Genomic DNA, 144,179 nt, shown 5'->3' with positions numbered 1-144,179 from the left:
AGAGGCTCAGAAGTCATACAAAACGACTCATACTGGACCAGGAATCGTCTCTCTGACGTCCTTGACGATGGTTATCCAATCACCACTCTAATATTTGCACTGATACAGAACTCATGAACTCTGAGGCAGCCCATTTTGGATAACTAATTGTTCAGAAGGTTTCCCTTATATTAAACCTAACTCTGTCTGTTCCACCTACTGTTTCTCATTATATCTTTGAAGCCAAGCCCAAGTCTAAGCCCGGTTCTAATCCGCCCTCCATAAGAAAACCTTTCAAATACTTGAAGACAAATACCACACCCCCTTAAGGTTGAATGCGTCCAGTTCTTGTGTGCCATGATTTCAAGTCCTCACACTTTTGCAGTCATTATCCTCTGGAGATGCTCAGATTTGCCAAGAGTCTATCCAAAATGCAGTGTCCCAAAACTCAAGGCAATACTCCAGACATGTCCCAGTAAGCGCAGGCTACAATAAGATTATTACCTCATTCATTCAGGATGTTACTCCTCTATTAATATAGCTTAAGAACAAATTGCCTTTTTTCATTGCCACCTCACACTTTTAATTCTTATTGACCTTATGGTCCACTAAAATCCCCAGCTCTTCTTCAGATAAACTCTTGTTTCTGTATGCTTTTCCAATTCTGTATTTGTATATTAGCAGTTTCTTCTTCAATTTTCATTGTATCACTTCATATGTACTTATATATGCATATTTGGGACTACCCCAGTATATACCCTATGAGGGCCGGGGCTAATTTGTTGTTCTTGTTGCTTTTCACATCCCAGTGCCCAAAATAAGATCTTGCACATTAAAAAAAAAAAAGATGTTGGACAACAAAGGACCAAGTCATCCTTCATGTACTCTTGTTAAGACTTCCCTTCAGGTCACCATGGATATATAGCATCGTTCATTCAGTTCCAAATCCTCCTAACTGTACTATCATCTATTCTACATCTCTGTTTTAACTACATGAATAGCATGGAGAGATTTCATTTTGTCAAATGTTTTGCTGAAATCCCAGCATGTTATGTCTTCATCACCCTCCACAGTTAGAAGCCTAAAAATTACCCTGTTGAAGAAGGAAAGAAGGGTATTCTCATATAACCTATTCTTGGTGAAGCCATGCTAGATCCTAGTGACTACTATATCTATTTCTAAACACTCACAAATGATCTCTTTAATAATTTCCCCTAAATTTTGTCAGACATGGAAACCAAGGACGGAAGCCTAAGATATGGGGCTCGATCCTCTTCTTTTTTGAAAATCAGGACATTTAACATTCTTCAGACTTTTGATCATAGAGAGCTTAGAGATGCTTTACTCCATCCTCTTCTTCCTACAAAGGAGAAAGCTGAGCTGAGAAGGATTAAGTGGCTTTGTGCACCAGGTAGGCAGAGTATTAGGTGGTGGGTTATATAAAAACAAAAGTAAAAGTCAGCTGCTGCCCTCAAAGAGCTTACAATCTAATGGAAGAGACAATGTGCACCGACAGGTTGTCCCAAAAATCTAGTGCAGTTTTAATAATTTCTGAGGCATAAATGCTACAAGATTTTTTTTAAAAAATTGTTTGAAAGTTTATTTAATTTTATTTTATCCTTATTTAGTTTTGTGATTTTGAATAATAGTTAATGACTAGAGGTGATGATGAGACCTGAATTATGATGGTTGCCATGGGAGTGCAGAGGGATTCATCGAAAGATGTTGTGGAGGAAGAAATGACAAGATTTGCACCTGTTTAGATATGTGGGATCACGTGAGAATGAGGAGTCTAGGATGACACTGAGGTTGTGAACATGGGTGGGATTTCTCTATGTTACAGAAATAGTGGGAAGCAAACTGGGATTTGATTTCAAGTTCTCTGTTTCCAAATGAAGTGCTTTTCCTGCTATACCACCATGTCTGGTATTTCTGCTACCTTCCACGAGTTTTTCAAGTGACCCAAATTCTTTGAGGATGGCTAGGTGCTCTTTTTTTCTTTCCTCATTTATCTTGAGTAACAACTCTGAATTAACTCTTTTTCTTCTATCTTTCCCAATACAAAGATCATTCTAATTGCTGGAGGAAATAGAAATAAAATAATGACTCTGCCTTTCCCCTGTCATTCATTATTAACATTCCATCCCCTCTGAGTAGTAATTCTATCCTTTGATAATCTCTTCTCTTAATGTAGCTGTTAAAAAAAAAAAGCCCTTTCCATCATCAACCTCAGACTATTCTGAGTTTCATGATTCTTGACTATCGTTGTAGTCACATGACATTCTTGTGTTAAATTTTAATTACCTGCCCTTCCATATTTTAAACATCTTTTTTAAAAAATCTGAATTGGTTAATAAATTCTCTGCACATTCACATGAGTCTCTGTAGATCGAATTCTCTTTTAATTCTCATCAAAATTGTTTATATCATCAGAATTTTAGTCCTGAGAGTTTTGAAGATCTCATGGACTAACTTCCACAGTAGAATTTTAGGCAATGAAGTGCTCTGTATCTTTCCTCTGAACTCTTTGGAATCAGCACTTTAGACTATGCCCAGCTTTTCTCTTTACTATCACAAGCTCTAAGATAAAATAATCACTGCCTCTCAAGGTTCCCATCATTTCTACTTTAGCAAGAAGTTCCTACTTTTATTGGTTAGAATTAAAGTTCCCTTCTTTCCTTTCTCTACTTTTAAACAAATGAAATTATCACTAAGGTAAGAATTTATCTGCTCCATTGCTTCTGGCAGAGAATGTAGCATATGTCTGGCTAGTGGAAATTTCCCATCACTACTACATCATCCTTCCGAGTTGAGTTTGTAGTCAGTTTCCCAAACTCACAGTGCCTACGCTGGCCTCAACTTCCTAAAGGCTGAGAGTATTACATTTCACATCTCCCCTAAGGTTCTCTACTACCCTTAAGGGGGACGGGGCTTGGAGGTGCCGATGCTCCAACAGATTGTGTTCCCTCAATATCATGGGTCCCCTGCACCCCAGTTCCATTTAACTACTAACAGATTAGCTTTTACAAAGAAATATTTACTCCAAAGGTATAGCAAAAACAAACAAATAACCCCCCCTCCAATACTTGGGGTGGGGCATGGTAATCCTTCTTATACCACCTTAGTATCTGGAAGGAGTGGGGAATTAGGTTTATAGCTTAACTCTGTTCTATATAGCATAGTCTCTTGCAGTTCCAAGCTCAAAGCCCCTGTGGGCTTGCAACCTGGCAGCCTGTCTTCTCAAAAGTTCCCCATGGGGCTGGAATCTTGACTCTCAGGTAGCCATAGCTCAAGTGTCTAGGTCCAGAGACTCTATCACTTGTTCCCAGAACTGAAAATAACAAACACAACAGACCAAAATTCCAAGCCTGATTCTCGGGGCAACAAAGCCTAAGTTGCTTAGTTCAGGGGCCCATGCTATGGACTGAACAGGACTTTCACCCCCTGGATGCTGCCAGAAAGAGAGAGACAGTCCCAGTCTGGTTGTTTTAAGACACAGCATCTTCTGTCAATGCAGCTAACAGAAAGAAGCTGCTCCTATCTACATGGTAGGGGAATGTAGGATGTCTTCTCCAAGAAGGAAGATTTTGCTGTGTCCTGCAAGCGTACCCTCCATCTTAGGTGATTTGGACAAGCACAGCAAAGCTCCACTACACTCGGTTGCCTTCTTGTGGTACTTGGTAGCATCTTGGTCTGTATTCCCATTACAATATCCCTTAAGTTTTTTGTCTTCATTGGTTCCCACCTAAGGACGCTCCATTCAGCTTCCTTCTTCCAGTCCCTATATTTCCTCATGCAAGTGTACTAAGCTTACAGTAATATTCTAACATCCCTTATTTTTTTAGCTTGAATAAGGGTATATTGTTCCTCAATCATATTTCAGTCAGAATACCATCCCTCCAAATCTCAGTTATACTTAATATATTGAACTTCTCTCTACACATTAAGGTTTACCTCTATATCCTAGAAACTAACTTGACAGGCTATGCAAAGTGTAGGCCAGTATATTAGGAAGGCAGAATTTATGATTTCAAAGAGAATCTCATATGTGCCTAAAAGGTCCGGAACCGCAGGATATAAGGAATTCTCTAGGCAGAAGGCAGGAGAACTAAAGCATGTATTTACACTCCACAATAACAAGCCCACAAACCAGCGTCCCCATTTTGATATTTTCATCAAAAGCTTCCAGGCCCAATAAGTCCGCCTTATAAGAATAACCAGGAGGCCACAGAGAAGCGAGATGGTATAAGGCAAAATCGTATACGTGCTTCCCCTCTACGGTAAGAAGATTACCCACTAGCCTCTAGTCAGCTCTGCTACCGGCAGCTCAGCTTCGGCTGTAGGTGTCTCTGGCTCCAACCAGAAAAGGAAAGGAGGATCTTCAAGCCGTCCTCTCCCCTCTTATAGAGTTTTTGACATCATCAAGCGCCGCCTGAACGACCAGGGCCCATTGGTTCTTGCCTTGGCCCTTCCCCCTAGCGTAGACCACGTTAACACACTTCCCCTCAGCCAGCCCCACGACTCATCACACAGGAAGCTCTGGTCCTGCCCCGGAAGAGCAAGCCCCAGCGTCCAGGGAAGCTCAACGAGGCAAGTTGAGTCATTCAAAGAAAACAAAGTCCATTCTGGCTACAGCCAGTGAACTCTGCTTAAGAGAAAACAATCTTGTTGATAGACTTCGCTTCTTAGCAATCCAGTGATCTAAGACCATTCCAAAAGACTCATGATGGAAAATGCTGTCCACATCCAGAGAAAGAACTATGGAGTCTGAGTGTAGAATGTGTGGAATTTTCACATTTTTTTCTTTCTTGTGGTTTTTCCCTTTTGTTCTGATTCTTCTTTCATAACACGACTAATGTGGAAATACGTTTAATATGATTGTACATGTATAGCCTATATCAGATCGCTTGCTGTCTTGGGGAGGGTGTAAGGGAGGGAGAGAGAGAGAAAAAAGAAATTTGTAACTCAAAATCTTATAGAAGTGAATGTTGAAAACTAACTAAATAAATTGTTTTAAAAAGAAAAGAAAAATAATCCTGGATATAACATGACATCAATTCCTGCCTAAGAAGAAGGCCCTGGGCCAGGTCAGACCATTGGACTTGTGCCATGTCCCAAGAGGGAAATGGTTGTGTTATCACATAAGAGACAGCTTTGTTGTTCCCCATCCTGGGAAAAAGAAACTATCACAAAATTTGAGTTGGCTCTTGGGGGCATCTCCCCTTCTGCCTTTGGTATTTAACACATTTTTAACTAGTCCAGACAGAAAGAATAGGAGGATGACCTGAAGTGGCTAGGCTTGAGTTCCAGGTTCAGCTTGCAGAGGTGGCTGGGGTTGTGTCCATCATGTTAAGGAGACTGAGCTCTACAGGCTGCCACAGAAATGGTGTCTAAAAGAACAATCCAGTGATGATAACTATGATTGGCTTAGCTCTTCTCAGCACTATAATTATCCAAGACAATTCCAAAAGACTTATGATGGAAAATGCTATCCATGGTATCCAGAAAGAACTGGTGATGTCTGAATGCAGATCGAAGCATACTATTTTCATTTTCTGTGTTTTTTCATAGATTTTAAACTATAACCAAAACCAAGTTTCCCTATGTAAAGATAAAATTAATCTTAATTGCTCTTGAGTTTTTAATTTAGTACAGAGATTATAAATAGGAGGACTAGCAGTACCTGGTTTAAGTACATGATAATTCAAATAGGTAAGGGGCAAATACCATTCTAGAAATATAAAATTAATTTGATCTGAGGACTTATATTTGGTGATTTTATTAATAAACTGTATTTTCTTCAATTCACCAAATAATCAGAGAAAGAGAATCCATTTGCACCTGAGGGCCATTACTTTATTTTGCTTGTAGGCTAACCAACTCATTGTTGTAGCCAGGTATGACTAATTCATGGAGGGTGTCTTGGGCAAGAATTTTCAACCTTAGTGGGAGAGAAATGAAGAGGTGGGAATGGTGACCAATCTGGCTAGACTAAAGGGTGCAGGTGCAGTTTGAAAGGAATCAACCCTTCCCCTAACTAGAAGGGAGGAAGAAAAATTCTCCTTGGCCAAACAGCCATCCAAAGTGACACCTGCTGGTAATAAGTGGGAATCCCCTCCTGTATTTTTTTTCCTTTTTCTCTGTTGGAAATGACATTTTCACATTTAATTTTTACAACTTATTTCTAAAGCAGCATTCCCTGAATTATTAATTCTAATTTCCCTCAAAATTTTCACTTAAAACTTTTTTTGTCTTTTTTAGCTTGAATTTAAAGTTAAATTTAGTCCTATATCTTAAGGAAGATTATTGGATATTGAATTTCATTTTAAATTTTAATTCTTCATTTTACTGGATTTCTCCTTCAATTGGGTGTGGGAGCTCCCCATGAAATTCACTTATTTCTTTTTGTAATATATTATTTTCTTATGTCTCACAGAAGTTAGCATTTGAATTTTCTTGTTTTGAATGCTATTTTGTTTTGGGAGTATTTCTTTTACCTTTATGAATTGTCTGCTTTTTAAGTTTTCTTGTTGATGTATCATATTCACTGTGCTAAACCTATGTAATACTATATTGCATATGAATATTAATTCTTATTACTTAATGACGTTAAAATGCAATGCTTATAAAATTCTCAGTTGACATGGAATGAGAAGGGCATTGTTGTTATAATTTTTTGTTTGCAAGTTTTCTTTGCTGATAATTTGCTGACACTTGTTTTTGTTGATATTGCTGCAAATTTGCATTTTTGGAGTTTGCCAAATTGTTTGATCTGTTAGGAAATTACTTTTTTTTAGTTGGTTCAATATATTGGTGTTATGGACCCAATACTATGAATACTGTCAAGTTAGGAAGGTTGATATTCACAAGAGATTACTGATATTGGAATGGAAACTAGTTTGTGACTGTAGATTTTATTAAAAAAATTTTAAAGGACAAAATATAAGAGTTGGGGGATTGTAGATGAGCCTATGCTGACAAAAGGACAGGAGAATACACTAAGGATTTGCTTTCTGAATTACCAGACTCAGTTAACCCCTCAAAAATACCTGACAAAATCCAGATTGAGGAAAGTACCTGGAAAAATATTAACGGATTAAAGTATAAATGTGAGGATATTGCACAGCTGTTGAAATCTAGGCTTGGAATTATATTTCACCTATTGTTTTCACCTATTGTTGCCATCAGAATCAGACTCTTCTATTGCAAGTGATATTGAGTCTAAATTCTCTCTAAAATATTAAGTGCCATTGATTCTATATTCTCTCTAAAACGTCCATATGCTTATATGGACAAGTGGCTTTTAAGTCAGATGGCAGTGATATCTATGAGATGGTCCAAAGCCTGATCCTTTATGGTGGAAAGAAGCACCTCACTTTTATGGAGAGAGGGCTAGTTCCTCTTAGAAGCATAGGGAAGCCTCCCCTAGAGGCTAGTTGAAAACTAGATACGTTGTCATGGATGGTAAAGATAAGTCCAAGTTAGGGAAAACTTCAGGAAAGATTCCCTAGCCCTCCTAAGGAAGACTCTGTAGAGATCTAGGCCATGTGTGCAGCAAAGCTCCTGCATCACAATGACAAAGTTCATTTTTGGAGGGAACGCCTTAAAGGTCTTGCTTCAGAACACCCATGGAGGTTAAAAAAAGAAACCCTGATTTACTTAAGACTCACTTAGAATGTGTATAGAAACTCAAGTTGTTCTACATCCCTGACTAATTGGCTCCAATGGTCTTAATTCAATTTGGCAAGAAATTCAGTGAAAAGGGAAGCTGTCAGCCCAATTGTTGCTGTGGGTGAATAACCACTTATCTAAACCAGTAACAAGAAGTCTACAGTCTCCTGAGGCTGTGAATTTGATCAGAATGATATAAGTGGACAAAGGACTATGAGGTTGTCTTAAATTAAGGGGATCTATAAAGACTGTAATAGCATTGAAATCAATATTGACCTATGAGAAATTAATAGAACACATGAAATCATTTAAGAGAGTGAGTACTCTGGTTTCACTCTCCCAGAGTGTGACTACTAGGGTGTCTTTCTCTAGTACCATCCACTCAAGCCCTTCTGTCTAGTATATTCCCTCAACTATTAGCCTCCAGTGATTAGTACCCCAGTTCCATTTAACCAATTAACATGGATTAGTCTTTACACAGGCCTATTTACTTTGATGATGTAGCAAGAACTGCAGTGCAGACATTTTTTTTCACCACTCAAAGGTGCACTCTCTCCTCTACCACCTCAGTCTCTGGAGAGAGCATGCTCAGACTTAACATCATTTCTACATAACATCAGTCCCATATGGTTCATGTCCAAATGAGGCCTCACTGCTAGATGCCCATGTCTCAGCTACTGCTGGGCAGAGTCCCAAAGGCTGCTCCTTCAGACCTCAAAACTGGAGCAGATGGCTGCAAAACCCAGCACAGAGACCACTCCTAGAGTTCCTAATTGGCTTGTTTCCCAAGCTTCTGAAGCTCACAAAGGTCATAGCCATCTCCCTCTTCATCACATAAAATGAAAGAACAAATGGTAAGGTAAAAAGAACCTAAGTCCACATTCAAAGGCTACATGTTGGCCTCATATGAAGAGGGCCTGAGGCCATTTCCCTCATAGAAATTGTCTTTCTTCCCTCAACAGATGCCACCATCCAGGAAGAAGTCACACAAAGAGCAGGATTAAAACTCTGGTCAGCTTGTGCCTTCTGAATGTACCACCAGCTGTCAAAGAGGCTCCTCTTTGCCACATTGTTAGCAGATCAGAATCAGTTTCAACGTGTCTAAGCATGTTCCAAATCAACAAAGTACTTCCATTACATGTCATACAGCCCTAGGCCCATATCCCCTCCTCTGTCCACTCTGGTTCTGTGTTGTGGAACAACACAGTGGATGTCAGCTCTGCTAGCTGATACCTGTTCCTGCAATGTCTGTAATTATATGCCCCTCTATACCAAATCTAGGAATTCTTTTTTTATTAATTAATTTTTTTAGTTTATAACACTCAGTTCCACAAGTTTTTGAGTTCCAATTTTCTTCCCCCCCCCAACCCATTCATCCCCCCAATACTGCATGTAATCTGATATGGATTCTACATATACCTTCACATTAAACTTCTTTTCCAGTAATCAAATTGTAAAGAAGAATTATAACTAATGAAATGAGAAAGATGTAACAAAACCAAAAATAAAATAAAATAAAATAAAAATAAAATAAAAAAAGAAGTCCTATGCCAAATCTAGGACTTCTGTTTGGCCCTGGGGCACTGCCTCTCCCAGTACTGGAATGCTCTGCTCAGCAAACTCCAGGGCAGACCCCCATCCCCAGGGTCAACAGACATCTTTTTCTGTTTCCCTATGCTGACCTGGGACAGAAAACCAACTCACTGATTTTTTTCTTTAATTTCACATTAGGATTCCATCTGGTACATTTTGTAAAAATATTTATAGGAGATTGGGGTCGGGGAGAAAGCTCACAGTACTTCTGTTTATTCCATCATCTTGGCTCTGCCCCATTAGCAATTCTTAATGTGTCTTTTCCATCTGGACTCACAGGACTTTTTCATTTGGAGGTTTCTCAAAATTGAGGATGTAGATGAATATGGCTGCTCTGAATGGTGGAGCACAAATGACTTTCTAGTGATTTGTGAGAGATATTTGAAAAAGAAAAACCTTCACGACCTCTTAAAAGTTTAGGCCTTGGAAGATGGAGAACAAAAACCATTCCTACTTGGGACATATTAAAGTGACCTTGGAACCTCCTGAAGAAATGTCTGGTGTCAACAGTGCAATGGACCTCCTGACTCTGGTGTGTCTAGAAAGACCCACTGTGTGTGTCAACAGAGTATCAGTTCTATTACTTGCAAACTTGACCATCCATGCAGCCTGTTAAAAACCATATAGGAGGATAGAATGAAATGGTAACCAGGAGCATCATAACAGCATTAGCTTTTAACATGGGAAATGGATCCAGAGGAATGTAAGGGGCAACTTGGGCAGAAGCTCATCGAGATGACAGGAATGTTGCATCCTCATTAAATAAACAGGATATATGATGTGCCTAAGGAGCAGCCCGCAAGATCCCGTTCTTCGACTCCCAACCATTCCAGGAATGATCTGCTAAAATTCCACTGTCTGTAATGGATGTCCTCAGAGACCATCGGAAACACCTGTTGGCTAATGGCAGCATCATAGGATCCAATAGACTGACAGCATGTGTCCTCGATAGTTGTGATACTAAAGAAAGGAAGGACATGTATATATGCAGACTAGCAGACCTTGAACCAGAGAACTAAAGTGGTCCAATGCACTTTGCCAAGACCTCAAGATTCCCTGGGTTGTCTATTTAGCATGATTTCTACTTTAGGTTTGTGCGTGGCTATTGCTAGATTCCTACAGCAGAAGAAAACAAGAAAGAGACTGGTTTCATGTCCATTAGCGGATTTTGCCAGTTTGAGTGCAGGTCCCCAAGACACTACAGGGGCACCCACCATTTTCCAAAGACTGATAGAGAAAGTCGTTGGAGATATAAACTATGCTCAAGTGTTTTACCATCATTGTCTTTGGGAACATACTGGGAAAATGTGAAGAAAGACTGATGAAAGTATTGGGAAATTTGGAGCAAGGATTCTTACCCTGGGGTGTGTAAATTCGTTTTTGTCTTTTTAATTTGATAAATGTATTTCAAACTGATTGGTTTCCTTTGTAATCCTATGTACTTTATTTTTTGCATTTAAAAACATTATTCTGGGAAAGGGTCTATAGGCCTCACCAGACTGTCAAAGAGCTATGTCACAAAAAGAATTAGGAAATCCTTGAGTTAGAGTACAATGGTGGACACTTTCAATTGCCTAGTGCCTGTTTTTAGAGCCTCTGTCAAGTGGACACTGGAGAAGATAGGGGCACTCCTGATTTTGCCATGTTCAAAGAATCTTTAAGATCTAAAGACTTTCTAGGATTTGCTGATTATTTTCACAAATTTCTTGGAAACTATGCTGCTATGACTAGGCCACCAAATGACTTCACTCAGGCATATATGATTGAAGAGACTCAGGAGCACACAGACAAGGAACACAAAATTGTCTTAAAACTAGCAAAGCTATTTGAAGATTAATGGACAAACAAGCTTTCAACCACTTGGTCCATTCTATCACATGTGCACCCATGTTGGCTTACAGCCCATACAAGCCTTTTATTCTACATACAGATGCCAGCTTGGAGGCTTTGGGAGGAGACTTGCACAAAGAGAGAGATGATCACTAGGAATCAGTTGTGTTTTTTGGCATTGGCTTGAGTGACAGCGGGACTCATTTTCCTAATTTTAAGCTGGAATTCCTGGCTTTGAAGTAGTCATAATTAAGAAATTCAAAGACTATGTGTATGGGGTGAAGTTGCAAGTATGAACTGACAACAATCTATAGGCATATTCTGACCAGTGACAAGTTTGATGCTTTTTGCTAGAAATAGATGACAAGTCTAGCCAACTACATATTCAGCATGTGTTGCTGGCCAAGAAAAGAGTAACGCAGATGCAAATACTCTGTCCAGAATGCAGTGTGGCACCACGACTATGGTGACACCTAGAGAAAGGGTGAAAGTTATATATGATATGCAGAGGACTAGATTACAGGTAGATGGCAGTATAGGTGAAAGTTTGGGACTTTCACTATTGAGCAGCAAATGTGAATCAACCTCTTTTGCCTCTGTTGTCCATAGATGGCTGTCAAAGAGAGCAGATGGCTAATGAAAGACTGAGTGAAGTGATATAAACCAAGACGGGATGAACTGATGCTGAAAGCCTCAGGTTCCAAGTTCTTGAAGGGACTTTACTGTTGAGACAATGACAGAAATTGGAGATTTGCCAAACTCTTCTACACCAGACTCACTGGTCCTACAGATGGGAGCAGAAAGCAGTTAATGCTATCCAAGGCATACCACTCTATGACTGTGAAAGCTTTACATAATGACTTTAGACATATGGACCAAGAAAGCTGTTAAGGAACAGATTCTCCTCGTCTAAGAGAGTTGCAGAAGTCACCAAGAAGAGTGAGATATTTTTACCGTATACAAAGAAAAGTATTGTAATTCATAATGCATATTTAGAAGATATAAGCACTGGTATATCTTTGGAGCTTGTCAGTACTGGCTTCCTACCTTTGGAAGATGATAGCAAGAACATAAATCACATATATTAATGCAAAAAAAGCTTCATGAGGTATGCACAGACACACTCAACCAGGAATCGCAAAGCCTCCTCTGTTGCTAAAATATTTTGGTAGAACTTTTTCTTAGCATATAGACTTTGTGCCAGGATCCATTTGGACCCAAGCAGAAACTCTAAAAGTACACTTCCCAAGGAAATGTTTGCCTTGGTTAGCACCAAAAAATTTAGAGCAGCACCTTGAGAATCTATAACCTGAATATTTCAACATTAGCAAAACGGAGACCAGAACAAAAATCTCAGCAGAGCCAACATATGACTTTCCTAGCCACATGCATATAATTCCAGAGGAATAATGCTTTATCCTACCTGCTGAGGTTTGGGTGTTAGCCACACTTTTCTACTGATTTGTGCTTCGTACTCTCAGAGAATGGAGACACTGCAGATATAACCAGTTTATTTCTCAGCTGAAAGAGAAATTGAGGGAAGTTTACCACCTAGCTAAAGTTTCAGCCCAGAAGAATGATGAAAGAAATAAATGGCAATATGATGCCTGAGTTTATTGTCAAGCTCTTCAACAAGGTGACAGAGTTTTGCTAAGAGATCCTGGTGTTCACAGGACACAGAGGTTAGAAGATGAATGGAAAGTGACTCCATACTTAGTTGTGGAGAGACAGAGCAATTTGTCTATTAACAAAATGGCCCTTGAGCCTGGAGGAGGACCTATAAAGACAACCCACAGTAATCACTTACTGCTAATAGGTGACTTAATTAGATTTCTTAATGAAAAAATTGAGACCAATGGACACATATGTGAATGGACTCTAAGACAAACAGATTGATTGCCAGTCACACCAGGCAGAGACTGCCTGACACACTCAATTAGAAACAGTCGTTTCTTTTTTGGTAAATATTTTTTAAATCAAATTTTACTGATATCTTTATTCACAAAACAAAATTTTCCCCAGTGTTCCTCCCCCTTCCCTTCCCAGAAGCCTATCCCATATAATATTGTTGGTTTGTGGGTTTTTTTTTACATTTCTTAGAGGTTTATTTGGACATGTTTCTCACTTGGACTATTGCAATAGCCTCCTACTTGTTTAATAATATCTTTAAAAGATTTAAATTTTTTTTAAAAAAAGGATAAAGAAAAAAATCAGCAAAACTGACCACTGCATTACAAAAGCCTGAAGATACATGCAATATACCACTCTTATGTGCCTCTCATCTCCCCAAAGGGGTGGAGGTGGCGGTGTTTTCTTGCATTTCCTCGTCGGAGTCACACTCGTTCTTTGTAATTTTGCAACATTCACTTTTGATCATTTTTATGTGCTTGGTCTTTCCATTTCTATTGTTGTTGTTACTGCTAGTGTCTATATTGTCTTCTTGGTTCTGTTCACTTTTCTCTGCCTCAGTTCACCCATACTTCTCTGTTTTCATCATATTCATCATTTCTTACAGCACAGAAATATCTCATTACATCCAGGTATCACAATTTGTGTAGCAATTCCCTAATCGATGTGCATCTACTTTGAGAAACAGACAGTTCAAGCAAAGAAGATTGTATATTTTACCCCCAACAATCAATTCAAATGATGGAAGAGGACTGAACCCAGAGACTACATCTTTACTGCCATGTATAACCTCTAGGGTGAACATATATATCACTGAACGTTGTGTTGTGTTTGTCCTTCATTTTTGAAGGGGATCATGACATTGGGGAGATGATGACATGATTTGCAGTTGACTTTGAGTAAGGGAGAGTTGTGCAAGATCACCAGTCTCACTTTCTCCTCTAGAGCCATCTGGGTCCAGTGGCCAGATATTCATCAGGACGACTGGACAATCTACAAATTTAGGTTTACACAGGCAAGACTATAGTTCTAATGAGGATTATGATCAGCTCCTCCCATTGCCTAGCACAGGAAGAGCAGCAGATGGGTCAGTAGGTTGCAGGGGAACTGAGACCAGCTGACCAGTGACCAGACTAATTTATGATGTCCTGGGTAAAACTGATGAGCTTGGTTGCACACATAGCTAGATGATAATGCTAATGTTTACTCATTACGATGTACCTTGGATATTTTTACATACGTTCATTGATACAGTTAATATTGCCTATTTGAATTTGCTTCTGTTTTATCATTATTTTCTTGTTTAGTTGCTTTTGTGCAATTATTATGCTTGTACCGTAACTACCTTAATCTGTTACCTATACTTAGTTTTGTTGTTAGCTATATGCGTAATTTTTTCGTTTGGCGTATTTTGTTATTTAGTGGACCAACTGACGTTATCACTTCTTTAATTTTTTTGATGTTATACATATTTGTGTTCTATGGATATTCATGTACTCCTGTGATATGTACATGCATTATGCCGTGTGTGTAATTTAGACCAGTAGTCACTGAAAACAGCCCATCAAGTGATGTTTTGCATTGTACTATAACTATTGAATATATTGCTGATGTATATTTGCTGTGAATGGCACCCCAAGATAATTACCTGGTATAATAGTTTAATCATATTTATTCTTTTCAGTGCTGATATGTATTTTGATGCTATGCTGTAGGATTCCAGGTGCTTTTGCAAGCCACTGTAAGATATACGAATAACTATAATGAGGCCTGATATTTGTATGGCATTTAAAAGCTTTCAAAGCATTTTCAGATATGGTCCCCTGCTGATCCTTTGCTACAACCTTGTAAGATAGACAGGAATTTTTGTCCTAATTTTTTTTTTTTTTACAGATGAAGAAACCAAGTCTCTAAGAGAGCTCTCAAATAAATCAGCTAGGCCTAGAACTAAGGTTTTCTTTCTTTCTTTCTTTTTACATTTTAATTAATTTTTTCTCAATTACATGTAAATAAAAACTTTTTACATTCTTTGAGAAGGCAAACAATGATATAGATTTTACATGTGCAGTCATGCAAAAACATTTCTATATTAGTCATATTGCAAAAGAAACCAAGGATAAAAAAAAAACACAAAACCCAACCCCAAGAATAATAAAGTTAAAAAAAAAAGTATTCTTCAATATGTATTCAAACTCCATCAGTTCTTTCTCTGGAGACAGACAGCATTTTTCACCATAAGTCCTCTGGAATTGTCTTGGATCATTGTATTGATGAGCATAGCCAAGTCATTACAGTTGGTCATCATACAATGTTGCTGTTACTGTGTACAAGAACTAAGCTGATCCAATGACTGGATGATCCAACAGTCCTTTCACTCTATCATTTTAAGACCCCACCTACAAGATAATATGCAACAAGTGTTATATGGTATTGCACAGTTTAAATGCAAAAAAAAATTACTTTCAGCTTGAGTGATGAGTGAAGGTTTCACTAGGAGGAAAGGTTATTACCATCAAGTTCACTTCAAAGGAAGCCAGGAAACGTGGGTTCAAGTTTTGGGATTGCCACTATCAAGCTGTGTGACTTTGACCACAACTGGCCAAAACTGAGTTTCAGTTTTCTCATCTAGAAAATAAAAGGGCTAGAGACTATAACCTGGGGTTCTTCACCTTTTTTATAAATCATGACTGCCATGGCAGTCTGGTGAAGCCCATGGACCCCTCCTCAGAATGTTTTTAAATGCATAAAAGAAAATACACAGGATTACAAGGGAAACAATATAGTTTTAAGATATTGTTATTAATATATTGTTATAAATAATACATTAAAATAATTAAAATTAATTTTAATTAAAATGAACATATTAAAACATTAATTTAATATATTGAAATATTTTTTAAAACAAGTTCATTAAGAATTCCTAGACTAGACAATCTTTAATGGCCTCTCCAGCTGAACGAGTCTTAATGAGTCTATGAACATTATAAGAACTTCTTTTTATAAGCCAAGCTTAGTTATCCACTAAACAATGAGGATCTTCAGCACCTACTTCTGAGAAGTACCTGCACATTTCAGGAACTGCAAATTGTCTAAACCCAGTACATTAACAACACATTCTTGGGTACCGGGTTAAAAAAATATAGACCCTAGGGATTTAATTATTCATATAATAATGTAAAAAGTGTTTCACAATAGAGCATAGAAACTTCATCAAGACTGTGTCAGTGAAGGAATAAAGCAATTTCTAGGAAGTGAGTACAAAACTAAATAGCAAGTTCTTATGTACTCACATGCAAAGATGGTTGACCACCCATTTTGCTAGGTAAGGTGGTTTGTAACATTAGAGATGAATTATATCATGTCTGACATTAGATTTATACTGTACGCACCTTTGAGTAGACTGATGATCCCCAGTCTGTGGAATATGTGTTGTCTATGATAGAATTCATTATAGCTCCCAACTGCCTGCTGAGTAAAGTAACAACTTTCTTTGGTGGAGTGGCAGAGAGAATACTGGACTGGGAATCTGGAGATTTGGGTTCTAGTCCTGGCTCTGCATTAACTATCTGTGCAATCTTAGGTAAGTCACTCCATTTTTCTGGGCCTCAGTTTCCTCATCTACAAAATAACTTTGGAGCTAGACTAGATAATTTCTAAAGTGCCTTCCAACTCTCATATTTTACAATTCTAACTCCTTACTGTCCCATTCAAAGCCCTTCATAATCTGGTACTAGTCAATCTTTCTTATCTTGTCTTCTCTCACAATTTGAGTGTGAGACAGTTCAAATTTAGGTGGCCCGTTGTCCAATAAACCATCAAAGAATTGATGTGGGTGGCAAAATGTCGCTCTACTTAGGAGTCACTTAGGGTTTTTCTGAATGCCCTCCTCACTTTTCATTTTCATGGAAGGGAAAATATTTTGGGGAGGGAGCTATGTTAGTGGGGAAAAACATAGGATTTGAAATCCTCACAACTCCTGTGGAGTTTCTTTGACAGAGCCCTTCACCCATAAAATGTATGTGAGGACAGGACCCTTCACAAGAGATTAAGAAAAATAACCATTAATACCTACCCCTAAATTAGTTGGAGGCTTTAGATTAAGATATTGCCTCTGTGCGCATGAGAGAGAAGCTCAGTGCCTCAGGTGACTGTGTATTCTGTTCCAAAAGAGCTTGATTCCTTAAAGTAAAGGTTCTCCTTCTAGGAAAAAAAGAGGTTGCCCATAGTTAAGACACAGAACTGAAATATCTATCTGTCTGCAGAAAGAAACAGTGAAGAACTTGTCTCCCTCACTGAAAGAGATAAAGGATAAACCCTTGGATTCCAAGCTTCTTTTATGGGAGAAGAGGTAGTAGCTGAACTGAGGACTCCAGCTGAAGCCATGAGCTAGAAGCAGAGAAGAGCTCTGAAAATAAGTGATCGTATCACCAACAGAGCATCATCTAGCATTAACCCTTGAGACTAGTGAGGAGTAATTCCTGACAGAGACTACAAACACAAGAGAGATTGCACACCATGCCCAGCATGGAGAAGGCCCAATGGGAGCAGCATAATGATATCATCAAAAGATATCTCTGGTCCTTCAAAGTCAGAGGTGAGAGATGAACCTCCGTATACTCCCTATGTATGTTCCTCTCCACGAATATTCCTCAGATGTTTCCATTCTTCCTAGTGATGGTGCATGTATTTGCAGGAGAATGTACCTCAGATTTATGGGGAAAATATTTTATTGCTACTTCTTTTATGATACTATTTCATTAAATGCCTTAGGGTTTTTTATAACTGTTTGCATCTTCTGGCTGACTAATAAAAGTAAACACATCAATGGGGGCTCATAAGCTACAGTTTTGCAAAGCTGAAGTTCCATGGAATACTTTGAATCTCAGCTAGTTTGTCTGGGGTGTGGGGGGGCGGGTTGGTACATGTGCAATTGAGGATGCCACAAATGCTACTCTACTTTCCAGTCAAATTAGACAGCCCACAGTTCCTGGTTATCTATCTAACCCTCCTGACTGTTTAACTCCCTACCTTCTTTCACTGTCACTTGCCACTTCTTGCACAAAGCTTTCTCTGAACCCCCACCCCACCTCTGCTCCCTGCTCCAGCTAGAATTAGTTTTTCTTAGATCAAATTTCTCATTGCATTTTGCCTTATCACATTCTGCCTTATATTAAAGTTATTGGTAAAGATCTTATCTTCCCTGTTACACTATAAACTACCTGAGGGTAGTAAGCATAGTGTTTTGCACATATTACATACTTAATAAATATTTGTTGAATTGAATGAAAGTCACTACAATGTTCCTTGAGGCAACACTGAATAGTAAAAAGAGTATTGAATTTGGAGTCAGAAAACCTAGTACCTCTGCTACTACCTTTGTGATCTTGGGCAAGTCACTTTACTTCTCTAGACCTAATTCCTCATCTGTAAAATGAGGCATTTGGATTAAATTATCTCTAAGCTCCCTTCTTGTTCTCAATACTATGAAAAAAGTGTCACAGAAATCTTCATTTCCAAGACTTTGGGAACTAGAAACACAGATATTTTCATCAACACTTACAGCCAAACTTCACAAAACATCAATTTATAACCCAACAACTATTTTTAAACTATAAAACAAAGTGAAGCCTTGTAAGCCATGAAAGAAATGACATTTTAAGAACAAGTTAATTTTGTTTTCTTAGGTATCTGAAGTTTAAAAAATAGATGGATCTTCACCCCTGTCATTCTATGATGAATTAGCCTTCAGTCGGCTATGTGGTTTGAAATTGTCCTTATCATAACAAAATTTTTCTTTTAAATTTTAAATTGTGCAATTTTTTTCTTAACAATTTCTTGAGTCATTTGCTTCATAATAATGTAGAGGCATTGATCAACAGCAGAAAATCACCTATTCAAATTCAGACAATATAAAATGAAAAAGCCATTTGTCATGAATACTCCAATGTATCTGTGTTCTACTGATGTGGGAATTCTATCCAATGATATAGATGACAGGTCATCCTTACCTGCCCACCCTGAGTGATATTTATCCATACCATTCCATAAATTCACTACAGGTGTATTTATCCATCCCATAAATTCACCACAGGTGGGGGTTCAACCAACGTTCTTGGGCTTTCTTGATATCACAAGAGTTCCAAACGAAGGAGGAAGGCTGTCCATTGGTTATCCATTGCTTTTAATATGTGCCTGTCCATCTTCTATTTTGATTGCACATTTCTTTGATAAAATCCTTTACATCACTTCTCCTGTGTAATTCCTTCTTTACAATGTAGTGTTGCCAGCTCATGCCTTCCATAAACTTCTCTATTGCTTGTTGGGTCAGGCTTAACGTCAGTTCTTTGGACACTGTCATGTTCCATGTCTCTTTGCCATACAACATCACCAGAAGAACAATGGTGTTAAAAAGATGCACCTTTGTTTCAGGGAGCTCAGGGCCATAAAAAGAACTTTCCAATTTCTCAGAGGAAATTCAGCCTACTTTCCTCTTTCTACTCAATTCTGGACAATTACAGTATCTTTTAAAGATATATATGTGTAGGGGGAGGAGCCAAGATGGCAGTTGGAAAGCAGGGACTTGCCTAAAGCTCTCCACCAGGACCCTCCAAACACCTATAAAAAATGGCTGTGAACAAATTCTAGAACTGCAGAACCCACAAAATAGCAGAGGGAAGCAGGGCTCCAGCCCAGGACAGCCTGGATGGTCACTGGGTAAGGTCTATCACACAGAGCTGGGAGTGGAGTGGAGCAGAGCCCCACATGGAACATGCCCGGACCAACCAGACCGGGAGCCGGGCAGAACGGGCCCTAGTACCCTGAATCAGTGAGCTGTAGCAGTTACCAGACTTCTCAACCCCCAACACCAAAGACAACAGAAAAGGTTAGTGGGAAAAACTGCAGGTACAGAGTGAAAGGAGTTTGTGGTTTGGCCACCACCCTGGGAGTAGCACAGGTGGTGCACCTCTAAGGCAAGCTTACAGAACTACAGCTGCAGTGGCTTCCAGCCCCAGGCCCACCTGGTGGGAGGAATTAAATGGTGGATCAGAGCAGAAGTGTAGAGCCTACTTAGATCTGAGTCACAGTCCAAGTTGGTGGTTCTTGGGGAAGGAGGAATGCTGGTGTGGCAGAGCTGGCTATGTAGAAATAGCTCTGAAAACAACAGCGCATCCCCTCAAGCTTGGGACAAAGTACTCTCTACTCTACAAGCAGTCATATCCCAACGAAAAACTCAAAGGTGAAGTAGTTGGCTGGGAACATGGCCAGGCAGTGAAAACACACCCAGATTCAGGATCAGACTTTGGAATCTTTCTTTGATGCAAAGAAGACCAAAACATACAGCCAGAAGAAGTCAACAAAGTCAAAGAGCCCACATCAAAAGCCTCCAAGAAAAACATGAACTAGTCTCAGGCCATGGAAGAGCTCAAAAAAGATTTGGAAAAGCAAATTAGAGAAGTAGAGGAAAAATTGGGAAGAGAAATGAGAGTGATGCAAGAAAACCATGAAAAACAAGTCAATGACTTGCTAAAGGAGACCCAAAAAAAATACTGAAGAAAATAACACCTTAAAAATAGACTAACTCAAATGGCAAAGGAGCTCCAAAAAGCCAATGAGAAGAAAAATGCCTTGAAAGGCAGAATTAGCCAAATGGAAAAGGAGGCCCAAAAGACCACTGAAGAAAATACTACCTTAAAAATTAGATTGGAGCAAGTGGAAGCTAGTGACTTTATGAGAAATCAAGATATTATAAAACAGAACCAAAGGAATGAAAAACTGAAAGACAATGTGAAATATCTCATTAGAAAAACCACTGACCTGGAGAATAGATTCAGGAGAGATAATTTAGAAATTATTGGACTACCTGAAAGCCATGATCAAAAAGAGCTTAGATATCATCTTTCAAGAAATTATCAAGGAGAACTGCCCTGATATTCTAGAGCCAGAGGGTAAAATAGAAATTGAAAGAATCCACAGATCACCTCCTGGAAAAGATCCCAAAAAGAAAACTCCTAGGAATATTGTCACCAAATTCCAGAGCTCCCAGATCAAGGAGAAAATACTGCAAGCAGCCAGAAAGAAACAATTTGAGTATTGTGGAAACACAATCAGGATAACACACAATCTAGCAGCTTCTACATTAAGGGATGAAAGGGCTTGGAATATGATATTCAGGAGGTGAAAGGAGCTAGGATTAAAACCAAGAATCACCTACCCAGCAAAACTGAATATAGTGCTCCAAGGCAAAATATGGACTTTCAATAAAATAGAGGGCTTTCAAGCTTTCTCAGTGAAAAGACCAGAGCTGAATAGAAAATTTGACTTTCAAACACAAGAATCAAGAGAAGCATGAAAAGGTAAACAAGAAAGAGAAATCATAAGGGACTTATTAAAGTTGAACTGTTTTGTTTACATTCCTACATGGAAAGATGGTGTGTATAATTCATGAGACCTCAGTATTAGGGTAGCTGAAGGGAATATACATATACATATATATATATGTGTGTGTGTGTGTGTGTGTGTGTGTATATATATATATATAGACAGAGGGCACCGTGTGAGTTGAATATGAAGGGATGATAACTAAAAAAAATAAAATTAAGTTAAGGGATGAGAGAGGACTATATTGAGACAGGGAGAAAGGGAGAGATAGAATGGGGTAAATTATCTTGCATAAAAGTGGCAAGAAAAAGCAGTTCTATAGGAAGGGAAGGGTGGCAGGTGAGGGGGAATGAGTGAATCTTGCTCTCATCAGATTTGACCTGAGGAGGGAATAATGTACACACTCAATTGGGTATCTTACCCCACAGGAAAGAAGGAAGGAAGGAGATAAAAAGGGGGGATGCTAGAAGGGAGGGCAGGTAGGGGGAAGAAGTAATCAAAAGCAAACACTTTTGAAAAGGGAGAGGGTCAAGGGAGAAAACTGAAGAAAGGGGGATAGGATAGGAAGGAGCAAAATATAGTTAGTATTTCACAACATGAGTATTGTGGAAGTATTTTGCATAATGATACACATGTAGCCTATGTTGAATTGTTTGCCTTCTTAGGGAGAGTGGATGGGGAGGGAAGAGGGGAGAGAATTTGGAACTCAAAGTTTTAAAAACAGATGTTCAAAAAAAAGGTTTTTGCATGCAACTGGGAAATAAGATATACAGGCAATGGGGCATAGAAATCTATCTTGCCCTACAAGAAAGTAAGGGAAAAGGGGATGGGGGGGGAGTGGGGTGACAGAAGGGAGGGCTGAGTGCAGAACAGGGCAACCAGAATATATGCCATCTTGGAGTGGGGGGGAGGGTAGAAATGGGTAGAAAATTTGTAATTCAAACTCTTGTGAAAATCAATGCTGAAAACTAAAAATATTAAATAAATAAATAATGAAATTAGTAAAAAAAAAGAGATATATGTGTATATATAAAAACATACATGTGTATACTGACATATGAACCCTATCATAATATGGGAACCAGGTATTCTTCAACCACTTAGTCATATTAATAATCATCATAATAGCTTGCTTTATATATTAATAGCTTAATAATAATAGCTTACTTTATATATTTATAGTAATAGCTTACTTTAAAGAATATGAACCTGGAATTTCTTCAATGTGGGGAGAGCTCCCAAGCATATGAAAATTTCCGCAGGTACTAAGAGACTGACTTTGTCAGGGTCATATAGCTACTATGTGTCAGAGGCAGAACTTGAACTCATGACTTCCTGACTCAGGGGCCAACCTTTTACTCACAATGTTCCATTGCTTCTCCACATTTTAATTTATTTATTTTTGAGAGGCAATCATGGTTAAGTGATTTGCCCAGGGTCACAAGCTAGTAAATGCTGGATTTGAACTTAGGTCCTCCTGACTCTAGGGCTGGTGCACTGTCCATTGTGACACCTAGATGCCCTTGCCCTACATTTTTATAGTGCTTTGACATTTTCAATTTTTTTTCATATCCCTGATCATATTTGGATATTTATATATGGAAGGCATATCCTCCCAACAAATCTGTGAGGTACAGAGGAAAATCTGCCAAGATGGTAAGTGACTAAACAGGGTTAATCGTAGTTGGGAGGAGATATCGTAGTTAAATGAGGTCTAGACTGGGAGTCATGAGAGCTGGGTCCCTGTCCTAGCTCTGTCACTTATTCATATTTGTATGACCTTCAATAGTCACTTTACCCCTCTGGGCCTCAGTTTCTTTAAACTGTAAAGAGACGGGAACTGATGATCTCTAAGGTCCCTACCAACTCGAATATTTTTTTGTTGTTGTAGCAGCAGCAATAGTAGTCATAATAATAATAATAATATAAAAATTAATGACCTGGTCCAATGAAGACCCAGAAAAGTATCTTACGGAACATCAGTGTTAATGACAGAATATTATATCTGTCAAAGCCACCAGTAAAAAGACTTTTATGCTACGTAGAGAAAGTAGCAAGGGGCATAATTAGCATCAGAAATTGGTCTGGATCCTAGACTACAAAGATGAGAGGTTATTTTTCACAGCAAGTCTGACTCCAACCTATGTGAACTGGTCAGTATAAACTGGACCACATTTGAAATACAAGATGGAAAATACTCCAGGGGAAAATTTATACATAAAATTAATGACCAGTTCAGGTACAGAAATAAAGCCAGTTTCTCCCATCACCTTAGCCACATTACATAAACAAAGCTATGTCTAATGTATTGCTTTAATGTAGAAAATTGTTTGTTAAGGTTGAAGGGCTTATGTAGTTACAGAGGACCCATGATAAAACATTCTACCTATTTTCTTACAGAAGGGTGATGGATTCAGGATGCAGAATGAAATATATTTTTTGGACATGGCCAGTGCGGGAATTAGTTTTGCTTGACTACGAATATTTGTTACAAAGCACTTAACGTATCCAATCTCATTTGATCCTCATAATAATTCTATAAAATAGTTAGGGTTATTATTCCAATGTTACAGTTGAAACTGCAACTAAGAAGCTGAGTGACTTGCCTAGGCTCACACATTGAGTAAGTGGCTGAGGCAGGATTTGAACTCAGGTATTTAAGACTCTAAGTCTAACACTATCTACTATGCTGCAATTTCTATGAAGAATAAAAAGAAAGTAAATTGCTTAACATAAAAATTAGCATATATCGATCAAAAATGGTAGGGGGGTTGAGTGCCTCCTATATGTAAAGCACAGTGCTTGCGGATAATGTATATGCATGTAGGTATGTCTCACATAACGTATATGTATGTATGTATGGGCAGCTAGGTGGCACAGTGGATAGAACACTGAACCTGGGGTTAGGGAAGACTTCTCTTGCTGAGTTAAAATCTGGTCTCAGACACTTACTAGCTATGTGACCTTGGGCAAGTCATTTAACCCTGTTTGCCTCAGTTTCCTCATTCATTAAAATGAACTGGAGAAGGAAATGGCAAACCACTCCAGTATCTTTGCCAAGAAAACTCTACAAGGGGTCACTAAGAGTGAGACAGGACTGAAACAACCAAACAACAACAACATGTATTTCTCCAGATGGGGAAAGACAAATGCATGATCCAATCCAAACTAATCTAATCCAGTAAACATTTATTAAGTTTCTACTGTGTTCCAGGTAATGTGCTAAAGCTGGGGATGCAATTTTTAAAAAGGAAGACAGACTACTCCTCAAGGAGCTTGTTGTTGTTGTTGGTCCTTTGTTTTCGAAGACCAAAGACATCACAGTATTGAAGTCAGGGTACAGTGTGTTGGGTTATGGCCAATCGGTCCAATACAAGGTCAAAAGCCACTACCACAAATTGAGTATAAGTGGTCTGTTAGAACATTTAGAGCACAAGTGGCTCTGGATTTGCACAGGTCACGTTGGACAGTCCTGTGCTAGCGTTTCTCACAGTCAATATTACAGTTCTTTAGAGTTGAGAGCGTACTCATACGGCTTCTTCTGACCAAGCCAAGACCAAAGTGAGGGTGTTAATGGGCAACTTTTTGTTTGCAGATGATCGTGAACTCAATGAAGCCTCCAAGGCTGAGATGCCTCTGCCACCTGTGCTAATTTTGGCCTAACAGTCAACACCAAGAAAACAAAGGTCCAGACCAGCCAGCACCACCCCATCCATATGTGGAACTATTGGTCATGGTAAATAGAGAAATTTTGAAGGCTGTAGATAAGTTCACTTACCTTGGCAGTACACTCTCCAAGGCTGTCTACATAGATGATGAAGTTGATGCATGTATTGCCAGAGCTAGCTCAGTGTTTGGGAGGCTTCAAAAGAATGTGTGGGAGAGAAGAGGTATTAGACTGCTACCATACTGAAGGTCTATAGAGCCGTCGTGCTGACTACACTGTTGCACGCCTATGAAACCCAGACAATCTCTCAGCTACGTGCCAGAAAACTGAGCTGCTTCCACTTGAATTGTCTCAGGAAGATCCTGAAGATTACCTGGTAAGATAAGGTATTGGACACTGAGATCCCCTCTAGAGCTGAACTGCCAAGCATTTAAACTCTGTTACAGAGAGTACAACTCCGATGGGCTGGCCATGTAGCCCAAATGACTATGTATGTTTACCCCAAATATTATTTTACAGAGAACTCACACAAGGTAAGTGCTCACATAGTGATTAGAAGAAGTAGCATAAGGACACTCTCAGGATATCAAGGAGTTTACAGTTTGTTGGGAAAAGATAATACACCAAAGGAAGCAAGAAGGTCTGGGGGAGGGGACAGACTAGAGGAGACTGGTTTGGGAGTTGAAATCAGGTTGAGCAGCAGATGCAGAGTAGGATTGAGCCAAAGTCCAATTTCTGCCCTCCATAAAGTAAGGCATTGGGAGGAGTTGGTACTCCACCCTCTAATCCTCCAATCAGATTGGAAAGGAGGCTGAAGGAGGCTAACTCTAAGCTTGAGTTAGCAGCATGGAGATGAGATTAGAAGTGATGAGGCTAACCTGGGAGGGGCATCTTGTTTATGAAACCAGGCAGAGCAGCCCCAAATATGGTCACAGAGAAAGAGAGGCAAGATGAGATTGGATGGTCAAATATGCAGAGTGCCCTAATCCATTGAGCAGCATCAAGCAGCTTTTCACAAATTGAATTATTCTTATTTCACCTTTGATTGGGTGTGACAGGTGCCTGTTTCTAAGTGTGTTCCATTATTTTGTTATGAATTGTATTTGGCAGAACCAGTTTCACTCCTAAACTCCTGTGTTCAACTCAAGCATATGTATTTTCTTGTGTCCATTGATTCCTGATATGACGGCATGGGGAGGCCATTCTTTTATAATTACATGTAAAGACAATTTTCAACATTGGTTTGTTTTTTTTTTTAATTTTGCATTCCAAATGTTCTGCTTTGTCTTCTCCCTCCTTGAAAAGGCAAGAGATTTCATATAGATTTTCGGTCATGCAAAACATTTCCATATTAGCCAAATTCATTAAATATTTACTGAGTTTGGGCCAGCACTATTGTGGGAGAATGAAAAGAAGTATGAAATAGTTCTTGTCTACAGGGAGCTTATAGTCTGTTTGGGGAGGAGCCCCCTGGCTTTGAAAAACTCAGATGTCGGTGCTTCTCTCTCTGGTAACTAGGTATGTATAGCTTTGGTCAGACAGCTAGACACCTGTCTGTTGATTTGTGTTATTTGCTCTGTTTATATTTTCTTGCTCTAAAGTTCAGGGTGCTGACTTTTCCCCCTAAACTAAGTGAATGATATATGTATGCTTAATTAAAGTGAGATTGTAAACCCCTTAAAGTTGCTTTCCTTAGAAAAGGAGATCAAAGGATGTGTGCTAGTAGCTCTTCTGTATGCTGCTGTTGTTGGTCTTTCACCCTCACAAGAGCTGCAAGCAGCATTGTTGTTACAGAGTGTTTCTGTTATGTCTTGGTGATGTTAAAAGAAAAATGGAAAGGGAGAGGAAAAGGACCACATGGGTGGATGGGGGAGGGGAGAGAAAGAATGGGGAAAATTATCTCAGGGTATGCAAGTATAAGTCTATAAAAACATGGCAGCAGGGGTGAGGGTAGTGGGTGATGCTTCACACACAGAGGTACAAAAATACACAGGGAAACAGGAGTGACAGAGGATCAGAGAAAGAGGGAAATAAGAGGGAGGGTAGAATAAGGGAGTGACTAGTCCTAAGTAAAATAAATTGTATATATGAATAAAAATATTTATTTGGCAAAATATTTATGTGGCAAAGAATTGAAAACTGGGGGGGTGGGGTGTCCCATCAATTGGGGAATGGCAGAACAAGTTGTGATTTATAAATGTGATGTTTTATACTACTGTGCTATAAGAAATGAAGGAGAAGGCTTATATGAACTGATGTAGAATGCAGTGAGCAGAACTAGGAGAATAATTTATACAATGATGGTGGTATTGCAGAGATGAATAACTTTCAAAGACTAAAGAATTCTGATCAAAGAAATGACCAACCACAATTCCAGAGGGCTACTGATGCTACCCACCTCCTGATAAAGAGGTGAAGCACTTAGAGTACACATAGAAACATAGATATATATATATGTGTGTGTATTTGTGTGCGTGTATGTATACAGATACACATACATAGACATTTAACATGGCTAATACAGGGATTTATTTTACTCGATTATGCATACCTGTAATGGAGGGGGTTTTTTGTTGTTGTTTTTTGTTTTCTTTTTCATTTAAGGATAGGAGGGGAGATGAGAGGGAGAAAAGGCAGATTCTTGCTGATTAAAAAAAAAATTTAATTGGAAACAAAAAGATAGAAATGTCTTGAAAAATGAGCCAGTTATGAAATAAACAAAGACAACTGAGGTCAGTTCCATCTGTGTGAACAAGTAAGCAAAAGCACAGAGACAGGAATGATCATCTTATATGTGATAGGAAGGAGTCTAATCCTTTCCCTAGTGTACATTCTCTACAACACCAGCAGGGAAGGCTGAGTGCAATCAATTCAAGCATGTGTTTGCTAGCAGTCGCCTGCAGCTGGCTGATTAGTCCAGCTCTTCCCTTGAAGCAACATGCCTGAATTCTGGCCAGGTCCAATTGCCTCCATTTCTCCTAGAAAAGACTACCAACTGACAGCCTCCACCAGAGGCTTCATCCTTAGAGACGTATTGGTCAGAGAAATGGTAAAGGGATCTCCTCCAAGGACTAGAATCATAGAAGCACTTTAGGTGGTTCATGTGGGAACACACGCTGCTGCCAGAAGGAATTTGGAAAGAATCTTTAGGGATTAGGAAGACCTGGACAGAAAGCAGAAGGACTCAGGAAGCAGGTGGTGTTTTCATCACCGTTGCCAAATGGTGGTAGGGAAGTTAGAAGGGAAGTGAAAAAGGATAAGAATATTGGTGCTGCAGAATGGGATTTGGCTTTCTGGACAATATCTTAAAATAAAAGAATTAAGAGATGGGCTCCAAGCCAGGGATGGAGTACATGTAATATGATCTAGGGAGGATATATTTGCCTGGAGACTGGCTGATCTAGCTATAAAGACTTAAAACTGAATGAGAAAGGAGAAGAAAAATCCCAGATAGAACTGTTTGACAAGATGACCTAGAGAGCCCCAGGTTAATAAAAATAATAAATCATAATAACAAAAGAGGGTCTCAATTCAAAGGAGACAATGACCAGGAAAAGAAACAGAACCTAGACACATAGCCCTGGATATTTAGACAACAGTATACAGAGCATGGGTAAACAAATCTGGTTCTAGATCTCAAGGAACAGAGATATGACCACAGACACTTCCAAGCTAACTCTACAGGGAATATTGATTAGCGTACAAACCATCAATGGCGCACACAAAAAGGATATGAGTAATACCTGTTCCAGTCAGGTCTGCTGGGCACCCAAATCTCAGACATCTATCTTGATCCCTGAGAGGCAAAACAACCCATCTGGTAAACACAGGCAATCCTAGATCTGTCCGGAATATAGGCTAGGTCCAAGCAGCATCAAAGATTACATGTTACTATTTAATACTCTGGAGAACAGGGGCAGCTGGAAACTTTTCCAAATGCACCAATATACCCTGGGCAACTTCCAAATAGGCTTCTTACAAATAAGGAAACTGAGGAAGCATACAGGAGTTAGGTAGAGTTCCTTCGAAGTCAAGGTGGTCGAGGCTGATCCCTGCACTCGTAGATCTATTAGATATTATGGCTATTTCTGTCTACTTGCCCCTTCCTTCCGATTCAGGAAGGGGCAAGGTCTCGCAGGCCTGTATCAATGGGTAATAAGCCAAAGGAGCTAGAAATCTTCATAAAAAGTAAATGTGACCCTCCAGGTACCTTGGAGGATGGAGAGAATACAAATCATGACCGGATTAGAACAGATTGGGTAAAAGATGGATAATAGCTAATATTTACATATTGCTTTCAGGCTTGCAAAGCACTTGACATGTTATCTCACTTGATCCCCACAATAACCCTGGGAGGTAACGGCTGTTAATACTCTCCTTTTACAGATGAGGTAACTGAGACGGACAGAGGTTAAGTGACTTGTGAAGTCACACAGCTGGTACCTGAACTCAGGTCTTCCTCACTCCAGAGTCAATGCCCTATCCACTATGTCTCCTAATTGCCTTATGGGATAGCCCTGTAGTATTGTAGATTTTAAAAATATCAACTTCTTTGGAAATTCATGAATCTGAGGGTGAGAAAAATGGTGGGGAGCTTTTGAGTAAGGATTAAAGGAAGGCAAAGCAGAGGTGATATCGTGGGGGCAATGTATGTTACTCCCGACCCACCCCATGTAGGCAAGCTAGAAGAAATTAGAATACAAATTTCCTGATGAATAAGGGAATGAATGAAAGAAAATGAATTTATTATAGAATATACATAATATATATTAAATCTATATGTATATAACTAATACATGAAGTAGGGAAGGATATGATAGAGAAAAAGAAGTATAGGCCGATAATATCATAATCAGCTCCCATGGATTTATTTATTATCTCTATTCTGATTTTCAGATCTACTTGCGGAGCCCTAACTTCTCTGCTGACCTCCTGTCTTGCATCTCCAACTGCCTTTCTTGACACGATTGGGCATCCTCTTTAACATGTCTTAAGCTCAACATGTCCAAAGCTAATTTCATCTTTCCCCATAACCCTCCCTCCCTCCTAACTTCCCTATTAATGTCCTCTCAATTCCCCAAGCAATGTCATCCTTGACTCTTTACCATCTCTCTCAAACCGCCCCCCCTCCCCCACCACATGTCCAATCTGCTGCTAAGACCTTTTGATTTAACCTTTGCCCTATTTCCCAAATATACCCCTTCTCTTCTCTGACACTACCACCACTCTGGTGCAGGCCCTTATCATCTCATGCTTGGAATATTACAATAGCCTGCTGGTAAGTCTGCCTACCACTAACCTCTTCCCTTGCTATTCTGCGCTCTGTTCAGTCTGACCATCTCATTCCCATACTCAATAAACTCTGATGGCTCCCAATCACTTCCAGGATCAATTTGGTGTTAAAAGCTGTCTATAACCTAGGCCTTCTCCCCAATCTTTCCAGTATTCTTACATATTCCACTCCCCCATATACTCTTTGATCCAATGACAGTGGCCTCCTTGCTATTCTGTGAACAAGACTCTCCTCTCAACTCTGGGCATTTTTTCTGACTGTCTCCCATGCCTGGAATGCTCCCCCTCCTCATTTCTATACCTCCTGACTTTCTTGGCTTCCCTTCAAGTCCCAACTGAAATCCTATCTTCCACAGAAAGGCTTTGCCGATCTTAATTTTAGTATATTTTTAATTTTAGTATTTTAATATAAACCAGTTATATAGTTTGTACACATTTGTTGCTTGTGTCTTCTTATCAGCTCCTTGAGGGTAAGAACTGTCTTTTGCCTTTCTTTGTATTCCTAGAAGTTAACACAGTTGCTGGCATATAGCAGACACTTAATAAATGCTTACTATCTGAGGTGAAGGAGAGATACTCTTTTGGGGGGGGGGGAGACAGGGCAATTGGGGTTAAGTGACTTGCCCTAGGTCACACAGCTATTAAGTGTCAAGTGTCTGAGGCTGGATTTGGACTCAGGTCCTCCTGACTCCAGCGCCAGTGCTCTACTCACTGTGCCAGCTAGCTGCCCCAGGAGAGATACTCTTAAAAATTATTAGGGCTACTGGAAAATCACGACCAGAAAAGACTTGGATATTATATTTCCAAAACTCACAAGTCAAAATGGCCCACATATCTTTGAACCAGAGGGCAAGTGAAAAATAGAGAGAATCCACCCATCATTTCCTGAAAGAAACCCCAAAATAAAAATGCCTAGAAGTCATAGCCCAAATGCAGAACTTCCTGGCAAAAGAAAGTAATAAATGCGAGCAGTCAAAAAGCTAGAATTCAAGTACCAAGGAAACCACAATCAGGATCACATATGACTTGATAGCTACTACCATAAAAGAGAGGGGAACTTGAAATATTATATTCCAAAAGGCAAAAGATAAAGAAACACAGACTTCAATGTCAGAAGGAGGATTGTGAAGGTGGTATTAAAAGGAAAGGAAGAAAAAGGAAAACCTGTGATTGGAAGAGGTTCAAAGGGAAGAGTAGTGGAGCAGAAATAGCTGACTTAATTTAATAGACGAAAAGTATTAGGGAGACTACTCTTTTACTAAATTCTTTTTCATTGTAAATGGGGGTGGCACCAAAAAGAGGAAAAAGTATAAGAGGATAAAATAGAGGGAAATAAACAAGTAATAATCATAACATAAACATGAATGAGATGAACTCATCCACAAAATTGAAGAAGCTAGCAGAAAAGATTAGAAGGCAGAATCTAACAACATGTTTTTAAGGAACACACTTGAAACATAAAGATTCACATAGACTTAAAATGAGAGGCTGATATAGAATCTATTATGCTTCAGATGAATTAAAAAAAAACCCAGAAGTAACAATCATAACTTTAGATAACAATAAAAAGAGATCAGCAGACCAACCCCTATGAATCAATACCAATACTTATTCGTATGTATATATATATGTATATATATATATGTATACACACACACACACACACACAAATACATATGCACTGAATAGCATACTATCTAAAGGGAAAGTTAATTTTCAGGGAGAAAGACAGTAAAATCATAATATTGGCAGGCCTCAGTGTGTTTCTTTCAGAACTAGACAAATCAAACAAAAAGAGAAATGAGAAAGAAGTTAAAGACCTGAATAGAACATCAGAATACTAGAAATTTTAGCTCTCTGGTAATTCCTGAATAAGAACAGAAAGGAATTTACATACTTCTTAACTTAGGCACATTTACAAAAATTGATCATGTACTGGGACAAAAAAGCTTCAACCAAAATGCAAACAAGAAGAAATACTATGTCCTTTACCATTGATCATAATGCAATAATCACAAAATTATTTTTGATAAAGGGCTACTGAAGATAGAATTAAGAATTAATTGGAAATAACCTAATTCCAAAGAATTGATAAGGCAAAAAACAAATAATAGAAAATATTTTAAAATCTCACTAAAGAAAATTACAATGGTGAGAACTTATGGCACTCATCTAAAGCAGTCCTTAGAGGAAAATTCAAATCTCCCAAATGAAGTAACAAATAAATAAATTGAAGATGAGACTAAAAAAAAAATAGAAAAGCAACAAGTCAAAATCCCTCAACTAAGTGTCAAAGTAAAAATTCTGAAAATCAAAGAGATGAAAAAATTGAACACAAAAAAACACTTATTGAATTGATAAAGAAAACTAGGAAATTTTTCCAAAAAATTAACAGCCAGTCCAACTTTTTTTTTGGAGGGGGGAAGGCAGGGCAATTGGTGTTAAGTGACTTGCCCAAGGTCGCACAGCTAGTAAGTGTGTCAAGTGTTTCTGAGGCCAGATTTGAACTCAGGTCCTCCTGACTCTTGGATAGGTGCTCTACTCACTTTGCCACCTAGCTGCCCCACCAATCTGACTTTTAACAAGAGAAGAAAGCCAAATTCCTATCCAAAATTTAAAAGGCATTACAATTGAAGAGGAAATAAGGGAAACTGACAAAAATTATTTTATCCAAATATACAGCAACAAAACTTATAACCTAGAGGAAACAGATGAATACTTACAAAAATATAATGTACCCAGTTTAAATGAAGAAATAGATTATTTCAATAACTCAACATGAAGAAATTAAACTGAACAACCTACATATGAACTTCAAAAAACAAACAAAACTCAGAACCAGATGGATTTACAAATATTTACTATTGAACATTCAAAGAATTATTCATTCTAATATTTTATAAACTTTGAAAAAGTAGGAAAAGAAAAGACCCTTACAAATTCTTTCTATGATACAAAAATTTTTTTGATACCTAAATCAGGGAAAAACAAATCAGAGAGAGAAAACTATAGACAAATATCCCTAATGAGAATGGATGCAGAAATTTTAAATAAAATAGCCTGCCACACATACAACATGGTTGGATTTAACCATGAATGCTGAATTGGTTTAATATAAGTTAAACTATAGAGATAATAGACCACATTAATAGTAATAAGTAAAAAGCCAAAATTATGTAAACAGATGCTGAAAACGTTTTGGATAAAATCTAACACTTCCCTTCTGTTAAAAACACTAAAAACCACAGGAGTAAATGGACTTTTCTTTAATATGGTACATATTATCTAACTAATATCAAGAGCAAATATTATATGTAATGGAGAAAATTCCAATAAGGAAAGGGTTGAAGCAAGGTCATCCATTATCACTACTACTATTTAATATAATTATGGACATGCTAGCTACAGTAATAAACACTGTAATAAACATGTGGAAAAAGGAACCAAAACTATCATTTTTTTCCAGATGATATGGTCTATCCAGAAAACCCTAACATTATCTAAAAATTAATTGAATAAGAAATTTAGCAAAGTCACAGGATATGAAATAAATCCACAGAAGTAATTTACATTCCTATATGTTGTCAACAAAACACAGCAGGTCTTTCAGAACAGAGACCATATTTTTGCCTTTCCTCGTAACCCTAACACCAAAAACAGTGCCTACCTGTTACGTAGTAAATGCTTAATAAATGCCTGTTGAGTGACTGGCTGATTAACATTTCAAAATATCTTGCTGGGTTAGGATCTGGGTAAAATGGCAAAGTGCTGAAACCATTGTTAATGAGTTCCAAATCTAAACTGCCATTTCATGAGGGGACCCAGTCATGCTCCCTTCGCTACTGGCTCCACACTCTCTAGACTTCTTTATTTCTCCACCTCCCCAGCACCCTTTATGTGATGTCTTCCTCCACTAGAGTGTAAGTTCTCTGAAGGTGGGACTATCTTTTATGCTTGTCTTTGTATCCCCAGAACTCAGCACAGTGCATAGTAGGTATTAAGCATGTAATAAATACTCTGGACTGATCAATAGCATCATAATCTATATTCCTTAAAAATGGTAAATAATAACAAACAGTAGAAATTTGTTTCAAAGGTTGGGGAAGGGGGATATTAAAGGGTGTCTCCTCCATCCTCTCACTTTTTTAGGCAGGACTTAGAACTTAGGCCATAAGAATAAAAAATTGACCTTATCATAACACCAGGGAAAAAGATGAGCAAGGATTAGATCAAAGTTGGGGAGAAGGGTAGTTTATAAGATTCTGATCAGGACTGGGGGACAAAAGGAAGAAAGACAGCTGCATGAAATACCCAAGTATTTTTTATGCTAAGCTCCAAGCCAGTTTTTTCGCTCTCCTCTTTCACCCTCATCAAGAGGCTTCTTAAATCCCCTTCACTTTCTGCCATCAGAGTTGGATCATCTGCATGTCTGAGATTGTTGATATTTCTCCTTGCAATCTTAATTCTGACTTTTGATTTATCCAGCGTGGCACTTTGTATGATGTACTCTAAATATAGTTTAAATAAATGAGGTGACAATATGCAGTTTTGTTGCACTCCTTTTCCAATCTTAAACCAATCAGTTGTTCCATGTTCATTTCTAACTGTTTCTTCTTGGCCTGTATAAGATTCCTCAGGAGATAAGTAAGATGATCTGGTCCTCCCATCTCTTTGAGGACTTGCCATTACTCCTTAGGGTTCTTCATGTCTCTGCTTGTAGAGATAACTGAGAATTTTATCTCTTGTGCATTATTCTTATTTCAGAAAGTTTTGAGAGGGTGTGAGGATCAGACACAATGCTTAGTCATCTTCTTGTTGGTCATGTTGAAGGCAGGACTTCTGATGCAACCTTTGGATCACAAGTTCACTTCCTTGACATTTCCATCCTGGAAGATTCATTCACCTGAGACCAGGAAAAAACACAAAGTGACAGAGGTAATATGCTCACAACCATTAAGGTCAGATAGACTACTGTCCCTCCCCTACCTGATTCTTGGGACCAGCTCTAAGTAGTCCTGCCTCCTTGAAGCTGCAAAACAGAGTGACAAAGAGATGGGTTTTGCATGCCCATTCAGTTCCAATTCAGCAATATCTGGATTATCAGTTCCAACTCCACAGGCAATTAGGAGACTTCTCATCACCACACGGTACAAGCTCTTCAGTCAAACCTGGCCAGAAAGGGACTCCCTGCAAGTTTCTACATGGTCACTTGGGATGCAACCAGGCTGGGAATATCCATGTCCACTTCAAGGACCCCAACCATCCACCCAAAGACCAATCCACCCCCCTTATAGAGGTAAAGAGAAAAGGACAAATTCCTTATTCCCCTCTAATGCTTACACATGCTATATTCCAGCAAAACTGTATTACTATAATTCCCTAAACTAGTCTTACCTTCTTTGGCCTACAAAAAATTGCATATACTATTGTATATGCCTGGAGTGCACCTATCCTCGCAGCTAGAGTAGATACCAAGCTTCCAGAATCTCTTATGCCACTTTTTGATCTCTCCTTAACTTAATGTGATTCTAATGTTATCTTCATAAGAGTATTCTTCTACATGGTAAAGCCATTGAAAGCAAGGCTGTGTCATTTTAAAAAAAAAACCCCAAAACTATATATTCCAAGTACCTAGCATATATTAGAGACTTAATAAATGTAGGTTGAATTAAATTAAATTGTAGAAGAACTTGGTGACTTCTGCTCAGCTTTTTTCACCCATTGGCTAAAATAAAACAATGCAGGGATGACCACAGGGATTATTAGATATACGAAACAAAAAGCCATTACCCAATAGATAAGTGGTCAAAGGATATAAGGGGTCAGTTTTCAAAGAAAGAAATCCAAGCTATCAATATGCAGGGATTATCCTGTTTCCTGGTTTTATGTCAGTCCTGAGTCACAAATTTACCCAAATTCATCTAAAATTCTAGATGTTTTGGATCCAGAGCTGGTCTTGCAGAGGTCTTGTTTCACTTCTTGCCTAGAACATACTAGGCATTTAATAAATGTTTATTGACTGATTGACTGATTTCTTGGTCTCTCCTTGAACAGTTTTACTTGTTAAAAGAATAGCCTGATTACAGTTGGCCTTTTCTTCAGGATCCCTGAACTTGGTCTTTCCTCCTAATCACAAAGTCCTGTGTTCCTTTGAGATGCTGCCTTAGTCCAAAACACTCCAACATGATTAAGAATGGAACAGAATATGTGAATTATATGCTAACTCTATACATTTTTATTTTAAGTATTTTAAATTTGGATTTGAAAAGAGCTTAATACCATGAAAACAATACAAACATTTTAGTTCCAAGCTCTCCTTCAATTTAATTCAATGAGCATTTATTAAGTATCTACTATGTTTACCAAGATGAGCTCCAAATAGATATATGTCTTAGGCATAAAGGGTCACATCAGAAACAAATTAGAGAAGCAAGGAGGAAATTACTTTTTGGATCTGTGGATAGAGAAAAAGTTCATGACTACACAAGGGATAAAAAAATTCACAGAAGATAAAATGGACAAATTTGACTACATAAAATTAAAATGATTTTGTATCTGCAAAACTAATATAGCTAAAATTAGAAGAGAAACAATTAACTAGGGAAAAAAACTTTGTAGTAAGTTTCTTTTAAAAAAGGTCTCATATACAGGACATAAAAACTGATTCAAATATATAAAACTAAGAGCCATTTCCCAATAGATAAGTAATCAAAGGATATGAATGGGCAGTTTTCAAAGGAAGAAATCCAAGCTATCAACAAGAACATAAAAAAAATTCTTGAAATCACTAGTAATTAGAGAAATTCAAACGGAAGGAACTCTAAAGTTTTACCACATGCCCATTAGATTGGCAAATTAAAAAGCAAATGACAAATATTGGAGGGGCTTTGTGAAAATAAGCATATTAATGCACTGCTGGTGGAGCTGTGTAACTGGCCCAATTTCAAACTATTCCCCAAAAGTCTCTAAATGTAACCCTTGGCCCACTAATGTCACTGCTAGGCCTCTCCCCCAAGAGAGCAAAGAAATAAGAAAAGGACCCATAAGTATAAAAAATATTTATAGTAGTTTTTTTTTGTAGTGGCAAAAAGCTGGAAACTAAGGGGGCATGCATCAATTGGGGAATGACTGAACAAATTACAATATATGTATGCAATGGAATACATATATTATGCCATAAGAAATGATGAAAAAGTTTCAGAGAAACCTAGGAAGATTTATATGAATTGATACAGATTGAAATGAGCAGAACCAGGGGAACAATTTATATAAAGACAAAGAACTTTGAAAGACTGAGGAATTTTGAGCAATGTCATGACTAACTTTGTTTCTAGGTAACCAATAATGAAGATAATGGCTTCCAGAGACAGAATGAGACATTTTTTGGACATGGCCAACATGAGAATACGTTTTGCTTAACAATGCATATGTGTTATAAGGGTTCCCTATGCTCCCCTCCACCTTCAAGAATTCTTCATTCTACTCTGAGGAAACAATATGGATGAAGAAAATTAAATACAGAAGATAAATAATTTCCAGGGAGATGGTGCTAGCACCTGGGGGATCAGAATAGATATTCTATAGGAGACAGCTATCCACCTGAGCTCTGGCAAAAGGTATGATTTCAATGAGGCAAAAGTAAGGAAGGAGTACATTCAGGTGGGAATTGGAGTGTGGCATGTGGAGAACAGTGAGGAGACCAGTTTGGCTGGAATATAGAATTACTAAAAGGGAATAATAGGCAATAAATCTAGGAAGGATTGTGATGGACTTTTACAAACCAAAGAGAGAAGTTTGCATTGGACTTTTAGAATAGGGAGCTCCTGGAGTTTCATAAGCTAGGAAGTGATGTGGTCATATCTGTGTTTTAAAAACATCACTCTGGAAGTGATTATTGAAGATGGATTGATAAGGGGAAAGACAGGTTAGAGACCAATTAGGAGGCTATTGCAACAGCCTAAGTGGGAAATGCTAAAGACCTTGTAGGTAGAAAAAATTTATGATAAAGGTAGAATTAACAAGTCTTGGCAACTGATTGGATGTGAGAGGTGAGAGACAGGGAAAAGTAGAGCATAACTGTAAGGTCGAGAACCTGGATGACAAAAAGAAGGTTGTGACTTTGAGAGGATTTGGAGGAAAGACAATAAATGTTATTTTTTTATATGTTGAGTTTGAGATGTCCTTAGGATGTGCCCCCTAGATAGTTGATGATGTGGGACTGGAGATCAGGAGAACGGGGGTTAAATGACCAGATCTGGGGGTCTTCATAGAAGTGACAGTTGAATCCATGGGATCTAATGGGGGGGGAGGGAGGGAGGGAGGAAGAAATGAAGGAAGGAAGGAAGGAAGGAAGGAAGGAAGGGAGGGAGGGAGGGAGAGAGAAAGGGAGGGAGGAAGAAAGAAAATAGGGTCCAGTCTTTATGCAAGACAAGGGAGCTGATCGAATTTCCTTTGCATCATGCCTACCTAAAAGGGCTGTAAGTGCTATAAACCAACTCTAAATTGGAATTCTGAGTCACAACTCTGACCTCCTCCATATCAGACTTGCTTTCAAGCCCCACCTTAGGCTCTTAGTCAGGGGTGGGGAATCCCCTAGGATTTGTTCTGTGAAGTTTGGGTTCAGTCAAAGGGCCACACTTGAGGACTTAAGAGGGCCACATGTGGCCTTGAGGCTGCAGGTTCCCCACTCCTGAACTTATTGGTTGTATGACCCTAAGCAAGTTATCTTCCCTCTCAGATAAAGTAGTATTTGAAAAAGTACTTAACATGTTGCAGGCACTTAATTAATACTTATTCCTTTCCCTTATTCTCCCCCAAATCTGTTTCCTCATCTATAAAATGGAGACACCAATAAGCACCACCTCACAGGGTCACTGTAGGGATCAAATGAAGGAAGATACTTAATAGTAATATACAGCATTAAAATGCTAAGCAGATGTCAGTTACTATTAGTTGTAGAAGTTGATTTTGAGAATTTGGGCAGTGAGGCAAGAGAATAAAGACCAACTTTTGAAACTGCACTAGGTTAAAAAATGATTTCTCTTACAATTTGAGTATATTTTCTTTTTTTGAGGGTAGAGGATTACCAAAGAATGGAGCATTATCAGCTAGCACTAACCTTGGCGTTGCATAAAGGTGTTGTCCTCGTAGTATGGACAATGTCACAATCCAAATGACTAGCCAGGCTTAAATAGAGCACATGGCTTGGCAGCAAGTAACTTTTTCCCTCCTTCCTAGCCTCTATTTGGATTGGAAACTTTACTAATTCTTTTTTTTTATAAATAAAATTCTTTATTGTCACTTTTTCTTACTGTTACATCATTAAATGCATTGTCTTGGAACCTATTTGTCCTCTAGCTGACTAGAAAAAGTAAATATATCATTGGGGTCTGGGAGCTATGGTTTTGAGGTAGGAGCGGATGCACAGAGTATCTTCACAGTTAAGATTACCAACTGGGCATTTCCCTCCATGCTGTTTTCTTCTGTTTATTCTCTCATTCTCTCTCTCTCCTGTCTCTCGTCTAAAGTTTATTTTTGCTTATGAGCACTGCCTTCCTTTGTCTGCCCTCCCTTTCATCACCCTCCTTTTCCCTTCTACTTTCCTGTTGGGTAAGATTTCTATACCAACGGAGTGTGTATATATATATTTCCCCTCCTTGAATCGGTTTATACGTGAGTGACTTTCAAGAGCTGCCTGGTCCCATTACCATTTCCCCCTCCACTAAGTTTTTCCTCGTACACTTCTTTTTTTTAATTCCATACTTAATTATTATTTAATTTTTTTTTTTTTAGTTTTCAGGATTGATTTCCACAAGATTTTGAATTACAAATTCTCTCCCCATTTTTACCCTGCCCCCCACTCCAAGATGGCATATATTCTGATTGCCCCATTCCCCAGTCAGCCCTCCCTTCTGTCACTCCACTCCCCACCCATCCCTTTTCCCCTTTCTTGTAGGGCAAGATAGATTTCTGTGCCCTATTGCCTGTATATCTTATTCCCCAGTTGCTTGCAAAAACAACTTTTTTTTTTGAGCATCTGCTTTTAAAACTTGGAATTCCAAATTATCTCCCCTCTTCCCTCCCCACTCACCCTCCCTAAGAAGGCAAGCAATTCAACATAGGCCACACATGTATCGTTAGGCAAAACACTGCGTAAATAGTCATGTTGTGAAAGACTAAATATATTTCCCTCCATTATATCCTGTTCCCCTTTATTTTTCTCCCTTGACCCTGTCCCTTTTCAAGTGTTTGCTTTTGATTACTTCTTCCCCCTATCTGCCGTCCCTTCTATTGTCCCCCCTTTCTTATCCCCTTCCCCTTACTTTCCTGCGGTGTAAGATACCCAATTGAGTGTGTATGTTATTCACTTCTCAAGTGTAATATGAGAGCAAGATTCACTCATTCCCCCTCAACTGTCCCCTCTTCCCTTCCTACAGAACTGCTTTTTCTTGCCACTTTTATGTGAGATAATTTACCCCATTCTATCTCTCCCTTTTTCCCTCTTTCAATATAGTCCTCTCTCATCCCTTAATTTTATTTTATTTTTTTAGATATCACCCCTTCATATTCAACTCACCCTGTGCCCTCTGTCTATATATATGTATATTCCCTTCAACTACAATACTGAGAAAGGTATCACGAATTACACACATCATCTTTCCATGTAGGAACGTAAACAAAACAGTTCCACTTTAGTAAATCCCTTGTGATTTCTCTTTCTTCTTTACCTTCTCATGCTTTTCTTGATTCTTGTGTTTGAAAGTCAAATTTTCTATTCAGCTCTGGTCTTTTCACTGAGAAAGCTTGAAAGTCCTCTATTTTACTGAAAATCCATATTTTGCCTTGGAGTATTATACTCAGCTTTGCTGGGTAGGTGATTCTTGGTTTTAATTCTAGCTCCTTTGACCTCCCGAATATCATATTCCAAGCCCTTTCATCCCTTAATGTAGAAGCTGCTAGATCTTGTGCTATCCTGATTGTGTTTCCACAACATTCAAATTGTTTCATTCTGACTGCTTGCAGTATTTTCTCTTTGATCTGGGATTTGAGGGGAGTGGGGTGACAGAAGGGAAGGCTGACTGGGGAATGGGACAACCAGAATGTACGCCATCTTGGAGTGGGCAGGAGGGTAGAAATAGGGAGAAAATTTGTAATTCAAACTCTTGTGAAAATCAATGCTGAAAACTAAATATATTAAATAAATTTTTAAAAATTAAAAAAAGTTGTACAAAAATCTGGCTACCTAAAATTTTAAAAAATTTTGTACACATCTAAGGTAATGAAATTTCATAGAAGACTTTGTACAAGTCTGATGTAATAAAATTAATAGGGAAATAGGTAAATGGAGAAAACATTCATAGCATGTTTCTCTGATAAAGGTCTCATATCCAAGATATACAAGGAACTGACATAATGGGCAGTTTTCAAAGAAACAAATCCAAGCTATCAATGACAAACATGAAAAAAATTCTCTAAATCACTAATAATTATAGAAATTCAAATTGAAGGGACTCTAAGGTTCCATTTCACATCCACCAATTGGCAAAGTTGCCAAAGCAGGAAAACAGCAAATCTTAGAGTGACTCTGGAAAAACAGGCACAATAAATGCACTTTTGGTAGAGCTTTGATTGGCCCAGATCCTTGAGAAAACAATTTGGAACTATGCTTCTAAAGTTACTCTGTATCATAACCTTTGACCTAGCTATACTACTATTATTTGACCTGCACTGTTGGAGCGAGTACCCTCATCAGGGATATCACAAATCATCAAAGTATCGAAGTATGAGATCACTTATGGTAAATACAGTAGGTTGTTGTTCAGTTGTTTTTCTGTCGTGTCCAACTCTTTGTGATACCGTTTAGGGTTTTCTCGGCAAAGATACTGGAGTAGTTTGTCATTTCCTTTTCCAGCTCATTTTACAGATGAGGAAACTGAGGCAAACTGGGTTAAGTGACTTGTCCAGGCTTACACAGCTAGTAAGTGTCTGAGGCCAGATTTGAACTCGGAAAGATGAATCTTCCAGACTCCAGGCCCAGTACTCTGTACCACCTAGCTGTCCAAAATAAAAATACAGAATGTTAAATGTAACTGAATCTTTCTTTGATGAATGAAGATCAGGGTTACCATTTCTAACATATATGATCATTGTTCATTAATTTAGCTATAACTAACAGTGTTTGTGCCTAAATTTTGCACATTTCCTACTGCAGTGATGAGGACAATAAATGTTTGTGAATGAATTAGTACTAGCACCAGTATATATTTTGGAAACAAGGGAATCTTGAATAAATTCTTGATACCAGTTTATTTTGTTGTAATTTATTATGATCCTATAAGAGGAGCAAAAAAACCCAGTAATTGCTAATTGCTGATATCATTAATTGGCTTCAAATTAATTAAGGTTTTTATCAAATTAGAATGTGCAGAATTTGGGACACATTTTCAGGCCTCAATTGTTTGTGAATGTCTTTGACTGTATGAAGAATTATCCTAATACAAAGCTTGGTTGTTCTCAGATTCATCCACCAGACCAGTGGATAAACTTATCCCATGGTTTCCTTCAGGTCCTTTTATATGTTTACTTTCAGAGTATATGTGTAAGTGGACAAAAGCTTCTGGACAATCTCTTCAGGATTTCTGACACCTCTTAAAATTAGTTGAGTAGGAAAAATTTCCTCATGGAAGAGAAGCGTAATCTGAAATCAACTTCTATACTCTTTCTTATGTTCTTGTACAAAATTATTTAGAATACATTAAATAAAACTAGAGAGGCAACTTGTCATAATGGATAGAGAGCTAGCCTCATTAAATCCTTCCTTTGACACATGGCTCTGTATCCCTCCTCAAGTAATTGATTTCTCAGTGCCCCAGGCAATTCCCCATGAAGCCATACCAATTAAACTACCAAAAAATTATGTTATAGAGCTAGAAAAAAATAACAAAATAAATAACAAAAGGTCAAAAATATCAAGAGAATCAGTGAAAAATAAACTATGAAAGAAGGTGGCCTAGCCATATCATATCTCAAACTATATTATAAAGTGGTAATTATCAAAACAATCTAATACTGGCTAAGCAATAGAGTGGTGGATCAGTGGAATATATTAGGTACATGATATACTGTAGTAATGACCATAACAATTTAGTGCCTGATAAACCCAAAGATCCAAGCTTTTGGGACAAAAACTCATTATTTGACAAAAACTGTTGGGAAAATTGGAAAACAGTATGGCAGAAATTAGGTATAGACCAATATCTCACACTGTATACCAAGATAAGGTCAAAATGGATACATGATTTAGACATAAAGGATGATATCAAAAAAGCAAATTAGGAGAGCATTGAATAGTTTACCTGTCAGGTCTATGGTTAAGGGAAGAATTTATGACCAAACAAGAGATAGTATTATGGGATATAAAATGGATAATTATAAATTATATGTAATATATAAATTATAAGTATAATATTTAAAAGTTTTTGCACAAACAAAACTAATGCAACCAAAATTAGAAGGAAAGTAGAAAACTGGGAAAAAATTTATAGAAAATATCTTTGATAAAGGCCTCATTTCTCAAATATATAGAGAACTGAGTCAACTTTACAAAAATTCAAGTCATTCTCCAATTGATAAATGTCAAAGGCTATAAACAGTAGTTTTTAGACAAAGAAATCAAAGCTATCTATAGTCATATAAAAATGCTCTAAATCACTATTGATTAGAGAAATGTAAATTCAAACAACTCTGAGGTACCACCTCACACATATCAGATTGGCTAACATGACAGAAAAGGAAAATGACAAATGTTGGAGGAGAATGTGGGAAAACCGGGACACTAATGCACTGTTGGTAGAGTTGTAAACTGATTCAACCATTCTGGAGCGCAATTGGAACTATACCCAAAGGTTTACAAACTTTTGACCTAGCAGTACCACTAATAGATCTGTATCCCAAAAAGATTTTTTAAAAAGCAGGTAGGGAGAGAAGACCTATTTGTACACAAATAGTTATAGCAGCTCTTTTTGTGGTGGCCAAGAACTGGAAATTGAGGGGATGCCCATCAACTGGGGAATGGCTGAACAAATTATGGTTTATAATTGCAATGAAATATTATTATGCTATAGGAAATGACAAGCAGGATGATTTCAGAAAAAAAATGGAAAGACTTATATGAATTGATACAAAGTGAAGTGACCAGAACCAGGAGAACACTGTACACAGTAACAGCAATATTGTTTGATGAAGAACTGTGAATGACTTAGCTATTCTCAGCAATACAATGATCCAAGACAATCCCAAAGGACTCATGATGAAAAATGCTATCTGCCTCCAGAGAAAGAACTGATGTCATCTGAATACAGACCAAAGCATACTATTTTTTCTCGCTTTTCCTTCCTTCCTTCCTTCCTTCCTCCCCTGAAACAACAATGTGTCTAGGCACTACTGTGGCTGTGCAAGACCAATAACACCAGTACACAGGAAGGCTGCTAGCACAGGTTCTTTGATCTGCTTTTCTAAGGAACGCAACCTTAAGGGATTAACAATCTCACTTTAATCAAACATATGTATATCATTTACTTAGTTCAGGGGGAAAAGCCAGCACCCTGAACTTCAGAGCAAATACAGAAATCACAGAACAAATAACACAAACCAGTCTATCCATAGCAACACATAATTATCAGAGAAGCACCAACATCTGCATTTTTTCAAAGCTGGAGTCTACCCAGAGTCTCCACACCAACACTCTTCCAATGAGTGAGCCCCAAACAAAATGCTAACCTCTGAATTTATATACCCTTCTTAGGGCCTGAAGGCTTCACACCTGATCAGCAAAAGGATGTGGGCCTGGGGCTCTGCACCTAGTAAGACTTAATCAAAGGTACTTGATTACTTTAGCATTCTCAAAGAGAAAACAGTAAAAAAAAGTCCCACCCTGCTTAACATTACATCCCCTCCCCGCCCCACCGTGTTTGTCTGTGTCTCTCTTTCTTTCCTTTGTTTTCCTGTACAAAATGATTAATATGAAAATGTTTTGCATTACTGCATATGTATAACATATACAATTACTTACCATCTCAGGTAAGGGGGCAGAGGAGGAAGGGATAGAATTTGGAACTCAAAAAAAAAAAAAAAAACCAAAACAGAAGGTTGTTTTTACACGTAATGGGAGAAAAATAAAATATTATTTAAAATGAAAAAACCCTATACATTGCACTAATGTTGACTAAATCTTTGATTTCACTTCATTTCATTGTAATAAATAAAATAATCATTGTTGATTTCATTAATTGTACTTACATACATAAAAGGAGTTTATTCATGAAGAGTTCCCTTTAGCGACTGACAAGAAAACTTTACAATGACAATATTAGAGTGAATGCAAATACAACTACCCAGAATTGCCATAAGGTATAGTTATATTCAGATTTATCAATGCAAGTACAAAAGGTATCAACCCTGATTTCTTTGAAAAGTATAGTGATGATGACACTTCTCTGCTGTGGTCAAAACCTTACTACCGGGTCAATCTAGTGTTTTTAATTAGTTCTAACTTATTCATTGGAATAATCATCCAAAATAAATATCCCATAAGCTCAGCTCAAATGCCATCACCTCCTACTTGAAACCTTTCTCAATCTTTCCATCTGCTGGTGACTCTCCCTCAAATTCCTTTTTCTTAAACATAATTTTGTACAGGCAGCTAGGTGGTAGAGTGGATAGAATGCTAGGCCTGGAGTCAGGAAGACTCATTTTCCTGAGTTCAAATCTAGCCTCAGACACTTACTAGCTATGTGACCCTGGGCAAGTCACTTACCCCTATTTGCCTCTCTTTCCTCATCCGTAAAATGAGTTGGAAAAGGAAATGGCAAACCACTCCAATATTTCTGCCAAGAATACTCCAAATGCAATCATGAAGAGTTGGACACAACAGAAAAATGGGTGAACAACCTCCTATATTTACCATAAGTGATCTCATACTGCAATACTTTGATAATTTGTGATATTCCTGATGAGGGTACTTCCTCCAACAGTGCAGGTCAAAAACTACCCACACCTTCTCATCCTGTTGTGACTCTTGTCACACTATATCCTCTGTTAACTCTTCGATTGAGGGGTCACTAAACATGCTGGAGGCCTTCCTCTAGTTCTCATGAAATGACATGGGTACAGTGAAAGATAGGGGCTGTCTATCAGTTATCTCTCACTCTTGCTTTACAATCAGCTCTCTTCCTTTTCTGATGATCTCGCACAATTTAGAAATATTTTCAACAAGGGTCAAAGAAAAGGAATTGTCTAGTTCAGAGCCAGTTCCCCAGTATACCTCATTTCCCATGCAATTTAGTTAATTGAAATTTTACTGCATATAGACAAAAAGAAAACCGAATCAAGAAAGTAAGCATGTCTATAAGACACTATCACAAATGGTATAAGTCTTCCAACCTAAGACATATGGATCACTTTAAAAGTAAGAGATCCTGACCTACCATACTTTTTCAGCTACTCATCTGGCTTCTTTAGTGTTACCAATCAGCCATACTTAAATATTAAATGATTATTTCAAAATACATTCCATAGAAAGCCAGAATCACCAATAATGATATGTATAGTACAGTTAATTGTAAAGCCTATTGTGGCAGCACACCTGAGGACTGCTGCTGTGAATAACTTTAAGGGTCTAATTGCATTGTATAATGAATTCTCTATTCAGAACTAAACACTAGTCAATAAACTAAATCATAACATTCATAGCAACATCCTTAAGCAAAACATCATTCAGTAGCATTCCCCAAAATACTTGTTTATACAATCAGGGGGTCCCAGACCAGGGTCTTCCCTAGCACAACATATCATCCTTAAGGGGTACCAGAAAATACAAACACCATCCACCCCTAGGTCAGAGTAAATTACAATCTCCTCCATCAATACAGAATATCCAAGTAAAGTCCTCTTTTATCTTGACTTGAGGCTGACTTCCAAACCCCATGGTTCCTCCTCCACGGGCCGACTGCTCCCAGCTTGTGCCTGCGTTCATAGGCAGGCAGCTCTTTCTCCTTGTCTCAGGTCACAGGAACTGCTCCACTCCAAGTTCTTTCTGCTCCTGCTCAAAGTTTCTGTTTGTGGGAAAACAAAGCTTAACAGGGCCACAACAATATTTACACACATTACCAGCACCATCATCTCAATTCACTCAAAAAGACCAATAGATAGGACTTCTGTCTGAGAAATTAACAGACCAACAGGCAGGACTTCTGTCTGAGAAGTTAACACAGACCAACAGACAGGATTTCTGCCTGAGAAATTAACACAGACCAGCAGAGTGCCAGCATCACAAACATTCTTTCTGTTAGAAAGCAAGCAAGTTCCCCTAGCCCTCTCATGCTTGCTTCTCTCAGTTCTGCTTCTCTCTTCCCCTTCACTCTCCCTCCAAGCAATGCAATATATACTGTTGCCAATCAAAAACTCTTGATTCAATCAAAGGCAAGACTCAAAAGCACTTAATTGCCTCAGTGCTAAGAAGCTTAAAGGTTAGCACTTAATTGGATTAATGGTTAATTAAATTAACCTTACATTAAGCACGTAATGTGTTACAGAAACTTAACTCCAAAAGAAATAACAGCAAAAAAAATCCCACTTTGATTGCCCTTACATCAACAAACCAGCAATTTAATTCAACCAAGAATTCAAGTCCTAGGTACTAGAACTGCAAAAAGATAAAATATAAGCCCTGCCCTCAAGAAACTTTAAATCTAATAGGAGGAAGGCCAAGTACACAAGTAACTATGATACAACACAGAGGAAGATATGTACAAAGGAGAGTTCAAGAAAGAATACGAGGAGAAATTGGAAGAAGTCACACTTAAGGTGTGGGGATAAATAAGGTCTTCTTGGAGGATACATCTAAGCTGAAGCTTGAAAAACAACATTTAAGAGACTTAAACAGAGATGGTGGGTGGATGGGGTAAGAAGTCCAGTCTAGGTACAGGAAACAGAGTAAGAAGCAGCACAAAGGGGCAGGCTCAAGATGGAGAATGGTTCAGTTTGACTGGAATGTAGTAGATGTAAGGGAGAATAGAATGAGATAAATAAAGGTGGACAAAGCTGATGCTCTAACCCAGTTCTATTAGGCAGTATGGTTACTGATTAAAGCAGGACTTGCAAGGAAGTGCTTTATGTATAGCTTTAACCGGACATGCAAAAGGCCCAAATCCATACACAGCAAGATAAACCAGCTCCTTGAATAACATCCTGCAGCCTATGAAGCATAAAGAGGTGAACCCAACACAATGGTGGCCTTTAAGACAAACCTCATATTTGTACAGTATATCCCTTGCGCAGCACCAGAAGAATTTAGGACTAGGATAGCAGTGACTATATAAAGAACCCCAAAGCTAGTTTTCTCCTGTAGCCAGGAGGCAGGTTAGTACCATGGAAAGAACACTGGATTTGAATTAGGAAGACGTAGTTCTGAAACCTGGCTCCACCAAGGTACTAGGCCTCTCTCTGAGCTTCAGTTCTTCATTTGTTTGTTTGTTTGTTTGTTTTAAAAAAAAAAGGAAAATAAGAAGACTCCTATTACCTTCCCCTCAGGATTGTTCAAGAAAGACTATAAATCTTGAAGCACTACATAAATGACAGGCACTGTGGTATGAATGGCTGAATGAAAAAGCATTTATTAGGCTTTTACCATATCCTCAGTATACTACATGCTGAGAATACAAGTAGAAAAAAAGGGCAGTCCCTGATGTCTAGGAATTTACACTGTAATTGGGGAAGACAGCACAATAAGAGAACTCAGCTGAAGGGTGGATAGAAAGGTCCAGGAGTCTTTTAGAGGTATCAGAGTGTTTGCCCTACCATCAACGGACTGGGGAGTGGGACCAAAGGTCAGAGTGAAGAGTGAACCTGAGTTCCTTCTAGCAGTGAGTGGTAGGAGAGAAGGAAGAAGGGTCAATGTTTAGCCAGGAAGGACCTGGGGAAAAGGGAAAGGAAGCATTGGCAGGAAAAGTTGGGTATGGGCAGTCCCACCTGGTACTACCTCTAGCTAAGGGGTCCTCCTGTAGAGTGAAAAGTACATTGGAGTTAGAGAACCTGGTTTTAACTTCCACATTCGACACCTCTAGCTGTGTAGCACTGGACAACTCACATAACCTCCTTGTGTCTCTGTTTCCTCATCTGTAAAACAAGGGGTTGGACTAAGTAGTTTACGAGGTCCCTTCCAGCTCTGGATCTATGACCCTAATCTATTAGTATTATCTAGTCATAAAAGACTGGTGATTAGGAACTTCTTTCTTCAGCCACACCCATGGAAACACTGTTAGTAGCTATCATTGAATAGTAAAGACAATAACACCTACACTCATATCAAAATGATACGCTTGCTATGGAAAATAACTATAAATGTTAGTGACTTTTTACTAACAATTTACACAATATAGGCAAGTGAACAAGCTTATTTGTAATTTCACTTTTCAGGGAAAGTAAATCAGAAGACAGAAAATAATTAAGAGACCTCTACTCCAAACAAGATCTACTTAAAAAGAGTACTGAACTGGGATTAATGCCAGTTGTTACAATACATGCTACTTATTATGCCTAGTGGCCCTAGCCTATTAAGAAGCCTGAGAGGCACCAAGGTGCCATGGAAGGAACAATGGATTTGGAGTTAGAGGTTCTGGGTTCAAATATGAGCTCTGACAGTTATAACCTATGTGACAAGGGTCCTCTTTTGCCTCAGTTTCCTCCTCTGTGAAATGAAGGGGTTGGAACAGATAGCCTTTGCAGTTCCTTGCAGCTCTAAATCTCCGAGCTTAGGAAGATCGCTATACCAAAACTAAGTAAATGCTAGTTTCCATCAACAAAGAAATTCTACAGTTAACACAGAAGAAATGACCTGGTTCAAAAGCATAGTTGCTCATCTTTCTCATGAAGAAAATGATAAACCTTTTTGCCATCACTTGTAGCAGTCATTAACACTCTGTCACTGTCTTAGTAATAGCTCAGGCTCTGGCTGCTTTTTGAAATGAATTAGTTGGTAGTGAGCCAATTTCCCATCTTATTCTACATCTATAAAAGATAGTTTTCAATACTATAGGCAAGACATCATATAAAAAAGGGTTCATGCAACGTATTTGTCACTTACCCTTCTTTTCTTCTTGTAGGATGATTTTTCTTTTCACATTTCAGAAGAGATGGAAGCACAGGAAAATTATCTCGTTCAAGATTAAAGTCTGGGCCTTAGGACTTCTCATTTCCCTACTGAATGGCTGGCTCATACATGGAGTTCCCTAAGTAAGTATATTCTAGCTGTATAGAAACAGTTGTAGACAAAAAATGTGCTCTCTCTTCAACTGCTATCCATCCTGAAAAAGGGAAATGGTATAGGCGGGTGACGGAGAAATAATCATCAGGTAGAATCATGTATAAAAGTTAATGTAAGTGGAAGAATTGGAGAGCAGGAACAGCTGGGTGGTGCAGAGAGTAGAGCACCAGTCCTGGAATCAGGACCCGAGTTCAAATTCAGCCTCAGACACTTGACACACTTACTAGCTGTGTGACCTTGGGCAAGTCACTTAATCCCAATTACCCTGCCCTCCCCACCCTCCCTCTAAAATAAATAAATTCACCTAGCAGATTTGGAGAGCAAATCCAACATCTACATTCATTCTACTTCTGAAAAAGAAATGAAGGTATCCTTAAAATATGATAGGGAAAGGGAGAGTAAGGTATTATCTAGTCTTTCTCCTCGTGTATTACAAATGGATGTACTTGTACTACATTTCAGACTATGAGCTCTTGGCTAACGCTTTTAAAACAGAATAATCTTCAATCCATAAACTTCTTGGTCTTAAGGCTTGCAGATCTAAAATGCCCTATCATACTAGGGCATTTTACTAATGTGCATTTTACACTGTTCATTTTACTAAAAAAGTGACCATTATACTTTTACTAAACTAAAACAGTTACACTTTAATGAACATTTAAAATCTTCAAATGGTTAGCTATGGAAAGATTATGTGAACAAACACTCCAGAGTAAATATAATTCTCATTTACCAGAGAATAGACTAAATCACCACTAAATCATCAAGCCTCTTCTACCTTGACAATATTCCCCATGACAGACTACTGGGTTCAATCACAATGTAGTATCTTCAGTATTATAATAGATTCACTTTTGGAGAAAGAATACAAGTCCTAATTAAGTTTTACAGTGAGCCTGGGAAGTAAAACTCTTACCAATTATTACACAATCATTCATTTTATGACAAATAACATACCTTTACAAATCTCACCAACAATATACAGGCCCACTCTGATGTCTCAGTATGGTGTAAGTACCCCTGCACATTTCAAAGGTATGCTAGCAGAACAGAAGCTTTTTCCAAGTTCTACCAAACTATCAGTATGGCCCCTTTAATGAACTTAAATGTCTACCTCCACAGGAACATTACAGTTAAGTTTGAAGAGGTTCATTACCAGTCCGGCTGCAGGGTAAGAAACGTCAGGAATGGCAACTCCTAAAGGCTCTCTTATAAACTGGGGAGCAGAGGGAGATGGGGTGTTAGGGTTAGGTGGGAAGGCCTGTTTAGTCAGTCAGAGATCTGTATTGGTGGAATATCCACACTGATAAAACCACAGATCCTTGGAAGTATATGCAATATATTTATTTATTAAAGGCACATTTACACCATGAAAGGTCAGGTTGTGCATAAAGACTGATACAATTAGAGCTACTTGATTTCTTCAGGTATCATTTCAACATACCAGACATGGTTGAGGAGACAAACCATCCAGATATTGAGTAGGGTTGTTGTACAAGATGGTCATAGAATTAAAAAAAACCAAAAGACACCTAGCTCCAAGTATTTTATTAGACCTTGTACTCTTTGATTTATTTCTACGTTTTCCCTATCTTCCCCCAACAATCTCTGTGAGAAATTTTCTCCTAAAACACCATTAACTGGACTTCAAAGTGTCCATCTTCATTTTACTGGTAAAATAACCTGAACCATCACATTAAGTTGTTAGCTCTTGCCTTCAAAGAAAGCCTGCCAAAAACGAAAAACATCAGGATAATTACAAAAAGCTTTCATTTTAAGAACAACTCAAATTTAGGAATCCATAATATTCTTTTTTTGAGGGGGAAGGTTTGAAAATATTCCGGTTTTATCTGAGTTCTAGCACCATTTTTTAGGAAGGCCACTTTATCTGTCTAGCTTTTGCTATGCAGCAATTCATGACATTATCTGTACGTTTCGATGAAACTACTCCAGTAAATACCAGCTCTGTACACTAGAATTCTGGCTAGAGTCCCACTGCTATGCCTGTACGAGCTACTGTCTTTTCTCTGAAGGAGGTCAGCTTCACAGTTTATTCTCTGAAAAGGTCGGTAGTGCTTGTGGTGCCTGTGGGCAGGTCGTTTTCCAAAGACATGCTGATGCTTCATTCAGGAAGACACACATTTCAAGATTCAATCCTCTTGTGCTATCGGCAGAAATCCCTTCAAAATGATCAGGAAAACCTAATACAAGAAAATCTGTTTTCGGGACACATAAAATACTTTTTTAACAAAAAGGTGATACCCTTAACCTTGAGCTCTAAAATTGAATCAAAGAACAAATGCCTCACATAAAATTTAAAACTTCTATAAAACTAAAGTACAATTTATTGGAGGGAACTAGATTTTAAGCAAAACCCTCCCAACTCCCTCCAAAACAAAACTAAAAAGGGTATCTGCTTATACAAGAGCAATAAAAAAAAATTAAATATTTATTTGAATAACAAGTTTTAAGTTCAAGCTGCAATGTTGGCATTGTAGATTTTAACACAGATCACAAAAAGCGTGCACAAAAAGTATTGGAGAAAAGGACAAAATAATGCTAAGAATTATGCTAAACAGCTGCTGATTTTTAAGAAAACGAAGATCTGTAACCACTATACAAAATATAAAATGTATTAAACACTACCATCCACAGAACAGTCTTTTTATTATTGATTATATTTAAAAATTATTTGTGTAGTTAATTATATACTGAATTGTAAATGAATATTATACATTAATCCCCTTTTGGTCGGCAATTGCTTGCTGCACTATAGCACATCCAATTATATTGCAAAAAGTTAGCAATTTTCCCCCCTTTTAATAAAGAAAACAATTATTGATATTACAGTAAATATTATAAGGTCTACAAATATGAAATGAAAATTTCTCCTTCAACTTCAAAGTGCTTTCCATGCAGAGTTAAGCACTTGCCTTATTTAACTGAGTGCACTACTAAATCCAGGGTTGGAGAGATGCTCTTGGATCATAAGACTAGACTTTACAAATAAAAGACTGAAAGTAATCATGCAACCCTCTTACTACTACGGGTATACCCACTGTGTCACCTACCCATTCTGCCTTTCCAGAATACCATTCAAGACATCAAAAAATTATTAGACTTATAATGATAAATATACATGTAATGACACAAACTGCTAAATGACACTACTACTGGTAATGTCTGTGCTACGTGAAAGCACCTTTAAAAAGAGCCTATGCGGCGAGAGATAAGTGTCTAAAGATTCAAAATGAATCAACAGTATTGGATAACAATATAATTCTCAACTCAGAAGCTGCCTCAAGATTAGGTGCATCTTCAGTTAATGTAACAGGAAAAAAAGGCAATGGATTTTATTTTATTAATTGCATCCACTCACAAACTGACCTAAGGTCACCAGATGCGTAGACACAATGAGATTTTTTTTACAGTCTTTAATTGTAATGATGATAAAGGAATAGATCTATTTAAAAACAAAACCAAATAGCTATTTTTGTCTAGATTAAGAGGTGGCACCAGGCGTGGGATTCACATTTTGGGTGGCCACTTGTGGTGCTACTTCGATGATCCGGGGTTTGTCTATAATTCTGGCTGTACGGTTGCCTTTCTCTACAATCCCAATAATCCATGCTTGGTGACCTTCCCCATATTTTGGGGACTTAATCTCTGCGCAGAATCGAGCGGCCTGCTCACGTGGTAAACAGATCAGAAGGCCTCCTGGCAAAGAAAAAAGGATCATTCGTTAGTTTTTGACTATTTCTGAGTAACCAAGTATTTCTGTGCTCTTTACCCTCTTCAGCTATTTGCAGAGAAATAAACTGAATACAAATCAACTTTTCTGTTCTATGAAGCATGTTTCTTTTATTTTCCTTAAGCTGAGGCACGTAGGCTGTTCTGCCTTTCCTTCTACAACAAATTTTCATTTTATTTAGCCATTTTCTGATGAAATTATAGAATTTGGAGGCTCTTTAATTTTGGAAACCTTTCATGAAACTGTACAGGTAAATGTGGTGTATTTGGGCGCTGAGTTACAGAATTTGGACTATTATCTATTTTTTCTGGTTTATGATTAAAATAAAAATGAAACAAAAAACCAAAGTTAATTCTTTTAATTCTAAATAATTCTCTTCTCTTGAATCTCTAGTTCCTCTGTCCTTACTAAACATCAATGGGGGATCATTCCCACCATCCAAACTCTTGGCTCATACTCATATATTGCTAAATGAAACTGGAGGAAATAATGAAATCAGAGGTGGTCAATTGAAAATTTATGCTAAGCAATCTCAACTGTGTACTCACTGGAGAAAAACAATCCTACTATACCCACAAATGACTTCCTATCCCATCTCACTCATGACATCCATACCTTTTCTTCTCCCTTCAAACTTTGTATGGCACCACTCTCCCACCTCCCCCCTCTCCTGACAAGTGAAAACCATACCTCATATTCAATTGAAAAATTTGAGGCCATTTGCTAAGAGCTCCCTTTTCCCACATGACACAATCTCCACTATTTCCTCCTTCACTTTAGTCTGTTCTCCAAGGCCAACCCTTATGCATGTACCTTTGATCCTATCTCATCATTTCTCATCTTCTCTAAAAGATGCCACCACTCCAATGTTCCCTTTACTATCTCCCTGTCTTTGAATATAACCCCATGCCTAGAATGCTTTCTCTCCTAACCTCTGCCTTGATGACTCCACAACTATCTTTAACACATATATCACATTTATCACATATATATATGCTGGTGTTTTCCTGTCTAAGGTTACTTTTTAACTATTCTGCATGTGTCTTGTATGTACATGTTGTCTCCCCCATCAGAATGTATGCTTCTTGAGGGCAGGAGCTGCCTTTGCTTTTTCTTTGTATCCCCAAAACTTAGCACAATGCCTGACATGGTAAGCGCTCAATAAATGCCTGTTGATTGATTTCACCTCATTTTGATTTTCTGTAAAAGTATCTTACCTTAAAATATACCTGAAAATCTATTTTCTAAAAATCGGAGTAAATTAAAGACTAATGTGAGGGTCAAGGGACTCAGGTCCAGCCCTTGTTCTAATGCTCTGTACCTGTGTGCCTTATCTTGGGTATTCACCTCGCCTCTGTGGGCTTCCGTTTTCTCACCTGTAAAATGAGGGAGTTGAACTAGATGATCTCTAAATTCTCTTTCAATTCTAACAGCCAATGTGCCTATGTCTCAAACTAATAACAACCCTAAGATACATCCGGGGGTTCTTCTCCCTGTCTGCTAGGAACTGGCCGAAGAAACTGTTATAGAATCAGCGGCATTACAAGAAACTTACCTGCCTAGCTTCGCTAGTCATATAAACACCATCCCAAATCTGCTAACCCACCTGTTTTTATTGGATATTTATTTCACTGCCATCCCAAGATCCAAAAACAGTAAAACAAATACAAACCAATCTTTTTTAAAAATTACATTTCCACAGAAAAAGTGCTGAAAATAATTTTATTAATTCTGACTAGGGAAAACAAAGTTTAATTTGCTGGTAGTTTTCTAAGATAAGAACTGTTTAAGTGCTCCAAGTTTTAGTAACACTAGGAAGACTACTAGAAAAGTTGATGTCTAACGTAGCCTGTCAGAATTTCTTAAAAAAACAAGTCATCTCAATGTGCCTTGTATCTGTCTTTACATGGGCTTGGAAAAAGAACAGTCATGGTCACTGAAAACAGCATGAAGAAACAAAGAGGGAGGAACAAGAAGACTTAAAAGATGAAAAAGTATAATCAGGAAATGGGGAAAAGAAGCAGATGGAGAGGGAATAACACTAGATGAGTTTTCCAGAAAAAACACATTTTACAATCTGAGGCTTAGAGTCTCCTTCTAGCCTAGTACTATAGCAGAGGATCATTTCTATAAGGAGTATCTGTGGGATTCTGACTAACCAATTCAAGACCAGGTTTCTAAGGATAACTCAGTCATCACAAACCACCTTCTGCTTCATGAGAGAAGTTGAAGCACCTTAACTGCCTTACAAAGCCACAGGAGAGGTACATTTGACCCTCAAACTATAAAGAAGCTCAAGGACATCTACTTATCTTTCATCAAAAAAAGTGACATCAATAATCATGTCTTTTGCTTCTATATTGGTCCCTGAAGTTTCCATAGAATTTCCTGGTACACAAAGCAATATGCCTTTAAAAAAAAAAAAGACAAATATAATCCCACTGACCCACCATCAGAATGAAATGTGAGTTTTGAGGTTTGCCAGCATTAGTGATAAATTTGGATTGAGCCACCCACACTCTTGACTCATTTTTTCACCTCTCCAACGAACATCACCAAAACCTAGAAATCCATATGAAAAGCATGCAATTGTAAGACCAGAGCTATAAGGGTCCAGTTTAGTCATAGCACAGAGTAAAGCTAAAGACGCTGTTCCACCCAGAAACTGAATCAATGTCTTTGATCTCATTAGCGACAGGCAAAATGTGCCAAGTAGCCTCACCTGATGTCTCTGGGCAGGTTCCATGCATAAGGCCAAACATGTTTCCACAGGCCTTACTAACAGCAGCCATCTTGGCCAACACTGGAAGATTGTGGATGACAAAGGACACTTCATTCCTCTGTTGCTTAGCAAGGTTCTGTGCGTGGCCCAAGATCCCAAACCCTGTGATGTCCGTGGCTGCATGCGCATTAAAAGTGTGCATAAGTCCGGCAGCTAAAAGAGAAAAAAACAAAAGATGCCACTAATTACATGTATTTGGTTATCTGATAAAAAGACCAAATTTGCTATGTTTCCTCTCAACTCAAAATCATATATGGGCTGCTAGACTTAAGAGTTCTCATTTGACAGGTAGTTGGCACAAAATTCACATGCTTTCCCCTGTTGTCCCTCTTCAAAAACAAACTAAATAAAAAAATCTTGGACCTAGTTTTCTACCTTGTATGTTAAACTTAGGAAAAACAATTTTAATCACTAGTAATTCACAGATTTAAAATTTGTAAAGAATTTATGAAAGATTAAACTTCAGGAGATGATGGAACAAAAGACTACGTAGAACATCTTTAAATATAAGATAACACAAAATTAAGCTGTTTTTGTAGTAACGTTTCCTAAAATGCAGACTGGAAAAAGAATTTGGCATCAGAGCACATGGGTTTCAATCTGTTTACTGCCTCTTACTAGCTGTGTGATCTTGGGCAAATCATTTCCCCTTTCTGCAGCTAAGCTTCTTCATCTGTAAATGAAGAATTTGGACCAAATTATTTCTAAAATCCTTCCAACTCTAAATCCCAGATGACCTTTTAATCTGAATGAGGTCATAAATATAATAGTCCTAATTATTATTATGTTTAAACAGTTTAGGCATAGTCCATTCAGGTTACTTTCCCAGTAGTAGAACAGGTAGAATTACAAATAAGGTATGATTATGACTTTGTAAAACCCTGACTTGGATTTTATAAGTTTTTTACAATTATCTCTTATACTTACAGAATAAGAGATCACAAAGGGAGCTATGCTTTTGAAAACAAATTGTATTGTTTCTTCTTTTAATTTCACTATCATTCCCCCATCCCCAAATACCCTTGTGATAAGAGTTACAGCACAACAAACGAGTACATTGACCACACTTGACAATATAAGCCCCATTCTGTGTCTAAAATACTCCCCATCTCTCTACGAAGAGGATGAAAATGTTTCATTATCTCTCTAAAAGCAGTTCTATCTCAAAAATCTATAGTTCTACATGTGTGAACACTTATTCCACAAAAGTATATTCTGTTCCACAAAAGTAGGTTGAGGATATTACTACTCAATAGTGGAATAGTTGGTCATGAGATGCACTGTCAAAAAAGGTCACCTTTTGACCAACTCTCTGATGATGGGACTCTTTCAACTTAACTGTACTGGTCCTTAGGCAACAGACATACAGTCCAATTTTGAGTCTGCACCTGAAATCTTTCCAGTTGGATAGGCTTTGTCAGAAGTAACAGAGTAGTCGTGTAGATCAGCCAGAGGCTCTGCTTCACTGATACAGCACTTGAGAGTCATCTCTCCACAATGAGGAATTAAAAGTAGGATACTAGTAGAGAGAAGTATCCATTATCAAGAGACCAAGTCAGTAATAGGAATGTCTATAGTGAGGTACTGACTGTATTCTTTTCCCCAATACAGGGCTTCTTAAGTGTCTAAATCTCAGCAAATAATCCAGTGAAAAACAATAAAGATATCATTTGACACTCAAAAAACATTTTAAAAAAACTGTTAACTAATAATTAAGATTTATCTGCCTTGAGAGAAAACTATTAGAAGTTCAGAAAAACTAAACTGTGAGTTACTAGGGGGGAAGGTGTTGGGAAGGAGCATCAATCAGGAATTTGGAGTCCTGAAGAAGAAAATGAAACCTTATGAAAAGAATCAGATAATTTAAAAAAATTAATAGCTAAGATTTACATGGCACTTTAAAGTTTGCAAAGAGGGTTTACATATATTATTTCACCTGAGCCTCATAATAATTCGGTGAAGTGGATGGCCTTATCCCTGTTTTGCAAATGGGGAAAGTAAGTCTGAGAGAAGTTAAATTACTTGCCCAGGGTCACACTTCTAGTAAGTGACTAAGATAAGATTCAAACTCAGGTTCTTCCTGACTTCAAGTGAGTATTCTATCCACTAAGCTAAAAAGCTGTTTCTTAATTAAAAATAAAAGATAAACTGTTATTTAAAAAAGCAATTTATTAAAGTAAAAACAGGGAAAAGGAAACACAAGAGACAAAGTTGATAGTGATTTCTATTTTCATAGTTCTTATAATGTTTTTGAAACTTAGAAGTAAAAGAGGAGAGCTGGGAAGAACTCTGGAAACAATCCCTAGAGAGGCATCACAACAGTGGATATTCCTGGACATCGAGCCAGGAGACTGTTATAGGCTCAAATCCTTCCTCCATTACTTAATAGCTGTATGACCATGGACAAGACACTGGCAATCTCTGAGCCTCCATGTCCTCATCTAAAGACACAGGGATAGGTGGCAGCTAGGTGGCGCAGTGAGTAGAGCACCGGTCCTGGAGTCAGGAGGACCTGAGTTCAAATTCCACCCCAGACACTTGACACACTTACTAGCTGTGCGACCTGGGGCAAGTCACTCAACCCCAATTGCCCTGCCTTCCCCCCTCCAAAACAAACAAACGAAAAATAGGGATAATACCACCAGAGGCCAACTATCTCACAGAATTACTATGAGATATTATTGCCAATGAGGTAATATATGTAAAGCACTTCACAAACTTTAAAACATTATGTAAAATAATTATCACTCTCATTTTAAGGGCAAGGACTTCTATGTATACATATATATATATATATATATATATATATATATATATATATATATATATGTATATGTATACACACAAACACACACACACACACATAGTTAATATCAATTAGAAAGTAATTTGTGGGGAGGCAGAGCCAACATGGCAGAATAGTAGAAAGAAATATAGTGGGCTTCCTTCCTCAACCCAACTCCTTCAAATAGATTTAGAAAATGCACTGGTTTGAACATTGATGGTAAAATCCAAGAAAAAGGTACAGCGAGTTATTTTCCAGCCCGGGTCAGGACAGGAAGCAGATGGAGAGGTCTGTGGACACTAGAGACTAGGTTTGGCCAAGAACAGGCAAGAAAAGCACTCCAGCATCCACAGAGCAACTGTATGCCAGGACAAGAGGAGGTCCCAGACCCATACTGGGCACCTTGACAACAACAGGTGCCAACCGGCAATTATGTCACCCACTTTTCAGTTTCAGGTCAGAGATCCAAAGTGGACCAAAAGGGATACCTGCACATAGGGGTGGTGTTCTGTGGTAAGACTGGTTGCTGGTGGTAGGCTATGTACCAAGCAAGGAGCAAGTTCCGAAGCAAGCAGTAGCAGAGATGCCAGGAGCTGAGCAGGGTCTAAGTCCCAGGTTCTAGACTAAGCTGAAGTCTGCAGAAGAATAACCAGGGCAGAAATCCCAGACCAAAGGGGAGGCAGCAGTTCTGTCACTCTGAACCATCAGAGCTTTCCAGCTGGCTCCAGTTGGCTAAGAGTCCAGCAGGAGATTAGCTGTTTGAGTCGGTTGCTCAGACCCACATCCAGATCAGAAATTTGCAAGTTTAGACCACAGGCCCGAAACCAGACTTTTTTGCCGTGTGTTAGATCACTTTGGAAACACTGAAAGGTCATTTTTATTTGTGTTTACCTTTTCAAAAGCAAATCAGTTTACCTTCACATCATTTGGGGACCAGCTTGCAGACCCTTATGCTGAGCTGTCCCTGAGATCCTGGAATAACACAACATTCACAAAAAGCAGCAACAGGATAAGCCTAAACCTTTTCCAAGAAGTGGGCAGAGTCCAGACCTAACATAAAGTCTGAAGTCCGAATAAAAAAGAATCCCACCATAGGAAGGGTGGCAGGAAGGGGCAGAGCCAAGATGGCAGCTGAAAAGCAGGGACCTGAGTGAGCTCCCCGCTCAGGTCCCTCCAAACACCTATAAAAATGGCTCTGAACAAATTCTAGAACTGTAGAACCCACAAAATAGCAGAGGGAAGCAGGACTCCAGCCCAGGACAACCTGGATGGTTGCTTGGTAAGGTCTATCGCACGAACCTGGGAGCAGAGCAGAGCCCAGCGTGAGGGCTTTCAAGCTTTCTCAGTGAAAAGACCAGAGCCGAATATAAAATTTGACTTTCAAACACAAGAATCAAGAAAAGCATAAAAAGGTAAACAAGAAAGAGAAATCACAAGGAACTTACTAAAGTTGAACTGTTTTGTTTACATTCCTACATGGAAAGATGATGTGTATAATTCATGAGACCTTAGTATTAGGGTAGCTGAAGGGAATAGATATAGATATATATATATAGAGAGAGAGGGAGTGAGTAAGAGAGAGAGAGGGCACAGGGTGAGTTGAATATGAAGGGATGATATCTTAAAAAAATAAAATTAAGGGATGAGAGAGGAATATACTGGTAGAGGGAGAAAGGGAGAGATGGAATGGGGTAAATTATCTCGCATGAAAGTGGCAAGAAAAAGCAGTTCCATAGAAAGGCAAGAGGGGGAAGGTGAGGGAGAATGAGTGAATCTTGCTCTCATTGGATTTGACCTGAGGAAGGAATAACATACACACTCAATTGGGTATCTTACCCCACAGGAAAGAAGGAGGAAGGAGATAAAAAAGGGGGGACAATAGAAGGGAGGGCAGATAGGGGGAGGAGGTAATCAAAAGTAAACACTTTTGAAAAGGGACAGGGTCAAGGGAGAAAACTGAATAAAGGGGCATAGGATAGAAAGGAACAAAATATAATCAGTCTTTCACAACATGAGTATTGTGGAAGGGTTTTACATAATGATACACATGTGGCCTATGTTGAATTGCTTGACTTCTTAGGGAGGGTGGGTGAGGAGGGAAGAGGGGAGAGAATTTGGAACTCAAAGTTTTAAAAACACATGTTCAAAAAAAGAGTTTTTACATGCAACTAGGAAATAAGATATACAGGCAATGGGGCACAGAAATTTATCTTGCCCTACAAGAAAGTAAGGGAAAACGGGTTGGGGGGGGGGAGTGGGGTGACAGAAGGGAGGGCTGACTGGGGAATGGGGCAACCAGAATATATGCCATCTTGGAGTAGGGGGGAGGGTAGAAATGGGGAGAAAATTTGTAATTCAAACCCTTGTGAAAATCAATGCTGAAAAAAAAAAAGGCAGCAGGGTCACACAAGACATAAACCAAGAAGAAAAGAATGACTCCAAAACATCTACAAGCAAAGTCTCAAAGAAAAACAAAGTTTTGGCACAGATTCAATTAGAATTCCTTGAAGAAATAAAGTGCTTTTTAAAGAGTTAGGATATTCTTTTTTAAATAAATGAAATGAAGGTACTAGAAGAAAAAATTGGAAAATAAATAAAAGCTATGGGAAAAAGAACTGGAACAGAAATTAATAGTTTGGCACAAGAGGTACAAAATCTTAGCCAAGCATCAAATGCCCTGAAAATCAGAATGGACCAAAGAGAAAAGAATAATTCATAAGAACAAGAAATAATAAAAACAATAATTAAAAACAATATAAAAAAACACGGAAAAAATAGAAGAAAACATAAAGCATCTTGTAGCAAAAATTACCCTAAAAAATAGATTGAGAAGAAATAAATTTAAGAGTCAATGGGCTACCTAAACACCACAATCAAAAGAGCTTATACATCACATTTCAAGAAATCTTAAGAGAAAACTGTCCAGATCTCATAGAATCAGAGGGCAAAGCAGAAATAGAAAGAATCCACTGATCACCTCCTGAAAGAAACCCCCAAAAGGAAAACTCCTAGGAATATTTTAACTAAAATCCAGTGCTTCCAAAGCAAAGAAAAAATACAGCCAAACACCCTGAAATAAAGAATTCAAGTACCGAAGGATCCACAGTCAGGATCACACACAATTTTAGCAACCACCAATCTTGGAGCTTGGAATATAATATTCCATAAGATAAAGATGATAGAGGTTTATGATCAAGAATAACTTAACTAGAAAAACTAAGTATAATCCTACAGGGGGAAAAAATGAAATAGAGAATGTCTATGCATTCCTGTTGAAAAGAACAGAGCTATGTAGAAACTGTGAAGTTCAGAGAAGTTAAAAGAAGCATAAAAAGATAAACACAAATGAACAGTTAAAAGAGACTAAACAAAGAAACTGCTTACATTCAAATATGGGGAAATGATACATGTGTCTCCTCTGAACGCTATTCTCATCAGGAGTCATAGGAGTCTAATTAGACAAGGTCCAGGAGTGGCTCTATTATGTCTATGTGATTATAAAATGCAAGGAGAAGAGAAGACAGTAGGGTGGGGGAAGGAAAGGAAGATTAGGGAAAATTATTTCACATAATTGGGGTGCAAAAGCAGACATCAATACAAGCAAGGAAGAGGAAATTTAGGAGGAGCAGCTGACACTTGAATCTCACTCTTATCTGAACTAGTCAAAGGAAAAAAGAATATACATATACATACATACATACACACATTTGGGTAAGGAAATACATTTCACTCAATAGAGAAATTGAAGGAAAAGGAGAGAAAGGAGGAGGGGAATTACAGGGAGAAGAGATTAAGGGAGGGATTAGTTCAAGCAAAACAAACGAACTAACGCTGTATAAAACTATTTACAACTCTTTTTCACACATCAAAGAATGGAAATCTGAAGGAGTGCCCATAAATTGGAGAATAACGGTGAACAAATTATGGTTTACAAACATGATAGAATACCATTGTGCTATAAGAAATGATGAAGGGGACACCTTCAGAGGAACCTGCTAAATATTAAAAACAAAAACAGGACAAAAATTTTATTGGGAAGTATTGCTTTGCTATTTTAGAAAATTGTAAGACTTCAAAAAATAATGAGTAGTGCTTCATTCTTGATTCTAGAATTGAAATATGGTACTCCTTAAGCATAAATGAAGGGTAACCAATCAATCAACAAACATTACCAAGCATTTATTACGTGCCAGACTTTAAGTACTGGGAATATAGATGAAAGGCAAAACCAAACACAGCTCCTGTGCCTAAGAAACTTAAATTTTAATAAAGGAAACAACATGTAAATAAAAGGCATATCCAAGATACAGAGTAGGTAGAAAGTTACATTAGAGGGGAAGTGGCCATTTGAGGATAACGAATTCCTGACTGAGAAATCAAGTTATTATCTTTGTCATGCATTGCTACCCCTCTCTAGGAGGCAGTCTTATTACTCTGTGATTTTTCTGTTTCATTCATAGTGGGGTCTTTTAATAGCTTTTACCTTGGTGGAGGTCATAATAACTATATACACAAAACAGTAAAATGGCTTTAATTATAACAAGGTCACTAAAATAGCAAAAAGAAACCCACCTCATATTCCAGTAAAGGTAATAGGAGAAAAATGGAATGATGTAAGGAATGACAAGCATGGAATTACCCATTTACATACCCCAAATAAAAGAATCAAAACAAATAAGAGTAGGGTTAACATTTTAATTAACTGAAAATTATTGTGCAAATATTAGGGGCTGCGTAAATTTTTTTCTTTTATTTCATTTGCCTATTTCCTAAAACTTCAAGGACATCTGAATTATAGAAATTTAGATTTGAATGTAAACTTAGGTGTCAACTCATCAGTTCCCACCTGATTGCTCTCCTGGATTTCATGATCCTCAGAAACTTCTTATTCTGCAAGATGAAATCAACTCTAGAGCTCAGATCCCTGTATTCTCTGTCCCTGGTGAGGATGGAGAGTGAATACTGGAGAGCTCCAACCAGATCCTCCACCATTGAAGGAAAGACACTCAGGGAATTAATCTATTTCCCACCTGGCTGCTCTCCTGGATTTCCTCCCGTCCAGAATCTCATCATTTTGCAAGATGTCTGTAACTCATACCTCCTCCAATCATATTCTGCCTCAGCTGTTGGACAATATCATTCCCCGTGGCTGATCCCCTCCCTATGTGTCTTCCTCCATCACACTGTAACCTCTTTAAGGTCAGAGACTGTCTTATGACTTTATTTGTATCTCTAATGCTTAGCACAGTGCCTGGCACACGGTAGGTGATTAAGAAATGTTTATTGACTGATTTATTGATTCAACTGAATTGGTCCCCACACTTTGCAGGTAAGGAAACTGTCACTATCTTGCTCTACCATCACACTTTCCAACAAAGTTAAAGGCAAATCAAGGTCTCTTTATTAGTCTCACAAACAACCTGCCACTTTTTGTCTTGCTTAGCACCATTTTTAACATTTTGAAAGTACACATAACAAAAGCAATGATCTGCATAGCATCTCAAGGTTGTAAAACACTTAAATCACAAAGTATTAGAGATAGAAGAAATGTTAGAATACTCTAGTTAAAACCTGTCATTTCATAGAAGAGGAACTGAGGTCCAGGGAGATAAGAGATTGGTTCAAAGTGCCAAGTTAGCTAGAGGCAGAACATAAACCCAAGTTGTCTGACTCCAAGGTTTGGGTTCTTTTTCCATGGGGCCTCAACCCTGGAAGATTAGGCAGGGCAAACATCATATGGATGAGAAAACTAAGAGACAATCACAGAATTAATAAATCCCTGAGTCCAGACTTGAAGCACAGCATCATGGGATGTGGTGATAGCAAGGCCTCCTCTAGTCCAGCTCCCCCACTTTATGGACACCAAAGGCAAGGGCTCTTTCTACAACACAAGTCCTTTATATCTAGCTGTCATTGACACCAAGATTTTACTAAACTGCTCTATAAGGAAGTATATGTTCACTTGCTAGTGACACCTTATTTTCAGAGCAGAAATAAATCCTATTGATCCCACAAGAAGTGAACATGTCCAAAACAGAACTCATTACCTACTCCTCCTCTTTCAAACTTCCCTATTTCATTTGAGGGCACCATCAATCTCCAAATCTACTAGCTTTGCAAACTTGGCATCATCTCATATATCCAGTCAGTTACCAAATCTTCCTTTTTTTTAGCTTCACAACCCCATTTTCTTTCATACTCTTCTCACATTACTCATAGTTCAGGTCCTCCTTACCTCTCGCTGGGATTGCTGTAATGGCTTCCTAATATAGATGCCTTTCACCTCTCTATCAGGGGCTGGGTAGCATGTTTCATTATTTGTCCTAATGGGCTTCCCTACCTCAAGCATCACCCTGCACCAATTCAGCCCTCAACAAAACTGGAAAAGCGATTTTTCTTAAATGTAGGTCTATGTTACTAACCTGCACTGGCTCCTTATTGCCTCTGGAATCAAATATAAACTCCTTTGATTGACTCTTAATGCTCTTCACAACCAAGCTCCAACCTACATCTCCAGAGACATAGAACGTACCCACTGTAAGGAGAGTTTCCTTCTTGGCATTTGTTTCCTTAGCACCTCACATAGTGCTTGGGCTCTCCTTATTCAACTTTGCTTCATGGAATCCTTTACCTACATCAAGACCCAGCTAAAGTATGTAGCCTCTCATGATCTCAGCAGCTAAATATAACCCAATGTTTACTATGCATTTACTCTATATACACTTATGCATATAGGTGTTTTCTCCTCGTAGAGAACATAAGCTAATTGGGACTAGGGGATGTTTCATCTTTGTTTTTTATCCAGCACCTACCCCAATACCTTGCACACAGGAAGACATCAGCTTTAGACAGAGGGATCATGTCTCATTCAACTGAATAAACATTTCTAAAGCAAGCACCTGTATGCAATGTTACTGTGATAGGTTTGGAGGGAAAACAAAAATCTAGGCAAGAGATGATTCTGCCCTATCAAAAGAATAGTTTAATAGAACAAACACAAACTACTAGAATACATAACACTACATAATAAATATATTGGGGAAGAGTCAGAACAAAGTGCTACATGGAGTTGGGGGGAAAGGTTATTGCTGATGGGAAAGAATTTTAGAAGGGCTTTAGAGGACAGGTAGAGATTCACCAGGAGGCAGCTAGGTGAATCAGTGGATATATCAATGGGCATGGAGTCAGGAAGACCTGAATTCAAATCTGGCCCCAGATATTTACTAGCTGTGTGACCATGGGCAAATCAGTTAAGCTCCATTTGCTGAAATCCACTGGAGAAGGAAATGGCAAACCACTCCAATATCTTTGTCTAGAAAACCCCATGGAGCACTGGAGTGCTAAGGTCCATGAAGAGTCAGACACAAACGAATCAACAACAACAACAAAGGGATTCACCAGAAAAGAGAGGAAGGGAAGATATTTTAGACTGAGAGAATGTGGTAAGCAAGGGAAGTTCACGACAGGCAAAAACATTGGATAGCTAATAGAGAAGCCACTGAAGACTTTTTGAATAAAGTGACATGACTAGATCTATGCATATTTCAATTGAAAACAGTAAATGCCTACTATGTATGAAGCACTAGGGATAGAAAGACCAAAATCAAATACCCCCTGCTTTCAAGGAGCTTACATTTCATCATTTAAAGGAGTTAACATATACTTTTTGAGATTCTCTGAGTGCCTCTGAGGTCAAGGGAGTAGGGACCAACTATGCCAAATTCTACAAAGTGCTTAAGAACAATAAGGACTCGGGGGCGGAGGGGGAAGCTACTAGAACCACTGATGAGGTCACTGAGGAGCACTGAAAAAGCAAACTGGGTAGTGACAAAAGCTAGATTGCAAGAGGTCAAGAGGAGAGTAGAAGTATACACAAGTGGTTAATAGTGAAAGGGGAGAGAGAGGTGGGGTGGAAACTTAATGGAGTAAAAGGACCAAGGGACAGGATTAGGGAGACCTGAGAATATCTATGGGCAGGTGGGAAGGAGCCAGGGCAAAACAAAGACTGAACATGGACAAAATAAGAAAGAAAGCTGCTGGAGTGAGGTGCTGGAGGTGACAGGAGGAAATGGGAGCAAGTGCACAGTTATGGCAAGAGGGGTGCTTCTTCTGGGATGAGAGCAAAGGAAGAAAGAGTGGGGATAACAGAGGGAGGAACGAAGGTGAAGGAGCTTCTTTTGGATGGCCGCAATCTCAGTGTAGCAGGAAGTGAATTAGCTGCTGTAACTATAAGGGGTGATGATCGAGTTGGATATTTGAGAAGTTTAGAAAAGCTCTGGAATAGCTACTGTAGAGAAGAAAATAGGGAGTCTTAGTATCTTCCTCAGGTCCTAGCACACCATTCTATACACAAGAGATGTAAATGTTAGTTAAACAGAATTTAATGATTTATTTAGCAAAACTTTGAACCAAAAGATGACTAGCTGGCCTATGATAGATATAAAATCAGCCAGCTTAGAGCCCAGGCAAATAACAACGAAGTGCCAGCATCTCAAAATTTAAAAACAAACACTCCCATTCCAATTTATATGTAACTTATCTATGTTAAAACTCTTGTAGATGACTAAGGTTTTCAATATCATCAATTCTCTATGCACTGAGCTTTCCTAAACCCTTGCATGTTGATTTCCTGTCCTTCACTATTTAGAGATCTTCAGGTACAAAGATGGAGAAAGCTAACAACTACATTGTGGTGACATACACATTTTGTGGGTTTTAAGATTCTAGTCATGACTTTATTGAATTCAAGACACAAGAGACTCCCTTTCCTCCTACCTGTTCGGTTGAGCCTTGCCATGTTCATCATTGCTTCTTGATATGCCAACTCCACATCTTCCTGGGTGACCACAAGTTTAATTTTATTCCATTTTTCTGGCTAATTGGAAGTTTAAAAAAAAAGATACAAATGCCATTTATTTTATTTTCTTTCAACTAGTGACAAAGAGAGTTGTTTTTCTTTTGGGGGTATTTTTTGCATAGAAACTTTCAGACAGTCTTTATTCCAGAGGTTTTTACTTCTGTAGCTCGATATATAAAGTATATGTTTTTTGGCTTTCTAATGATTTTTTTCTATGACCAGTATTTTGAGGTGTCCATCAGACACTGCATCATGAAAGCCTGCCCTCCCTCAACTCACCCTTTTGTAATCAGATATTGCAGCTCACAGGATATGTAAGACCAGCAACTGACTGTTCGCGTGTCCTGGCAGAGGAACATACTGGCTGCAGTGTGTAGGCAAGAAAAGCTGGGTGTTAAATACAGGATTGTAGCTCCCCTCTCGTGGGGGTGCAAATCACATTCTTAATCACGCCGAAACTTCAGCTGACTTTTGTCTTCATTATTCTCATTAAGTGGTTGGTTCTCATCTTGTATGTTATGATTATATAATGGTCGTTTAAAATTCCTTTACTGTACGTTTTGGGGTAGCTTACTGGTCTACCCTTGTTTATACAAGTTTCAATGAAATCACCAATGAAAATCATTTTGATAGGCTGAGACCACTGGTTAAAAGAAAGCAAAGTTTCTATCAGAGCAAACACACACACACACCCTCCTCACGGACAAGCTCTGTGTCCAAAGGAGTAGTGACAAGAGAAAAATCTTTCTTCTTTCTTCTTCACTCTACTCTCACAGTAACTTAGTAAAGAAAAACTCATACTGACTTTCTCCTGAAAATACATTCCCCTGACCCTTTAAGTGGGACACATATATCAATGTAACTGAATTTTGTGGGATCTGAGTAAGGACTAGAAGTTCTCTTTTTTCTACTACAGCTAAACTGGAAAAGACTAGGGGACAGGAAAGGTAAGACCTAGAGGGAGAAGATCCCACATATTCTGAGGTTTTTACATCATTTCTACAACTTGCTTGCTAAAATACTCCAGACCTGGAAGATGTTTTGTGTAAAAGTAACTCAACAAAAAATACTACTGTTCTGGTCTCCCAGTCTAATATAGAGATAATGATACACAACAGCTAAGCTCTTATTTATCATCTTGAATGAGGACAGGAAAAATGACAAATGAAAGTTGCAGCCACAAGAGAATTCCTTGCTCTGTCTCTCAGGCCATGATATACCTTGTTGATGAATAATACAAAGTTATTTATTTCTCTCTTTCAACTGTTTTTTAGGACTGATATGGCTTCAGGTGACAGGTAAGGAAAATTAAAACTTCCAAGATGTGTGACAATCTGCAATGATCTTACTAATTTGTGAGTTGTTACACCAATGAAAGAACCAATCTGAAATAAAGTATGGCTGTGGCTCAGTGGAGAAGTGACTCCAGAGAAATATCTTAGTGTTCTAGATTTATTCCCTACTAGTGGCTTACACATCAAATGCTCTTAGTTTACTAGAGGGGGAGGGGGAGAAAAGAACTTAAATGATCTTGATTGCCATTGGTCCTACCTCAACCTGATACACAAAGCCCACTTTTAAAATCTCACTGCTTTTTGAGTGATATACAAGGTAGGTAGATACAAGATACCCCTAAGATGACCAAAACACACACACACAAACACACACTCTCTCACTCTCTCTACCTTGAAAAAAAATTTCTTTTGCGAACCTTTGTCTATGGTATATTTATTTAAAACAATAGCTGACACACAACAAGACTCTAATGGAATGAAAGAATGTGGACAATTTCTAAGAGTTTGTTTTAACAGGGCTTAACCTACATTATCATTTCTGTGAGTTAAACAAACAGATGAGATTTAGAAGACTTGCTGAAAGCTGAAATGAATACTATGGGAAGTACTTGCCCTACAGAGTGTTTTTTTCCCTAGTCTCCAAACTCAGTCATTTTATAGAAAGGAATCAGTATCCATTTAAATAACTACAGATGCATCTGTGTATAAGCACAATGTAACATAAGGGAAATAAAGTAATATTTATATACACAATTACAGTAAGAGTGCCTCACTGATATATTCATTCAAATTACTTTATAAGCATCTTCCCCAAACTTACCCTGATACTGTATATCATGCTTACATTTTAATTTTTTTACAAAATCACAAGAATATTTGTATACACAAATCTAGTTCACTTACAATATCCAGCCACTGATGCACAGCCACGGCTACTTGTGTTCCCAGGGGCTTTGTCAACACAAGCACATCTCCTGGCACTGCATTATCAGGCCTAAAGAAAAAAAATGTTAAATCACTAAAAAAGTTTAATTCCAATAAAGTGTACATAGGGACACACACTCATGATAGGAAATATTACTACAAACACATTTTTTTTACAAATATATATGTATTTTTCCCCTAATTTTTTTAAAAATCATGTATATTTGCAACTTAAGGTAGAAGGCAATGCAAGGCATTTTTTTTTTTAAATTAGGAGTCAATGTTCAGAAAATGACAAGCATCTAAACAAAGGCCAATCATCCACTGAGAAAACTGGTACTTCCCACCTGGCTAGGTTTATGAAAAGAAAATAAATCACTTAGTTCTGAGCCCCTAGTGGCACAACACAAAAGGCTATTTTTTTCATTAACAAATGTGACAAACGACTGCCTATTCACTAGATCTTATTCAAATTAATTCAGATTTAGGGTTAGGGACAGGGGACTAGGCAGTTTTCTTTAAAATTTTTTCTCAAATCAATTTGATGTATTCCCTCAATCCTGATAGATCTGTGTAGCCATAAAAAATCCAGTGGAGACTTTTACAATACCATATGCCTGTGAATTATAGAACATATAAACTAAGAACTAACATTATAGCTAATTCAAAGGTCAATGAAAGTATGCATGGTGTGTGTAAGCATCATGTTAATAGTGACAAACTGCATTTGAGAAGTAGCATCAAAGACTGGATCAAGAACATGGTGACTGGGAGAGAAGGTAGGTCAGTCGCGCATTAAGAATTATGGAATAGAGAATCAGTCTGAATAGTCTATTAAATTCCCCCAAGATACTCAAAAAACAAAAGGAAGACTTCTAATGAATGGATAAATCCTCTATGAAAGATTTATGGGAAATTATGGATAGGAATAACATAGGATGAAAAAGAACACATTATCCCTAGCATTCATAGGCAAACCTCAGTTCATTATGAATTTTAATGCTTCAAAAAATACTGTATACCAGAGGTGTCAGATTCATGTCCTACACTGGTTGAGTCAGATTAAAATATTATTGGGAAATGTAACAAAATAAATAGAAGTACAATACCCTGGTACAGTCCTCTTGCAGTAATCAGGTTTCTCCCCACTCCAGTACATCCTCCACTCAAAGTGATATTCCTAAAGCACAGATCTGACTATGCCACCATGTCACCCTCCTACCTCTATTCAATAAACTCCAGTGGCTCCCTATTACCTTCAGGATCAAATATAAAATCTTCTGTTTGGCTTTTAAAGCTCTTCAAAACCTAGCCACATTCTACCTTTTCTAATCTTATACTTTCCTCCTGCCATATTCTCTGTGACTCAGTGACATTGGCCTCCTTGTTGCTCCTTACACAAGACATTCCACCTCCTCACTCCATGAATTTTTACTGTATCCCGTGCCTGGGATTCTCTGGTTCTTCATCTCTTTTGGATTCTCCCAGGGCCCAGCTAAAATTCCATCTTTTATGAGAAGTCTTTCTTGACACCACCTGCCCCCACACTTACTGCTAGTGCCTTCATTCCAGTTTATTCACTTATTGTTTGTATATAGTTGTTTCCATGTTGTCTTCCCTAACTATAAGTTACTTGACAGCAAGGACTGATTTTTGGCCTGTTTTTATGACCCCATTACTTAGTAGAGTGTCTGCCACTGCATTAGTAGCCGATTAATAAATGCTTATTGATTTGACTTGATTTGCTCTCTATTTTTGTTGATAGCCACCAGGAGAGTTGGCCGTGAGAATTAACTGCTATAGCAAAATACCTTCTGGCCATTCTTACTTGACAACATATCCTAAAATCTAATTAACATTGTGTTCTATAAAACTTGCCTATTCAGGTATATATTTTTTAAAGTTAAAAAGGAAAGTCTTCTGAGACACTCATTTCAAACAGAAATACGGAACATGAAAAGCATAAATACAATTATTGACATAAAAATAAAGATAAATCCTATATGAGGAAAGGTATCTCGCAATGGTCCTAAGAAAAGGGGCAAAGCAGCTTGGACCAACAAAGAATAATAAATATGCCAAGTGAGATTTGACATTAGAAGACAATTCTTGATTAAAGCTCAGGACTTAGAGAAATGTAAATTAAAACAACTCTGAAGTACCACATCACACCTATCAAATTGGCTAATATGACGAAACAGAAAAATTATAAATGTCGGAGAAGATGTGGGAAAATTGGAACATTAATGTATTGTTGGTGGAGTTGTGAATTGATCCAACCATTCTGGAGAACAATTTGGAACTGTGCCCAAAGGGCTTTGAAACTGTGCATACCCTTGGATCCAGCAATACCACTTTTGGTCTGTATCCCAAAGAGATCATAAAAATGGGAAAAGGACCCACATGTACAAAAACATTTATAGCAGCTCTTTTTGGGATGGCCAAGAACCGGAAATTGAGGAGATGCTCACCAATTGGGGAATGGCTGAACAAGTTGTGGTATATAAACGTAATGGAATATTATTGTTCCATTAGAAAAGATGAGCAGACGGACTTCAGAAAAACCTGGAAAGAGTTGCATGAATTGATGCTGAGTGAAGTGAGCAGAACCAGGAAAACACTGTACACAGTAACAGCAACATTGCAATGCCCAACTTTGATAGACTTAGCTCTTCTCAGCAATGCAATAATCTAAGACAATCCCAAAAGACTCGTGATGGAAAATGCTATGCACATTCAGAGAAAGAACTATGAGGTCTGAATGCAGATCAAAGTATACTATTTTTCCTTTTTTTTTTTCCTTTCTCGTGATTTTATCCTTTGGTTCTAATTCTTCTTTACAACATGACTAATGTGGAACTATATTTAATATAATTGTACATGTATGGCCTATATCAGATTGCACACTGTCTTAGGGAGGAGGGAAGAGGAGAGGGAGAAAATTTAAAACTCAAAATCCTGCAAAGGTAAATGCTGAAAACTCAAAATAAATAAATATTTTAAAATGTTTTTAAGAAGCTCAGGACTGTCAAAAAAGTTAACTCACATGATAAACTCGTTAGGTTGACAAACTGTTGTAGCCACTCCACCCAATACGATCCAGGGATTCAACACTGTTTGGCCACCAGTTACAGATGTTCCCGCTTCTTCTGCAGCATCTTTAAAACCCTGTATAATTAGGGGCATCACTTTGTCCCTTTCCTACAAATTAAAAGGGAACAAATCAAAAGTGAGTAAACACAGAGGAACAAAGAGAAATCTAGCGACAACTTCATTTCCTGGAGAAGACAACCTACTGGTTCAGACTTTCAGGCATAAAAAGCACTTCCTTCAAGTTCATATAATAGGCAGAACAGTTAACACAAGCCAAGAATTATTATTTTGTAACCATTCTGTTAAACGTAGGAAGATGTTCTGAGTAACAATTTGTAGCATAGTTAAATAGATAAAGCTGTAACAGGGTTTTTAAAAAAATTTTTTTATTCATCTTCACAACATCCCTCACAACAGCTGAAAAATATTTTTAAAAGGGAATAACTGAGCTGACTGGATAGCAGTTTTTGTTGTTTCTATTGTTTTCTTATTTGGGGGAGGGGACCCATGATTTCATTGGTGCTGGGAAATCCTGCTGTAGAAATGCCTTCTACTAATGCAGAACAGCAGCTCATTTGTAACAGCCTCAGAGAGCTGGCAGAACAGTCAAAGCTGAAGAACATTCGAAGGGGATGCTGAAGACAGGACTGCTATTCAGGTATAGGATAAACCCCAAAGGACCTTCTAACTCAAAGATTCTAATTATTTCATCCTGCAACCAGGGCCCACCCACAAATAAAAGTTAATCTGTCACTAACTTTGGCTGCTGTTATGAAGTAGGTGTCAAAAAAAAATTAAAAGCCAAAAAAAAAAACCACCCACCCACATAAGACTAAGTGGCTCTATGCAGACCATCTTTATTCTGGTTTTGGTTCCTTATATCTCATTTATTTTCTTTCTTATGAGAGGGAAAAAAAAAGTGCCAATTCCCAAGTATACCTGAATTCTGCTAAAGCAGAGTAACCCAATAGATGTAGACTTTAAGACTGTTCCTTAGAAACTCTGGCACCTGATAACATGGAAACCACTGCCTTTAATACAAAGAGCAATCCAAGACCTTTCTTATATGCTGACTTACAAAACCCAGGATGACATAAGAGCCCAGGACTAGAAGGTAAGAGGCCTTTGTTCTAATTTCAGTTCTAAAGTTAGCTAGGTTAGTGATCCCTGGGCATGAACCAGCACCTTCAGGCTTTAATGTCTTCACCTGTAAGAGGAGAGGGTTGGACTAGCCCTAAGAATCTACGCTAGATCTAGTGGAGACTAGCACTGAACTAAAGGGAATCTAAAAGCCATTAATTAACCGTGTCATCTTGGGCAAGTCACTTTGTCCCTCTGTACTGAATTTCCTCATCTGCAAAACAGAGGTAAAACAGAGTTGCCCTACTTACCTCACAGGGCTGATGTAAGGGTAAAATTAGGTAAGAGATGTGACTGTTAGCTTTGTAGCCTTAGGCTAGTCACTGCACTTCCCCTGGGCCTCAGTTTCCTCATCTGTAAAATGATCAGGTTGGACTAGATGAGCTCTAAGGTCCCTTCCAGCTCCAACATTCTATGATTTTATAAAAGTGCTTTGGCAAAGTAACTAACACATAATAATCCATGCAAAAAATACTAATGCAGCAACTACTCAAGGTATTAAGTGGGGTATACAGGGATGAATAAGATGTGTCCCCTGCCTTGTCTATTAAGAGAAAAAAAAGACATGTATAAAAAACTATAGTAAAAAATGTGATAGGTGCTGTAATAAAAGCACAAAGTGCTATGGGATTTCATAGGAAGAGAGGTCACTTCTAGTTGAGCAGTAAGGAAAAGCTTCATGGAGGAGACAGCATCTGAATTCAGCATGATTTGTACAGGCAGAGATCATTTATCATGAGGAAAGAATAGATAAATAAGAAAGTTTAAAGTAAGTAGCAAGTTGAATCCATACTATGAAAATCCTTGAAAGCTGGGTTAAGGAATTTGGAGTTTAGACAAGATATAATATACTATTTCTCTCCACAATTTATCAACTTTTTTAGGCAATATATAGATTTAAAGCCTGAGCCTTTACAATATCAGGACCAAGTTATTCCTAGGATCTGTGGCAATTCATCTTTCTCATGTTTCTAAAAGGTTTGGGTTTTCCTAGACTATTTCAACTCAAATCCCTGGCTCACAATACACATAACGGAATGCTGAGCTAGGAGGAACCTTTGAGATCATCTAGTTCAGCCTGACTGTTCACAAATGAAAAAAACCAAGGCATCTGAAGATTAAGAGATGTGCCCAAGGTGACATGGTTAATAAGTGGCAGGGCTGCGGGCTCAAGCCAAAGGTCCACTAACTCAGAAGTATTTCTCAATCTTACCTGGCACACAGGAGGAAAAAATGTGTTAGCCAATCAATAGAAAAGGAATAATATTCCTTTTCCATGGGCCCCTAGTTCATAAAGCCCCTCCCACCCGACAGGGGCAGGAAGAAATCACCACCAGCATAGCTCCAACCCTTTGTGGTAGCCTGATCCCCATCTTTGTTGGACAGAAAAAGACTGGGACAGATGAGCAGGCCTCTCTTATTTTAATTTACTAATAAGCTCAAGAAATTAAATGGAAAAGCATTTATTAACCACTAACTATGTGCCAGGCACTGGGCTAAGTGATACAAGCAAGCCAGATAGACCTGTCCTCAAAGACCTTACATTCTTAAAGGTGACAGATGCAATGTACAAAAAGAAAGCAGAGAAGCGGAATGGTAACAAAATTTGAGAAAGTTAGAGGGGGAAGGGATCACAGCCCTCATTTAGTTCAATCCCTTCACTCTTAAGATGAACAAACTCAGATTCACAGAGGTTCAGTAACTGGCCCAGAGTGACATGAGCTAGTTGAGCAGTTAACAGAAAACTTACCCTGTCTGTCATTTTATTACTAATTCCAAGGAGCATCAACATGTTGTCACATTCTGTGACACCCATGGCATAAAGGTCACTTAGAACATTGGCACAGGCTATCCGGCCCTAGGGGGAAAAAAGAGGAAAAAGTAAGCAGATTATCTAAAACAACGTTTTCAGCACAGCACAAATCTACAAACCAAAGAACACTTTACAGCAGTATCATTCAAAGGTGGGGCTTCCTTGGGCGTTGGGGTGGGAACAGGGGACTTCTGGGCTTCTCATTACTCTAAAATATCACTTTTTTTTCTCTCCATCATCATAGAGCTGCTCTGCCATTCATACTTTTCTCAATTCTCCATTACTATTTCTATCCCACTCTAGCCTTTCCACTTCTTCCTCCTCTTCTTCTGGGTTAAGCACAGGAATGACGCTACCATCAAGATGGAAAACAGGATGAAAATATAATTTTTGGGGGGTGGGGAAGAGACTAGAGGGGAAGGAGACAAGGGTAATAGAAAAAGGATAACATGAGGAGGATGATGGGATATAAAGTTTTGACTATAAGTGCCCCAAACAAACTTAAAAACAACCCCTTACCTTACCAAAACCACTGTTTAAACTGGTAGGGTAATGAATAATGCTGACATTTATTTTCATTATATGTCATACCACCTAGGTAGAGAAATGAGCTGTCAAAACAGCTCATGTTTTGGGCTGGTAAATTTGGGAACTTTAAAAAAAATTACTTTTTAAAAACTTAAATAACCAAAAAATTAGCATTTTCATATATAGGAGAACAGAGTAAACAGTGTAAAACACCAAATTTCCATTTCATATCACTTACTTTAAAAAAGTGTAATAAATTCTATATGTTCCTTTCAAAACCCTTCTGCTTATCTGTGCTTCCTTCTTTTCTTTTTTCATTTAAAAAAATGTTTCAAAATTCCTTTTTTGCTTAATTATTGCTATCTCCCCTTTTCAATTAAAAACCAGGAGAAAAAACAAAACACCCTTCTAACCTTCTAAATAAGACCAGTCAAATGAATACACATAGGTCCAAAAACATATTTCTTTCTGCCCTGTGAATCCATAACCTTCTTGTCAGGAGGTGGTAAACGTAGTCTATCATAAAGTCTCTGGAGACATGGCTGGTAAGCACTTTGATTTGAGCTCCTATGTCTTTCAGAGTTATTTTTTTCTTTTCAGTGTTGCTGCCCTTGGTATAATTTCTCCTCCTGGTTCTTCTCCCTTCATTCTGAATCACTTTACACTATTCAGGATTCTCTGAAATAATTTATTTTAATATTTCTTACAGCGCACTAATAGCCCATTATGTTCACATACCATAATTCGTTCAGCTATTCCCCAAATGATGATGGGCAGCCCCTCAGATTCTAGTTCTTTTCTTTTCTCCTTTTAATTCATTTAGGGACTTTTTTTTCAAGGTTGCTTTTGAGATCAATGGATAAGGAGCTATCTAGAAAACTTAAGAAGCAGGGGAACTTTTTAAAATGGCATTGAAACAAAAGATTCTTTTCTGATAATAAAGTAAGAAGAGTGATCAATTAATTTACAAGTTATCAGGAAACAATTCTTTGAAAGTCATAGAACAATTTATACAACTACAATAATGGAAAGACTTCAAAATTCTGATCACTGGGATGCCAATCATGATGTCAGAGAAGTGACAGTAAATGTTTATATCCTGCCTCTCAGTGGAGGCCAGGGGTACAGAATGAGGCAGACCTATTGAGACAAAATACAGGAAAATATAACACTTATAGAAGTACCTTTAGAAAAAAATTATGGATTTTTTTTTTACTTTGAATTTTTAACATGCTATTCACTAGGCTTCAATGTAGCAAGCTAATAAAGAAGTTTTTCTTTTGACAGTAGAATAGTAAAACATTAAAATGTTTGCTTGTTGTTGTTGTTCAGTTGTGTCTGACTCTATGTGACCCCATGGACTTTTGTCCATGGGGTTTTCTTGGCAGATACTGGAGTGGTTTGCCGTTTCTTTCTCCAGTGTGTCCCCATTTTACAGAGGAGGAACTAAGGCAAACAGTGTTAAGTGACTTTCCCAACGTCACACAGCTAGTAAGTGTCTGAGACTAGATTTGAATTCAGATCTTCCTGACTCCAGGCCTGGTACTCTATCCTCTATCTACCGTACCATCTAGCTGCCCTGTGTTTGCTTAGTACATCACTAGTTTAAATTTTTCTTATATATTTCTGTTAAGGCATCAACTATAACAAAATATTCCAAACTAATAGTGCAAAATCAGTGCACAAGGCTACAAATTTGCCTGCAGTCTAGGGGCTAACAGCTACTCCTTTATTTTGACACCAGCTGAGGACATGACTATGTGCTTCCTATAGTTCTCTTGACAATGGCTGGAACTGTGGAGAAAGGAGGGGTTCAAATCCCAGATCTGTGCACATTTTTCTAGTACTCAAGCCCCACATTTGAAGGGCTGCATCTCTGCATACTAGGTATTTACCTTCCTAATAAATTTAAAGGTCCCTGAAGAACTTTTTATCCCTATCAGAGTGCCTGGCACAGCAGGTACCTAATAAAAGCTTTCTGAAATGAGTTTGTGGAAATGGAGGAGCTGTAGTCATAGAAGCAGAAGACAGACAATTCTTTTCCTCAAACTCCATTCAAAAACTATTTTGCCAAAGAAAGTAGTAGACTGGACATTTTTTCCTGACATTTGCTTCTCCTCCAGTAGAAGCAGATCGCTGAGAACACTGCTGCAGAGGGTCAGAGATCCCTCCTGGCCCTACTTCCTGATGTCCCTACATGGTCCTGATGCCCTTAAGAAATGAGCCTGTGGAGGAGGTGAAACAGAGGGAGGGAGGGAGGGCTTCACAACATATAGCACCTTGCCTTCCTCTCTGTCTGTCTCTCCCTCCCCCCTGCCCCCACCTTTGACTCTGCTCCAAACAATTCTTTATTAGCTGAGTCACTGAAAGTTGGCCTGTGGTCAGCAGTAATCCTCTCAACCAGCAAGAGTAATGCTTCTCCCTAAAGGTTCAAAAATACACAACTATATGTGCTTTTTAAATTTTGAGTGACTAGCTGGAGGATAGAGAAATGACCAAAAAACAAATCTGAATTGATGTCTAAGGAGTCTATTTTTGATGATATATGCAGGATCTCTACTTGTGTTAGAAAACATTCAAGATTGGTTTTACTAAAGGTGACAGTAATATCTTAGAAGAAAACTTCTAGCCTGATTTCTTGTGCTACCAAACAAATGGAATCCACTAAAAAAAGGCTAAACAAACTGTGGCTCAAGAATGAAATGGATTACTACTGAGCAGTAAGAAATGATGAATATGGAAATTTCAGAGAAGTATGAGGAGACCTATGGGAACTGATGTAAAATGAAGCAAGCAGAACCAGGAAACAATGTATATAATAACTACAATGTAAATGGAAAGATCATCCTCAAAAGAAAAAAAGCAAATGTCTAAGTTCCTTCTCTTCTTTGCAGAGCTGGTGGGGAGTAGAGGTAGGGTCTATGGGAGTAAAACACTACATATAACTTCCTTTCCTCTCACTTGCTTTTAAACACTCTCCAATCTGGCTTCTGATCTCCTCATCCACATGAAATGTAGATAGAGATCTGCAGATAGATACTTTTATCTATCTATAGATCTCTGTCTCTCTCACTCTCTTTCTTATCCTTTGTCTCTCTCCCCTCCTCCCCAATCCCCGCTTCTTTCCATTCACACAGCTGACACTCTCACCTCCCAAATATGCCTAGACCACTGAAATAACCTTCTTCTTGGTTTCCCTGCCTCAAGTGTCTTGCCTCTCCAACCCATCTTCTAGTAATCAGCCAAAGTGATTTTCTTAAAGTTCAGATCTGACCATGTTACTTCCCCACCCTCCCCCCACCCTCTCAATCAATAAACTCCAGTGACTTCCTAACACTCCCAGAATCAAATGTAAAATGCTGTTTGTCATTTAAAGTTTTTCATAACTTGGCACCTTTCTACTCCTCCTGTCTTTTTACACTTACATTCTGTAATACAGTTTCCCTGCCCTTCTTGCTGTTCCTCAAACATGATAATGAGCCTCCTGATTCCACATATTTTTCTCTGGCTGTCCCCCATGTCTGGAATGCTCTCCATCTTCACCTTTGTTTCCTGGCTTCCTTCAAGACTTAGTTCAAATTCTACCTTCTAAAGTAGGCCATTTTTAATCTCCTAACTGCTAGAACCATCCCCTCTGAAGTTTCTATCTATTATGTGTGTGTATGTATATATGTATGTGTACACACACACACACACACACACACACACACACACACACACCTACCTCCTGGGGGAAGGGCCCATGTTTTTACTTTGTATCCTCAGTGCTTAGCACTTTGTGATAACTTAATAAATGCTCAATATCTTAGTAAACATTTGTTGACAGACTGACTCAGTTGATGCATTGGTTACTTTGCTCAACTGGTATTTTTCCTCCTCTCTCTTCCTCTGATTACAATTTCGGATATATTAGGAAATGAGAATGATGTCTAAACAAAAGATTGCAATAAAAATTGGGGGTTTAAACCTAAAGTACAAGTGTGCTAAGGTTCCTTAGGGTATTGTCAGGGTAACAGAGAGATGGAAAGAAAACCACACAAATATTTATCATTCACTGAAATAGTTAAAAATGAATATGTGTGTTTGTGTGTGTGCGTGCGCTTGCACACAAAGATATACACTAAAGACTATGAGAGTTCCAATTTTTACCTAACAAGTTTGCTTATCTTTGTATAAATTACTGTTTATGTTATCAGATGTGAACAGTTCACACAATAAATTACCATAGTATAAAGTGTATGTGGGTGTATTGGGTACAGCATAATTTAGATGTTTTTCTTTTAAAATAAATCTGGTTGAAATACAGAATATTATGGACCAGACTCACCATCATGTAAGGATCATCCACAATAGGATAAATGTAATCTGTGGTCTGAACCAAGGAAAGACCACCATGTCTCAAAGGAATAACACAAGTGTCCATTCCAATGCCTGTAAAGAACAGAATTATCATCAACAGACCCCTCATTAAAAAAGGCAGTTACTATCTCTTACGATTAGGTTCTGAATCAGAAGGAACTTGTTTAATACTATATGGTGCCAAGAAAGCAATGTGGTTCTTATCAAAAAGCATAACTAAAGTAAATGTGAAACACAACCAGCTTAAGCAATATAAGAACCAAAAAAGCATAAAAGAACCAAATGTCCGTATACCATTACATTTTTTTTTACCATCATTAATGTAACAGTCTAAGTGAAAACTTAAGTTTAATGAAAATTCTTTCCATAAAACACTTGTGAATAACACAATTATTTTTGTACAGTACTAATCTATATGATTCTTACAATCTTTCAATAAGAATTTTTATAAAAATCACCTGATACCAGACGATGAGACTAAGGCTGCTTAGTTTGCAACTACAAATTTTTATACAGCATCCTATTTTCTGATCAACAAGTTTGCAAAGTACTTTACATAAAAAAGCTTTTTCTTTTGGTCAGAAATATTACAAAACCAGAATAGGTCTATAATTCCTAAAGAACCACATATACATTTAGACACAACAACTGTTACAATCACTCTGAAAAACCACCTGGAAGCATTAAGTAGCATTTTATTCATCTTGAGATGAAAGAAATGATTTTTAAAAAATTAATAAAACTCCCTTTCTAATAAATCAAACCTTCATTAATTCAGAGTCCAAAAACAGTGACATGACTTTACATTGGCACTCTCAATGATAAAGGCTTTGATATGCAAATTAAATGTAAACGAGCTCAAAGGAAAATACTTAAGCCTCTTAATAATAACAACACATACATACATGGTGCTTTAGAATTCATAAATTATGTGAAGTGGTTGCAGAAGCATCATTTCCCCCATCTTATAGAAAGGCAAGACTGTTCTATTATCATAGAGCAGTCACAGAGGTATTAAGTGTTTGGAAATAGAATTGAAACCCAGATCTCCCAACCCCCAAGTTCAGTGCCTTCTTTATACCACATGCCTCTCTAAGTAATAGATGATACTTATACAGCACTTTAAATCAATCAATAAATATGTATTTATGAAGCACTTACGGTGTGCCAGACACTATCCTAGGCACTAAAGATACAAATACAAAGAGTGAAACTTTGATCCCTATGCTCAATGAACTAATATTCTAACAGAGTATATAACAAGTATACAAACATACATACAACACATACAGACATACATTTGTTATTGTTGTTCAGTCATTTCAGTCATGTCCAACTCTTTGTGACTCCATTTGGGATTTTCTTGGCAAAGATATTGCAGTGGTTTGCCATTTCATTTTCTAGCTCTTTTTACAGATAAGGAAACTGGGGTAAACAGGGTTAAGTGATTTGCCCAGGGTCATACAGCTAATAAGTGTCTGAACTCAGGCCTGGCACTTTACCCACTAAGCCACCTAGCTGTCCTACACCCCCCCCACCCCACCCCCACACACACATTACAAAGTAATTATAGTTATCCCTTCAATGTCTAGACTCTCCCTTTCATGGGTTTGATGTATTATGGGTCGGCATAAAATGGGAATTTTGGAGTTTTACAGAAGCTGTAGATGACACATAAAGGCCAGCAGACAACACAGAGCCAATGACCAAACACCTAACCCAAATTTTACTGTAAACACCCCATAAAATAAAAAATCAGACCTCTTCTCTGGTATGAAAGGAGGGCCAAAAAATTTTTCACAGATTTTTCAGATTGTGGGGGCACCTTACTCCTAACCCCCAAGATGTGAAAGGGATAACCGTAATTACAAAGTAATTAAATATAAGGTACTATGAGAGAGGGCACTAGCAGTTTGAAGGAGGAGGTGAATCAGGAAAGACTGCAGGCAAAAAGATGGTGCCTGAACTGAATCTTAAAGTAAGAAGGGGTCTCTACGTGGTGGAGGTAGGTAAGGACAGCATCCCAGGAATGAGACACCCCCGGTGCAAAGACATGGAAAATGGAAGATGGAGAGCGCCCAGTACAAATGAGGAACACAGAGAGAGCCAGTCTGGCAGATTCTCAGAGTTTGAAAGATAACTTGGAGCCAGACAGTGTAGGGCTTTAAAAGCTAAATGAGGAGTTTATGTCTTAAGGTCTACAGCTTTAAAGTATAAAAATTGATTTACAAAACATCTCATTTGATCCTCATAAAAACTATGAGACAGATACTGTAAGTATTTTTATTCTTACTTTACAGATGAGGAAACTGAAGCTGGTCACAAAGCTGTTGACTATCAGGGGGCTTGAAAGCCAACTGTTTCTAAACATTTAGAGGTTGTATTACTTACAGTTGATATTAACTCTAAATTATTCTTACCTATATTCATGAGGTAATATGATTTAGTGAAAACTGCATTGGATTTGGAATCCAAATGTGTGACAGCTGACTCTAGCCCACTTACCAGCAAGATAATTTTGGGCAATTTTTCTGAACTTTATTTTTCTCATCTGTAAAATAGGGGTATCTACCTGCCAGTCATAGGAACATTTTTGTCCCACGCATCAAATGCAGTATATGTGTGGTCTTTTATTGTCAAATAAAATCCAGATGGCTACTATAGGTATTTTAAAGTTAATATAACTACATTTCTTTTTTTAAAAAATTTAGCTCTTTTACAAACACTAACTGGCTTTTTCTCTACTTAATTCTGGGTAAGAAGGGTCATAATACATATTTTTAACAGGATAGTCCTTAGCATAAACATACGCACCTTCAAGTTCCTACATCCTGCTATGTAATATTTAAATAATGTAGTCAAACAAGTAAAGGCACACAAAGTTACAATGAGATTTAAAAAAAAAAACATCAATTTTAAAAAACCTAGAATTAGGATTTCAAACTAAACAAAGATAAATGAATCCTGAATCAAACATGTAAAATATTCCCACACTATAATTTATATTTAAAATACGGGACTTGAGGAGGCCAAAGAGATAAAAAGGCCATCTATAAACTTAAGTTTGCACAAAAATGCTAATTTTATTCATCTATCTGAATCAGTATTTGAATAATGCCATAAATAACTAAACCTCATACATACATACATACGTATACACATGCACATATATGTATACATACTTATAAGATTTATATACATATGTAATTTAAATATATATATGTAAAAATATAAATTAATCCAAGCACTAGTTCCTTATGCAGATAATTTTTCACTTCTTTTTCCATCACTGCAAATTCAAAATAGAAACAAGTCTAGCAAGAACCATACATTCCAAGGAAACAGTATTTCTTATTCAGCAATGCAGAAAATTAAGGCATGACTCAGTGGTGCAACTAAGATTTTTGTTTCAGAAATAGTAGGGTTACTAGCTGCATGGACTAGATCGTTTCACTACTAATCAGTTTTTGATTGTATTTAGACAAAGATGTTTGCAGTAATTCAAGGAATCAATCAGACAGCATGCTCCCAAAATTTCAGAAGAAATTTTATCTTAAGAAAAAAAGTGGCATATTGGCCAGAGCAATGGCCAGGAAGTCAGAAAGACCTGGGTTTGAATCTTGCTTCTAACATTTGCCTCTTTAGGCCTTAGTTTCTTATCTATAAAATGAAGATAACATCCATTGAGATCTATGATCTTACAGAGTTATATGACATATAGATATACGTATGATCTAGAGTTTTGCAAACTTTTAAAAGCTATATAAATATGAGCTATGATCTTTAACAAGTGCTCCTTGTGTCTATGTCAGTGTAACTGTCGGGAGGACAGAAGTCACCTCTTCTGAATAGTATCTACAGTCCCTAACTCATTTGAATGCTCCCTAATTGAACAAATAAGACATTTCAGAGATAAATTCCTATCTGCTTTAGGAAAATAAAATGTACTTCTCTTTCTTCTCTTGAATTTTCACTTCATAAACTCATAATCTTAGAGTAAAAGGAAAATCTCAAAGGTCCAACTCCTATTCAAAACATGAAATCTCCCTTATTATATTCCTAACAAGGGGTCATCCGAGTCTCTACTTGAAAACTTCCAAAGGCCAGGAACTCACTATCTGAGGCAACTCAAGCAATTCTGAAACTGTTCCAATAATTTAGTCTCAATTTTCTCCCTCATCACATGAGGATAATAATACCCACAGTGTGAGGCAGCATGTCCAAGTGTCTAGAAAGCTGACCTTAGAGTCAGAAAGACCCAGTTCAAGTCCATCTCAGCCAAACAGTGGATGTGTGAAGCTGGGCAAATGCCCCAGGCAACTGTCTAAAACCATAAATGTCAGGAGAAGTTCCTCACTCAAATCTCCCTATACATATTATTCAGGTAAAAACAAAAGGTTCAAAAACAAAGCAAAACAAAAATCACTAGTACCTAGAGCTCACTGGGGTCACTGTGAGCATAAGATTGTTTAATTTTCCTTAAGATTAAGCCCAGCTGCCTTTCAGCAACTTCCACCCATCACTTCCAGTTCTCCTCGAAGGGGCCAAGCAGAAGTTTAAGAACTCTCCTAGATGACAATTCTTCAAATACTTGGGACAGATAATATATCCATCTCTCAGTCTACTCTTTGGTAGATTAAACATCCTCATTTCCTCCAACTCAGCTTTGGACAGAACTGTTGAAAGCCTATAGAATGAACTACTAAAGAGTGTTGAATTTATTAGTTTTCATGTATAAAAGAACTTTATACATGATTTATATGTAAACATATTATCTGATTTTTACTTTTATTTATAGCTTTGATTTATTCATAATGTACTTAGACTGCCCTAGCTCCAGAAAGCTTCCTTACTCTCTTATTTTTAAAAGTTTTTTTATAATACAGGAATATCTTTCGGCATTTGATTATATGTAATTTATAACTGGAGTATCTCAAAGTGTATTAGGAATCCCAGGTATTCTGACAAGGATGAAAAAGGAGCAAGGAGCTTATGTTGTTTGCATTAACTCTTTTGGAGCTGGATCCCTTTAAATCGGGAGGCATCTATCCATTAAGTTCAATACCTGCGAAGTATTTGTAATCTGCCTACCTCTGCTCTAATACACCTAAGACAGGAATCTCAAAGGGAGAGCTGTACCCCAGGTTTCATCCATTTGTTTTTAAACCCAATCACTTTGTAAATTATTTTCAAAAATAGATTTCCAAAACCATGAAGCACAGCGTGTCATGGGCCCACTCACCCAGTTAAAAGGGAGTTACGTTACCTTTTCACTGGTAACTCCAAGTCTTAATCTCAAAACTCTTTACAGAGGCATATAATAAATTATCACCTTCACTGATATATCATTATATTTTAAATGTGGAGAGCTTATGACAAGTCGCTGGCCAGGTTGACTTGATGAATTAGCATGACAGAACAAATAAAATTTGGATGTCATGATACCCGGCTCTTCTCTCTGAATCCTAACTGCAATGTACTGGGTAGTATAGGAAAACTTTAATTCTCCAGAGCCTTCTAGATAACTGAGGATTTACCTACTTACCTACATATTATTTTAAGTGCTAATCTTTATAAAATGTATGGCACTTCTCAGTCCTCTTAAATTAGCAGAGTAAAGGATACATAATTACACCTTTTATTGATGACTGTCACTGTCAAGAACACGGGTTACAGAGTCATTTTGAGTACTGGATTTGTAATCAAGACCTGGCTCTCCCATTTAAAGCCCTGTGACCATTGGCAAGTTACTTTACTCTATGAAGCATTAGTTTCCTCTGCAAAGGTCAGGAGAATAACACTTGAACTATCTACCTCACTCAGTTGTGAATAAAGCAGTTTATAAAAGCTAAAGTGATACATAAATGTAAACTATTATTTCTGAGTTACAATTACCACTACCCTAGAGTGATACTATCAGGACTTACTAAGGCATATAAGGCTATTTGCTGGTGTGCTAAATCGTGCCAGACAGCTAGCTTTCTTTCAAATAGGTCATGGATTTAGAGGTCAAAGAACTCTTACAGGCCTAATTTTTCTGAACCTCCCTTAGAATCAGGCTGTTAAATTCTCAACGCTTTTAATTGGCAGTGAATTACATGTGAAGAGTCAAGAGGTTCTAAGTAAAAGGCCAAGGGAAAGGGGAAAGGGAACAAGCATTTATTGGCACCTACAACCTCCTATGAAGAAAATGAAGAGATTTAGGGCATTGGTTTTGATGCAATCACTTTGCCTACTCAGAGGCCACTTTCTGTGACAGTTATTTTTTGGTTTCAGATCAGATAACTGAGGTTGTAGATTAGATGAAGTGATGCCAAAGTGATATTCAAAACAAAGGACTTAAAATTTTTCCCCTTGGAACTAAAGAATATAATTAAACATTAACAATAACACTATCTAGTAATTATCCTTTTTATTTAACTAAGTGGTTTACTTCCTTCACCAGTTTATTTAACACCTAGATAGACTGACTCTTCCTGTTTCCATACAAACATCTTTTCTCTGACTCATGATACAACTTAAATGATACCATTTTAGTTTGAAGCACCTTGTCTGTACTGAGTCTAATGACCATACTAAAGATATTATAGCAAAAAAAAAAAAATCAACCAAAACCAAAAAACCCGTAATACTAGACAAAGTATGTAACAAACCAAATAAGTTCAACTGGAACCACAAGCTATAGAAATTCTCCAAAAACAAATCATACTCCGAGTTCAAACTGCCCATTTGCTTGTACTGTGTGTTTATCAACCTACTAAAGCAAAACCTCTATTAACCAGAACTCAGGCCTGGAAAGAAATTCTTTCCATAGTTTTTTAGAAAAGAGAGACAAGTTACAAGACAGCTAGTCAATGCCAAGAATTTAGCAATGGAAACAAAATATTCTGAGGTGCTATCCTACCTCCTCCCATTCTTCCCCTCAGGTTCCCCCAACTGTAGGGTCCTTAAAGAAACAGTGTCTGTTAAACAATAAATTACTGAGGCAGGAAGGTGAATTCATACATTTGGTAGGGTCTGAATTAGAAGGACTCTGAGGTCCTTTTTAACACTGTCATTCTATAGCTGTGAGCAGCAAGATTAAGGTGAAGAAAAAGGCGGGGGGGTGCACTTGATTTTTAGTTAAACAGGAAATTTAAATACCTAGATCCATCCTAAGAATTCTATTTAATGGAAAGTTTCACTGTCAGAGAATGATGCTCTTACCTTAAAATAGCGGGAGTGCTTCAGTCACACACCATTATCTCCAAAACTATTAGTTATACCCTTGGTGTCATTCAAGACTTTTTTCTAGCATTGAACAAGTTATAATTGTTTGACACAGCTAATTGCGAGTTCCTATTTCGAAAATTTCTGTTTGGATAAAACAACTGACAAGGGAATACAGTAAAGGTGCTAGAATTAGGACAGAAAAAAAATGCTAGCTATAGCTGGATTTGTTCATAGATGGGCTACTGAAGTGTCAACGTAAAGACTTGGTTTGCATACCTAGCCTTGGCATAACTGCTCCCAAAAACTGTTCATCTTCCTGGAAGTGATTCTCTTGTAAGGATTCCAGCAATTTCTGCAGGACATCTTGTGGTACCTTGCAGCCTGTGCCCTTCAGTTCAGTGAATCGGGTTAGCCGGAAACTCTTGTCCAATTCGTAACTTTCTGGGTTAAAGGATTCCCGAACAGACATGGCTCTCAGGCACACTCACTCACAGTTAAGTCTTTTCCCCTCTCCTCTAGTTTCTTGGTGTCTTGCCTGGTCCACCTATATGCAAGTCACAAAAAGGCAACATTAGAATATCGTCTAACACCTTTCAAGTAAAGACACTGCAAAACAGAAAAAGAAAAGTAACTGCCTCCCCCACCAAAGGGCAATCCATAAAAGACTTCCATTTAGAGGGATTTAAAGTCGGTGGATAATTGTCTTATATAATGCTATTCTTTATACTGCCTGTTTTATGAACCAGAACAATAAAAACACATCTCTACAAGTTACTTGGACTGGAGAGGAGGGGAAAGTTGCACACATGCACTCCTGCTCGCTCGCGCGCGCGCTCTCTCTCTCTCTCTCTCTCTCTCTCTCTCTCTCTCTCTCTCTCTCTCGCGATCTATATAAAACCCACAGAGCTCATCTAAGGGAGAGTACATGATACCCTAAAACACTATTATGTTATAGGGTCAAGACAGAGAAAAGACAATATAAAAGGAACCAGTGATTACATCAGGCTTATTTCATATAAGTCCTTTCCTGAAAAATAGGTCCCGAAGACCTTCAAAGCATGTAATATTAGAAATTTAAAAAAAAAATAACACTCTCAGACACTTCAGCTGACAACTGACATGCACTATATTTTAAAAGTTTAAAGTTCTTGGCAAAAAATAAGTTTTTGTGGTAAACCTTTTGACAAGGCTACAAATGCTCATTGAGAGGTACTAGGCCTGTTAGAAAAAATCCATGGAAAAGATATTAATGCAAATGCATTTGATGAAATTCTCTATAATGCCAAAATCTAATTTTAGAAGAAAATGTTATTACTCTGAGTCAGAGATATACAACATGATCCAAAACTAATAGAAGGTCTCAGTGAAGTGTACAACTTTCAAATGGAAGTGCCTGTTTTACGTAGCACAATACAGTTGTACGACATGGTTGTACTACTGTAGATTTTCTGATTTTGAAAAAAAATGAAAAGCCTGTTTCCTAGAAAGCAGAAATGCTATCCAACAACAGGTTTTTGATGCATCACTAACAAAGCATAGGTACTCTCTAATAGTGTTGCACTGCAAGGCTTACAATTAAATCAAACTAATCACCAGCACTTAATGTGCTTTCCAATGCCATAGGCTACTCCAACCAGCCTTTCTAGATCTGAAATCTTTTGAGTTGGAGCAAAAGACAAAATTCAACTCTTGGGCTTAACAAACCTTCAGGACTGATTTTTTTTTAATTTAATAGGGTGTGGAATTACACAGGCAAGTCAAGTTTTAGAGTCACTTTCTCCTACAAAACATCGGATTAAGAACACAATTTCCATTTAAAGCAAGTGTTTTTCCTCCCCTGGTAGGCACACCACTTATTGAAAATACACCTTATAAAGCCTAAGCACCGGCAGTAATCCAAACCTTAGTTACAAAAAACAAACAAAAAAAAAAACCCACCAAAAAACCCAAACGTGTCAGGGATGAGCAACGATTCCAGTTTCAAACTGGTGGCTGTAGCACGAGGCCTATATGCCACTGGGCAAAAAAACAACTTGTCAGAAAAAATATTGGGTAGCATTCTACCATTATAGCAAAAGTCAGAGACTGTTCATTGTGTTTTTTTTTTTTAAACTGTTCGGTGACTTACGGGAAAAATTTTTAAAGAGGGCTTTGACTCAAGAGTTAACAACAAGAACCTCTCCACAGAAAAAGCACAGCAAAAGCCTATGGACTAATCGATATATTCCCCACATCTTCTAACCGCACTGGAGTGGGGACCAGGGAGAGAGACCGGTGTGGACGGCCGGTGTATACTGACCAGCATTTACATGTCACTTCCCTTGATTTAGGAGGCAAAAGTTAAGAATGCAAGGGCACGAGTACCCCGAAGCCCCGGAGTTCTCCCATTGAAAGCGGAATGAGAACACGAGCCACAAGAGAAGAGATTCTGGAGGGGGGAAAACAGGAAATTCCTATTTTGGGGCCCGCGATTGGAAGAGAGCCAGGAATGGTCGGGGAAAAGGGCGATCCCGGCGAAGGTGGAGGTGAAAGTCAATTTGTTAAACGAGAGGCTGCACCTCCTCCGGCTTCTCCCGCCCCCAGATGTTTACAATACTTTAAAACAATGACACGAATAAGTAGAGACGATTTAACCCCTTCCTCCTCGGGCCAGTTTAGCTGTTTTTAAAAGTGCCAGGTGGGAGGGGGGAGGGAGGCCGGCGCCCCGAGCCCGCGGCCGCTGCCTCGACCTACCTTCCCTCGAGCTCCGGGAAATAAACAATGGAGCAGGCAGCACCACGCGGGGGCGAGGCGGCGGCGGACCGGCTGTCCATGCGGCCGCAGGGACGCTACTCCGGGACACCTTAAATGCCAAGCCGCTGCCTTTAAAGGCAAATGAGGCCTCGGCCACGGCCGGCGCTCTTTGTGCGACCCGCGGGGGGAGCCGGCGCTACCCACCGGGACATCCCCCCGCCCCCCCACGCCCCGCGGCGGGAACACCCCTGCGCGCGCCCCCGGTCCGGACCACCGCCGCCAATGGGGGAGGGGCGCGCGCCAGGGGCGACCCGAGGGCCACCCCCCCCCGCCCCAATCGCTCGGCTTTGGTGCGGGGGGAGAGGGGTTGCGAAGGGCCGTTTTTTTTGGAGGGGGGACACCAGGTAACAAGAGCAAGTGCCACGCGGGGCACGGAGTTAACCCTTTGTGGGCGTCCATGAGGGGCGGAGAGGAGGTGGTTGTGAGAGTGAGCGTGTGTGTTGTGGAGGAGTGTTGGGGGGGGGGGGGGTTAGGTGGTGGAACGGGAGGCGCCCGGGAGCGGCGCGCGCCGCGCTCCCCGGGACGCCCGAACAGGATTCCCCTAGCGGCGCGCGCACGCGGGCGCGCGGGGCCCACGAGCTGCAGCGGCCAAACAAAAATGTCGGCGGGTGAAAAAATTAACCCGTGCGCTGCCACCGCTGCCGCCGCCACCCTCCCCCCCCCCCATTCACCCCTCCCCTCCCTTGTTCCCTCCCTCGCTCGCTCCCTCCCTCCTTCCTTCCCCAGCTCAGAGCGGCTGCTGGTGGCGGCAGCGGCGGAGGCGGCAGCTACGGAGCGGGCGGTGCTTCTTTTTTAAAGCGGCCCCAACCACCCCACACTCCGGCTCCCCGCGCCAAGCTGGGCTCTAGCGGGCCGGCGGTGCACGTCTCCCTGCCGGTCCGGGGCCCGACGGAGCGGGGGATTTGCAAAGGGCGCTACGGGGCTTATTGATGAATATTCCCCTTTAAGCCAGGCGTGTCTCTCCCCCCTCCCCCCCAGTCAGGCTCTTACCGGTTCGCTTTTCGCCCTCCTCCTCCTCCTGAAAACGGGACTCCCGGCCGTTCCCACAATGCACCGGGCGCAGCCGGGGCTCCCTTAAGCGTCGCCTGAATAAAAATGCCGCTCCAGGCTGCTGGGAGGCCGTGGAGGAGGGGGTGGGGGGTGGGGGTGAGCCCCAGACCCGCACCTGGGCGCCTTGCCGGATCCTCGGCTTTTCACTCCCGGGGTCCCCGGCTCAGAAAAGGGGCAACCAAAGGCATGCTGAGCACAAGGTGTGAGGGTCCTTTAAGGGCTGGCTACCTCCCTTTAAGGGGCGGTAGGGGCAGGAGACCTCAGAGCTGTTCGGTGGCGTGCGTGCGGCTCGGGGAAAGGGGAGGGGGGGGGAATGCCTAACCCTGAGCCATGCAATGATTGGTCTCGGGGGAGCGGGAGGAGGATTGGGGGGTGGGGGGGGGCGTTTGCAAACTCCTGGTGCCACAGGCATCCGTTGCATGATGCAAAGGGATTGGTTTCAAAAGTTGCAAGTTATATTGGCATGGACAGATGGCCTCGCCGGCGCACGGGGCTTCTGGTCGACCTAGACTCGGACGCGTTCCAGAGCCGGGGATTATTCTCTCCACGTATCCGGGCTGAAGCGCGCTACGTGGGGCACGTTCCTCTTACCTGCTTCATAGCGCTTCCTTTACTCCGAACTAGGAAACAACGTATAAGGCTATAATTTTTATAAAATGCTTTTTAAAAAGTATTTAAAATAAGGATTCCAGAAAAACGGTTTCTGACACAAGAATTTGAAACGTAAGGAATCCGGTTGATTTGAAAATTAATTTATCTCCCTCCTATTTTGTAATTTTGCACCGAGAAGATAAACTCTCTTGAAATACAAAAGTCTCTAGAAAATTTTTTTGCATATTTTAATAAGCTGTGTTGGATATGCAGAGATCAGGGTTCTCATGGCATTAACTCACAGTGGATGTTCTTTATAGGTGTGTAAATATACTTCATTTTAATATTCTTTGAGATGATGAGGACTTTTTTTGGGAAAACATAGAAGCATAAGTTCCATGTTTTGTAGAAGGAATGCTATGTAAGAAATTCTACAGCCACAGAAAGTTCTATGCTGAACAGTGTTCAAAATTCCTGTGAAAAGTAATGATAATCCCTGATATTGTCAGGGTAGTGCTTTATGGTTTTAAAATGTATGCTTAGTACATTCTCATTTGATGACTATATTTTTCTTACTCCTATCACTTAAACCGAAAAACCTTCACATTGCTTTTCACCTAATATCTATTCTCCAAACACATACTCATTGCTGTGGACAAACTTATCATTTTATTAGTTCTTAGTTATGTATTTATTGTATAATGTTGCATATTTGTATATACATTCTTTCTGCGCCTCTTTCCCTTCTGTGAAAAAAGGAACTATGTCACCATGAACTTTGTATCATTTGGCCACCTAGCATCGCATTTTGGACATAGTATTTAATAACGGGTTAAATACTAAATAAATGCTGTTGATGTTTAGTTGTTTCAGTCATGTCACACTCTTTGTGACCCCATTTTTGGTTTTCTTGAGAAAGACACTGGAATGGTTTTTGCCATTTCCTTCTCCAGCTCATTTTACAGATGAGAAAACAGAGGCAAGCAGGGTTAAGTGACTTGCCCAGGGTCACAGCTAGTGTCTGAGGTCAGATTTGAACTCTGGTCTTCCTGACTTCATGACAGTTCTCTATCCACTTTGACACCTAGCTGCCCTTCTGAATAAAAGGATTGCCTTCAATGGGAAGTCTCAAGAGTGGACTTAAACATTTTTTTAAATTGAATTAGGTGTTTTTGTTTATATCTGTTTATAAACTTGACACTAAATAAAATGAACATTTTCTACAAAGTAGAACAGAAGATTGTAGAACATTAAACTTGAAGTCAAAGTAACCTGGGTTCAAACTCTTCCATGAACACTACTTTGTGTGGCCCAGGACAAGCCACTTCTTAGCCTCAACTTTCTCATCTGTAAAATGAGGATAATAATACCCCCTAGTAGATGGGGTCGTGTCAAAAGAAATAACATGGTAAATGCTTTGCAAATCTTAAAGTGCTATATGAATGCTTGATCTTATTATAAAACTGAATATATTGTGTACAGCTTGCTTTTTCTTTAAGTATATAATAAATTCAACATGTGCTGTACTGCTTGTCTGCATTTCCTTCTGGATTCTTGTTCTCTGAATTTGAAAAATACTTTAAAGATCTTTTTCAACCCTATGCCACCCCCTTCTTCCTCCCACTGCCCCTCCCTCGTTAAAAAAACAAAAGAAAAACAAATCCTTTGTTAAGCAAAACGAATTCCACATTAGCCCTGTTCATACATTTATGTTTCATTCTGTACCTTGAGTCTATCATCTTTATCAGGATGTGAGTAGAATGCTTCATCAACCCTCTGGAATCACATTGGTAATTGCATTGATTAGAGTTCTAAAGTCAGAACTGTTTATCTTGACAATATTGTTATTGTGTAAATTGTTCTGGTTCTGCTTGCTCCACTCTGCATCACTTCTCACAAAGTCTTTTCTGGGTTTCTTTGAAAACATTCCTTTTATCATTTCTTACTATTCAATAATATACCATAATTTAAGCCATTCCCCAGTTGACAGGCATCCCTTTAGTTTTCAGTTTTTTATTATGATAAAAGCTGCTATAAATATTTTAGCATAAATTGTGTGTAACTCTTTGGTCTCCCTAGTAGAGGCCTAGTAGTGTATTGCTCTGCCAAGGGGTATGCCTTGTTTTCCTAACTTCAGGGCATAATTCCTAATTGCTATTTAGACTGGCTGGACTCATTTACAACTCCATCAACAATGCATCACTATTTTCTCAAAATGCTTCCAACAATTATCAGTTTCCTTTTTTTGTCATCTTTGCCAAATCTGATGGGTGTGAGATGGAGCATCAGAGTTGTCTTAGTTTGCATATCTGTATATTAATTTGGAACATTTTTTTAAAAAATGTTTTTGTGAAACATTTTCAAAATGTTTGTATTTGCCCTGATTGGGCTTGGTTTCCCAAAATACTGTAAGCAAGCTCCTGGAGAGCAGGGAAAGGTATTTGTTAGGATGTCAGGAACACAGTGAATATTTTTCACTTGACTGCCAGACTGAAAAGAATGTTGTTGTAAAGCAGACTGTGAATTTGGGGAAACAGCCTTAGAGTGGAGGGTCATACATAGTCTTACCCAGAGTAAGACTACCCAAGTTTCACATTGTTAAAAGAGAAAATCCTCTCTGACCATTTTATTTTAGAAACACAGGTCCTGAGTCATTCATATTTCCTAATTATCTGAAATGAATTAGGAACATTACCCGGGGCCATATAGAGTGCTGACAACATGTACATGTTCAAAGGCATTTAGGTTCTAATGAAATGAGATTTTCAGAGCATAGATTGTTGTCCTATTCGACTAATTTGTGTCCTGTTGGGAAGCTGGGATGATTTACTGGGAGTGTTTGAGCCAAGTGTTTGTTCATATCTAATTCTGAGGAGCTTTGTCCCAGAATCATTTAGAATACTGAAAACTAAGGACAAATTAAAATAGGAGATGGGAGTGGTAAGGACTTCAATGGTATTGTTTTAATAAGACAGTTAACACAATCTGGAGTCAAAAGCTTGATGCTTACAATGAGAGAGATGATCCTCCCACTGTACTTTGCCCTAGTCAGACCATATCTAAAGAACCATGTCTAGTTTTGAGGGCTACTTCTTAGGCAGTATATTGATAGCCTATAAAGCATGCAGCTAGGTGGCACAGTGGATAGAGCACCAGGCCTGGAGTCAGGAAGACTCATCTTCCTGAGTTCAAATCCAGCTTCAAACACAAGCTGTGTGACTCTAGGCAAGTCACTTAACCCTGTTTGCCACATTTCCTCATCTGTAAAATGACCTAAAGAAGGAAATGACAAACTACTCCTGTATCTTTGCCAAGAAAATCCCAAATGGGGTCATGAAGAGTCTGATGTAACTGAACAACAAAGAATGCAAAGGAGGGGGACCAAGATGGTGAGGAGACTGGATTCCATACCCTCTGGGGATCAGTTAGGTGTACTAGGGAGTGTTTAGCCTGGGATAAAGAAGATTTAGGTGGGGGAGGGAAAAGAGGAGGGAGTGGGGAGAAAGAGCCATGTGGTAGCTACAGAGGAGCAGTATATGTTTGAATGAGTGAATACATTTTTAAAAAGCATTTACATTAAGCACTATGTGCCAAATATTCTGCTAATTGCTGAGGATACGAAGCAAAAAAGATGGTTGCTGCCACCACAGAGCTCACACCCTAATGGGGACAACAGAACATGTAGGATGGTTCAGCTGTAGTTAATGGAAAGGTCTAAAGTTATTAGGCTGCACTGGGGAGTCAGCCCCACAGGGTGGCCACCATTATTGGGAAAGGGGGAGTGGGCCTAAGGGTCAAAGTGGACAAGAGACGCTTGGTTGCCTCTAGCAGCCATGGAATGGGGGTCGGGAGGCGGTGAATCAGTGTTGGACCAGTACGGGGAGAGAGGAAGGGAGAACTGACAAGAAGGTTGGGGGTGGGCTCTGTGGCAATGCAAAATGGAGAAGGAAGAGGTTGGGTCTGAAGAGGGTTTGGGGTGAGGGGTGCTCGACACCCCAAAGTACCGACACACCGGGTCCTCCCGAAAGAATTCGACTCAAGCTTTCTCAGCCAAGGGAAAAGACAAAGTTTATTAAGAGTTAGCCAAATAGGCCTGCCCCAAGAGATCCCACTCCTTGTAACGCCTGTAACCAAAGAGGACCAGATCAATCTGAGCTAGATTGGATCTGACCACCTTCATGGAGGCAAGATGGAGATTAAATACACAAAGATTGTGGGAGTGATTGAGGGGTGGTCTGGGGTGACCAAAGGAGGGGTCTAGGGAGGGACTTGAGGAGGAGTCTAAGGAGGAGCTTGAAGGGACTGGGATGAGGTCAGACTCCAGGGTGGGAAATAGCTGAAGGCTACATGGAAATGACAGACAATAAAGGGCTAGGGTAACAGAGCTAGGGTATAGATATTTTGATCAGGATTAAGGATGGGAAACAGGATTAAGGGCTGCAAACAGCTGGACAATGGAAGGCTGGGCAAGGTAGGCATTTGGGCCTAATGGTTATAGCCTCAGGCCAAGGCCAGATCAAGTGGGAAGATTCAAGGAGAGTTCAAGGGTTCAAGGGGTTCCCAGAGACTGTGCCCTCCTCAGGTCCAGCTTGACACTAGCTCGGGTCTAGGCCCTCCAAGTGTCTTCCATCTAGGAGGGGAGAATTGTTGAAAAGTAGAGTAGAAAGAGCACTGGATTTAGTGTAGAGTACCTGAGTTTGAGTGTCATCTCAACCACTTACTTTTGTGTCCATGAACAAATGCCTTGGGGCAGCTTAGGTGGTGCAGTGAGTAGAGCACTGCCCTGGAGTCAGGAGGACCTGAGTTCAAATCCAGCCTCAGACACTTTGATGAGGGCACAGTCTCTGGGAACCCCCTTGAACCTGGAGTACAGTCTCTGGGAGCCCCCTTGAACTCTCTTTGAGTCTTCCAACTGGATCTGGCCTTCCCCTAAGGCCATGGGACTTGTATTATCATAGGGCCCAAGTCTCTGCCTAGCCTAGCCCTCTATTGTCCAGCTGTTTCCCGCATTTAATACTGATCAAAATATGTATACCCTAGCTCTGTTACCCTAGCCCTCTATTGTCTGTCATCTCCATGTAGCCTTCAGCTATTTCCCACCCTGGAGTCTGACCTCATCTAAGTCCCATCAAGCTCCTCCTTAGACTCCTCCTCAAGTCCCTCCCTAAACCCCTCTTCTAGTCACCCCAGACCACCCCTCAATCCCTCCCACAATCTTTGTGTATATAATCTCCATCTTGCCTCCATGAAGGCGCTCAGATTCAATAGATTGAATCTGGCCCGCTTGTGAAAACAGGCGTCACAAAGGGTGGGATTTTTTAAGATAACCCTCTATGTCAAACCCTTAATAAACTTTGTCTTTTCCCTTGGCTGAGAGTCGAATTCTCTCGGCAGGACCCAGCCTGTCGATACTTTGGGGTGTCGAGCACCCCTCAACCCCAGACCTCTTCCAACTTGACACACTAGCTATGTGACTTTGGGCAAGTCACTTAACCCTAATCGCCCTGGTTTCCCCTCAAAAAAAAAAAAAACCCCACAAAAAAACCCCAAAACAAACAAACAACAATTGCTTAATCTCTTTGGGACTGTCTCTTCCTCTGTAAAATGAGTTGGTTGGACTATGTGACTTAGAAATATACTCCTAAATCCGTGATCTAATTACCTTCCCTTTGAAGGGTCATCCTGTTCAGGAAGAATGTTCTGTTTGGTTTCTAAGAGTAAAATTAGGATCACTGGACTGGTCCCAGGCCATGGAAGAGCTCAAAAAGGATTTGGAAAAGCAAGTTAGAGAAGTAGAGGAAAAATTGGGAAGAGAAATGAGAAGGATGCGAGAAAACCATGAGAAACAAGTCAATGACTTGCTAAAGGAGACCCAAAAAAATACCGAAAAATACACTGAAGAAAACAACACCTTAAAAAACAGAGTAACTCAAATGGCAAAAGAGCTCCAAAAAGCCAATGAGGAGAAGAATGCCTTGAAAGGCAGAATTAGCCAAATGGAAAAGGAGGTCCAAAAGACCACTGAAGAAAATACTACTTTAAAAATTAGATTGGAGCAAGTGGAAGCTAGTGATTTTATGAGAAATCAAGATATTATAAAACAGAACCAAAGGAATGAAAAAATGGAAGATATGTGAAATATCTCATTGGAAAAACCACTGACCTGGAAAATAGATCCAGGAGAGATAATTTAAAAATTATTGGACTACCTGAAAGCCATGATCAAAAAAAGAGCCTAGATATCATCTTTCAAGAAATTATCAAGGAGAACTGCCCTGATATTCTAGAGCCACAGGGCAAAATAGAAATTGAAAGAATCCATCGATCACCTCCTCAAGTAGATCCCAAAAAGAAATCTCCCAGGAACATTGTCGCCAAATTCCAGAGCTCCCAGATCAAGGAGAAAATATTGCAAGCAGCCAGAAAGAAACAATTTGAGTATTGTGGAAACCCAATCAGAACAACCCAAGATCTGGCAGCCTCTACATTAAGAGATCGAAGGGCTTGGAATATGATATTCCGGAGGTCAATGGAGCTAGGATTAAAACCTAGAATCACCTACCCAGCAAAACTGAGTATCATGCTCCAAGGCAAAATATGGATTTTCAATAAAATAGAGGACTTTCAAGCTTTCTCAGTGAAAAGACCAGAACTGAATAGAAAATTTGACTTTCAAACACAAGAATCAAGAGAAGCATGAAAAGGTAATCAAGAAACGGAAATTGCAAGGGACTTACTAAAGGTGAACTGTTTTGTTGACATTCCTACATGGAAAGATGATGTGTATGATTCATGAGACCTCAGTATTAGGGTAGCTGAATGGAATATGCTTACATATATGTTTATGTATATATATGGGTGAATGTGTATGTATGTATATATCTATGTGTGTATGTATATATATATATATATATATATGGAGAGAGAGAGAGAGAGAGAGAGGGAGAGAGCAGACACAGGGTTAGTTGAAGATGAAGGGAAGATATCTAAAAGAAATAAAATCAAATTAAGGGATGAGAGAGGAACATACTGAGAGAGGGAGATAAGGAGAGATAGAATGCGATGGATTATCTCCCATAAAGGTGGCAAGAGGAAGCAGTTCTGTGGGAGGAGGGGAGAGGGCAGTTGAGGGGGGAATGAGTGAACATTGCTCTCATCAGATTTGGCCTAAGGAGGGAATACCATACATACCCAATTGGGAATCTTACCCCACAGGAAAGAAGAGGGAAGAAGATAAAAAAAATGGGGGGGATGATGGAGGGGAGGGCAGATGGAGGTGGAGGTAGTCAAAAACAAACACTTTCGAAAGGGGACAGGGTCAAGGGAGAAAATTCAATAAAGGGGGATGGGTTGGGAAGGAGCAAAATATAGTTAGTCTTTCACAACATGAGTATCTTGGAAGGGTTATACATAATGATACACATGTGGCCTATGTTGAATTGCTTGACTTCTTAGGGAGGGTGGGTGGGAAGGGAAGAGGGGAGAGAATTTGGAACTCAAAGTTTTAAAAACAGATGTTCAAAAACAAACAAAAATGTTTTTGCATGCAACAAGAAAATAAGATACACAGGCAATGGGGCGTAAAAATTTATCTTGCCCTACAAGAAAGGAAGGGAAAAGGGGATGGGAGGGGAGTGGGGTGACAGAAGGGAGCGCTGACGGGGGAACAGGGCAACCAGAATATATGCCGTCTTGGAGTGGGGGGGAGGGTAGAAATGGGGAGAAAATTTGTAATCCAAACTCTTGTGAAAATTAATGCTGAAAACTAAATATGTTAAATAAATTAAAAAAAAAAACTAGGATCACTGGATAGAAAGTAGGGAGTCAGATTCCAGCTTAATGTAATTATAGCAGCTAGAGCACTGAGTCTCATGAGGACCTTGTTTCAGATTTGGTCTTAGACATTTACTAGATGTGTGACTCTGGGCAAGTCACTTAACTGATGACTGCCTCAGTTTCTACAACTGTAAAATGGGGATAATAGTAGCACCTACCTCCCGAGGTTGTTGTGAGGGTCAAATGAGATAATATTTGTAAAGCAATTAGCACAGTGCCTGGCACAAAGTAGGCATTAAATAAGTGCTTATTTCCTTTCTACCCACCCAAAAGTGTTGACTTAGAAGATGGATCCATCCTCACTGGACTATTATACTAGCCTTCCAGTTGGTCTCACTATCTCAGATCTTCCCCCAATCCATCTTTATAACTGCCAAAATAATTTTCCTAAAGCTCACATGGATCTGACCGTATTATTGCACTCCTCAGTAAACTCCAGTGGCTCTCTGTTACTTCCAGTATCAAATATAAACTGTTTGGCATTTAAATCCCTTCACAAATAGCATCCCACCTACCTTTCCAGGCTCATTACACATCATTGCCTTTCACATATTCTATGATTCATCTAAAGTGACATTATGCAAGTCATTCCACGTATTGTCTTTATGCCTTTGCATTATTGGTGGTCCTCCATGGCTGGAATGCCTTTCTTCCTTGGGAATTTTTTTTGTTTAAACCCTGTGCCTAAACCCAGGATTTCTTCTGCTATACCATACAAACTCCTTAATATTATCTCACTTGTGTCTTGTATGTGTGTGCTTCTGATTCCCTTCTCTCTGGTAACAGTCTGTGTCCCTAAAGTATTTTGTTTGCCTTTCTTTGCCTAAAATGCCTTCTGCCTGGGGGACTGTGACTGGGTGATGAAAGGACAAGTCTGAACCAGCGCAGATTAACTGCATTGATCATTATGGAGAACAGATGATAGAACATCTTTCTCTCCTCTTAGAAGAGAGGTTGAGTCAAGAATCTTGGTTTTGCTTAACTTTTCCCTTGTTATGGGGTGGGTTCCATAAGAGTAAAGTGTGAGGTGGTATATTGGGATGTAAATGAGAGGTAAAAAAAAAAGCATTTATAAGAAAACATCTTTTTGTTATTATCATTATTAAAGATAAGATAAGGAAGGCATTTTGGCCATTGGCAGATCCTTTCTCCGATGAATACTCTCTCTGAGCCACTCCCTAACCCTAAGGGCATGTCAGTACCCGGGAACTCTGCTTAGGTTGTGATTCCCTGGAACTAGCATATATCACAGAGTTTGCTTCTTCTTTTTCCATCACACCAGACCATTTGGAAAAGGTTATATAAGCTTGGAAGATCAATGACAACATTTCATTTTATCCTCACAACAACCCTGGGAGTTGTTTGTTACTACTCCTATTTTAGAGATAGGGCTCAGAGCCATAGAGCCAGTGACTGAGGTGGAATTTAAACTTGATTCTTCCTGATGCCAGGCCACAGAACCCTAGGGCAGAAGTGCCCAGGCAATTAGGTAGTCCTGTGTCATCTATTAGGGCAAGCAGGTGGCACAGTGGATGGAGTGCCAGGCCTGGAGTCAGGAAGACCTGAGTTCAAATTTGACCTCAGACCCTTGCTAGCTGTGTGACCATGGGCAAATCACTTAACACTTAACCCTGTTTGCCTACATTTTCTCATCTGTAAAATGAGTTGGAGAAAGAAATGGCAAACCATTCCAGTTTCTTTGCCAAGAAAACCCCAAAGGGGTCATAGAGTCTGACATGAACAAAATGACTGAACATCAGTGTCAACTATTATTAATAACCAAGGCACAGGGAAACCTCTTAGTATTTTCCTTTACCAGTATCAAAGGTCTTGGTCGACAAAACTTGTATACAGACCTCTTTTCTGCTTCTGGTGTTTCTCCTGGAGTTGTCAGGCAGCAAACATGATATCACCTGTTCCATGGCCCTTTCTGAAACCGCAGTGGCTCTTGGGTAGGCGAGGAGACAGCATTGGTGACGAGGTCATGAGATGCACAAGTCTTCAGTACTAAGTTACCATTGATGCTGTTCCCAACTCCATTCCTTCCAAGTGATGAGGGCACAAACCTTCATCAAAAGGGCTGCACTTGAAGACCTAAAGGGCCACATGTGGCCTCGAGGCCACAGGTTTTCAACCCCTGAACCCCACGATAAAGAGTTGGCAAAACCTTAAAGATCATCTGTTCCAACCTGCATCAACTATGACACATTACTTTCCAACTCTAAATCCTAGGATCCTGTGTGTTCTTCTAACTGCTCAATTGGCTCTAAAGCAAGAATTTTTTACCAGATCTCTGGTTAAATTTCAAGGGATCTGTGAACCTGGATGGGGGAAAAAAATCACATCTTTATTTCCACTAACCTCTAACTGAAATTTAGCATTTCCCAACTATTTTTAAAGCATTATTCTAAGAAGGGATCCATAAGCTTCATCAGGCTACCAAAGGGATCTGTGACCCAAAAAGGGCTAAGAATCCTTGCCCTAAAGGCACTCTCCAATTGCAAGGTGGGGGAGGAAGGGGGTGGGGGGAGGGGCTAGAGACAGAGAGGAAGAGAGAAAGAGAAAGCAAGAGGTAGAAAGAGGGGGAGAGAGAAAGAGGGAGAGTGAGAGAGAGAGAGAGAGAGAGAGAGAGAGAGACAGCCAGACACAGAGACAGAGAACCAAGAATGATACATGGACACTGCAGGAAGGGCTCCCCCTTCCCTGAGGAGCCGACCCACTTGGTAGTTTCATATTGTAATTAATTAATCTTTATAACTCTGTGATTCTGAGTCCAACCCCTTTATTTTACAGATGATGAAACCAAGACCCAGAGATGTTATTTGCTGAAGGTTATAGCTAGTAAATAGTTGAGCTTGGATTGAACCAAGGTCCTCTCACTCCAAATCCAGGGTTCTTAAAAAAAAGTTTTATTGATTTCTTTCAAAATTTTTACACCAATTTCTCCCCCAGATATGCTTCATCTAGTAACACTTCCCTTGAAACAAAGAAAAAAAAATCCACAGTCAAAATCAAGAAACCAAAATAGACTTATGATAACATATGCAACATTCCACACCATAGTACCCCAACTCTTCAATGAAAGAAGGGATATGCATTATCTCATCCCTTTTCTAAAGCCAATACAGCCATTACATAACAATGTTATTCTTCAACTATACATAACTAGGCACTCTGACTATTTGGTCCGTATTGCCCAGTCATGACATAACTCACCTGGCTCCTCCTTTGCTGTATCTTCCTTCAGACAAGCAAATTCATTATAACCTGTAGAAATAATAAGAGCTAGCATTTATATAGTGCTTTTTAAAAATTAATTTTTTATTTTTAATTTACAACACTCAGTTCCACAAGTTTTTGAGTTCCAAATTTTCTCCCCCTCCTTCTCCTCCCCCTTCTCCCCAAGATGGCATGTAATCCAATATAGGTTCTACATATATCTTCACATTAAACTTATTTGTACAACAGTCAAGTTGTAATGAAGAATTATAACCAATGGAATGAATCATGAGAAAGAAGAAACAAAACCAAAAAAGAAGGAAATATACGTGTGTGTGTGTGTGTGTGTGTGTGTGTGTGTAGAGCGCACTTTAAGGTTTGCAAACACTTTACGAATATCTCTTTTTTTCTGCACAACAACTCCAGCAGGTAAGTGCTATTATTGTCCTTGTTTTACAGATGAAGAAACTGAGACAGATATAGGTTACAAGACCCACCTACTATCACACTGTTGGTATCTGAGGCTACATTTGAACTCATCTTCCTGACTCCAGAACCAGCACTCTATCCACTGTACCACCTAGCTACTTTCAAAGCTTTCATGGTTGGCTTTTTTGGTTGGCAGTTTTCCCTTTGTCTCTTTTCTTTAAGTGCCCTGGTTACATCACCCTGGGGCAGAAGAGCCAAGGTATTTAGGTAGTTATATGTCAGTTATAATTAATAACCAAGGCACAGGGAAAAACCTCTTAGCAATTTCCTTTACCCAGGATATGCTGGTAAATGTTAAACAACTGGATGGGGCGGGGAGGGGAGGAATGATGACGTACACAGGTCACACTTTTAAGTTTAATCTGCATTATTAACGTTTTCTTTACTTTCTTAAGTCTAAAACAGACATGTTAAACATGTGCCCCACAACACAAAACAACACCGAGAGACAAATAGCTCTTTTTGTGGGAGAACTCAGCAGATATTGCATTCAAATAGCAGCCCTGGATGAAATGAGGCTGGCAAATGAAGGCCAGCTTAGCCAAAGTCAGAACTGGATGTACATTTCTCTGCTTTACAATCAAAGCTGATCTAGTCAATAACCTTCCAAAAGGAGCAGCCTCACAACAATGTAATTGCACTTGTAGGAAAGTGCTATACCCCCATCATCAGTGCCTACGCTCACACCATGACAAACTCTGATGATGTCAAAGAAAAATTTTATGAAGACCTGGAGACCCTCATCATCAATGTGCTGAAAGAAAACAAGCTTGTAATTCTGGGTGAGTTTAATGCAAGGGTAGGCACAGACTATCAGACGCAGCAGGGAGTCCTTGTGATGAGGGTTTGGGGTGAGGGGTGCTCGACACCCCAAACTACCGACACACCGGGTCCTGCCGAAAGAATTCAACTCAAGCTTTCTCAGCCAAGGGAAACAATAAAGTTTATTAAGAGTTAGCCACATTGGCCTGCCCCAAGAGATCCCACCCCTTGTGACGCCTGTAAGGAAAGCGGGCCAGACCAATCTAAGCTAGATTGGATCTGACCAACTTCATGGAGGCAAAATGGAGATTATATACACAAAGATTGTGGGAGGGATTGAGGGGTGGTCTGGGGTGACCAAAGGAGGGGTCTAGGGAGGGACTTAAGGAGGAGTCTAAGGAGGAACTTGAAGGGACTGGGATGAGGTCAGACTCCAGGATGGGAAATAGCTGAAGACAATAAAGGGCTAGGGTAACAGAGCTAGGGTATAGATATTTTGATCAGGATTAAGGAAGGGAAACAGGATTAAGGGTGGGAAACAGCTGGACAATAGAGGACTGGGCAAGGTAGGCATTTGGGCCTAATGGTTATAGCCTCAGGCCAAGGCCAGGTGGAGTGGGAGGATCAAGGTAGGCATTTGGGCCTAATGGTTATAGCCTCAGGCCAAGGCCAGGTGGAGTGGGAGATTCAAGGAGAGTTCAAGGGTGCAAGGGGTTCCCAGAGACTGTGCCCTCATCACTTTGACTGAATCCAAACTTCACAGAACAAATCCCCCAAATAAAAAGATAAAAAAATGAATAATACAGCTGAAAAGCTAAGAGGAAATTTTAGAAGGAAAAATGAGTAAAATATCTGAGAGTTAACTTACAAAATGTATATAGAAATTACATAAATAAGAATATAAAGTCATGTTTACAGAAATAATGAAAGACTTAGATAATTGGGAAAGTATTTGTTGGGCTGAGTCAAACCAATGAAATAAAAATGACAGCGAATTAATCAGCAATTTTAGCAGTATACCAATCAAATCACCAAGGGCATACTTTATAGAATTAAACAAAATAACAAAGTTCATATGGAGTCAAAAGGCCAAAAAATGTAGAGAAATAACTTAAAAAGTAAGAATAAAGGGGGTTATAGCTACATCATATCTTTATTATAAAGCAATAATTATCAAAATGATCTGATACTAGTATTATCTTTCAGGACAGTTTTCAAGAGGGTCAGAGTTGTTTGGAGATAGGGCTTGTTTGTAGCATCCTGGTATATAAACTATATCCTGCTAGTGTTCAATGTGATGAGGGTTTGGGGTGAGAGGTGCTCGACACCCCAAAGTACCGACACACCGGGTCCTCCCGAAAGAATTCGACTCAAGCTTTCTCAGCCAAGGGAAAAGATAAAGTTTATTAAGAGTTAGCCAAATAGGCCTGCCCCAAGACATCCCACCCCTTGCGACGCCAGTAAGGAAAGTGGGCCAAACCAATCTGAGCTAGATTGGATCTGACCACCTTCATGGAGGCAAGATGGAGATTATATACACAAAGGTTGTGGGAGGGATTGAGGGATGGTCTGGGGTGACCAGAGGAGGGGTCTAAGGAGGGACTTAAGGAGGAGTCTAAGGAGGAGCTTGAAGGGACTGGGATGAGGTTAGACTCCAGGGTGGGGGACATAGCTGAAGGCTATTTGGAAATGACAGACCATATAGGGCTGGGGTAAGGGAGCTAGGGTATAGATATTTTGATCAGGATTAAGGATGGGAAACAGGATTAAGGGTGGGAAACAGCTGGACAATAGAGGACTGGGCAAGGCAGGCATTTGGGCTTAACGGTTATAGCCTCAGGCCAAGGCCAGATCAAGTGGGAAGATTCAAGGAGAATTCAAGGGTTCAAGGGGTTCCCAGAGACTGTGCCCTCATCAAATGCACTCTAGCTTTTTCAGTACTTCTATTCTTCAGGCAGTAGTCTCCAAAATCAAGCATCTCTAAATTTACCCCTAAGATTTAGGGTTCAACGCACATCCTGGGCTTGTAGTGTTGCTGCAAACCAGAAGCCCAGACCCCTCTTAGGCTCTAACAAGATGTGCTTCAGGTTTTCTTCATAAAATGACTGGACTGTATCTGTTAGAATCAGGGGTATGCTGGAATGCTAATAAGAGCCAATTATCCAATTTTTAGTGTGAGCTTTTACACCCTGGAACCAGAAAATGCTACAAATCAGCTTGATTTATAGTTTTATTGATTGTCTAGATTTAAGAAAGTGATGGAAAAAATATTATTAATGGAGATTAAACTTCAAAGTGTGTCTGTTCTTTTATTTTCCAGATCTGGTCATTAAATATTTGCCAGCACCGTCCTCCCCTCTCCCCAATTGAGACTGAGATGCACTGCACAGCACAGTAAGATATTCAGCACCTTCAATCCTCACTGTCCTCAGTGCATGGGATCCTACAAGTCTAGGTAGAATCAACTCAGAAACTTCCTGGGGCAAGGGTTAATTTCAAGGGTCTAGCATGGACCTCCAACCCCAAGCCCACAGCCATTTGCCTTTTCTAGGGAGACCTTTCCTAACTCTTCCCTCTCGTATCCCTAACCTTACCCTGTCTGAAATTACTTTGTATTTATTTCACGTATATACTGTGTCAGTTTTGGAATGTAACCTCTTTGATAACAGAGACTGTTTAATTTTTTTCTCTTTCATTTACAGCAAAGTTTTATTTTGTATCCTACTACTTATTTTGAGGATGCTATTAATAGCCTCAGTTTGTTTTTTTCATTGATTTTCTAGGATTTTCTTTTTCCTTCCTTCCTTCCTTCCTTCCTTCCTTCCTTCCTTCCTTCCTTCCTTCCTTCCTCCCTCCCTTCCTTCCTTCCTCCCTTCATTCCTTCCTTTTTTTCTTTCTTATCTCCCTGTCTCATCCAGGCTATAAGTAAAGCAGCCACTCTTAGGGAGATCCCAATACTGGTCTTCATGGAAGCTTTACCCTGCTCTTTTTCTGACCTGCTCTTTTTCACCCACTTGGGTGGCCTGGTAGCCCCCCCCTTCTGGAAGTTCACCATATTACTGTGAGAGTGCACATTTGATCAGGCTTAGCCCTACTACAGGATTATCACTCAAGTGATCCATTAGCCCCAGCCTCCCCAGCAGCAATGACCACTGGGCCACACCACCACAGCCAGTTTTAGAGTTTTCTAAGTAAACCGACGTGTTATTTACTGATAGAGATTATTTTCCATCTTTTTTTTATTTTTTGGACAATGCTCATTGCCTTAATTTCTTTCTCTTGTCTTATTGCTATAATTAGCATTATACCACTACTACTACCAAGTTAAATGGTAATAAAAGCAGGAGCATCCTTGGTTCAACCCTAAATTTATTGGGGAAACTTCCATTGTTTCATTATAACAAAATGATGGGAACTCTAGGTTTTAGATAAATGCTTTTGATCATATTAAGAAAAGACCATTTTAAAATACCAGTTGACATAATCTGCAGTTTTTGTTTTATTTTTAATATGATTGTACTAATTGTTCTTCTAATGTTGAAGTATTCTTCCATCCCTGATACAAAATCAACTTGGTCCTAGTGAATAATTTTGAAAAAAAATATAGTTGTTTGCCTAATTAACTTTTTTGCATTAGTTCTCTTATTCAGCTTTATCTCTATTTAGTATGGGTGGTAAGATCATATTTGTTTCATAAAAGGACTTTGGTAGAGTACCTTCTTTAATTTTGAACACAATTCGTGTAGTATAGGGATTAATTTTGTCCTTTAAGTGTTTGATGGACTTCACTTGTTTTACATGTGATTCAGGAGTTTTCTTTGAGAATTTATTTGTTGCTTACTCAGTTTCTGAGGTCGGGTTGTCTAGCATTTCTTTTTTGCTTTTTTGTTATTTTTTGCATTTTATACTCTGGTAGATATTCATCCATTTTGCATACATTTTCACTTTTGCTGCAGGCAATAGGGTATAGTAACTTCTAATGCTTTTCTTAATTCTCTAGTCTCCACACATTTATCATTCTCATTTTAAAAGTTTTGCCTATTTGGTTTCTCTCTCTCTTACACTTTTGCACAATTAACTAATAGTTTATTAATTTGGTTAATCTTGTCAAAACAAGTCTTTGTTTTATCTGTTCAATAATCTTTTTATTTTCAATTTTATTTATTTTTCCTTTGAGCTTTAAAATTTCTTCTTGTATTGTTGTACCAGAAGCTCTTACATTTCTAGCTGACCATGCTTTGTGAATAGCCAAGAGTAAAGAGAACACCAAAGAAATGTGAGAAGACAAGAAGGGCCAGGTAACAGAATTACAACAACCAGAGTTCAGTGACTTTGGCTGGTTAAAATGCATCAGAGGCATGTGACTGAAGGCAAGTGACCAGGAAACAGATTCGTGGCAATAAGCCTTGATAAACAGACTTGAGGAGGAATCTGATGGCAGTGGCAGTGATGTATGAGAGAGAGACAACACAAGAGAGGCCAGAATGGAAAAACCAAAATAAGAACAGAATTGAACAACGGGAAGGGACAAGCTTTGACCTTGCCTTTTTTTGGCAGCCCTACTCAGGACACTATTTATTTTTAGTCAAAGAGACTATAAAGATCTCCCAACGTTAGGGAAAGGGGAACCTACCAGAAGGTTGAAATAATTTTTCTCTCTGTGATTTCATGAACTAATTCCTTCTTTGTTCTTTACAAAATAAATATAGCCTATTCCAAACTTGGTGAGTCTGAGTACTTTTAGAAGAATTGTTGGATAGATAGCCTTTGGGGAGTACTGTGCACATATGTTCCCATTTTCTCCTGGTTGGGAGCGGGTGAAATACATAGATAGGGTTCCTGTACTCTTAATGTCAAGATGGAGTCTCTTACGCAAGAATTGCAAACGTTGACTAAATGTTTGTTCAATTGAATTGAAAGGAGGCCTACTGAGGTAGCTAAAGTCCCTGTCCAGTTCCCTGTTCTCTTTCTCCCTCTGGCTTTGCCAGTTATATCTGCCAGATGCGCCCTGTTTCTTTTCTAGACTGAGCTGAGTCATGGATTATATCATAGTATACCACCAACTGGATGATGGTTTTAGGGCTCCAACAACATGAAATAGAATTTGAACCCATGTCCGAAGTGCTAATACATGGGGGCACTTCTACTCTTTACAGACTAGAAGCTCTAAGTGTAAACACTGTCCAAGCTTAGGAATACTCATGCAAGGAGAGTGCCCCTTTCCATTGGACATGTACTCTGTAGAGTAATGAAACACTTTACCAAATTTGGCCCTGGATCCAAACTTAAACTTACATTATAGAGTCAATCTTGGTTCTTTATAAGTGGCATTATTTTCAGTATACAGAAGACAGATGAGACTATTTTTTCTTAACCATTCAAATGATAATTTAATTCATGCTTTAAAACAAGTATTTGATTGCCTGTTCCCAGCAAGTATCAAAGGCTATAACATCATTATTTTCCTTTGTCCTGTTGTTATATGAAAGAATAAAATTGAAGTGGTGTTATGTGTTCTTTGTTTGTAATATGGCACCCCCTAAGCTCTCCAAAAAGACCTCCCCTACTCTGGTGTCACAATATTTCCCATATTATTGTGCACTTTTGTACTCAAGCATCCTAGACATCCTCCCCCTACCCATTGAAAGCAGCTGTTGCATATAAACTGGACATCTACCCCTAAGCCATTCACAATGATTTCCAGTTTTCAATCCATAAGGGATTCTGAGAAAACAACATTATGCATGAAATGTCTTCATTATCTTGGCTCAGGTACACTACTTTTGGTTTATGTAAATGAAACTTAATTGAATGATCTGTTATGAAATCCTGTCACTCAGTGTTTAGATATTTCTGTACTTTGTCATAGTGAACTGAAATTTTAGAGGCCAAACTCTCCCTACATTGTTAGGTTTTGGAAGTGAAGATGGAGTAAGAAAAGTTGAGTGGGGTGGGCATTTTTCCTTGGTTTTCAATAGCTGCCTGCCTGCTTCCTTCTCCAAGAAATTGCTAAATAGAATTGGCCCTAGAACTGTGGTCTAAGTTAACCAATGTGTTCATTCACTACTCTTTGAGCAAAAAAGCAACTTTTTATTCCCACTCTTGATTTCCGATCACATACCCAGCATTTAATCCATAACAGATATCATCCTCTTCCCTCTGATAAAATATCATCCTTAATTATAATCTTTAACTAATTTGGCCAGAGGTCACTTGGAGATCTAAGTGCTGTAAATTGAGTCCACCTTCCCAAGCTGTTACTCTTTTTTGTTTAGTGTTTATTTAATGTTAGTAATGTGCCAGGTATTACACAGATCATAGATTAAGAGTGAGCCTTACCTCAGGGGTTTACAATCTAAATTAAACAGACTGGACTGATGAAACATGAGGAAAGGACAGTGGAAACAAGGATAGTTAAAAAAAAAAAACAACTTTCTTAAAGAACTCATGCCAGGAAGAGAGGGTTAGTTTCTCTTTCCAGATGCTATGCAAGTTGGGTCTTCCTGACTTTAAATTCATAGGATTACAGATTTAGAGTTGGAAAGGGGGAGGGAAGAGAAAGGAATAAGTATTTCTAGTGTCTACTATGTGCTAGATGTTATACTAAGCACTTTTTACAGATATCTCATTTGATCCTCTCCAACAACCCTGCAAGGAAGGAACTATAGAGGACACTGATTCCAACCCTCTTATTTTACAGGTGAAGAAACTGAGGTACAGAAAGGTTATGACTTGCCCATGATCACATAGCTAAGTACCTGAAGCAGGATCCCAAGACATGTCTTCATGACTCCATACTCCAGTGTCCTATCCTCTATAGTTCTGTATATTTCCTTTTTAAATTTTATTTTTAGTTTACAACACTCAGTTCCACAAGTTTGTGAGTTCCAGATTTTCTCCCCCTCCTTCTTCTCCCCACTCCCCCCCAAGATGGTATTTAATCCAATATAGGTTCTACATAATTCTTTCTCTGGATGTGAATAGCTTTTCCCACCATAAGTCTTTTGGAGCTGTCTTTGAACCTTGTATTGCTGAGAAGAACCAAGTCTGTCAAAGTTAGTCCTGTGTCTGTAATTGTGTATAATGTTCTATAGTTCTATATATTTCTCTGAGAGGAAGTTACCTTTTTCTGGCCTTCATTAGGTAATAAGAATAAGGAGGTCTCTAGCATGTAAGCATGCTTAAATAATTTCTCTACTTGGAAGAGTAATAAAGATCTACGGGAGGGAACCACATTTATACAGAAGTAAGGAGATGCTTATGTAGTGGTGTAAGTAGTACTATGGTGAGTGAGAGGTCTGAGAGGCGTCTCTCACTTTGTAAATATCCTTGCCTACCGGTAAGCTGCTAGGAGGGGAAATGGGGAGAAGTAGGCACCAGCATGGTGAAAGATACCAAAATGATGCTCAAGGAAGACTTCTCTTTTTCTCAGGCTGATTTGAACCTGCCTCGAAGATCTTATCTTCTTTAGGGGATTTTGGTTTTGATTCAGGTAATTAATCTGTTTATACTCTTACTTATTAATTGAAGAGTGACTGAAAAGATTTGTGATTTCCTAGGAAAAATTACTCTGTCATCTTACTCTACCACATGCCCACATATCTCCTACTAGTGGATGAATGCATTTCAGCTTCTCCCAGACTGACCAGTTTTCCCAACCTCTATCTACAATGTTAGCATTGATTATACAACAAGGGTAACTGGCCACTTTTTATGTAAAGGGGAATAGACAACACATTGACAAAGGGAAAAACACAATTTGCTCTATAGTCTCTGAGGCACCTTTATGTTAGCTCACTAATGATTGTCCTCATCAGTGCAACAAAAACCCTAAAGGGCCCGAATGCACGGGAGAGGGAGGAGCAAAACACCCTGGTGCCCAGAATCTTCTCACATGGCACCAAGATGGATAGTGCTACCTGCTTCCTTACTCTCCTCTTTCCCGCATCTTTCTCCCAGAATTCTCAATGAAAGCAGTTCCACAGACCCCTAGTGATGGTGGATTCTGAGAAAACAACTCTCACTTCCATGGCAATCACCATGCAGAGTTATAATTGCCTTTTATTTCCTTTACAGCAGTATGAAGGTGCAATTTCTTCTGTGATTCATTTGTAGGGGAGCCCTTGTTTCACTGTCCCATTTTCCAGGGCTAGTTTGTACTGCTCTGGGAATTAGTAGCTCCATGAAAGTCTTGAAGGTACAGAAGTAGCAAGGCTTTATGTCCCATTCTATTAGCAGAAGTAGCAATTTCCCACACGGTATGATTTAAGGGATACCAGAAGCATCTGCCCACTGGGGGAAACATTTTTATTTTTACTCCTACAGGATTTATTGTCTGACTTCCATCATCTAGTCGTTCTTTCTCTGTTGCCTTGCATTATTTTCTGTTATTTCATGGGTACAAATCTTATTTCTAATCTTGGTGCCTTTGTGGAAGCACTGAATTGCACTCCTTCCTCTTTTCTTCCTCTTAAAATTATTAACTTTGTTCAAGGTTCGTTCAACTTATGTGCCTTTGTTGAATAGAACCACACTGGTTGTTAGTGCTTTCTCCCTCCTTCAATAACCTTATTTTAACATAATAATTTTAATAAATATTTTATTTTGATATTTTAAAATCTTTTAATATTTTAGTAAATATTTTAACATAATAACTAACATTTATGTAGTACTTTATGGTTTGCAAAGCACCTTACTGATATTATCACATTTGATCCTCACAACAACCCTGGGAAATAGGTTCTATTATTATCCCCAGAAAATAACAGATGAGGAAACTGAGGGAAACAGGGGTCAAGTGACTTTTCCAGCCAGGGTTATGCAGCTACTAAGTATCTGAATCTGGATTTGAACTCAGGTCTTCCTGAAGCACTTTATCCATTGTCCCACCTAAATGAGTCTTTCTCTATAGTAAAATGGTAAACTTCTTGAGGGAAAGTGGCTGTTTTTCATTTTGTCTTTGTATTAGCATATTGCCTTAAATGTAGTAGGTGCTTGGTAAATGCTTGTTAAATCGAATTGAATGATCTCCCCAAACGGACATATTATAAGAAAGCTTTCAGGCAGAGAGAGATTGAACCTGCCATATAGTTCCTTTGTATCTCCCAAGGCATCTAGTGCTGGACACTTGTCAAAATGAATTACACCAACTTAACGGACATTTGGAATAAGGCGATGCCTTTGTTAAAATGCACGTGTTGCCATTTGAAATCTGTTTCTGTACTTATTGACATCTCTTTATCTTTCAAAGCCCATTTGATTATTCCTCTAACCATAAAGCTTTTCCCAAGTCCCTTGGCTCACATTGATTTCTTCCACTACCTTACTTGTTATAGCACATACTTTTTGGTACTGTATTTTTGGCATCTTATCATATAGCACCTTGTATTATCCTCTCTTTATTTCCCACGTATAAATCTGGTCTCACCAATTGCATTCTTTTTTTTTCTTTTTTCTTTTTTTCACCAACTGCATTCTAAACTTAAAGTAAGAGACCATATTCTAAACTTTTTTGTTTAAGTAGAGAGCTGAGCCAGTAGTCAAGAAAACTTGGGTTCAAATGTGACCTCGGACACTTACTAGCTGTGTGACCCTAGGCAAGCCGTTTAATTTTTGTCTCCCTCGGTTTCCTCAGCTATAAAATAGAGATAATAATAGCACCTACCTGCCAGGGTTGTTGTAAGAATCAAATAAGTTAATATTTGAAGAATACTTAGCTCAGTACTAGACACATTGTGAGCACCTAAGAAATCCATCCTTCTTTCTTTCTTCCCTCCCTCCCTTCCTTCCTTCCTTCCCTCCTTCCTTCCTTCCTCCTTCTCTTCCTCCCTTCCTCTCTTCCTCCCTCCCTCCATCCTTTACTTCCTTCCTCTCTCCTTTTCTTCCTTCCCTCCTTCCCTCCCTCCTTACCTCCTTCCCTCCTTCCTTTTCTCCTTCCCTTCCTTCCTTCCTTCCTTCCTTCCTTCCTTCCTTCCTTCCTTCCTCCTTCTCTCCCTCCCTCCCTCGCTCCCTCCATGCTTTCCTTCCTTCCTTCCTTCTCTCCTTCTTTCTATCCTTCCTCAGTTTATACCATACTTCTGGGTACATAGCAAATGCTTAATACATACTTGTAGAATGAGTGAATGGATGAATGAATGTCAGTCATTAACATATGTTATTCCTCAGCAAGATTAAGCTAGAAGCAATGTTCAGTGGAGAGGGAAAGACTAGAAGTAAAGAGAAGAATTAGAAGGTACTTAATATAATTCAGGAGTGAGAAGAAAGTTCTCATCTAAGGCAGTGACTATGGGAATGGAAAGGAAGGGATGGAGGCAAAAGACATTTTAAAGGAAGAATAGAAAATATTTGGTGACTGGATGCGGGAACAAGGAAGAGGGAAAAATTATAGTTGATTGAAGTAACTAGTATGGATTATTGATTAAAAGATTCTAACTGGGACACTAGGAATGGGGATAGTTTTAGGGAGGAAAATGCTGATTTTGGCCTTAAACATTGAGTTTAGTGCAATAGTGGAGCATCTGAATGGAAACATCCATTGAGCTATTGAAAATATGTGACTGGTACTCAGAAAAGGTTAGGCCCAAAGATAGAGACTTGGGATCTATGCAGAGGTGAAAGGTAGAGCCCAGAAGTATGATATAAGTTTATGGTATCAGTGAAATGGCAGAGTAGATGATGTGTTGAAGGATAAAAGTATACAAAGAAAAGACTTCAGAGAGATACCTACATTTGTTGGAGAAAGATAGCTAAATTTGTGTTTACTACGAAGGAGGCAGAGAAGAAAAGAGTGGAGAGATAGCAGAAGCACGAGAGTATATTTTCACAGGATAAAAGAAAGAAGAAATTTTCCTGAAGGAGGGGACGTAAATTGAAAAGGTACAGAGGTCAAGCAGAATGGAAACTGAAGAAAAAGTCATAATTATTGTAGTCAGAGCCATAACTAGGAATTTTTGCACCTTAAACTAGAAATCAGGCCCAGGTCAGTTGGATAAAGGGCAGCAGCAGGGGAAGGAGGGTGACAGGGACCCTGAGACACCAGCAGTAACTTGGGGAGGACCTCATGCCTACAAATCATCTGGTAGCTTCCAATTGAATAAGCATTTATTAAGCTCCCATTTTGTGCCAGGAACCATGTTAGATGCAGGGAATACAAAAACGAAACTAAAAAACAGTTTCTGCCTTCAAAGAGCAGGGTGGATACAATATGTAAACAGCTAAGTATATACATGATAGAGAGGCATGAATTAACCATGGAATAGTGGATGGAGAACCAGGTGAAGCCTCAGAAAGGAATGGTCTCAGGTTGTACTTCTGACCCAGAAGACCACAGACCCTACTGGCTCTGTGACCCTGGTCCAGTTATTTGACCTCTAAGTTCCGCAGGCTCTCCAAGACTGCAAATAGGCAGAAGAGTCACTGATCTGCGTTAGCAGAGGGAATTTCTCCAGTGAGATTTCCCAACACCAATGAAATAGCAGGTCTGGACAATATAGGCACAGGTTCATGCATATGTATAATGCTCTGAGGATGGGAGAGCCCTAACAAGCAGTAGGAATCTTGAAAGGCTTGCCTTAGAAGGTAGCACATGAGCTGAGCCTTAAAGAAAGCTAAGGATTCTCAGAGGGGGAGGTGAGGTGAAAGAGCATTCCAAGCCAAGGGAACAACGGCCTGGGTAATAGAACAGAGGTAGAAGATGGGGCACCAAGTTTGGCTGGAAAATATAGTGTATGAAATAGAATCATTTGAAATAAGCTTGGAAAGGCAAGGTGGAGCCATAAAGGATATCAAGCTGGGGGGACCTTAGAGGATATTTTATAGATAAGGAACTGAGGACCAGAGAGATAAAGTAACTTGCCTGAAGTTACATAGATAGTAAGTAGCAGATCTAGGTTCTGAGCTCAGTATTCAGTAATTCAGATTCAGTAATCTTTTTTCATCTCTGTCTTTCTTTTTCTTTGTCTTTTTTTCTCCCTCTTCTCTGTCTCCCTCCTCTCTGTCTCTCTATCTCTATCTGTCTGTCTGTCTTTCTCACTTCATATTGATGGTAGATGAAGCTTAGCTCTAGTTAGAGGATGGCATTCTTCCCTAAGGGCAGAAGGTTGCAGGACCAATATCTTACCCACCCACTGGATATAGGCCAAGTAGATTCATGCCCAAGTGGTCTTGCTTCCTGTAGAGTATTAGAAAGGGCTAGGAGAAGGGAGGACATCCTTGTGAACCACTGTGATGTCCTTTCACTCTCCTACATCCCCAGTTCCTCTTTATATTGGGACAAGGGTTTGGAACCTCCTGAGGTGGTGAGAATCCATGATGCTGATAATATGGTCTCTCCCCTTGTTCTTAAGTCTGCTAGTCTGAGTCTTCCATGGTAAGGGGCAACCTGCTCTATTGGTTTACAGACCAAGGAAGCCCTGCTTCAGCCCATTGATTGGGGGCAGATGTTTCTATCCTTCCCCAGCCCCACTCCGTCTCTGTGCCCACCTCAGCTTTGGTGGAAGGTACCTAAAGTGTTCCTGAGATAGCCTGAAGAAAAAGAAGCCTGGATTCCATTTCCTCAGGGTTCTTTTTTTTTTTTTTCCAAATATGGAAACCTGGGCCTGGATCTACTTTCTTCATGTCTCCAGGTTCTATTTGGAACGCTCCAAATTTAGCCAGAGCTGAGACAAAGCCCTACTTGCCCCATCCTGGTTGTGGTTCTAACTGTAGTACTTTGAAGACTTCAACAATCTGTTTATTTGTGATACTTTGTGATAGCAACAATAACCTTTTTCAAACATTTCAGCAGTCTCCCTCAGAAAGCATCCCTTTTCAGAGTAGAGAATCTTCTCTAATTCCCTTCTGCCAGCATGGATTAAAATGGCATTTTGGGAGGCAGCCCAAGCTAAAATTCTGAATTAGGGAGGGAGATGAGTATTGCTGAATTTGGCTCCAGCTCAGGTAGACTGGGAGAAATCACTCACAGGGGTGCTCCAGTTTCTTATCTGCACAACCAGGGGAGCATTAACTGAAGAAGGATCGTTGGAAAATATTGGTAAAATATGAGGAATTAAATCAGTGTTGGCCGTTATTTCCCTAAATCACAGCAGGGTACGGTTCAATTGCTCCTATCTTGCCCTTTTGAGCTTGAAAGAAAAACTCTAATTTTGAAGAATTTCTTTTTGTTTCTTTTCTTTAAAAAAAATAGTGGTGATAGGGACTGGCCCTATGATTTAACTGGTAAAGGGAACTCCTTCATAAGGAAATTTTCTGTACCGATGCAGGTCAGCACCTTCTCTGTAACTCACCATGGCTTCCTGGGTTCAATGCCAGATCTCTGGCCACTATGCAAATTGCCTCCCTTTTTGTAATAATCAAATAGGTATTGTTGATTCCCATTTTCATGGATAAGGAATATAAGCATCAAGAATAATAATGGGTCTAGAGGATGGAGCCATGATATCTCCTTGTGTCTATGATGTGTATATATATCTAACAACAATCATGCAACATAGAATTTCATCCTTTTATCATATTGTTGCCCTATGTCACAGCAGCACCTCAATTTTGGTTTGAGAAATCTAGAAGCAATGGCAAAATGCTGGCCTTGAATTTTAACCTTTTAATCATCTCAATTTTTTATCCTACCCAAGCAATTTTGGGAGGAGTGGTAGATGGAGAGAGAAAGGTCACAATCTGTGATTTCATTCTACCAATGAAGACAGGCAACTGCTTCCCAATTATATCATCTTAGAGAGTTTCCTGGGGTTCCTGAGATGTTAAGTGATTTGTCCAGGGTCACATAGTAAGTGTCAGAGCCTGGACTTCTTGATTCTAAGACTTGCTCACTGTTCACTGTACCTTTGCTACACAAAGATTAAAATCAATGTTGTTGCTGCTTTGAATAATTTGTGGTCTTAGTTTATCTAGAGCAAGGATTCTTCACCTTTTTTTTTTTTTTTTTTTGCATCACGGATCCTTTTGGCAGTCAGATGAGTCCTGTCAAGCTGTTCTCAGAATCATGTTTTAAATGCACAAATAAAATACATAGGATTACAAAGGAAACCAGTTATATCAATCATCAAAATATTTATAAAAACAAGTTCACCAACCCTGGGCTAAAAACTTCTGCTCTAGAGGCCAAAGTAGATAATGTGTTGGGTTTGAAGTCAGGAAGATTTGGGTTCAAATTCTGTCTGATAATTATTAGCTATGTGATCCAGGAAAAGTGACTTAATTTCTCTTTTAGTTCTCTAGAATTTATATGTTAAGTTTTCTGCATTGGTGGAGGGAGTTCCCCCACATTGAGTAAATCATACATCGAGTAAATTTTATCTATAGTGAATATTCCTCCCCATTTCTATTGACAGGAACCCGATTATTATGCATAAAGTATCTACAACTAGGATTTCAGATCTTGGCCTCAGTTTCCTCCTGCAAAATGTACCTGTTAGCTCTGTCTATGATTTTGCAACATAAAAGCATACTTTTAATTTGGAAAGTCTTCTTGAGCAAAAGAGAGGCAGTGTGATGTTGGTAGAGAACTAGGAAGACTTAGGAATAAGGATAGTCTCTGTGAACTGTAAGACCTTCATTGGTAGAGGGAGTTTTCTTATCTATGGAGCTCCTGATGAAATCACAGGTCCAATCTTTATCCCTAATTTCTTGTCCAGAGATCTCACTCTTAGTAGTATGGCCAATTTCACAGTTGATTTGTAACAGCAACAAGTCAGTTTTTCCCTGTGCTTAAAATTACTTTTGGTACCAAACTTGGACACTTGGAGAGACATTTCTTTATAACAGATAAATAGAAGTACAATTTAGTGACACAGCAGCTCTTCTCAATTCTCCTGGAGCTCAGTAAGGAACAAAACTTTCCTTTACTCTCTCCTTTTAATTATTAGATTTAGCTTGGGTGGACCATAGAAGATCCTGGTTGCTACATCCCAGGTTGGTCAAGAGAAGAAGGTTCCCTAAATGTGTATGTGCATTTGTTTTTGTATATTTTTATCCTCCTTTCCTTCCAATGTACAGTGACAACTCATCCAGACATTACAGGTTTGTTAACCTTGGAGCAGCCCTAAATGAAAAAAGAAAAAGGAAGGAAGGACTAAAGGAAGGGGAAGAGGACAGGAAAGGGCTGAGAGAGGGAGGGAGGAAAAAAGATTGTAGAAGAGAGTAAGCCTCTGAAAAGTGAACAATGAGAAAAAGAGAAGACCTAGGGCAACATACTAGAAGTAGGAGGGTACTTAACTTAGGTTTAAATCCTACCTCAGACAACAACTAGCTGAGTGACCTCAGTTAAGTCACTTATTCTCTCTGTGCCTCAGTTTACTTGTATGAAAATGAGGGAGTTAGACTTGATGACCTCCAACTTCAAATCTATTATCCTATACACAGTACAATTTAATTGGTCTTCTTTGCATATTGGAAGGAAAGGAACAGCCTCATTGGTTCCTATTGGCTACAAAAGGTAACTCTTGCATTAGTATGGTATAGTATGGTATGGTATGGTATGGTATGGTATGGTATGGTATGGTATGGTATGGTATGATATGATATGGTATGGTATGGTATGGTATGGTATGGTATGGTATGATATGATATATGATACAATACGATACAATATAATACAATACAATATAATATAACAATTATATCACATCACATATTATTGTGTTAATTACAACTGAGACGCATGAAAGCAACAGGTGAAGAGAAAAAAGAAAAGTTAAGAGAGTCAATTAACGTTAATTTATTCAGTACCTGCTATTAGAAACTCTTCCTGGCTCTGGAAATAATAATAATAAATAATAAAGGCAAAACCGAAATAGTCCCTGCCCTCAAGGAGCTTATATTCTATTAAAGTCAATGACATGTGGACAGCCAGTTCTGCTGTAATGTGTGTTTTGGAAAGTGTGAATTTGTTCCCATGTGATGATTGGAATTTTACGTTTGCCTCTTGTGGAAGAAAGGGAGAGAACCGTTTCACAATATCTCATGATGTGCAACCCTTCAGATGCCGACTTGCACAAATTCTGGGTCTTTATCAAGTTAACGTGCCATATGTATTGTTTATCTTTTGGAAAAGTAGACCCTGTGGGCCAAAGGATTGGCCTGTACCCCACCCCCACCCCCCTCGCCCCCAACTTCCTTGCACAGCCTGAGGCCACTGGAGGCCACTATTTATTGTAATATTTATGTATTTCTTAACCATTTAACATGTATAAAACTGCTACCATTTTTATTAGGTTTCTATCTTTTTTTGTATGTCCCTGACAAAGTTTTTGAGTATTGTGCTCTTAACCCCATTGTTCCCATGGGCCTTGTGGTTTTTATTGCCCATTTTTTTTTTTTTTTGCAAAGCACCGTCTTATGGGGCCTATGTATGGAAATGGACATATCAAGTGTAACAACAATGCTATTTGCCCCTACTGTGGCTGTGTAAGACGAATAACACCAGCATACAGGAGGGCTGCTAGCACAGGTTCTTTGATCTGCTTTTCTAAGGAAACCAACTTTAAGGGGTTTACAATCTCACTTTAATTGAATATACATATAACATTTACTTAATTCAGGGGAAAAAGTCAGCATCCTGAACTTCAGAGCAAATACAAACAGAAATTACAAACAGAGAAAATATAAACAAAGCAAATAACACGAATCAACAGACAGGCTTCTATCTGTCTGACCATAGCAATGATCACAGTTACCAGAGAAAGAAGCACCAGTATTTGGGTTTTCAAAGCGGGGCGGGGGGGGGGGGGGGTGCACCCATGGCTACCCAGAGTCTAGTCTGGTCAGATCACACAACATTCTTCCAGTGAGTGAGCCCCCAAAACAAAACCTCTCCTCCTGAAGTTCTGAGAGTTCTCTTCTGAGTTCAATGGCTATCCTCTGGGTATATATACACTTCTTAGGGCCCAAGGGCTTCACACCTCTGTGACCTAATTAGCAAAAGGGTGTGGGCCTTCCTACAAACAAAAGCAAGACTCAATCAAAGGCACTTGATTGCCTTAGTGCTGAGAAGCACTCCAAAAGAAAAAACAGTAAAAAGTTCCACTTTGCTTGCCCTTACATCGAGTTATGGCAGGACTGAATGTATGTGTGTATATGGAAGAGTAAAAGCATTCTAAGCAGCATAGAAAGGAGTTGACATTAGAATTGATGGTGAGGCAGCAAGAACAGTAGATACAATAACATGACTGAGGAGTTACCTTGCTAAGCACGGGCTGCGGGAGCTCACTCTATCTCAAGAGATCTGACTTCTTAATTTTTAGTGTTAGCATTTATATCTTGGAAATAGGCAAACAATACAAATCAGGGCTTGACTCATTGTTTTGTTGAGTATTTAGACTTAAGTACATGTTAATAATGAGTTTAAATTTTTTAAAAATGTCACTGGTACATGCTTCCCCCTCCTGGTGACACAATTATTAAACATTTACCAGCTATTGCTATTGGTAAACAAGAAAGCTAAAAAAAGATACAAGCAAACATCAGAACAGCCCTGCAGTGTAGGGGCAAATAGCTCCTTATTATAGAGTCCTACTTTTAGAGCAGGATGAAACTTGAGAGGGCATCTAGTCTAGTCCTCTCATTTTACAGATGAGAAAACTGAGACCCAGGGAGTTTAAGTGACTTGTCCAAGGTCTCATAGCTAGGAAAGGAACTAACACAAGGGGGATACAGAACCCGGGCTCTCTGACTCTAGACCCAATTCTCTTTCTATTCCAGCACAGTGTCTCCCTCGGGCTCTGCCGATACCACAGTATCATACTGTATCCCATCACTATTAAAACTTTGCTTCACAACCAGCTCCAGAATGATCATCTGCAGCCTATGAGGGAATTTAGTGAAAGGACAAATTAAATCCTACTCATTTCATTTACTCCAATGATTTCCTTATATAACAATAATTAATCTTCATAGTATAATGAGGTCTGGCTCATGCTCAGGGCACATGAGATGGCATCTCACCAGGTAGATGATGATAAGGAACTGCTTCTGGGAGAATCATGATAATGTGTAAGGAAAGTGCCTTGGAAAAACTGGAACGTGTGTTGGACTTTCTGTCATTGGTTCCAAGAGGGCTCTCTGATTGGCTTAGGAGGCATTCAAAAAGATTGTCACCTTTGGCTATCTCCTCTTTGTCTCTCTTTGATACTCTTTGCCTCATTGTCTTCAGCTGTGCTCTGATGGTGATTCCAATGAGAGAAACATACTGTAAGGGGAAGGGACATATGTAAAGGTCATATCTCCCCTCCTCCCACCCCAAATGAGGCCTCTTTAGATTGATTAATTTTTTTTCCTTTTTAGGTGAAAGAAATAGAGTCTTCAGCTTTGGCTGAGAGTGAGAGTCACAAGAATTTAGGAACCAGAGGCCAGGATGTATTTTGCAGCTAATGCAGCATCAGTGAGTCTAGGAGAATGGGAAAAGAGGGATCTTTCAGAGTGACCTTTGAGACCCCAACCCAAGGGAAGGATTCATATTGGCAGCAATGCTACCTTTGGACTGGAATTGGTGAAACCTATACCATATAGTGACTGAGCTAAATTTTGAGCTTTCATCTACCTCCCTTACACTGCCACCCATACTTCCACCACCCCAGACCAAGGTATTCTCAGGTCTTTATGCTCCCAAGTTTTGGGGAACATGTTTGCTTTTGCTTTAGCTTTGAAGTTAATATTATTTTGTAAAAGCTACCTGATGTTAAGTAGTTACATGGAACCGAGCAGCCTGTCACTGACTCTCAAGGAAATAGCAAACAGAAACCAGGGAAGTTAATCAGATTAGAATATTCAATAGAAAGATATACAAAAGTGAAAGAGTTCTTTTGACGGGAGTAAGATGAGGTTTTAGCTCAACCAAGAGAAGGGTCCTCATCTACCCAAGGAGAAATTCCCAGAAGTCTTTAGGAAAGTGAGCTGTAAATCAGGACATATTGAGGAGCCTCTGCGTGTGTGCAGTTTCCAAAATCTTTCCACATGCTTGGAGTCAGTCCTGAAGAGACTCTCACACTGCATGTTTCCTCTTGAAGAAAGAATGAATCCTCATCCTCTCCAAGGTTCTTGCACCAACTCTGTCCTCATGAGGGCTCCCAGCCTGCGTGAGTTTTCTCCCCATTTGTCTGCAGTCATCATTCAGCAGCAGCACACAAAAAACACCAGGCTTGCTTGAAAGCATCAATCTGTATGTCTCCTCATAATTTTCTATAGTCATCATTTTTTAAGCACAGTAATATTCCATTCCATTCCTGTAACCACAATTTGTTTAACCATTCTCCAACGGATGAAAGTCCATCTTTTTACCGCAAATATATTCCAACAGTACTGTGTGACAAGACAGTACAGTATCAAATAATTCAAGTTGTTGCCCACCCAAAGGTCAGTGGAGAAGTGGATATTGGGAAGAATACAAGGCATTAGAAGAATAGAGAAGGAAAAGGAGTCTAAAGGATATCACCAGAGATACAAATCCGAAAAAGGAAATGGATCGATCATGTACCTAGAGAGATAACTCATGATCTGTTAGATTATGAACTCCTTGAGGGTGGGGACTGCCTCTTGTCCTTTTTTGAGCTTAGCATAGTACCTGGCACATAGTAGAAGCTTAATAAATGTATGCTGATTGATTGTGTTTAGTTTTGTTGTTCAGTCATTTTTCAGTCATGTCCGACTTTGTAACACCATTTGGGGTTTTCTTGGCAAAGATACTGGAATGGTTTGCCATTTCCTTCTCTAACTCATTTTACAGATGAGGAAACTGAGGCCAACAGAGTTAAGTGACTTGTCCAGGGTCATACAGCTAATAAGTGTCTGAGGCCACATTTGAACTCAGGTCTTCGTGACCTGAGGCCTTGCATTCTCCACTGTGCCATCTAGCTGCATTTCAGAGGTAAAAAGACCTCACTGGGGTGTGTGTGTGTAAGAGGAGGTGCTCTTTGGAGTAAAGAGCAGAATCAGGGTTCAGGATGTAGTGAGGAAATGAGACAAGAGCTGAGTCTGCTGCTGCCAAAACCTGTGCAGCAGGTGAGAGAACAGAATAGGCTGGGAATCAACCTTGTCTGTCTTGCTCCCCTTCCTCCTTGTCACTGGTTCTGCCACTTAAGATGCTGACCTAGACCAGGAACAACACTAAGCATAGACTGGAAGACAGGGCTGGATTGGGGGGTGGAAAGAGAAATCCCAAGTGTCCAAAGTGGGGAAGAGTGAACCTTTTGACAACCTGCCACCCCTCCATTTACCTCATCCACTCCCAACCCAACTGAGCAATCCTTTGTACTTAAAGACAGGATTGTAGGCACAGAGCTCTTGATCCTCAAAGGATCCTAGAGGGCACTTTGTCCATCCCCTCATTTTATAGATGGGGAAACTTGAGGCCCAATGAATAGTGACCTTCGAGAGGTCCCACAAGTGGAAAGAGTCTAAGGTGGCATTTGAACCCATGCCCCATGACTCTAGAATTAGCAGTTGTTCTAGGCACATGTGAGGTGGAAAGTGCTTTAAAAAAAAAAAGACTATCAAAAGAAGTTAAAAGAAGAGTTTCAGCTCTTAACGAATTAAACTTTAGCAGCCTCAGGTGACATGATCAGCTTCTTTCTGCTGAGCCCAGAGGGCCCCAGGAACAGACTAGACTGATGGGAAGTGTTTTTGCATGGAAAACATATGGCGGGAAGCTGATCAGAACAACAGGCTGGGCAAGGAATGACCTGCGCCGCCTGCTAAGTTAACGGAGAATTTCTGTAAAGGAATGAAAGCGGGTGCCACCTGCTGGCCATTGTGGAGAACTGCCGAGGACAAAAGACGTGGTCTCCTGGAGGCCACCCTCTCCCCTCCCAACTCCCACCTCCCCCGCCTCCCGCCCCATGCTGGACCAAAAGTGATTCGGGCTGTCCAGTCATTGGAGAAAGGCTACTCAGTGGGTATTGGGGGGGAGGGGGGCGGTGACGAGAGGCCATGTTGATAATTGTTAATATTTTCCAGGAGCTCTCATGAGAGCATTCTGTTTTCTTTGGTCTGTAAACTCACTTCCCCCCCCCCCCCCGCGCCTTCCCCTCTCCCCGCCCCGTCTTTGAGTTTTTGTAAACTCCGATTGTGAAAGGAGTTGGTGACATACAGTGAATGGTGTCATGTAGTGAATAATGTTCTCAGAGTTTGGGGATCGGGGCAACGAGCCAGAGAGATAAGAAATTCCCCAAAGGTATTCAGGCCCTTTACATCACATAAGAGTCCCTCTCCCCCAAATTTTAGTAACCAGAATATCATGTTCTTCAATTATGCTGTATAACAGAATTTATTATAATAGCACATTTAATTCAATAAGCTCGAGAAGATCAACTTAGAATTTATAATACTTTAGATATAAAATGCCTCCAAAGAGGTGTTTTTATTGTTACTACTAATTATTATTAATAATGCTTACAATGGAAAGCATTCTTACATAAATTTATTACACATCATTTAGGATGAATGACCACAACATATATTGCATCAGATTCATCATGTAATTAGGTGCTTATCCTAGAGCATGAGGAATGAAAGTAAAAAAAATATTTGTAATTATTCATTTATACTACTAAAATCCTTTATTTGTCTCACTAGTTTGTCTTGTTATTAGGATTTTGTCTATCTCTTATACAAAAAAGTATTCAAGTATTTAATTAATTTATTTTTAAAAATCTGACCATGTTCCTTAGTCATTGAATTTTTAAATGTACTCTCCCTTCCTTCTATTCTTTCTTCCTTTCTTCATATGATCTACATTTTCAAGTAGGAATATAAGAAGGCTTACATCTATTTGGTTCAGTTTTGCCTTGTCTTCTGTGTAGGACAGGGATAATGATGATGATGATGATAAATTAGCAAACATTTATATGGTGTTTACTATGTGCCACGCACTGTGCTAAGCACTTAAACAATTACCTCATTTGGTCCTCACAACAATCTTGGGAGGTAGGTACTTTTACAGATGAAGAAACTGAGGGAAGCAGAGGTTAACTGACTTGCTCAAAGTCTCATAATTAGTCAGTGTCTGAGGCTGGATTTGAATTCAGGTCTTCCTGACCCTAGACCCTCTATCCACTATGCCTCCTAGCTGCCACTAGATGCCGGACCTGTGATTTCATTGTAGTAGAAATTCCTGGGCAAGGGAAATTCCCTCTACCAATGCAGGTCTGCACCTCCTCTATAACTTAGAGTCTTAGAAAGTTGCCAAGAGCCCTGAGAAGTCGAGCAGAGTGATTTGCTTGGGGTCACCCAGCCAAAATGTGTTAGAGAGGGAACTTGAACCAAGGTCTTCAGTCCTCTATCCATGCTGGCTATATAATGAAGTCATGAGGTATACACCTTAAAACATGATGCCTTCTCTCATTGCCAAAGCTGGTCTCTGAATTAAAAGTTAGTGGCCCCAGGGAGTAGGCTCCACCTCTGAAATGAAAGTCAAACTCTTTAGTAAGATAAATGGATTATTTATTAAATCTCACTCCTGTTCCACTACATATTCTCCCCATGGCTGGTCAAGCAGGTAAGTGGCCAAAGTAGTGTGTTTGAGGTCATTTTTGGATTAAGAGAGAAAGAGATGTGAGTTTAGTTTTGCAAAGTAGTTATCTATTCAAGGAATTGGCAACCTTTTCCACTTGTGATCAAGGTTCAGGGAATAAGAATACATTAGGAGCTGGTGAAATAACCGCTGAGATTAATATGCAACTTTAATGAAGTCACAGCCCAGAAGAAGAGAGGGAAATCTAAATGTAAGAGTAGCTTGCAAACAAGGAAGGTCATCAAGAGAGTGCTGAGGTTATAAGGGGTTACATTAAATTGAGGCCACTAAGTTAGAGTGACGACAACCTAGGAAAAGGCTTGAATTCTAAGACAAGGCCAAATGAGGTTCATTGCATATAGTGGAAACTTAGTGAAAGTTAGTTAATGAACATGATCAGCAGTCTCAAAAGCATCTGCAATAATCTTTGGAAAAACCTTAGCCTTCTATCTGAACTCATTTATCTGGATTCCAAAGCCTTCCAAAACACAGTGCCTGGCACACAGTATTTAACAAAAGCTTGTTGATTATTGCTTACTGACTTTTCATGGCTTGTATTACATGACTTTCTTTTCTCATGTCTATTCTATTTTCTTTTTTTAGGTTTTCATATTTTAGTATTTAATATTTTAGTTTTCAACATTGATTTCCACAAGATTCTGAGTTACAAATTTTCTCCACATTTCTACCCTCCCCCACTCCAAGATGGAATATATTTTGATTGCCCTGTTCCCCAGTCAGCCTTCCCTTCTGTCACCCCACTCCCTCCCCATCCGCCTTTTCCCCTTACTTTCTTGTAGGGTAGGATAGATTTCTATGCCCCATTGCCTATATATCTTATTTCCCAGTTGCATGCAAGAACAACTTTTTTTTTTGAGCATCTGCTTTAAAAATTTGATTTCCAAATTCTCTCCCCTCTTCACTTTCCACCTACCCCCCCTAAGAAGGCAAGCAATTCAACATAGGCTACATGTGTATCATTATGCAAAACATTTCCACAAAAATCATGTTGTGAAAGACTAACTATATTTTGCTCCTTCCTATCCTGTTCCCCTTTATTCAATTTTCTCCCTTGACCTTGTCCCTTTTCAAAAGTGTTTGCTTTTGATTACCTCCTCCCCCTATCTGTCCTCCCTTCTATTTTCCCCCTTTTTAATCCCCTTCCCCCTACTTTCCTGTGGGGTAAGATACCCAATTGAGTGTGTATGGTATTCCCTCCTCAAGTCTAATATGATGAGAGTAAGATTCACTCATTCTCCCTCAACTGTCCCCTCTTCCCTTTCAGCGGAACTGCTTTTTCTTGCCACTTTTATGTGAGATAATTTACTCCATTCTATCTATCCCTTTCTCCCTCTCTCAATATATTCCTCTCTCACCCCTTAATTTAATTTTATTTTTTTAGATATCATCCCTTCATATTCAACTCACCCTGCCTGTGCCCTCTGTCTATATATATATATATGTATATTTCCTTCAAATACCCTAATACTGAGAAAGGTCTCATGAATTACACACATCATTTTTCCGTTTAGGAGTGTAAACAAAACAGTTCAACTTTAGTAAGTCCCTTATGATTTCTCTTTCTTGTTTACCTTTTCATGCTTCTCTTGATTCTTGTGTTTGAAAGTCAAATTTTCTATTCAGCTCTGGTCTTTTCACTGAGAAAGCTTGAAAGTCCTCTATTTTACTGAAAGTCAATATTTTGCCTTGGAGCATTATACTCAGTTTTCCTGGGTAGGTGATTCTTGGTTTTAATCCTAGCTCCTTTGCCCTCTGGAATATCATATTCCAAGCCCTTTGATCCCTTGATGTAGAAGCTGCTAGATCCTGTGTTATCCCGATTGTGTTTCCACAATACTCAAATTGTTTCTTTCTGGCTGCTTGCAGTATTTTCTCCTTGACGTGGGAACTCTGGAATTTGGTGACAATATTCCTAGGAGTTTTCTTTTTGGGATCTTTTTCAGGAGGTGATTAGTGGATTCTTTCAATTTCTATTTTACCCTCTGGTTCTAGAATATCAGGAGAGTTTTCCTTGATAATTTCTTGAAAGATGATGTCTAGGGTCTTTTTTTGATCATGGCTTTCAGGGAGTCCAATAATTTTTAAATTATCTCTCCTGGATCTATTCTCCAGGTCAGTGGTTTTTCCAATGAGATATTTCACATTGTCTTCCACTTTTTCATTCCTTTGGTTCTGTTTTATAATATCTTAGTTTCTCATAAAATCATTAGCTTCCACTTGCTCCAATCTAATTTTTAAGGTAGTATTTTCTTCAGTGGTCTTTTGGGCCTCCTTTTCCATTTGGCTAATTCTGCCTTTCAAGGCATTCTTCTCCTCATTGGCTTTTTGGGGCTCTTTTGCCATTTGGGTTAGTCTATTTTTTAAGGTGTTATTTTCTTCAGTATTTTTTTGGGTCTCCTTTAGCAAGTCATTGACTTGTTTTTCATGGTTTTCTTGCATCACTCTCATTTCTCTTCCTAATTTTTCCTCTACTTCTCTTACTTGCTTTTCCAAATTCTTTTTGAACTCTTCCATGGTGTGAGACCAATTCATATTTTTCTTGGAAGCTTTTGATGTAAGCTCTTTGACTTTGTTGACTTCTTCTGGCTGTAAGTTTTAATTTTCTTTGTCACCAAAAAAAGATTCTAGAGTCTGAGTCTGAGTCTGCATCCTTTTTTGCTGCCTGGCCATGTTCCCAGCCAACTATTTGACCCTTGAGCTTTTTGTCAGGGTATGACTGCTTGTAGAGTAGAGAGTACTTTGTCCCAAGCTTTAGGGGCTGCACTGCTGTTTTCAGAGCTACTTCTACTCCACCGTCACTGCAAGCTCTGCCACAGCAGCGCTGCTCTTCCCCCAAGACCCACCAACCAAGATGGCAACCCAGGTCCAAGAAGGGCAAAGCAAGAGAACCTGCCTCTGTGCCAGCAAAGTGCTCCTTGCACTCCCTCTCCAATTCACCACTTGATTCCTCCCACCTTGTGAGCCAGGGATTCGGGAAGCAGCTGATGCTGGACCTCTGGAAGCAGCTGACACTGGACCTCTGGAAGCAGCCACAGGAGCTTCCTGCTGCTGCCACCACCATGCCTCACCACCTCCACCACCCCCAGGGCTAGGGATGGACCACTCTCTAACCGGTTCTAGCAGTTTTCCCACTAACCTGCTCTGTGGTCTTTGGTGTTTGTGGGTTGAGAAGTCTGGTAACTGCCACAACTCAATGGTTCATGGCCCTCAGGCCTGCTCCACCTGACTCCCCGTCTGGTTGGTTCTGGCATGGCCCATGCTAGGCTGTGCTCCTCTTCCAGCACCATGTGATAGACCCTTCCCAGCGACCATCCAGGCTGTCCTGGGCTGGACACCTTCTTCCCTCTGCTATTTTGTGGGTTTTGCAGTTCTAAAATTTGTTCAGAGCTATTTTTACAGGTGTTTGGAGAGATTTGGGGGAAAGCTTAAGCAAGTCCCTGCTTTCCAGCCACCATCTTGGCTCTGCCCCCTCATCTATTCTATTTTCTATCAGCTCATCCTCAGATTGATCCAATCTTCCTCTTTTTTTTCCAGCTCCTATTCTCTCTCCCTCCCCATTTCCGTGGAAGTAAGGAGACTATTCTTTATGATATTATTTTTGTTCTCCTCCTACCCCAGCTTCTCTGTACTTTGGCAGGTCTGTTTTCAAATATTTCCTCCCATGCTACTGAAAAAAGATTTTACAACTGTATATTAGTCTCTGTGGATCTTTAACACTAAGGCACTGTGTAATTGTACTATGAATTGTGATGATAAGTCAAGAGACCTCATCTCTGAAACGACTGATTATAACTTAGCTGCACATGTGGAGGAGGGAAGATAACATGAAGTGAATCAGAGGCTGAACCTTCATTCAGTAGAATTGCCAAAGGGCCATAAAATTCAAGTGGAGAGCATAGTTTTTTCTAACCTGTTAAGAATTTATTTTAATCTGATTTGAATTTTTAAATGTCCTCTCTCTCTCTCTCTCTCTCTCTCTCTCTCTCTGTCTCTCTCTCTCACACACACACACACACAATTGTTAACAACTTAACAGTCACTCCCATCTTCTGATTTCTCCTAAAGTTACTGAAATTAGTGTCTCTGTTATTTTGAAAAGGGTGATAGAATAATTAGTCCAGCCTGATTCTGGCCAGTGAATCTCCTGAGGATGCACCTTAAGCCCCAACTTCCTAAAAATTACCATCTTAGGTTGGGGTGGGGGTAGAAAGCACTGCAAATTTACTTAGCTAGCTAGCTAACAGATTCCAGAGATGGGGAATAAATAGAACATCTGCCTGTCCCTTAAAATGCTGCTTAATGTAATTATGCACATGAGACTAGATGGGGGAGATCCAGTGATTTGAGTGATGACACTTGGTTTAGCTAATTTTTTGTCAGGTGACCTCTTCCCGAAGCCAGAATTTCTGTCACCTTTAGCTCTAAGACAAATATTCACAGATTTCACTTAGGATCATAGCTTTAGAGCTGGAAGGGACCGCAAAGGTAATCTAGACTAACTTCATTTTTCAGAAGAGAAAACTGAGGCACGGAGAAGTTAAGTTTCTTGCCAAAGGTTACATAGGTAATAAATGGTAGAATTGTGATTTGAACCTAATTATTCAACTCCAAATATTTCATTCTTCTAGTACATCATGTTGTCTCCCATTCCTAGCTATTGATTTTTTTTAAACAGCCTAGCAACTGGTCATTTATCTGCTTTCCTGGGAGTTGTGACAATTTTTTAAGGGCAAAGACTGTTACTTTTGGTTATTTTATATCCTGTATTGGGGTTTGGGACTAAGAACTAGGAGGTCAGGGAAAATCTTAGACTTCAACATTATGGGAGATTGCTGCATTCCAAGATCCAGAACTCTGAAATTCACCGCTCTGGTCAGAGTTTTCTGTCTTTCCACATCTCCCACTCCTTCATTCCTTCCATACCTGTATTCACCCTCATTGTAATCTTCAGTTCATTGATTCCTCCCTGTTCTTCTAGTCCATCATAAAATCTTAATAGAATTAATTGCTGTTTTAGAAAGGGCATTTTAATCTGTTCTCCAGTGGCTCCATTTTCAGTCACTATACTTTTCCACATTAAAATACTCTTCCCTGGTCCCTGCTCTCCCATATATATTGTTTCTCTTACCAGCATGTAAACTCCTTGAGGGCAAGGACTATTTTACACTTTTGTATCCTCAGAGAGTAATCACTTAATAAATGCTAATTCCTTCCTTCCTTCCTTCCTTCCTTCCTTCCTTCCTTCCTTCCTTCCTTCCTTCCTTCCTTCCTTCCTTCCTTCTTCCCTTCCTTCCCTCCTTCCCTCCTTCCTTCCCTTCCTTGTTTCTTCTGTGCTAACCCTCAATGCCAGCTGCTTTCTATCATTTGCCTTTTCTGCTCTTCCTCCTCCAGCTGCTCAACACTGTTGAAGGAAATCAGGAAATTATGCTATGGGGGCAATATGTATTTATGTTAACTTCAGTTGGATCCTCAATTCCTTTACAGCAATCCTTTTTACTCTTCTTTTATTGACCATCAGATTCCTTTTTTTTAAAGTAGCATAAACATACTTTATTAAAAGTGAATTCATTTGAGACTTTGACTTACTTAAGATTAAAAAGATGTGAACTTTACAAATTTCTTGATTCTACTATGGATCATATAGAATTGATATTTTATGATGCCCTTTCCTCTATTTTTTATTTTTAGAATGTCTATTTCATAACCTTATAACAAGAATTCCTTACATTTGTATATCACTTAAATTTTTTAAAGAAATTTTTAAATTCTCAGTTACTTGTGAAATAATCTTAATATTCATTTTAAATAATTTTTGAGCTCCAAATTCCCTCCTTCCCTTGCCCCTTCCTCAACCATTGAGAAGGCAAGCACTTTGATTTAGATTATATACATGCAGTCATGCAAAACATATGTCCATATTAGCCATGTTGCAAAAGACAACACAGGGCAAAAAACAAAAACAAGAAAAATAAATAAAGTTTAAAAGTATGCTCTGATCTGCACTCAGACTCCATCAGTTCTTTCTCTGGAGATGTATCGTGTTTTTCATTGTAAATCCTTTAGAATTGTCTTGGATCCTTGGATCATTGGATCCATTGTATTGATGGATCATGGTATTGCTGAGAATAGCTAAGTCATTCACAGTGGATCATTATACAATATTGCTGTTACTGTGTACAATGATCTCCTGGCTCTACTCACTTCACTTCATATCAGTTCAGATAAGTCTTCCTGGGTTTTTCTGAAGCCATCTTGCTCATCATTTATTATAGCACAATAGTATTTCATCGTAATCATGTACCACGATTTGTTCAGCCATTTTCGAGCTGATGGGCATTCTCTTCAATTTCTAACTCTTTACCACCACAAAAAAGCTGCTTTAAATATTTTATTATGTACAGGCCTTTTTCGTTTTTCTTAGATCTCTTTGGAATACAGACCTAGTAGTGGTATTGCTGGGTCATAGGGGCTATACACAGTTTTATAGCCCTTTGGGCATAGTTCCAAATTATTCTCCAGGATGGTTGAACCACTTCACAACTCTACCAAGAGTACGTTAATGTCCCAATTTTTCCACATCCCTTCCAACATTTGTCATTTTCCTTTTCTGCTATGTTAGCCAATCTGATAGGTATAAGGTAGTATCACAGAGTTGTTTTAATTTGATTTCTCTAATCAGCAGCCATCTAGAGCATTTTTTCATATGACTAGTGATAGCTTTAATTTCTTCTGAAAATTGTATGTTCATATCCTTTGACTTATTTACCAATTGGGGAATGGCTTGCATTTTTATAAAGTTGACTCAGTTCCCTACATATTTGAGAAATGATATTTTTATTTGAGAAACTTGCTGAAAAATTTCCTCCCAGTTAGCAGGTTCCCTTCTATTCTTGTCTTCATTGGTTTTGCTTGTACAAAACTTCTTAAATTTCATGCAGTCAAAATTACCCATTTTACTTCCTGTGATCCTCACTATCTCTTGTTAGGTCACAAAGTCTTCCCTTATTCATAGATGTGACAGGTAAAATTTTCCATGTATCCATAATTTGCTTATGATTATCACCCTTTATTTCTAAAGTATGTACCCATTTTGACCCTATCTTGGTATATGATATGATATGTTGATCTATACCTAGTTTCTGCCAAACTGCTTTCCAGTTTTCCCAGCAATTTTTGTCAAGTGGTGATTTCTTGTTCCCAAAAGCTTGGATCTTTGGGTTTACCAAACACTAGATTGCTATGATCATTTACTACTATATATTGTGTATCTAATCTATTCCATTGATCTACCACTCTGTTTCTTAGCCAGTACCAGATTGTTTTGAAGATTACTAATTTGTAATACAGTTTGAAATCTGACCCCACTGGACTGCCTTCCTTGACTTTTTGCTCTCCCAAATGAGCTCTGTTGTTATTTTTCCCTAGCTCCACAAAATAATTTTTGGTAGTTTAATTGGTATAGCACTGAATAACTAAATTAATTTAGGTAGAATTGTCATTTTTATTATACTTAATCAGCCTACCCATGAGCAATGAATATTTTTACAATTGTTTAAGATCCATCTTTATTAGTCTGAAAAGTGTTTTGTAATTGTTTTCATGTAGTCCCTGGGTTTGTCTTGGTAGGTAGACTTCCAAGTATTTTATATTTTCTGTAGTTATTTTAAATCGAATTTTTCTTTCTATCTCTTCCTGCTGGATTTTGTTGGTAATATATAGAAATAGTGATAATTTATGTGGTTTTCTTTTATATTCTACAACTTTGCTAAAATTTTTAATTGTTTCAACTAGTCTTTTTTTAGTTGATTCTCCAAGTATACCATCAGATCATCTGCAAAGAGTGATAGTTTTGTTTCCTCATTGCCTGTTCTAATTCCTTCAATTTCTTCTTGTCTTATTGCTATAGTTAGCATTTATAGTATCATGTTAAATAATGGACATCCTTGTTCCACACCTGATTTCACTGGGAAGACTTTCTAGCCTATCCCTCCTACAGAAATTGCTTGCTGATGGTTTTAGATAGATACTACTTATCATTTTAAGGTAAGCTCCATTTATTCCTAAGCTTCCTAGTGTTTTTGAAAGGAATGCATGCACTATTTTGTCAAAAGCCTTTTCTACATCTATTGAGATAATCATATTCTTTTTGTTGTTTATTTTATTGATATGATCAATTATGTTGATACTTTTCTTAATGTTGAACCAGTCTTACATTTCTGCTATCAATCCCACCTGGTCATAGCAAATGCTCTTTGTGATAAATTGTTGTAATCGTCTTGCTAGATTTTTTTATTTAAAATTTTTGCATCAATGTTCATTAGGGAAATTGGTCTATAGTTTTCTTTCTCTGTTTTTGCTCTTCCTGGTTTAGGTATCAGCACCATATTTGTGTCATAAAAGGAATTTGGTAGGAGTCCTTCTTTGCCTACTTTCCCAAATAGTTTATATAGTATTGGAGTTCATTTCTCCTCTACTTTAAATGTTTGGTAGAATTCACTTGTGAATCCATCTGGTCCTGGAGATTTTTTCTTAATGAGTTCATTGATGACTTGTTCAATTTCTTCTTCTAAGATTGAATTACTTAAGTATTATATTTCCTCTTCTGTTAATCAAGGCAATTTATATTTTTGTAAATATTCATCCATTTCACCTAGAATGTCATAAAATTGGGCAAAATAGTTCCTAACAATTGCTTTAATTTTAGTTTCACTGAAAGTGCTTTCACTCTTCTGATTTTTGATACCAGTAATACAGTTTTCTTTCTTTTTTTAAAAAATAAAATTAGCCAATAATTTATTTATTTTATTGGGTTTTTTCCCCCATAAAACCAACCCCTGGTTTTATTTATTAGTTAAATTTTTTTTTTTTACTTCCAATTTTATTAATCCTTCCTTTGATTTTTAGGATTTTCATTTCAATGTTTAATGGGCAATTTTTAATTTGTTCTTTTTCTGTTTTTTTTCTTTTAATTGCATGTCCAATTCATTGATATACTCTTTCTCTAATTTATTGATGTAAGCATTTAGAGATATACATTTTCTCCTAAGTACTGCTTTGACTGCATCCTATGAAATTTTGATATATTGTCTCATTGTTGTCATCCTCTTTAATGAAATTATTGATTGTTTCTATGATTTGTTCTTTGACCCATTCTTTAGGATTCAATTATTTAGTTTCCAATTAATTTTTAATTTGTATTTCTATAGCCTTTTATTAAATGTAATTGTTATCACATTACGGTCTGAAAAGGATGTATTTAATATTTCTGATGTATTTAATATTTAAAATCTGTGAGATTTTCATGCCCCAATAGATGGTTAATTTTTGTGAAGGTGCCATTTACAGCTGAGGAAAAAAGTATACTCCTTTCTGTTCCCGTTTTTTTTTTCCTCCAGAGGTCTGTTGTATTTAACTTTTAAAAATTCTATTTGTCTCCTTAATTTCTTTCTTATTTATTTTATGGTTAGATTTATCTGGTTCTGGGAGGGGAAAGTTGAGTTTCTCTACTAGTGTAGTTTTACTATTTCCTCCTGTAACTTATTTAACTTTTCCTTTAATAATTTGGATCCTATGCCATTTGGTGCATATATATTTAATATTAATATTATTTCATTGTCTATGGTACCTTTTAGCAAGTTGTAGTTTCCTGCTTATCTCTTTTAATTAGGTCTGTTTTTGCTTTTGCTTTGTCTGAGATCATATTTGCTACCCCTGCCTTTTTTCACCTCAGCTGAAGATAATAGATTGTGCTCCAGCTCCTTACTTTTACTCTGTGTTTGTCTTTCTGTTTCAAGTATGTTTCTTGTAAGCAACATATTGTTGGATTCAGGTTTCTTATCGATTCTGCTATCCACTTCCACTTTATGAGTGAGTTCATCCCATTTATATTTGTAGTTATGATTGCTAACTGTATATAGGAAACTGTATATCCTATTTTTTCCTGTTTATACTTCTTTCTCTCATTTTACCTTGTTCCTCCTCAAAAGTCTGTTTTGTTTCTGACTACTGCCTCCCTTAACTGCCCTCCCTTCTATCATCTTCCCTATCCTTATCTTTCCCCCTTCCCTTCCTACTTTCCTGTTGAGTAAGATAGATTTCTATATCAAACTGAGTGCAAATGTTATTCCCTCTTTTAATTAATTCCAATGAGAATGAAGTTCAAGTGTTTCCCCCTCCCCCCATTTCCCCTCCACTGTAAAAGCTTTTCCTTGTGCATTTTTTTTCAGGCATTCATGTTTAAGTGACTTACTCAGGGTCACACAGCTAATAAGTGGGGCTGGATTTGAACTGTCCTTCTGACTCCGTGGCTGATGCTCTATCCACTGTGCTTCTTAGCTATCCCCTTGTGCACCTCTTTTAAGTGAGATAATTTTTCCCATTCTACCTCTCCCTTCCTCCTTCTCCTAGTGCACTCCTCCTCTCTTCTCACCACTACATTCTTTTTTTTTGGAGATCTGTAATGATCCTTATTGTAATATTGTAATATTGTAATATACATTGATTCACACATGTGCCCTCTGTCTATGCAGACTCCTTCTAACTGTCCTAATAATGAAGAAGTTCTTAGGATTTAGATGTATCATCTTCTCATACAGGAATGCAAACAGCTTAACTCCATTGAGTCCCTTGTGATTACTCATTCATGTTTACCTTTTTATGCTTCCCTTGAATCTTCTGTTTGAATTTCAAATGTTCTATTCCACTCTGATCTTTTCATCAGAAAGGTTGGAAGTCCTCTATTTCATTAAATATCCATTTTCCCCAGAATGATTATACCTAGTTTTACTGGGTGGGTTATTTTTAAGTGTAATCTAAAATCTTTCACCTTCTAAAATATCATATTCCAAGTCTTCCACTCATTTAATGTGGAAACTGCTAAATTTTTGATCCTGTCTGTGGCTCCATGATATTAGAATTGTTTCTTTCTGTCTGCACGCAATATTTTCTCCTTAACCTGTGAGCTCTGGAATTTGGCTATATAATATTCCTGGGAGTTTTCATTTTGAGTCAGGAGGTGATTGGTGGATTCTTTCAGTTCCTGTGTTCCCCTCTGGTTCTAAGATATCAGGGCAGTTTTCCTTCATAATTTTTTGACAGATGTTATCTTGGCTCTTTTTTTGATCATGGCTTTTAGGTAGTCCAATAATTCTTAAATGATCTCTCCTTGTTCTGTTTCCCAGGTCAGTTGTTTTTACAATGAGATATTTTATATTTTCTTCTATTTTTTCATTCTTTTGACTTTGTTTGATTGTTCTTGATGTTTCATGGAGTCATTAGCTTTCACTTGCCCCATTCTAATTTTGAAGGAATTCTTTTCTTTATTGACCTTTTGTACCTCCTCCTTCATTTTGCCAATTCTGATTTTTAAGGTGCTCTCTTCAGTGAATTTTTGTGCCTCTTTTACCATTTGGCCAATTTTATTTTTTCCAGGTGTTATTTTCTTTAGTGTTTTTTTTTTTTGTGGCTCTTTTACAAAACTGTTGGTTCTCTTTTCAAAATTTTCTTGCATCACTCCCATTTCTTTCCCCAGTTTTTCCTCTACCCCTCTTATTTGATTTTTAAATCCCTTTTGATTTCTTCTTGTTGAGCTTGTGTCCAGTTCACATTTTTCTCTGAGGCTTTGCTTGTAGCTATTTTGACATGTTTGTCTTCTGAGTTTGTGCCTTGCTCTTCCTTGTCACTATATTAGACTTTTATGGTTAGGTTCTTTTTTTGTTGGTTGCTCAGATTTCCTGACTATTTATTGACTTTTAACTTTATGTTAAAGTTGGGCTCTTCTCCTGGGGTGGGAGTGGAGACACTGTCTCAAGCCTAGATTTTTTGTGCTGCTGTTTTCAGAGCTAGTTCTGGGGGTGGGTTGGTCTATAAGTTTTCAGAGATCCCAAGGTGGTTGTGTTCATTCTTCATTTTCAAAGAGGACCATGACATCAGGAAAATGATGACATGACTTGCAATTGACTTGATTTGAGTGAGGGAGGGCTGTGCAAGGTTACCAGCCTCATTTTCTCCTCTAGAGCCATCTGGGTCCAGTGGCCTGATATTCTTCAGGATGACTAGAGATGGCCCAGGATGCAGTGGGAGACCCTGGCCCTTTTAGGCTAAGGCCATTTCAGGTTCTCACTTTGAGTGAGGTGACACCTAGTCAGTGAATAGGCCTTTTTAAGAAGTGAGTGAAGGGGTGGCCCCTTTAATGAGAAAAAAGAGAAAAAAATCAAACTGGGAGGGGAAGACCCTCAGGATTGCTAGTCAAAAAAGAAACATTTACCATTGACATTGACTCTGAGCCAAGAGGGCCCAAATTATAGCCATTAAGTAGCACTTGGGCAGGGACCTATTGTGGTCCAATTTGTGAGCTTCAGAGTGAAATGGGTCGGAAAAAGAAAAAGTAGGGAGAAAGAGACAGAGAGAGAGAGAGAGAGAGAGAGAGAGAGAGAGAGAGAGAGAGAGGAAGGGAGATATGATATAAGGAGAGATGTGGTCCTTGCTCTCCAGGTCTGCCCTCTGGTCTTTACCCAGATAGGGGTACCCATGAAGGTACAGCTCCAAGCCTCTATGACTCATTGTTTAGGTTATGATGGCCTAGAATGAGTGTAAATAACAATTGTTTTCTGTTCTGGCCAGAAACTTTGAGGGTTTCTCCAGATTGATATTTTTGTGACAGTAAATTAGGTTATCTTTTGTTTCAATTCTTACCTAGCCCTTGGTAATTAAAAGGATGTTACCTCAGACAAACTGAGGCCTGGGAAAGACCTTAATTTAGAAATGCCGAGGTCACCCACTGCATCCCAGGCCATTGCCAGTTATCTTGACTTATGTCTTGCTACTGTACTTCATTGACTCTGAAGGAGAGAGTAAGGCTGATGACTTTGTGTAGCTCTGCCTCACTTAAATCCAATTCACATGCAAATGAGGACAACACCCTCATGATCCTCTTTGAGATTGAAGAACAACCATGACAACAACCTTTTAGCCAGGAAGGTACTCTGTTTTCCTGTAGCTACAAGTGCTAACATTCATCATGGCCCTAGAACTGTGACCAGGTCCCCTGCTCTCCTGTTGCTACAAGTGCTAGTGTTCATCTCTTCTTTGGAACTGAGACCAGAGTCCCTGTTCCCCTTTGGCCACATGAGCTAGTACTCCTCTTCATCCTGGAACTGTGACCCAGAACGGTTTATGGGTAATTCAATAAGCTCCTGCACCAAATGCCAGCAAAGGGTCCCCTGTAATCTCTTTCTGACCATTTGTCTGACCCTCCCCCACTCCCGCCCCACCCCACTTAATGTCTCTGGGCTGAGAACTCCCAAAGCTGCTGCTACTCCTGCTGCTGCCACTGTCAGAGCCATCTCCAAGTTCTGCTGCTGGTGAATGTGTGCTCAAGCCTGGGCCCCACCCTAGTTTCGCAGACCTCTCCTGCCTAACTCCTAAGTTGTCTTGGGCTGGAAAAATGTTTCACCCTGACCTTTTGTTGGCTCTGCCACTCCAGAATTCTATTTGAGACATTATTTTATAGTTGTTTAGGGGGGGAGCGTTGGGAGAGTTCAGTTGGGGTGCTGCCTCTGCCCCTCCTCCCCAAATTGTCTGCTCCCCCCACCTCTGCCCCCACCCCGAGTTGTCTGTTTTTACAGTGTTGGTGTTATTGTACTTACTGTTTTCTTTTTTCTGCTCACTTCCATCTACATCAATACACACAAGCCTTCCTAGGTTTCACCAAAACTGTCCTTTTCATTATTTCTTTTTGTTTATTTGTTTGTTTTTTGTTTTTGGAGGTGGGAAAGCGGGGCAATTGGGGTTAAGTGACTTGCCCATGGTCACACAGCTAGTACATGTGTCAAGTGTCTGAGGCTGGATTTGAACTCAGGTCCTCCTGACTTCAGGGCCAGTGCTCTACTCACTGTGCCACCTAGCTGCCCCCCTTTCATTATTTCTTATGGAATGCCAATGGTATGCCATTATAGAATGTAAGCTTCCTAAGGACAGGGATTTTTTTTTTTTTTGCCTTTTTTTGTTTGCCCAATTCTTCACATAATTTTTGGTGCATGATATGTGCTTAATAAAAGCTTCTTGATTTGGCAGTTACCTGCAGTGATGAAATGATAAAATTCTAGACAAAGACAATAGCACTACCATTTTCTTAGCTACTCATGGTGGTAAACTCAGAGTTGTTTGCCTGCTCTTTGTTACTTATCCCACATTTCCAATAAGTTTGCCAATTCCTTCATTTCTTACATCCACAATATTTCTCATATGTAGTCCTCCCTGTCCACCTTAAACTATAACCACTATACTTCAGTTCCTCTCTTCATCTTGCCTAGACCATTATAATAGATCCATTGTTGCATGACAGGACCTTAGAGATTATAGAGTTTCATCTCTTTTTGTAGAGGAGGAAATGAAAGCCCCTAAGAAATGACTTGACCAAGGTCACACAGAGAGAAGAACAAGGAATTGACTTTGAGTCCTCTGACTTCAAATCTTTCAAGTATATCATATTCTTCTTGCCTCCAGCTAAGATGGGCATAGCATTTCTCTATTCAAAAGTCTTAATAATCTTTCTGTTTTTGCTAATAAGTATGAAACTGCTGAACATAGCATTCAAGGTGCAGCATAATCATCCCTGGTTATTATTTTCTTTATTCTAACCAAATTAGACCACTTTGTATCACCATTCTCATCCTGCCCTCTTCTGTCTCTTGTACCTTTGCTCATATTATCCTTTATGTTTGGAATAGACTCTTCCTCCCTTCCCATCTCCTTCTATTGAAACCCAGCTGGGGTCAGGAAGAATTGGAAATGACCGAACAACAATAAAATGTGACTTTGGACTAGAAATTAACCATTCTGAACCTCAGTTTCCTCATATGTGAAATGAAAGGGTTAGACTAGCTGGCCTCCGAGGCCACGTTCAGACCAAGATCAATGATTCTTCAAGGCCCATCTCATTTGTCAGCTCCTCCATGAAGGGCCCTCTGACACCTAATCATCCTGTCTCAGTTGAAAATGATTCTCCCTCCTCAGGTTTCTCAAAGCATTTTGTCTGGATCTCTCTTTTGGCCCTATCCCATTTTACCTCATGTCACACTTACTGGTGAACCTGTCCTAACACCTATATTAATTGTTAAGTTCTTGAGGGCACAGACTGTGACATTTTTCAACTTTATATCCCCAGTGCCTTTCATATTGATGTCTAATTCATGTTTGCTAAATTAATTGAATTGAATTGGAAGGAGCTTGATTACCTTATTACCTCTTGCCTAGACTACTGCAATGGGCTCCTAATTCATCTCTCTCAATCTAGTTGCTTCCCTCTCCAATCTGTCTTCCAAACTACTATTTAATTGATATTCCTACAGCCCAGGTTTGACCATGTTTCTCCTTAACTCTTGTGATTTCCTATTGCCTCTAGGATACATGCTTCTTTATTTGACATTCAGAGTCCTTCAGACTATCTTTTCACGCTTCTTTCTCATTACTCCCATTAAGGTAGGCCAATTACAGACAAACTGGCCAAGTTTGCACAGGCAGTCCCCAAGGCTGGACTATTCTCTGTCCTAACTTCACCTTCTTGGAATCCCTGGTTCACTTCAATGTTCTGCTCAAGAGATTCTTCCTTCATGAGGTCTTTCTTGACTCCCAGTTACTTGTACTTCCCTTTCTGTAACAACAATGTTATTTGCAGCTGCTGTGGAGGTGTAAGGCCAATAACACCAGCACAAAGGAGGCTGCC

At 39.0% G+C, this 144,179-nt stretch overlaps 1 protein-coding gene across 4 annotated transcripts; it reads right to left on the bottom strand.

The window, feature by feature from the left end:
• Positions 1–51,968: 51,968 nt before the first annotated feature.
• SEPHS1 (selenophosphate synthetase 1) lies at positions 51,969–93,045 on the bottom strand. Of its 4 annotated transcripts, none has more exons than XM_036761162.1 (9): positions 92,962–93,045; positions 89,455–89,722; positions 81,935–82,038; positions 77,017–77,124; positions 74,080–74,234; positions 71,013–71,103; positions 68,733–68,832; positions 57,113–57,325; positions 51,969–54,356 (listed from the first exon to the last, which is right to left on the bottom strand). In XM_036761162.1, the coding sequence occupies exons 2-9, from the start codon at positions 89,645–89,647 to the stop codon at positions 54,142–54,144; spliced, it is 1,179 nt and encodes a 392-aa protein (XP_036617057.1). In that variant the 5' UTR covers positions 89,648–89,722; positions 92,962–93,045; the 3' UTR covers positions 51,969–54,141. The 4 variants fall into 4 exon arrangements, with proteins under 4 accessions (XP_036617057.1, XP_036617058.1, XP_036617059.1 ...); XM_036761163.1 differs by lacking the exon at positions 92,962–93,045 and adding an exon at positions 91,912–92,139; XM_036761164.1 differs by lacking the exon at positions 92,962–93,045 and adding an exon at positions 91,478–91,562.
• Positions 93,046–144,179: the final 51,134 nt, after the last annotated feature.

Source organism: Trichosurus vulpecula, chromosome 5, assembly GCF_011100635.1.
Source record: "Trichosurus vulpecula isolate mTriVul1 chromosome 5, mTriVul1.pri, whole genome shotgun sequence".
Taxonomy (NCBI): Eukaryota; Metazoa; Chordata; class Mammalia; order Diprotodontia; family Phalangeridae; genus Trichosurus; species Trichosurus vulpecula.
This window is presented reverse-complemented; position numbering and strand designations above follow the sequence as displayed.

Coding starts and splice junctions, on each gene's coding strand:
- SEPHS1 (XM_036761162.1), bottom strand. CDS start 89,647: ATGTCTGTTCGGGAATCCTTTAACCCAGAAAGTTACGAATTGGACAAG. Junction 57,326..68,732: donor GGCAAGGCTCAACCGAACAG/GTAGGAGGAAAG, acceptor TTTCTCTTTTAG/CTGCCGGACTTATGCACACT. Junction 54,357..57,112: donor AACCTGCCCAGAGACATCAG/GTGAGGCTACTT, acceptor TTTCTTTGCCAG/GAGGCCTTCTGATCTGTTTA.